The 144,179-nt window shown below is 45.4% G+C and overlaps 2 protein-coding genes and 1 non-coding gene across 4 annotated transcripts; 2 read left to right on the plus strand and 1 right to left on the minus strand.

Moving 5' to 3' along the window:
* Positions 1 to 3,574: 3,574 nt before the first annotated feature.
* LOC129813621 (supervillin-like) lies at positions 3,575 to 80,828 on the plus strand. 2 transcript variants are annotated; one of them, XM_055865968.1, is made up of 42 exons: positions 3,575 to 3,988; positions 7,755 to 7,818; positions 11,171 to 11,262; positions 11,480 to 11,537; positions 12,127 to 12,278; positions 12,672 to 13,515; positions 15,917 to 16,006; positions 24,931 to 26,031; positions 26,528 to 26,707; positions 27,054 to 27,091; positions 27,987 to 28,051; positions 28,293 to 28,426; positions 28,627 to 28,716; positions 35,855 to 36,004; positions 36,304 to 36,457; positions 40,714 to 40,919; positions 41,045 to 41,430; positions 42,569 to 43,265; positions 43,851 to 43,980; positions 45,522 to 45,578; positions 47,413 to 47,490; positions 51,561 to 51,711; positions 52,770 to 52,862; positions 53,122 to 53,208; positions 53,414 to 53,591; positions 53,868 to 54,040; positions 54,308 to 54,466; positions 57,676 to 57,812; positions 59,470 to 59,617; positions 63,845 to 63,990; positions 64,242 to 64,417; positions 64,814 to 64,961; positions 65,132 to 65,328; positions 65,531 to 65,765; positions 65,979 to 66,084; positions 66,512 to 66,719; positions 66,995 to 67,128; positions 67,237 to 67,392; positions 68,760 to 68,903; positions 70,622 to 70,743; positions 74,785 to 74,940; positions 78,858 to 80,828. In XM_055865968.1, exons 1-42 carry the CDS (start codon positions 3,925 to 3,927, stop codon positions 78,942 to 78,944), a joined length of 7,971 nt encoding a protein of 2,656 aa, XP_055721943.1. In that variant the 5' UTR covers positions 3,575 to 3,924; the 3' UTR covers positions 78,945 to 80,828. The 2 variants fall into 2 exon arrangements, with proteins under 2 accessions (XP_055721943.1, XP_055721942.1); XM_055865967.1 differs by lacking the exons at positions 24,931 to 26,031; positions 26,528 to 26,707; positions 45,522 to 45,578; positions 47,413 to 47,490 and having other exon boundaries at positions 3,579 to 3,988; positions 12,124 to 12,278; positions 51,561 to 51,651.
* trnaa-ugc (transfer RNA alanine (anticodon UGC)) lies at positions 18,121 to 18,196 on the plus strand. The gene has a single exon. It is a non-coding gene; the product is annotated as a tRNA-Ala (tRNA).
* An 8,567-nt stretch (positions 80,829 to 89,395) lies between the features above and the next one.
* LOC129813623 (NACHT, LRR and PYD domains-containing protein 1 homolog) lies at positions 89,396 to 105,467 on the minus strand. The gene is made up of 13 exons (XM_055865972.1): positions 103,294 to 105,467; positions 102,803 to 102,882; positions 100,703 to 100,951; positions 100,493 to 100,522; positions 98,614 to 100,360; positions 97,627 to 97,707; positions 96,754 to 96,921; positions 95,549 to 95,605; positions 95,245 to 95,337; positions 94,825 to 94,890; positions 93,984 to 94,139; positions 93,797 to 93,886; positions 89,396 to 91,783 (listed from the first exon to the last, which is right to left on the minus strand). The coding sequence occupies exons 2-13, from the start codon at positions 102,819 to 102,821 to the stop codon at positions 91,441 to 91,443; spliced, it is 3,099 nt and encodes a 1,032-aa protein (XP_055721947.1). The 5' UTR covers positions 102,822 to 102,882; positions 103,294 to 105,467; the 3' UTR covers positions 89,396 to 91,440.
* Positions 105,468 to 144,179: the final 38,712 nt, after the last annotated feature.

Consider the following 144,179-nt stretch of genomic DNA (forward strand, 5'->3'; position numbering starts at 1 on the left):
ATTTTTGTGAGGGAATACTGTCACCTCCAGGCATGTGCTGAGGGTGTCAGGTTCTTGTCCAGTTCTGGCATTTAGGTCGCCACAGACTAGTACATGTCCCTTGGCCTGGAAATGATTTATCTCCCCCTCCAGGATGGGGAAGATGTCTTCTCCATCCTGGATTCTAGTGGGGATATAGGTAATTGAGATAATTAATAATAACATTTCTAGCCACATGTAAAATGTTCCTGTTTTGATTAATTTAATAGAGTGAGTTAGATCTGCTCTATACCAAATGAGCATACCCAATGAGTCTCATCCCTGTTTCACACCTGGTAGTTTGGTTAATCTGACTACCAGCTCACTGTAACCTAGAGGGCAAACAGTGGGTCCGTCTCCTGTATACCATGTTTCTTGTAGGATGACAATGTCTGGGTTCCTGCTCTTAAGGCCAAAGGCAGATGACCTCAGACCTTGTATATTCCAGGATGAGAAAGTAAAAGCTTTGTGTTCCGTAGTGTTTTCCTGTGGTTTAGGCCTGGACCATTACAGTAGGTGTGAGCAGAGCATGTTGACCATCTGATACATGCATCTCTCTCTGCTCTCTCCCTGCTTTTGTTAAGTTTTTAGTCATTTAGCAGATGCTCATATCCAGAGTGACTTACAGGCGCAATTAAGGTTAAGTGCCTTGCTCAAGGGCACATTGAAAGCTTTCGGTTACTGGCCCAACACTCTTAACTGCAAAGATACCTCTCTCGTTCTCTCCCTGCTTTCTCAATTCAAAGGGATTTATTGGCATGGGGAACATATGTTTACATTGCCAAAGCAAATGGAATAGGCAATAAATAAAGGAAACATTAGCGAACATTATTCTCAAAGTTTTGACATTTCTAATGTTATATTATTGGCTATGTAGAGTGTTGTAATAATGCGAAAATAGTTGAAGTATGAAAGGGTAAATAAATAAATAAATATAGGTTGTATTTACAATGGGGTTTGTGCTCCTCTGGTTGCTTGTTTTGTCATGGCAACGGGCCACACATCTTGCTGCTGTGAATACACTCTGTGGTATTTCACCCAGTAGATATGGGAGTTTATCAACATTGGGTTTGTTTTCAAATTCTTTGTGGGTCTGTGTAATCTGAGGGAAATATGTCTCTCTAATGTGGTCATACATTTGGCAAGAGGTTAGGAAGTGCAGCTCAATTTTCACCTCATTTTGTGGGCAGTGTGCATATAGGCAGACCTGGCTCTCAAGAGAAGACCGGGTAGAGCGGCCTCCCTCAATAGCAAGGCTATGCTCACTGAGTCTGTACGTAGTCAAGGATTTTCTTAATTTCGGGTCAGTCAGTGGTCAGGTATTCTGCCACTGTACTCTCTGTTTAGGGCCAGATAGCATTCCAATTTGCTCAGTTTTTTTTTTGGTTTATTCTGTCCAGTGTGTAAAAGTTTTTGCTTTCTCATAATTGTGTTGGTGTCCTAGGGCCCTGTGCGGTCTGTTTGTGTTTGTGAACCAAGCCCCAGAACCAGCTGGCTAAGGGGACTCTTCTCCAGGTTCATCTCTCTGTAGGTGATGCCTTTGTTATGGAAGGTTTGGGAATCTCTTCCTTTTAGGTGGTTGTAGCATTAACAGCTCTTTTCTGGATTTTGATAACAAGCAGGTATAGTCTTTCTCTCCCTGCCCTTTCTCTGCTCTCTCTCCCTGCCCTTTCTCTGCTCTCTCTCCCTGCCCTTTCTCTGCTCTCTCTCCCTGCCCTTTCTCTGCTCTCTCTCTCTCTCTGCCCCCCATTCTCCTGCTTTGCCTACAGTCTCACTCTATTTGTGATGACTTAGACAAGTGGTATTTTGTGTTCATTAGATTGTGTCTGCACCTCTGTGTGCTGCACTATTGAAACCTTTCCAATGACTGTGACTGTATGTGCAGGAGATTACAAACTGACTTCCTGGTTGGTCACAAAGCAGGTTCAATGAGTTAGCCACCTGTCTTTGATAAAAAAAAACCCAGAAATAACTATTGATTTTCTGCCTAATTTAAGAAAGCTAAACTTAGATACTTTTGTATATATAGTGTATGTGGACACCCCTTCAAATTAGTGGATTTGGCTATTTCAGCCACAGCCGTTGCTGACGGTGTATAACTGTATACAATTGAGCACACAGCCATTCAATCCCTATAGACAAACTTTGGCAGCAGAATGGCCCGTACTGAAGAGGTCATAGGATGCCACCTTTCCAACAAGTCAGTTGATCACATTTCTGCCCTGTTCTAGCTGCCCCCCCCGTCAACTGTAAGAGCTGTTGTTGTGAAGTGGAAACATCTAGGAGCAACAACGGCACAGCCTCGAAGTGGTAGGCCACACAAGCTCACAGAACGGGACCACCGAGTGCTGAAGTGCATAGCATGTAAAAATAGTCTGTCCTCGGTTGTAACACTCTCTACTGAGTTCCAAACTGCCTCTGGAAGCAACGTCAGCACGATAACTGTTAGTTTGGGAGCTTCATGAAATGGGTTTCCATGGCCGAGCAGCCTCACACAAGCCTAAGATCACCATGTGCAATGCCAAGCGTCTGCTGGAGTGGTGTAAAGGTCGCTGCCATTGGACTCTGGAGCAGTGGAAACGCTTTCTCTGGAGTGATGAATCATGCTTCACCATCTGGCAGTCCGATTGCGGAATCTGGGTTTGGCAGATGCCAGGAGAACACTACCTGCTTGAATGCATAATGCCAACTGCAAAGTTTGGTGGATGAGGAATAATGAGCTGTGGCTGTTTTTCATGGTTCAGGCCCCTTAGTTCCAGTGAAGGGAAATCTTAGCGCTACAGCATACAATGACATTCTAGATGATTCGGTGCTTCCAACTTTGTAGCAACAGTTTGGGGAAGGTCCTTTCCTCTTTCAGCATGACAATGCCCCCGTGCACAAAGTGAGGTCCATACAGAAATGGTTTGTTGTGATTGGTATGGAATAACTTTACTGGCCTGCACAGAGCCCTGACCTCAACCCCATCAAACACCTTTGGAATGAATTAGAACACCGACTGCGAGCCAGGCCTAATCGCCCAACATCAGTGCCCGACCTCACTAATGCTTGTGGCTGAATGGAAGCAAGTCCCCGCAGCAATGTTCCAACATCTAGTGGAAAGCCTTCCCAGAAGAGTGGAGGCTGTTATAGCAGCAAAGGGAGAACCAACTCCATATTAAATGCCCATGTTTTTGGAATGAGATGTTGGACGAGCAGGTGTCCACATACTTCTGGTCATGTAGTGTATATAGTAGACTCATAGGGCTCAGGTTAAAACTAGTGATCATGTAGTTAGTGTTTTTGGTTGTTGAGTCAATAAGACCATGCCCATTGCAAGTGTATCTTTCAAACATTTTTAAAGTTATTTCAGAATAGTGCTGCAATTTGGCTGTAGTATACACCTCTGTCCTACATCCCAAATCCCACCCTATTCCCTATATAGTGCACTACTTTTGACCAGAGCCCTATGGATGCACCTCTCTCATCAGTCCTCCTGGCGCCTTCCTCCAATCCCTTTTCAACGTTTTTATCATCAGGGCTAATTTCTGCCTGTAATCTGATTATGGGCTCTGAGAAGGTTTAGCACCCTGCCTACAGAGCCGCTCTCTCTCCTGTCTCTATCGCTCTCTCTCTTTCTCTCATCTGTCTCTCCATCGGTCTCTCCCTCTATTCTCTCTCTCTATTCTCTGTCTACATTGAGCTCCCTGGTTGCGCTCACTCACAGACAGTGTCTGTGTCAGACTGCTGCGTGGTCTGAGCTGGAGATCCACTCTGTGCTGTTGCCTGGCTGTATTTGATTGTCTGTCTGTATCACTGCTGCTGTGACTGTCTCTGAGCTTCGTTAGCTGCTGTTAGCTGCTGTCACCCGGGACAGGGGGCCTGTCATCTGTGTGTGTTCCGTCTGTCTTCAGCCTCCCTACAAGTATGTTCCGGAACCCATGGATCACTAATTATCTCAGCCATGTCAAATACGGTTTCGATGGGCAAGGTAAGGAGGAGGAGGAGGTGGGGGTGGGGGGGGGGGGGGGGGGGGGGGTGTTAGCAGTACTGTTAGCAATACTGTTAGCACTTATTGTCCATTCATAGTAAGGAATTATTCTTGTGTTGTGCAGAGGTGAGATTCCAAGGGCGTGCTCTCTTAAGGAGGGGACTGGCTTTTACTGTGTCGACTGTGTGTGTTAATAATCACTCAGATGTCCATCTGTGGACTTTGAGTTGCTGTTTCTTTGTTACTTGTCACCTGATTCAAATTGTCCTGATATTAATCAGGTGCTTTATCCTTTGTTGTCCATGAATCATTGTATTGCAGCAAATCTTTACACTCCTCTCCTCCACACACTTCAAAGGCTGTACTGTATGTATAGAGTAAGATTTTAATTTGAGCCAGTTTGCTGCAGCAGGAAATGTGAGTTATGTGGATTATAATTAATGGACATTTTTTGTAGGGGTTGATACATTTTGTTGATGGGGAAAATCAAGTCTGACTTTTTTGTGTGGAAATTACAAACTTTAGAAGCCTTTCTAAACCTTGAATACATAGACTGTCTCAGCATCAAAAGAGTGATCAAATTAAGATCCTACATCTGTTTTAAGCATCTCAGAGTAGGAGTTCTGATATAGGATCAGTTTGGCCTTTTTAGATCAAATTGAGTAAGATTACATTGACGGGGGGTCCCTGATCCTGGATCAGCACTCCTAATCGGAGAAGCCTAATACGAACGGCTCTAGATAAGACTATGGAGGATGACAGAGAGGGTGGTTAGCATGATCTTTGCTGAAGATGACACACTCTCTAGTCTCTCTTGGCTCCTGTGATACCTGCCTGCGTGTGGACAAGACAAGCACCATTTTAACATGGTCTATTTTTCACTCATCTTTTCCTCTGTGCGTTTATAGAAAATCCCTTTATTCACTGAGCTCACTTTTGACCGTTGGTCTCCTGAGCTTGTCGTGGGCATGTTCTTTTCACTCGGCTGCCCACGAAGCAACCAGACATTGCCATGATGTGGGGTGACTGACATGTCTCTTCTTAAAGGCCCAGTGCAGTCAAAAACATGATTTCCATGTCTCAATTGTCTCAAGGCTTAAAAATCCTTCTTTAACCTGTCTCCTCCCCTTCATCAACACTGATTGACGTGGATTTAACAAGTGACATCAATAAAGAATCATAGCTTTCACCTGGATTCACCTGGTCAGTCTGTCATGGAAAGAGCAGGTGTTCCTAATTTATTTGGTTGGAATAACACTGAAATTGTGAGAATGATAACAATGCCCTTTTAGTGTAAGAGCTGTTTGAAAAAAGCTGTTTTGGTGGGATGGATGTTATCACTAGGCAGTAAATCAGTTAATAAACCAATAAGAAACAGAATTAACTAACTTCTCTGCCAAGGTTGGCAAAATGGCCTCTCTGCCAAGGTTGGCAAAAGCCACAGCTAGTTTTAACTTTTCCCCTCCCCACTCAGACCACTCCCAGACAGTCCGAGCAAAATGCTTGTTTGAGAAATAGATCTTTACTAAGAAGCTATTTTTGACCATTTTTATTGAAAAAAATCACAGTAAGGTACTTAATTGTTAACCAGAAATGATTCAATACTGCGATTTTAAAAACGTCTGCCTTGGACTGAAGACGACCTGACTAACACTCTCAGGCCAACTCTAATCACTCCACCATCTATGACAACACCTACACACACACACACACTGCTTTGCTGCACAGTTCATTGCTCTGTCTTGGTCTAGTCTTTATTGTAAATGAGAATGTGTTCTCAATGACTTACCTGGTTAAATAAAGGCTAAATAACCTACAACTACCAACACTCCCACCGTCCCTCCTGGCTGGGCCACCCCTCTTTGTTGTCATCCATTGGCTTTTGGGGCCAAAATAACCAGGGAGCACAGGTGTATTCTGGGGTAGAGGAGCCTTGCCCAGTAACTTGACCTGCTCCTATACTGGGGAGAAACTTCACCACAGGGTTATATTGCTGCCTGCCTGGAGTAGAGGGACTGTCAACTATGCTATGGTGTACCTATTTAGCCAGAACTCGATGGGTCCGGTTTCACCTTTTTGGACTAGCTTTATTTTGGTAGTTGATAAAAATGCTTATTTAATGAATGCACCTTGGTTGGAGAGAAAGACCGTGTTCCTTTCCCGCGGATTACACTACATGGCACCTGCTCGTTGAACATCTCATTCCAAAAATCATGGGCATTAATATGGACTTGGTCCCCCCTTTGCTGCAATAACAGCCTCCACTCTTCTGGGAAGGCTCCACTAGATGTTGGAACATTGCTGCGGTGACTTGCTTCTATTCAGCCACGAGCATTAGTGAGGTCCGGTACTGATGTGGGCTCCCGAGTGGCGCAGCGGTCTAAGGCACTGCATCTCAGTGCTAGAGGCATCACTACAGACCCTGGTTCGATTCCAGGCTGTATCACAACCGGCCATGATTGTGAGTCCCATAGGGCAGCCCACAATTGGCCCAGCGTCATCCGGGTTAGGGTTTGGCCGGGGTAGGCCATCATTGTAAATAAGAATTTGTTCTTAACTGACTTGCCTAGTTAAAATAAAAATTAGGCGAATAGGCCTGGCTCGTAGTCGGTGTTCGATGGGGTTGAGGTCAGGGCTGTGTGCAGGCCAGTAAAGTTCTTCCACACCGATCTCGACAAACCATTTCTGTATGGACCTCACTTTGTGCACGGGGGTATTGTCATGCTGAAACAGGGAAGGGCCTTCAACAAAGTTGAATCATCGACAGTGTCATTGTATGCCATAGTGTTAAGATTTCCTTTCACTGGAACTAAGGGGCCTAGCCCGAACCATGAAAAACAGACCATTATTCCTCCTCCACCAAACCTTACAGTTGGCACTATGCATTCGGGCAGGTAGCGTTCTCCTGGCATCTGCCAAACCCAGATTCCGCAGTCGGACTGCCAGATGGTGAAGCATGATTTATCACTCCAGAGAACGCGTTTCCACTGCTCCAGGGTCCAATGGCACAAGCTTTACACCACTCCAGCCGACTCTTGGCATTGCACATGGTAATCTTAGGCTTGTGTGAGGCTGCTCGGCCATGGAAACCCAGTTCATGAAGCTCCCGACGAACAGTTATTGTGCTGACGTTACTTCCAGTGGCAGTTTGGAACTCGGCGGTCCCGTTCTGTGAGCTTGTGTAGCCTATCACTTTCCCTTGCTACTAGACGTTTCCACTTCACAATAACAGCACTTACAGTTGACCGGGGCAGCTCTAGCAGGGTAGAAATGACTGACTTGTTGGATAGGTGGCATCTTATGAGGGTGCCACGTTGAAAGTCACTGAGCTCTTCATTTCTCTTCCATTCTACTGCCAATGTTTGTCTATGGAGATTACATGGCTGTGTGTTTGATTTTATACACCTGTCAGCAATGTGCGTCGCTGAAATATCCAAAATCACTAATTACTTTTGGACATGTAGTGTAGCTTTACTTTCACAGCTCTTGACTAATGCTATTAGACTCAGTTGAAAAGACAACCATTTCCCTCTTCTTTTCCCAGGGTTATTGTTGATTTCAGGAGTGAATGCCTTATTTAGGCTTGAGTCTAGTGCTGGTTATCTAAAGTGTGTATTTCCCTAAATGTTTCCATTTTTAGATTATGAGGATCAGATTGCAGTGGGAGAATTCATCATTTTTAAACATGGTGGATTCCATTTTGTTTTGTCCATTATCAATGGCACATTCTTGATAGTATGGACTTTTCCTCTCTGTTTCTCTCCAGGCTTTGGAACTGAAGCTCCAGTCAAACTCTGCACTTCAACCTCACTGCCAACTGAAGCTCTAAGGTGGGGGGAAACCATTTTGTGTGCACTTCTCATATGTCATGCTCTACTCATGTTTATCAACTTTCAAAGCAGTGTATGTTTTAAGCTCAGAGTCTGTACTTTTCAAAACTGTAAAAATGAAAATACAGCCGTCTGGGCCCTGGTAAGAAGTTGTGCACTGTAGGGAATAGGGTGCCATTTGAGACGCGACTATGTATCTGCCATGTCGTCAGGAAAAGGGGGTAGATAAGGATAATGGTAGGTTCTTCAGACTGCTTTAAGACTTGTCTGTCTTGCCTAGTAAGCATTAAAAGCTGGACATGCTTGGAGCAGCTTATTCTAAGATGCTTTGTTCAAATGGAAGAACAGAGGAACAGTAATTCCTCTTAGGATTGCTTTGTTTGCCATATTCAGTAGTCTCTTTCTATCCTGATGGAATTTAACATACTCCTGTAACTGAAGCTCCTTGGCTGTATGGGATGAATTTTGGGCAATAGCCATCTGCACTAGTAGCCGGGAAATTTCTACTAACCCCGGTTTGAATTATACCAGCTAAGTGTCCAACATCTGTGCCTAAAGATAACATGAGATATATAAATATATATATATATATATATATAAACATGTTGGCGGGCTAGTTTGGCATGTTTTCAACTAGTCCAGTCTGAAAAGTATTAGCTAGCTTCATTTCCATCCTTAATCCATTCAAAGCTAGTCATGTGATCATTCAGTAATGTGCCATAGAGTTGTACTGTTTCGCACTGGACCATTGTAACATATTTTGATTGACAAGTAAGAGGGTCAGAGTCGGTGTTTCATTGTGACAGCAGAGATGTTTAGAAGATATTTGCCTGGGTATGTATCCTTTCGATCCCCCTCTATAAAGCCACTAAGACATGATCCTGATGGTTTCCTGGAGGTGGGTCATGTTGGGGTTAGGGGTTAACCTGTGCCAGGTCTTGTTAGCCTCATTCTTAGCTAGATCCCTCCCTCCTCACGGAAGTGGATGGCTCAACATAGTACAACATGACCTGCACTGACCATGGGGACTGCCGAGATGTTTGTTCCCTTAAAGGGACAATTTGCAGTTGAAACAGTAACAAAGCGGTTGTCCCACTACTGTTTCGGTATAAAGCTACGGGGTGGGTCTGGAGAAATGTAACCACTCTCAAATGTATAGACAGAGCTATGGACGCAAAGACTAACCATCCATGATATTACAATTTATAGTTATGACCATGTTTTAAGGCTCACGTGTTTACATTGTGGTTGTTTGCAAACATTGGAGTAAAACAACATATTTTACTCTGATGGGGTACGGCAGTTGAACTAAGCACATGTAAGTTATATTCTTTGAGAATCCATGAGTATACAGTATATCATTAATTTATGAGTCCAAAAATGTATGTAGCAACTGCAGAGATCCTTTTTTAAAGGCAGTGAATATAGTAATAGTAGTAGACATGATGTTTCCTTAACAACATTCAAATGGTTTATTACCGTCACCAACTCAGTGGCCTTGTGGTAGGTGTCAGTCCTGAGATTGGAAGGTTGGACATTCCATCTCATTTTGAGTTGTACCAAAGAGTCAAAAAATGTAACCCTCCGCATTAAGAAGATAGATTGTGGCCCTGTGATAGGCTAGCGTCCTGCGATAGGCTAGCGTGCTGTCCAAGAGGCGTACTTGTATATCAAGCTGCCTCACACGACAGAAACAGGAAATAGGCATATATGACTTTAGAGTAATTTGATGTCCATTATGTGAGATGTATCCTGTATGTTTGTGTTGGTACCTTACTAAACACTGTGATTTGTGTTGGTCCTTACTAAACACTGGAATACATCGTACATGTATATACAGTGCCTTCAGAATGTATTCAGACCAGTTGACTTTTTCCACATTTTGTTACTTTAATTTTACTTTTATTCTAAAATGGATTCAATAAAAACAATTCCTCAATCTACACACTACCCCATAATGACAAAGAGAACATAAACAAAAAAAAGTGAAATACCTTATTTACATTAGTATTCAGACACTTTGCTATGAGACTTAAAATTGAGCTCAGGAGCATCCTGTTTCCATTGATCATCCTTGAGATATTTCTACAACTTGATTGTAGAAATTTACCTGTGGTAAATTCAATTGATTAGACATGATTTGGAAAGGCACAAACCTGTCTACAAAAGGTCAACAGTTGATCAGGGCATGTCAGAGCAAAAAACCAAGCCATGAGGTTGAAGGAATTGTCCGTAGAGCACCGAGACAGGATTGTGTCGAGGCACAGATCTGGGGAAGGGTACAAAAACATTTCTGCAGCATGGTCGCCAAGAACACAGTGGCCTCCATTCTTAAATGTAAGAAGTTTGGAACCACCAAGACTCTTCCTAGAGCTGGCCGCCTGGCCAAACTGAGCAATCGGGGGAGAAGGGCCTTGGTCAGGGAGGTGACCAAGAACCTTATGGTCACTCTGACAGAGTTCTGTGGAGATGGGCGAACCTTCCAGAAGGACAACCATCTCTGCAGCACTCCACCAATCAGACCTTTATGGTAGAGTGGCGAGACGGAAGCCACTCCTCAGTAAAAGGCACATGACTGCCCACTTGGAGTATACCAAAAGGCACCTAAAGGACTCTCAGACCATGAGAAACAAGATTCTTGGCCTGAAAGCCAAGCGTCATGTCTGGAGGAAGCCTGTCAAGATCCCTACGGTGAAGCATGGTGGCGGCAGCATCATGCCTTTGGGATGTTTTTCAGCGGCAGGGACTGGGAGACTAGTCAGGATCGAGGTAAAGATGAATGGAGCAAAGTACAGAGAGATCGTTGATGAAAACCTGCTCCAGAGCACTCAGGACCTCAGAATGGGGCAAAGGTTCACCAACAGGACAATGATCATAAGCACACAGCCCAAAAAAATGCAGTGGCTTCGGGACAAGTCTCTGAATGTCCTTTTTAGAAATGCTCCCTATCCAACCTGACAGAGCTTGAGAGGATGTGCAGAGAAGAATGGGACAAACTCCCCAGATACAGGTGTGCCAAGCTTATAGCGTCATACCCAAGAAGACTCGATGCTGTAATCGCTGCCAAAGGTGCTTCAACAAAGTACTGAGGAAAGGGTCTGAATACTTGTGATATTTCAGTTTTTATTTTTTAATAAATTAGCAAACATTTCTAAAAACCTGTTTTTGCTTTGTCATTATGGGGATTTATGTGTAGATTGGAGAGGGAAAAAACGATTTAATCCATTTTAGAATAAGGCTGTAACGTAACAAAATGTAGAAAAATCCAAGGGGTTTGAATACTTTCTGAAGGCACTGTACATCTTGAATAGCAAGTCTCATAATATGATGCTGTGTTCATCTGAACGTTCAGCTTTCAGAACTACTTTTCATTCAGGGACAGGACTGCGCTGGTAAGGAGTGCTACTGACATCGATGCCAGTCTTCTGGCAGTCCTTCCCAAAGGTGAGTTGCATCCCGAACACCGACTGCATCCTAATGGCACCTTATTCCCTTGGCACTACTTCTGAACAGGACCTATAGGGCTCTGGTCCCAAAGTGGTGCACTATATAGGGAATAGGGTGCTATTTGGGATTCATACTTTAAAATAGGAATAATAGACAAACATGTTACTGTCATTCATCATGTTTTGTAATTTGTCTCTTTCTTTTTCTTTCCCAGTTTCAGAATTAAAGAAACATTTTGAAAGTGTTGTCTCTATTGATTTGGAAATGAACAGGTATGTTTCCATTTTGTCGATTCGGAACCCTTGACAATGACAACCCTCCCTCTGTCCCTTCGTTTCCATACATCCTTTCAGTTCTCATCCACTGTCCTAGTTACCTCAGACCGTTTTCATGCATCCTTTCAGTTCTCATCCACTGTCCTAGTTACCTCAGACCGTTTTCATGCATCCTTTCAGTTCTCATCCACTGTCCTAGTTACCTCAGACCGTTTCATGTTGATACTACAGTAGGGTGACAATTTCGTTAACTTTCCCAAAATTCCCAAGTTTTCCAGATATTCTGATTTGAAAGATTTCTGGATGTCCTGTTTATTCCTTTTTGAATCTGGGAATCTATCAACTGGGATTTTCTTTAGAGGAATGTGGTTGTTTTTCATGAATTGTGTTTATTTGTTTGTTAGTGTATTTCCTACTCTCCTATGCTACCTTCATTGTGCAATTGTTGAGATGCATGGCTCCTTTGGAAAATAGACCTTGGTCTCAATGGGTCTCCCTGCGAAAATAAAGGTTAAATAAATAAGCAAACTGTTTCAGTATGTGATAACACAGTAATCTCTGTATCCACCTGTCTGGTATGAAGCAGGAAGGAGAGGATAGCCAGGCGTCTGGAGGGTATCGAGAGTGAGGTTCCTCCTGCCCTGACGCCCAGCTGTGTCGGCCTGGTGGTCAACCGTATCCTGGAGGAGGACCTGCCACGATACACCCGGGCCTCAGACCCCTGTGAGCAAATCACGGGTATGTATGCTGACCACGTTTGGGTGACAACCTGTTTCTGCTCTCTTGCCAACTCATCGTGTCGTGCCATGTTTGAGACATTGTTGTGTTCATATGATTTAGGGTGTGTTCCAAATGCCACCCTATTCCCTATATCACGGGTATCCAACTCTTACCCGGAGCCTGGTCGGGAGCCTGCTGGTTCTGTTCTACCTGATAATTAATTGCACCCACCTGGTGTCCCAGGTCTAAATCAGTCCCTGATTTAGAGGGGAACAATGTAAAAAAAAAAACGCAGTGGAACTGGCTTCGAGGTCCAGATTTGAATTTGATACAGCTCTGGTCATAACTTGGGCACTATATGACATTTGGGACACATCATTACTGTGTGTTTTTCTCCCTCTGGTTCCACAGTGAAATGTTACAGCAGAGAAGACATTGAGATCCCACCGATGCAGGTGTCCTCCCCAGACAGACAGTCCAGGGACAGACCGGGGGACCAGCCTGGACCAGCCGCCCACCCCCACACAGAGCCTGTCCTATCCCCCTCTGGTGGCCCAGTGGACCCAGCCAGCCTCAGCTCCAAGGCTGAACGGATTGCCCGCTACAAAGCCGAGCGCCGTCGCCAACTCTCTGAGCGTTACGGCATCGTCCTGGATCAGGAGATCAACATGGACTACACCCCCCGTTACTCGCGCTCCCGTAGAGAGTCTGACGTCTCCGACAGAGGGGCCCCAGCAGTCACCGAGCGTAGGAGAGATAGAGAGGAGGTGGAGGAGGGAAGAGAAGGAGGGAGGGAGAGTTCTCGCAGGGCTCCCTACAGCTCCAGACTGGGCCGGGTCTTCATGCAGGCTCACCCTGCTGAGGCTGACCAAGCTCCTGCCCCAGGCCACGGCTCTGCCCATACCCATGCCCCTCCGTCCACCTTGGAGAGGGCCAGCACTATCTCGGAGAGGATGATGAATCTGGAGAACTATCGGCTGGCCCAGGAGAGGACAATGGCAGGAGGGCCCAGAGGAGCCAGTAGTAGGCCACAGGATACCCTCCATACCCAACCCCAGCAGACCCTTCCCAAGGCCAGCCCTCTGGAGCAGCATCTCAGCCCCCCTTCATCCAGGGCCTCATCCAGGGAGTCTTACAGCGTGGATGCCGTCCCCAGCTCCCCCCTAACAGCCCGCCGAGTCTCCCTGCCCTACGGCATCTCCCCCAGGGACCTGTTCATCGAACAGCAGGCTCAGGCCATCCTCAGCAGACATGGGTGAGTTCAAATCAGCTTTGCTTTTATAATGCACTCTGTCTCCTTTCAGTTTGATCAATGTATCAAGTTTCAAAAGTACCGTATGGACATCCAATAAGTTGCTGGAACAAAGAACAAACTCCTAAAATACAGACAGTCCCCAAATCCAGAACAAAATCAAGAAGCGTTCACTATTATAAAGAGACAAAACCGATGAAGCAACACCTCACGGCACAACGTCTCTCCTCTATTTCACCTAGATAGTTTGCGTGTATTAATATGTAGCTATGTGTGCCTTAAAATTAAAAAATGTATTTTTTTTTTCTTTTTTTTTTCGTTCTGTCTTTGAGCTGTTCTTGTCTATTAATGTTCTGTATTATGTCATGTTTTGTGTGGACACCAGGAAGTGTAGCTGCTGCTTTTGCAACAGCAACTGGGGATCCTAATAAAATACCAAAAATAGACAGCCTCACACTAATGAATGCTCCTGCTGTTTTGTCAGGCTAGAACCTTCAGGTCATCAGTAATGTTTTATAGGAGTTCAGATTAGGTCAGGGGCCATTATTATAACACGCTCTCAAATACGTTTGATCTCTGTATCAACTCGGGTTGCTTTCAGCATTAACTGACCACTTTAAGGATTAGTTGCTGTATGTTGTTGCCCCTGGTAACAGTGTGTTAATTGTGCCATAAGGGGCGGTATCCAGACTGGTCACAGTGTTCTATCACGCTCTGCTCTGCTCTGGTTTCATAGAGAAGGTGCTCTGCCTGCCTGGGTATCTTATCAGGGTCCTTAGACGGGGTACTGGGTGGGTTTGAGAGGGGGTAGAGGGGACTATCTATTACGGGGGGGGGTTGTTCAGTGGGTTGGGTTTCACAGCTTGCCCTGTGAGGCAGACCTGAGGCCAGACCAGAGAAAGAGGGGGGGGGAGAGCACACGTTTCAGATACTATAGCCTGTTACGAAACCATTTAGCCAGCCTACTGCTATCGCTACACTTGCTAGGTCTAGTTTTTCTAGGCCTGGCTAAATGATCTTTAACCTGTCTGAAACCCTATGCAGGCCCATGCTATGTCCTGCTCTATTATTGTATAGGTCTAATGGCACAGTTCAAAATACTATGTATTGTCCTGTAGCCTGGCAACCTTGTCTCAGAGCCACTTGTCTCTCCAGACACACAGTATATCTATGTAGCTAGGCCTACTATGTACTTATTATAGCTAGACAGGTTTAAAAGGGCTTTTACAGCTGAATTTAAGAGAAGAGCAGTCACAGATAGTCAATCGTAAATCAATCTAGTTTAAGTTGCAACAGGGAGACACCTTTCAGCACAGAAGCAGAGAAAATGTCTAATGTGCCTTTTGGAGATAAGCTCTTTAAATTCTAATCCAACAGTATCAAATGTTCTGTAAACACCGTCCCGAAAGGCTGCGAGGAGGACACAACATCAGCTGCTATAGTAACAGCTGCTATAGTAACACAGAGATACATTATCAGTGTCCCTGGCCCAGTGGTGCGTCAGACTTTAACCATAACATTGATACGGGCAGTTAAACAGGTCAACGGCAGGAACCTCAGTACTTAGTTACAGTTAAACAGGTCGACGGCAGGAACCTCAGTACTTAGTTATAGTTAAACAGGTCAACGGCAGGAACCTCAGTACTTAGTTACAGTTAAACAGGTCGACGGCAGGAACCTCAGTACTTAGTTATAGTTAAACAGGTCAACGGCAGGAACCTCAGTACTTAGTTACAGTTAAACAGGTCAACGGCAGGAACCTCAGTACTTAGTTACAGTTAAACAGGTCGACGGCAGGAACCTCAGTACTTAGTTACAGTTAAACAGGTCGACGGCAGGAACCTCAGTACTTAGTTATAGTTAAACAGGTCGACGGCAGGAACCTCAGTACTTAGTTAGCCGACAGTAAATCAGTTGAGGAATTAAATAATTCCTCATTAGTTAGTGGCAAAATACAGGAAACACCAACAAAGTGTCTTTATAGGCAAGTGGGTCACCATGTGACGCCAAAATAGATTCTACAAGTGTGTGGAACTCTTCCAAGAGAAATTCCATCATTTGGTGTTTTGTTGATGGTGATGTAAAGCACTGTCTCAGGAGCCGCTCCGGAATCTTCCATTAGTGTTCAATTGAGATCTGGTGACTGAGACACACACCCCCTTTGAAACCCCTCTTTCAAAGTCAGTTAGATCTCTTCTTGGTAGCCAATATAATGGGCAACTGGGCATTTTTATACATGACCCTAAGCATGATGGGATGTTAATTGCTTAATTAACTTTGGAACCACGTGTGTGGAAGCACCTGCTGTCAGTATGCTTTGTATTCTTCATTTACTCAAGTGTTTCCTTTTATTTTGGCAGGTACCTCTAGTTGTTCTAATGACCCAGTCTGTCTTTTCCTGTAGCCTGGCAGCCTTGTCTCAGAGCGACTGGTCTCTCCAGACAGACTCCGAAGGTGATGCTGTCTCTGAGTCTCTTATCAGCTGGCCATCCAGGTACTGTAGTAGGAACATATTGTACAGGCAGACCCGGGTTCAATTACTATTTGAAACTTTTCAGATACTTTCAGTGTTTGCTTTAGCCTGCCTGGAGTGCCAGGTAGGCGGGGTTTGCCCTTTTCAAGACTTTTCTATTAGTTTCATTGTACCAGGCAAGTTCAATCAAGCACAGATACAGTATTTTTAAACGATTTCAAATAGTATTTGAACCCAGTTCTGTGTACGGTATGGGTGTGTCTGACCTGTAGACCCCAAAACACCTGCCTAACCCATCCTCCCAAAGGATACCCTTTATAATAGTGTGTGTGTAAATTATATAATCATAGTTAACATTCCCCTATTCATTTTTGTAATCTCTAAGTTAACAGGCGCTTAACTTGTAATCAACATTTTTCATGCTTCATCCACTTAAATTTGTCCTAAAATGTCTTACGATGTGATCTTTCAAATGTCATCAAACCTGCTTATCAGGGAATCGTAAACCTGGTTGTTGCACTCAATTGCCACAAGTGAATGCTTTGGTCATACTTGAGTCTTTGTCTGCCACAATGAAATCAGGGGGGAGACTGTTAATCTTTATCCGTCCGCTCGTCACAGGTAATGTCCCAGACAGCACCGGTCCGATTTTGACGAAACTTGGGTAAATGATGTCTCTTGCCATAGATGCGGCATTTACGAAAAATACACTGATTGGTCAGATGGTGACGCTATAACGATTTGAAAAAGCTAACTTTGAAAGGTTACACCCCTCACACAGTTTGACCTAAATTTCATGAAATATGGTACATATGTCCTTCTCTTGCCTCGGGGATCCATAAGGTCCACCGTGATGGATTTTCTGTAATTTTTGTATTTTGTGAAAAACACTTAACACGCTACTCCTCTGGATAATAATAGTAGAGCGAATTATTTATTTAAGCTTTTATTTCTTTCATCACATTCCCAGTGGGTCAGAAGTTTACATGCACTCAATTAGTATTTGGTAGCATTGCCTTTTAAATTGTTTAACTTGGGTCAAATGTTTCGGGGAGCCTTCCACAAGCTTCCCACAATAAGTTGGGTGAATTTTAGCCCATTCCTCCTGACAGAGCTGGTGTAACTGAGTCAGGTTTGTAGGCCTCCTTGCTCACACATGCTTTTTCAGTTCTGCCCACATTTTCTATGGGATTGACATCAGGGCATTGTGATGGCCACTCCAATACCTTGACTTTGTTGTCACTAGGACATTTTTCCACAACTTTGGAAGTATGCTTGGGGTCATTGTCCATTTGGAAGACCCATTTGCGACCAAGCTTTAACTTTCAGACTGATGTCTTGAGATGTTGCTTCAATATATCCACATCATTTTCCTTCCTTATGCCATCTATTTTTGTGAAGTGCACCAGTCCCTCCTGCTGCAAAGCACCCCCACAACATGATGCTGCCACCTGTGTTTCACGGTTGGGATGGTGTTCATCGGCTTGCATGCCTCACCCTTTTCCCTCCAAACATAACAATTGTCATTGTGGTCAAACAGTTCTATTTTTGTTTCATCAGACCAGAGGACATTTCTCCAAAAAGTACAATCTTTGTCCCCATGTGCAGTTGCAAACCGTAGTCTGGCTTTTTTATGGCGGTTTTGGAGCAATGGCTTCTTCCTTGCTGAGCGGCCTTTCAGGTTATGTCAATATAGGACTCGTTTTACTGTGGATATAGATACTTTTGAACTGGGTTCCTCCAGCATCTTCACAAGGTCCTTTGCTGTTCTGGGATTGATTTGCACTTTTCGCACCAAAGAATGTTCATCTCTTGGAGACAGAACGCGTCACCTTCCTGAGCGGTATGACGCTGCGTGGTCCCATGATGTTTATACTTGCGTACTATTGTTTGTACAGATGAACATGGTACCTTCAGGTGCTTGGAAATTGCTCCCAAGGATGAACCAGACTTGTGGCGGTCTACACTTTTTTTTCCTGGGGTCTTGCAGCGCGATCTGCGTCAAAAATAGAACTGACTTCTATTTTAGCCCTTGGCAACGCAGACGCTCGTTGGCGCGCGTGAGCAGTGTGGTTGCAATAATTCAATAATATAGATTTCTAAATGTATTTTGCAACGCTCGCGCGCGCACACGTGGCCCCGTGTGGCTCAGTTGGTAGAGCATGGCGCTTGCAACGCCAGGGTTGTGGGTTCGATTCCCACGGGGGGCCAGTACAAAAAAAGTATGAATGTATGTACTTGTAAGTCGCTCTGGATAAGAGCGTCTGCTAAATGACTTAAATGTAAATGTGTAGTCAGCCTGTTAGTGTATGTAAACTTCTGACCCACTGGAATTGTGATACAGGGAATAATCTGTCTGTAAACAATTGTTGGAAAAATTACTTGTCATGCACAAAGTAGATGTCCTAACCGACTTGCCAAAACTATAGTTTTGTTAACAAGAAATGTGTGGAGTGGTTGAAAAACGAGTTTTATTGACTCTAACCTAAGTTTATGTAAACTTCCAACTTCAACTGTATGTAAGAATGCTGTAGATTGACTACAGCTCGGCACTCAACCACCATAGTCCCCTCCAAGCTCAGTACCCTGCGACTAAACATCTCCCTCGGCAACTGAATCCTGGACTTCCTGACGGGCCGCCCCCCCAGACGGTGAGGGTAGGCAACAACACATCTGCCACGCTGACCACCAACATGGTGTGCCCCTCACTGGTGTGTGCTTGTCCACTCCTGTATTCCCTCTTCACACACGACTGCGAGGCCGCACACAATTCCAACACCACCATCAAGTTCGCTACTGACAACGGTAGGACTGATCACCGATGAAGATGAGGAAGCCTATAGGGAGGAGGTCAAAGACCTGTCAGTGGGGTGCCACATCTCCCTCAATGTCAGCAAGACAAAGGAGCTGATTGTGGACTACAGGATACGGAAGGGCTGTAGTGGAGTGGGTCAAGAGCTTCAAGTTAATCGGTATTCACATCACTAAGGAATGAACATGGTCCACACACGGTCCACACCTCTTCCCCCTCAGGAGGCGGAAAGGATTTGGCATGGGCTCCGTATCGTACGGCAACTGCAAGGCACCCGACCGCAAGGCGCCACAGAGGGTGGGCAGTACAGCCCAGTACATCACTGGGGCCGAGCTCCCTGCCATCCAGGACCTCTATAACAGGCGGTGTCAGAGGAAGGGCCAAAAAATGGTCAGACTCAGCCACCCTAGTCATAGACTGTTCTCTCTGCTACCGCACGGCAAGCGGGACCAGTGCACCAAGTCTGGAATCAACAGGACCCTGAACAGATTCTACCCCCCAAGCCATAAGACTGACAAACAAGACTGCCAAATAGCTAATCATCTGGCTACCTGGACTACCTGCATTGACCCTTTTTTGCAATAACTCTTGTACTGACTCTCTTGCACACACACTGGCACCCAAACACACACAGACACTTTACCCCTACCTGCAGTATATCTACATACAGTAGCTACATCAATTACCTCATACCCCTGCACATCGAACTCGGTACTGGTACTCTCTGTATATAGCCATGTTATTTTTACTTATTGTTTTCGTTATTCACTGTATATTTATTCCTCACGTCACTACACAAAAAAATAAACGTCCTCTCACTGTCAACTGCGTTTATTTTCAGTGAACTTAACGTGTAAATATTTGTCTCCGTAATCTAGCATGAGTAGGATGGCCATCTGAATCAGGGTTAGTTTGGCAGCTGGGGTGAAAGAGGAGTGATTACGATAGAGGAAACTAAGTCTAGATTTAACTTAAGGTTCAGCAACCTTAAAGAAGAAAGGGTCTAAACAATCTGACCCAGATGTTTTTTTGCGGTCAAGTTTCAGGAGCTCCTTTAGCACCTCAGACTCAGTGACTTCCTGCAGGGAGAAACATTGTTGTGGGGCAGAGGAAAAAGAGGGAAAAGCATCGGGGATAGTCGCATTAGAAGGGGTGGGATTGAATCATACTAAGATTGAATCATACTACACCGGCTCCGACACTCATCTTATGTGGCAGGGCTTGCAAACTATTACAGACTACAAAGGGAAGCAAAGCCGCGAGCTGCCCAGTGACCCGAGCCTACCAGACGAGCTAATCACTTCTATGCTCGCGTCGAGGCAAAAAATACTGAGGCATGGGTGAGAGCATCAGCTGTTCCGGACGACTGTGTGATCAGGTTCTCCGTAGCCGACGTGAGTAAGACCTTTAAACAGGTCAACATTCACAAAGCTGCGGGGCCAGACAGATTACCAGGACGTGTGCTCGGGCATGTGCTGACCAACTGGCAGGTGTCTTCACTGACATTTTCAACATGTCCCTGATTGAGTCTGTAATACCAACATGTTTCAAGCAGACCACCATTGTCTCTCTGCCCAAGAACACGAATGGAACCTGGCTCAGTGACTTCAGACACGTAGCACTCACTTCCGTAGCCATGAAGTGCTTTAAAAGGCTGGTAATGGCTCACATCAACACCATTATCCCAGAAACACCAGACCCACTCCAATTTGCATACTGCCCAAACAGATCCACAGATGATGCAATCTCTATTACATTCCACACTGGAACATTTCCCACCTGGACAAAAGGAACACCTACGTGAGAGTGCTATTCATTGACTACAGCTCAGCGTTCAACACCACAATAGTACCCTCAAAGCTCAACGCTTTACTAAGGATCCTGGGACGAAACATCCTCTGCAACTGGATCCTGGACTTCCTGACGGGCCGCCCCCAAGGGGTAAGGGTAGGTAGCAAAATATCTTACACGGTGATCCTCAACACTGAAGCCCCCCAGGGGTGCGTGCTCAGTCCCCTCCTGTATTCCTTGTTCACCCACGACTGCATAGCCAGGCACGACTCCAACACTATCATTAAGTTTGCAGACGACACAACAGTGTTAGGCCTGATCACCGACAACGACGAGACAGCCTATAGGAGGAGGTCAGAGACCTGGCCAGGTGGTGCCAGAAGAACAACCTATCCCTCAATGTAACGAAGACTAAGGAGATGATTGTGGACTACAGGAAAAGGAGGACCGAGCACGCCCCCATTCTCATCGACGGGGTTGTAGTGGAGCAGGTTGAGAGATTCAAGTTCCTTGGTGTCCACATCACCAACAAACTAGAATGGTCCAAGACAGTCGTGAAGAGGGAACGACAAAGCCTATTCCCCCTCAGGAAACGAAAAAGATTTGGAATGGGTCCTCAGATCCTCAAAAGTTCTACAGCTGCAACATCGAGAGCATCCTGACTGGTTGCATCAATGCCTGGTACGAAATTGCTCGGCGTCCGACCGCAAGGCACTACAGAGGGTAGTGCGTACGGCCCAGTACATCACTGGGGCTAAGCTGCCTGCCGTCCAGGACCTCTATACTTGGCGGTGTCAGAGGAAGGCCCTAAAAATTGTCAAAGACCCCAGCCACCCCTGTCATAGACTGTTCTCTCTACTACCGCATGGCAAGCTGTACCGGAGTGCCAAGTCTAGGACAAAAAGGCTTCTCAACAGTTTTTATCCCCAAGCCATAAGACTCCTGAACAGGTAATCAAATGGCTACCTGGACTATTTGCATTGTATGCCCCCCCTAACCCCTTTTATACGCTGCTGCTACTCTCTGTTTATCATATCTGCGTAGTCACTTTAACCATATCTACATGTACATACTACCTCAATCAGCCTGACTAACCGGTATCTGTATGTAGCCTCGCTACTGTTATAGCCTTGCTACTGTATATAGCCTCGCTACTGTTTTTTTTCACTGTCTTTTTTAGCTGTTTTTATTTCTTTACTTACCTATTGTTCACCTAATACCTTTTTTGCACTGTTAGTAAGTAAGCATTTCACTATAAGGTGTACACCTGTTGTATTCGGCGCATGTGACAAACTTTGATTTGATTTGGGAGATGAGGAAATGTTGGATGGGCAAGGAGGCATGGGTGAGTCAAATAGGAATCCTGACTTAATGAAGTGGTGATTAAGGAGCTCAGCCATGTGCTTCTTGTCAGTAACAACCACATCATCAACTTTAAGGGACACGGGCAGCTTTGAGAAGGAGGGTTTATTCTTCAGGTCTTTAACCATTTTCCAGAACTTCTTGGTTAGACCCTCCTTAAAGTAACTAACTTTGGCCTTCCGGATGTATAAGTGGCTATCACTTCAAACCAACATAGGATTTGTGCAGCTTATGTAGCATAGCCTGATCCTACATCTGTTTGTGCTCTTGCCAACTCCATCGCTGTTATTGTTTGTCAAGCCAAACATGACAGTGAGGGACAAGGATGGCTGGCATAATAGAAGTGTCAGACCCCCATTCAGGCTGCTGTATGTGTGGACTTATGACTAGCCTGAGTGCACTTATTTCTCATTTGCTTGAATGATAGCCAGTCATCTTGAGTATGTGTATGCTGAGTCTTTCGCCAAATGCCATTCTTGAGGTGGAGTAACTCTGCTAGATCAGTCGAACCAGGGGTTGAACCTGTTTTTAATTCTCATTTTCTTTATGGGGGGGTTGTTTGTTAACAATACCACTGAAAACATCAAAAGAAGTTCCAAGCGTCTTCAGAGCGTATCCGACTGATTCTATACCATTTTACAGATGGCCGTGAGGGACACGGATGGTTGGCATAATAGAACTGTCAGACCGGCATCCAGGCTACTGTATGTGTGGACTCGTCTTCCCAGTAACGCTAGGTTAAGTGTTAGGTCAAAATGGAGATGTGCTGTCTCTGTGTACCGTGTATACTGTTTAAATTCCTTACATGTCAAATGACGCAGCAGCCCGTCAATTAGGGTTGGCTTAGTGGTGTACAAGGAGATTAAGGATAAATACCAAATGGCATCCTATTCCCTATTTGGTGCGACCAGCGCCCTGGTCAAATGTATTGCACTATATAGGGTGCCATTTGGGACACAGCTTAACATGACCTTTGGCTGCTGGGAGCAAGGGGGTCACAGATAAAAATAGTTTAGGCTTGCTCATACTTTGGCCAAGAGAAATTAGAGTGAGCTAGAGATGACGCAGCAAGGGTTAGTATTGAACTACAACATGGAGTGTGATGTCACTTCCTTAACTTGTGAAACCCTTCTGTCAGTCAGATGGATGTTGTTTGTCCCATAACAATCTACTGCTGTATGTATATGTGTATATATATATAATAAAAGGAACACTTAAACAACACAATGTAACTCCAAGTCAATCACACTTCTGTGAAATCAAACTGTCCACTTAGGAAGCAACACTGATTGACAATAAATTTCACATGCTGTTATGCAAATGGAATAGACAAAAGGTGGAAATTATAGGCAATTGGCAAGACACCCCCAATAAAGGAGTGATTCTGCATGTGGTGACCACAGGCCACTTCTCAGTTCCTATGCTTCCTGGCTGATGTTTTGGTCACTTTTGAATGCTGGCGGTGCTCTCACTCTAGTGGTAGCATGAGACGGAGTCTACAACCCACACAAGTGGCTCAGGTAGTGCAGCTCATCCAGGATGGCACATCAATGCGAGCTGTGGCAAGAAGGTTTGCTGTGTCTGTCAGCGTAGTGTCCAGAGCATGGAGGCGCTACCAGGAGACAGGCCAGTATTTTTTATTTTACCGTTATTTTACCAAGGAAGTTGACTGAGAACACGTTCTCATTTGCAGCAACGACCTGGGGAATAGTTACAGGGGAGAGGAGGGGGATGAATGAGCCAATTGTAAACTGGGGATTATTAGGTGACCATGATGGTTTGAGGGCCAGATTGGGAATTTAGCCAGGACACCGGGGTTAACACCCCTACTCTTACGATAAGTGCCATGGGATCTTTAATGACCTCAGAGAGTCAGGACACCCGTTTAACGTCCCATCCGAAAGACGGCACCCTATACAGGACAGTGTCCCCAATCACTGCCCTGGGGCATTGGGATATTTTTTAGACCAGAGGAAAGAGTGCCTCCTACTGGCCCTCCAACACCACTTCCAGCAGCATCTGGTCTCCCATCCAGGGACTGACCAGGACCAACCCTGCTTAGCTTCAGAAGCAAGCCAGTAGTGGTATGCAGGGTGGTATGCAGGGTGGTATGCGTGAGACCATATGCTGGCACATGCACATTTGTGGCCTACTGGAGGTCATTTTGCACGGCTCTGGCAGTGATCCTTCTGCTCAAAGGCGGAGGTAGCGGTCCTGCTGCTGGGTTGTTGCCCTCCTAGGGCCTCCTCCACGTCTCCTGATGTACTGGCCTGTCTCCTGGTAGCGCCTCCATGCTCTGGACACTACGCTGACAGACACAGCAAACCTTCTTGCCACAGCTCGCATTGATGTGCCATCCTGGATGAACTGCACTACCTGAGCCACTTGTTTGGGTTGTAGACTCCGTCTCATGCTACCACTAGAGTGAGAGCACCGCCAGCATTCAAAAGTGACTAAAACATCAGCAAGGAAGCATAGGAACTGAGAAGTGGTCTGTGGTCACCACCTGCAGAATCACTCCTTTATTGGGGGTGTCTTGCTAATTGCCTATAATTTCCACCTTTTGTCTATTCCATTTGCACAACAGCATGTGACATGTATTGTCAATCAGTGTTGCTTCCTAAGTGGACAGTTTGATTTCACAGAAGTGTGATTGACTAGGAGTTACATTGTGTTGTTTAAGTGTTCCCTTTATTTTTTTGAGCAGTGTATATATATCCCTGTTTGTTGACCCTAGATTAATGTCATTCTTAAATTAATAATCACTTCATTTGATCACTTTTATAGTTGACTTGGTGTTCATCCCAAATGGAACCCTATTCCCTATATAATTCACTACTTTTGTCCAGGGCCCATAGGGCACTATGAAGTGAATAAGGTGACATTTGGAACAACAAGGGCACTGACTATAGTTTATTTGGGTGTTTATTTAATAGCCTTTGAGATCTGAAGTTAGTTCATCCATCCTTCCCCCTTTAAGAACCAGAGTAAGAGAGAGAATGTCAAAAGATGACAGTGGGGTCCAAATGGTCCCAGCAGAGCGGGTTCTGGCTCCAGAGCCCCGAGTGAACAGACAGCGTGATCGGACTCACACCACCACAGCTCACCACCTGTCCCAGCGCGGTCACAGCTCTGACCCTGCCACCTATCAAAAGACAGCCCCCTCTCAGCCCTCCCAGCCTGCCTACATCCACATCCCAGACCACCACGCCTCAGTACCACACACCCACACATCAGGCCCTGCCTTGGGCCACCACAGTACCCACCAGCGAACCCCCATGGGCCCCCCGGTGGTGGAGGTGGTGCCCCCGAGAAGGAAGGTCAGTGCCGACCAAATCTACACGACCCAGAGGGAGACCCACAGGGAGGGCAGGCAGGCGCTGAGAGAAGAGGTCCTCACTGAGGGTCTGCTAAAGAGCAGGAAGGCCTTGCTGCCCTCGGAGATCCGCCGCAGGGAGAAGAGCGTGGACGACCCCCACAGAGGGGAGCCCCAGCTGGTCCCAGGTAACCGCCAGGACGACTCTGCCACCTCAACCGGCATGGAGTGGGAGAGCAATGGCATCGGAGGGGGGAGAACCAGTCGGGAGGACTCAAAAGAGTGGGAGACTAGGCCTCAGGACAGGGTCCAACAGCAACCGCAGCACTGGTCCAGCCACATCCAGGACACAGAGGAGACAGGTCCAGCCAGGCCCATGGAGATCTCTTCCCACGCCCAGTCCAGACAGCAGCCCCTCCGCCAGCAGAGCCAGAGTCAGCCTGGGCAACATAGAGGCAGTGACTCGGCCGTCTACCGCCAGAGTGGCGCCTCCCTCCCCCAGGCCAAACCCAGTAGCATGGAGCTAGCTGAGCCGCGCAGGCCCCCCAAGCCCAAGGTCCGCACACGCTCCATGTCCGACATCGGCGTGAGCCAACGCCCAGCTGCCTACAGGAGCATGGAGAGGACAGCAGCCCAGCTGGCCAGCGAGGGAGGGGTGGCGATGGGGGTGCTGCCCAACGTGGAGGTGGGAGCCCTGGACACCAGGGTCTCTGTGGCCCAGCTCCGACACTCATACCTGGAGAACGCCAACAGGAAGCCAGAGCTGTAGGTGGAACAGCATGGCTACCACTGGCTAGCTACTGACTCTTTAATCTGTTTGATGTGGTTAATTACCTAACACTAATGTAGACCATCATCCTATTATGAGGCTTGAGGTGTTTGAGCTTGTGTGCATTTTAGGGCAGTGTATTGCATAGTCAAACGTGATATCAAGAGATCTAGGCCTGTTTGAGGTGTAACTTACTGTTTGTTTAGACACCTGCTTGGACATTCTGTCAGCCTGTTGGGCAAACATGAGTGGCTTGTTGCTGCATGTTGTGCTGTGTGAGGGTTCATACACAATTGGGCTGCTGACAAATTCTCAGATTTTGGGGACAGATAATATTTTTGGGGTGTGATCGTGCTCTAACCTAGATTGCTGTGGAAGACGTACTAAAAGCATCATCAATATCGAACTGCCCTTGCCATTTGTTCTCTCAATATTATTCTCCTTTTATGTTGCCGTCGTCGCTATATCTATCCCTAATCACGACCCTAAAAGGGAGCTGACTAAAGTAGAGCTAACTGCTATGGAAGTAGATCCGGCTGCTGGGAGCGCTGATCGGGGGCGTGTTGCAGCAAGGAGGCCGCGGCGCTACATCACCCCAGGAGACAACCGCAAGTCCTCTGAGAGGTTTAGCACCCAACCCATCACCTCTGCAGAGTGGCTGGAGTTTGATAGGTGAGAGTATTGGGATGCAGCCCAGAGTGGCTGGAGTCTGATAGGTGAGAGTATTGGGAAGCAGCCCAGAGTGGATGCAGTGTGATAGGTGAGAGTATTAGGATGTAGCCCATCACCTCAGCAGAAGGGCTGGATGGCTGGAGTCTGATGGGTATTGAAGGCCCTGAGTGACTGGATAATATCCACATAAGACATATGGTAGGATCACCAGTGGGTGTGATACATGCTGGAGGTTAGATGGATTTTTAAGCTCTCAATACTTGGATTGTTTGTTCTCTTGTGGGTAATTTGAACTGTGCCTTATAGCAAAAGACCACTATTGAATTTTGTCTTTGTTGTCCCTCAGGTCTCATCTGCCTCCAACAGAGCTACAGAACCCAGAAGGCAAGTATCCATGGAGATTTGCTTCATTTAGTTACCAATAACACTCTTAATTTAAAAAATCTTAGTTGCCTCCCCATCTAATAGCACAATGGTTGAGCTGAACGATAGCTAAACTTGCCTAGATGAATTGACTTTGTCAGTCAGGGAAATGCACACACAAACACTTCACAAAGTTATGAATATAACTACTGTTCCCTGAAAGAGGGACATGAGGTACACAGCTATGGAGGATCGAACTCATGAGAGTGTTGGCATCCTAGCAATATTCCAAAACCTTATACTCTTCTCCAACCAATTTGTGACAGATTTTCATGCAAATGTTCTAAAATCTGCAAAAAGAAACTATGCGCATTTTCCCACCAGAGATGTGTTTCCATCAAACTGCTCTAGCCAACAGCTGGCAATTACAGTGCGGGTAGGCTACCTACACTATGAGATTATTATAGATAACAGCGATTTATTATTTGTCAAACAGCAGTCACGCATCGATCATCATGTCACCAGAATAAGACCCTTGATATTTATTGGAAAGGAGCACCTTGTGAAGTTCATCATTTATTTAATCTGTAGCCTAATAAACTGCAGGCTTTCCCGAGTCCTAGTCGGCGGACCACACAACATATCGCGTGACTCAAAATTCCCTTTGATATGATGGGTATTATATCAATATTTGCCCATAAAGATTTTTCAACTGCCATTTCTCGCATAATTATTTTTACCAACAAACAAATTGTCTGACGGCTTTTTAATGAAATTGTACCGGCATTTCATGTTTCCATCTGCCCATGATTTTTTTTTCTCCATGCGTCAGGTAATTAATTCATGGCTGGATGGAAACGTGGTGTATGTTGTGATCTGACATTGACATCAATTTTCTGCCGTTCCTTTTTCACAGCTGACGAAGACAAGCTTGATGAGAGAGCTAAGATGAGTGTGGCTGCTAAGAGGTCCCTTTTTAGGGTACAGTATCTGCCTTGTGTGTAGTTGTCTACATTTAGGGACAGTTTCCCGGACACAGATTAAGCACTGAACTAGAAATATATTTCAATGGTCGTCCTCCATTGGGCCTGCTTTTCAGTCCAGGACTTGGCTTAATCCGTGTCCAGGAAACCAGTCCATACATTATATTCCCGTTTTATGTATGTTGTTGATGAGCCGCGATTTACTCCTTAGGACTGTTCCTCTTCGATTCCCTTCACAGGAGCTAGAGAGGATCACCGGTAGCGTTCCCAGACCACGGTCCCGTGACCCCGCCGTGGAGAGGCGTCTGTTACGAGTCCAAGACCGCTCGCACACACAGCCTATCACCAACGAGGAAGTGGACATCGCTCACACGTACGTCACCCTCTGATCATTACTGAGCGCCACTAAGGTCATTTTGTTAACAAGCAAGGGTTAAAAAATGTGGCTTGAGGACAGTTGGTGAACAGAAAGTGACACTATCTCTTAACTCGTTGTTTCTTAACTCTCTCTCCTAACTCTGTCTGACTGCTCTGTCTGTCCTTGTCTGTCTCCTCTTTCCTGGACATATAAAGTGGCCCTGCTATGTCCTCACAAACGGTGATGGTCCACTCCACAGTAGCACCTATCACCAGCCCCACTGTAGTCAGCACCATCACAACCAGGTACGGGTGACTGCACTGTGTGTGAGAGAGCACCGGACATGGGTTTACCTTATTGATATCCAATTACAGCAAACGCAAACAAAAGTCTACATTCCATTCAGCTTTCATTTGGCTTGTGACATTGCATGGAATGGTACCGTTCATCTGTGATTAATATGACGATATTATTGATTCATTCATAGGGTTGCAACATTCTGGTAACCTTCCCAAAATAGATGTTTTTTTTTCTCCAGAAATCCTGGTCAGAGGATTCCGGATGTTCTGCTTATTCCCTCTGATTCCAGGAATCTTCCAACAGGGATTTCTGGAATTTTAGGAAAGTTACCAGAATTTTGAAACCCTATTCATTCATTTGTAGTTGTTTTTCTCTCGAGCAGGGATGGGCAACTGGCTGTATGCCCCCGATCACCCCAAAACATTTTATTTTGTATTTATTTTTTAGGAAATTTGTTAATTTGTTAATTTAAAGAAAAGAAAATCTGAATGTACACTTTTGAAATTACAGTAACACTGCAATGCTATCTAAGTATGTGCACAGAGCACAATGGATGATAAGGACACAATGACAGTTCATGGAATTACTCAAAAGATAGCAATAACCAATGAAATGGCAACAAATGTTTACTTAGTGACCGAGAACAAGTGAATGTTATTCGTCTGGAATCCTCGCTTTCGTATTTAATGACGGTTTTGCGTTGTAGGCTACTTTTTACTTTTTCATTCATTTTCAGTGGAGTGTGGCGAAAGTACAAACTTCTCATGCTTGCTTAAAGCATAAAATAACCATGGTTGAAACAATAAACGATAAAAGAAGAAATTAACAAATTAACTTACTGTTGAGAGTTAGACTAGTAGAATACACAAGATGACATTTATAAATTTGGTTGTGCATCAACAGTTCTCTCATGTCAGCAAAAATGTTCTAGATTGTTAAGTTAGTCTAGTGGGCAGCTATTTAAACTTGTAGTAATCATGGTCAAATTACCGACTGGGGGGGCTACCATTGATATCGTTAGTCACTCAGATATCATATTAAAAACTGCAAACTTTTCTCCGCCAAATGGCAAAATGAGTAGAATTACATGAAATTAGTTTTAAAGTGGCTAAATCTTCTCTCCTCCACAATGTGTAGAATTGCAGCAAACTTGCTTTAAAACTGCTTTTTTTAAATTATCTGTCCACTGTCAAGAGGGGGGCCCGCCAAAACATTTTGCTTAGGGCCGACTAAAGGCTAGTGGGCTCTGACTGCGTGTGTGGGTATGCAGACTAATGCCTCATGTCATGAGGAGTTATGATTTTTTTTTTTCTTGCTCCCACCTCCATCAAACTTGCCAATCCCTTCTCTAAGGATACAGGTTGAATGTATTTGGCAGCCAAACTGAGGATACAGGTGGAATGTATTTGGCAGCCAAACTGAGGATGCAGGTGGAATGTATTTGGCAGCCAGACTGAGGATACAGGTGGAATGTATTTGGCAGGCAGACTGAGGATACAGGTGGAATGTATTTGGCAGGCAGACTGAGGATACAGGTGGAATGTATTTGGCAGCCAGACTGAGGATACAGGTGGAATGTATTTGGCAGCCAGACTGAGGATACAGGTGGAATGTATTTGGCAGCCAGACTGAGGATACAGGTGGAATGTATTTGGCAGCCAGACTGAGGATACAGGTGGAATGTATTTGGCAGCCAGACTGAGGATACAGGTGGAATGTATTTGGCAGCCAGACTGAGGATACAGGTGGAATGTATTTGGCAGCCAGACTGAGGATACAGGTGGAATGTATTTGGCAGCCAGACTGAGGATACAGGTGGAATGTATTTGGCAGCCAGACTGAGGATACAGGTGGAATGTATTTGGCAGCCAGACTGAGGATACAGGTGGAATGTATTTGGCAGCCAGACTGAGGATACAGGTGGAATGTATTTGGCAGCCAGACTGAGGATACAGGTGGAATGTATTTGGCAGCCAGACTGAGGATACAGGTGGAATGTATTTGGCAGCCAGACTGAGGATACAGGTGGAATGTATTTGGCAGCCAGACTGAGGATACAGGTGGAATGTATTTGGCAGCCAGACTGAGGATACAGGTGGAATGTATTTGGCAGCCAGACTGAGGATACAGGTGGAATGTATTTGGCAGCCAGACTGAGGATACAGGTGGAATGTATTTGGCAGCCAGACTGAGGATACAGGTGGAATGTATTTGGCAGCCAGACTGAGGATACAGGTGGAATGTATTTGGCAGCCAGACTGAGGATACAGGTGGAATGTATTTGGCAGGCAGCTGTCTGCTCTACAGTGCCTTCTGCTGTTGGTCGTGTTCAGTTGTCTCACATTACCTCGCTACTTTTGCTAACTCACTCACATGTTGCTTGCTTGTTTCGCTGGAATAGCTGTGTGAACCAATGTCATACATAAACCCTGGATTGCTGATGCTAAGTATTGGCCATTCAGAGGCTTTGAAGCCACCGGTCGGCCATATTGGCTCCCCCTTAGTAGGAGCAGTCTTCTCATAGGAATGAATGGAATTCTACAGTATTTCAATTAAAATACAATATGACATGTATTGAATTATTTGTTTTTGTAGTGGGGACTGTAACATTAGTACTCTAATAAAATACTTTAAGGAAAATGTATTTTTATTTGCATGTTTAGCTCACATAATCTAATTTAAAACTATGCATTAAGGTGTCTAATAGAATGAACGTGTCAAAACGAATATCAACATTAATACATTAATTTCTAATGCTTCCAAAATCTTTTTTTACAATTGAAGAGGAGTACCAAGATGGCTGCACCTTGTGTCGTCAATACAGCGACCCCTGTTTGTCTCCCAAGGTTTATACACATCTTTGGTGTGAACCTCATAGACGGGTTGGTCGTTTAGCAACCTTTGTTTTTTTGTTTTTTTAGCAAGGCAAGTCAGTTAAGAACAAATTCTTATTTTTGATGACGGCCTAGGAACAGTGGGTTAACTGCAGAATGACAGATTTTTACCTTGTCAGCTCGGGGATTCGATCTTGCAACTGTCACGCCCTGACCATAGAGAGCTTTTTATTCTCTGTTGGTTAGGTCGGGGTGTGACTAGGGTGGGTCATCTAGGGGATTATGTTTCTATGTTGACCTGGTATGGTTCCCAATCAGAGGCACCTGGTTGTCATTGTCTCTGATTGGGATCATGTTTAGGCAGCCATTTCCACTTTGTGGGATCTTGACTATGGATAGTTGCCTGTTAGCTTCACGTTTCGTTTGAGATTTATTGTTTTGCTGTGAGTTTCACTTAGTAATAAAAAGATGTGGAACCCAGATCACGCTGGGCTTTGGTCAACTTATAACGATCGTGACAGCAACAAGTCCAACGCTCTAACCACTAGGCTACCTGCCGCCCCAATGTACTAGATCATATGGGTTGAAAGTAGTTTTTTTTTTCTCAATCATTAAAGGTGAAAGCCAAATGCCATAGCTTTCTGTGGGGGGAAACATACATTATTCAAAATATTACTTTATTCTAGATTGATGAATACAGCCATAACAAAACAGTGCAAAACAGCTGTCAGCTCAAGAGATTCTAATACCGATAGGTTGCAGAACTATGGGGCAAAACTGACAGGGTTGGATTAGATTGTTGACATGTCAACTATTTCATCTCCAAATGTTTGTTGAAAACAAATACATTTGCACAATGAGCACTTGTTGTCTCAAATGATTGTTACAGTTTTTGGTTAGCTAACTGGTGAATTTTTGCCTCTTTAGCATAGACATGGCATCAGTCAAAATACTTAAAATAAGTCATGGTATCAATAACAAGATACAAGGAGCCGAAACAAAACACCTACAATTCTCCACGAGGCAGCTTCCTGTCATTGTTACTAATGATTCTGAGCGGTCAGATAGCAACACATTTTCGTGACGTTGTCAGCCAACCCGTCTATAAAATCAAATGTAATTTGTCACATGTGCCGAATACAACAGGTGTAGTAGACCATACAGTGAAATGCTGAATACAACAGGTGTAGTAGACCTTACAGTGAAATGCCGAATACAACAGGTGTAGTAGACCATACAGTGAAATGCTGAATACAACAGGTGTAGTAGACCTTACAGTGAAATGCCGAATACAACAGGTGTAGTAGACCTTACAGTGAAATGCCGAATACAACAGGTGTAGTAGACCTTACAGTGAAATGCTGAATACAACAGGTGTAGTAGACCTTACAGTGAAATGCTAAATACAACAGGTGTAGTAGACCTTACAGTGAAATACTGAATACAACAGGTGTAGTAGACCTTACAGTGAAATGCTGAATACAACAGGTGTAGTAGACCTTACAGTGAAATGCTAAATACAACAGGTGTAGTAGACCTTACAGTGAAATACTGAAAACAAAAGGTGTAGTAGACCATACAGTGAAATGCTGAATACAACAGGTGTAGTAGACCTTACAGTGAAATGCTGAATACAACAGGTGTAGTAGACCTTACAGTGAAATGCTGAATACAACAGGTGTAGTAGACCTTACAGTGAAATGCTGAATACAACAGGTGTAGTAGACCTTACAGTGAAATGCTGAATACAAGCCCCTATTCAACAATGCAGTTCAGAAAATACCTACAAAAAAAGGAACAGATAATAATAATAATAATAATAACAAATAATTCAAGAGCAGCTGTAAATAACAATAGCGTGGCTATATACAGGGTATTACGGTACAGTGTCAATGTGGAGGCTATATACAGGGTATTACGGTACAGTGTCAATGTGGAGGCTATATACAGGTGGTACTGGTACAGAGTCAATGTGGAGGCTATATACAGGGGTACCGGTACAGAGTCAATGTGGAGGCTATATACAGGGTATTACGGTACAGTGTCAATGTGGAGGCTATATACAGGGGGTACCGGTACAGAGTCAATATGGAGGCTATATACAGGGGGTACCGGTACAGAGTCAATGTGGAGGCTATATACAGGGGTACCGGTACAGAGTCAATGTGGAGGCTATATACAGGGTATTACGGTACAGTGTCAATGTGGAGGCTATATACAGGTGGTACTGGTACAGAGTCAATGTGGAGGCTATATACAGGGTATTACGGTACAGTGTCAATGTGGAGGTTATATACAGGGGGTACCGGTACAGAGTCAATGTGGAGGCTATATACAGGGGGCACCGGTACAGAGTCAATGTGGAGGCTATATACAGGGGGTACCGGTACAGAGTCAATATGGAGGCTATATACAGGGGGCACCGGTACAGAGTCAATGTGGAGGCTATATACAGGGTATTACGGTACAGAGTCAATGTGGAGGCTATATACAGGGGGCACCGGTGTCGAGGTAATATGTACATGTAGGTAGTGAAAGTGACTATGCATAGATAATAACAGAGTAGCAGCAGGATAGAAAGGGAGGGGAAATGCAAGTAGTCTGGGTAGCCATTTGATTAGCTGTTCAGAAGGCTTGTGGGTAGAAGCTGTTTAGAAGCATCTTGGACCTAGACTTGGCGCTCCGGTAGCAGAGAGAACAGTATGACTAGGGTGGCTGGAGTCTTTGACTATTTTTATGGCCTTCCTCTGACATCGCCTGGTATATAGGTCCTGGATGGCAGGAAGCTTGTCCCCGGTGATGTACTGGGCCGTATATCACCGTATATCACCAGAGGCTGAGCAGAGGCTGAGCAGTTTCCATACCAGGCAGTGATGCAACCAGTCAGGATGCTTTCCATGGTGCAGCTGTAAAATCTTTTGAGGATCTGAGGACCCATGCCAAATCTTTTCAGTCTCCTGAGTGGGAATAGGTTTTGTCGTGCCCTCTTCACGACTGCCTTGGTGTCCTTGGACCATGTTAGTTTGTCGATGTGGATGCCAAGGAACTATAGGGGGAAGAAGCTTGTTCTAACACAATATATTCTTGACTTAAGTATCTTTCAACTTTTCTCAGCATCACTGCTTCCACTATTGTTTATACTCTTAAAGGGATAGTGCACCCAAATTACAAAATGACATATTGTGTTTCCTTACCCTATAAGTAGTCTATGGACAAGGTAATGCAGGAATCCATGCTTTGGTTTTGTTTACCTGGCCACTGTCTCCAGATGTAATGTGGGTGAACTGTCCCTTCAAGTTCATATGTTGAAATGTGTCACACGTCTTGTGATGCTGGCTGAGGGAAGAAAGGTCAAAAGGTGAAGTCAGTTAAAACTCAGTGCATTGGTCAGGTTCCCGTGTGGGGCGAGTGTAGCGCCCAGGTTTGTTTACCGACCGAGGATACACTTAAGATGTTGACAGAACCAAACGTCCAATATTCTCTACTACAGATGGCCAACAACATCATCAGTTTGACTAACTACTTCAGTGTAGTCTATACACATCTACCTATAACTGCTGTTGCCACCCTACGGCTGCATCCCGATTCTACACCCTTCTCCAAAAGTATGCACTTGCCAATGCTGACACCATCCTGACCGCTGCGCTCTCGACCAATCCTGTGCTTTTAAATTCATGACAGGATGTGTGTGCAATTGCAAGGGGGTGGAGAATCAGGATGCAAACCATGCTTTGATCAGGAATGAGTTATTTACCTTGGTGCTATTCATAGGATACGTGTATCTGACTTAACCATGTCGTTTTAACAGAATGTGTTTATCTAGTTACTCAAAACGTAAAAATAAAGGAGAGCCGCACACTCTAGGAGCTCAGATGCAAAAATGTAATGTCCAACGTTTTCGACAGCAACGCTGTCTTCATCAGGGTATAATCACAAACACTGCGGGATGACTCGTTTATATAGTGTCAAAAGACACACAGGTGTCGGTAATCATGGCCAAGGGTGGTTAATTCTCAAATATTAAAATGGCATACAAAGAACAGCATACAAAAAACAAATGGATAGCATACGATCATAGATTCATTTTAGACTATACAAGCTTACAAACAATTACAATGGCAAAGTCACAAGAAGGGCTTCAGATCAAAGTCTACGTTGAGACCGAAGGGAGCAAGGGTCTAACTAGTTACTCACCCAGAATGTCAACATTCTCTAGAGATTGTACAGTACGTGCATTACATATGGCCCTGCAGCTGTTACCCAAAGCAGCACAACATGCACTCATTGTGTGTGTGGTTCCTCCTCCCAGCTTGCAGGAGGCGTCACAGCATGGCTCCAAGGTGCGGAGCATGGGGGAGCAGGAGAGGGAGGCCCGGTCAAGGCAGGCAGGAGAAGGACCAGGGCCTGAGAGGAGGATGGAGGACCTGGGTCCGGATGAGCCTGACCTCTCCACTCTCAGGTACAGGGAGACAATGTGCTCAACTCCTAGTCTGCTTCCCAAATGCACCCTAAGCTCTATACTGTATAGTGCAGTACTTTTGACCTGGGCCCGTAAGTGCCATTTGGGACACAGCCTTACTCTCTTGTGTAAACAAATGAAGGTGTGCTTAGAGCCGCCCAAAAGTAAATCACATCAAAAGTGATTTGCAAAAGACCTGATCTGATTTGGCCATATATCAGAATTTGGGCACCTGATTTAGCCTATTTAGGGAATATAATGCTATTTGGGTCTGATTACCATCTCTTCTCCTGTCCCAGCCTGGTGGAGAAGATGGCCCTGTTCAACCAGCTGTCCATGCAGCCCTCCAAGCCTGCCGCTAAGGGGGCTGGGGCCTCCAGGGTGGACACCCGCCAGCGTAGGGCAAACTCCCGCTTCCAGACCCAGCCCATCACCCAGGGAGAGGTGGATCAGGTAGGGCAGGGGTGTCAAACTCCACGGAGGGCTGAGTGTTTTTTTTTTTTCTGCTTTTTCCTTTCAATTCATTTAGACCTAGAGAACCAGGTGAGGAGTTATTTACTAATTACTGACCTTAATTAATCAATCAAGTACACGGGTGGAGAGAACCCTGTACTTGATAACTGTTGTTATCCATTACCCAGGTAGAGGTGGATCAGGTAGGGAGTCAATCACTCCTGTTGTTATCCATTACCCAGGTAGAGGTGGATCAGGTAGGGAGTCAATCACTCCTGTTGTTATCCATTACCCAGGTAGAGGTGGATCAGGTAGGGAGTCAATCACTACTGTTATCCATTACCCAGGTAGAGGTGGATCAGGTAGGGAGTCAATCACTACTGTTGTTATCCATTACCCAGGTAGAGGTGGATCAGGTAGGGAGTCAATCACTACTGTTGTTATCCATTACCCAGGTAGAGGTGGATCAGGTAGGGAGTCAATCACTACTGTTGTTATCCATTACCCAGGTAGAGGTGGATCAGGTAGGGACTCCTGCCCCTCTTTCAGCCCAGATAGAGGCTCTCTTCACCAGGGACTTTACGGTCTTCTTCCCTGTTGCTCTTCAACACTGCAGCCTCTAGGTGTCACACAAGTCAAGGAGACGTGGCTGTTGTACAAACCAATATTTCATTTCTGAATTGGTTCTAATTACATTTAGGGTTAAGGGTTTGGTTAGGGTTAAGCCAAGGGTCAGTTTTTGGCTTTGGTTAGTCGGGCTGTCAATGGGCTGGTGGCCAGGAAAGACCCCTTAGTCTCTACACAAGTCAAGCTCTACACTGACAGTATCTTGTTATACACAAACGTCTTTGCCCTGACACAACTACATTTGGATCATACTTTGTAAAAACACAATCACACAACTATTCAAGATGAGCAGCATGTTTTTTATTAGTTCAATACAACAACATGAAGTCATGATGTGTCTATACAGGAGATAGATCCTATTGGTACCTCTCCTCCTCCTCTGTTGACTAATGAAGAACAAGTAAGACGCAAGCAACCTGCCTAAACACTGCTGCTGATTGGCGGCGTTCTAGAGGCAGGCGGCGGCGTTCTAGAGGCAGGCGGCGGCGTTCTAGAGGCAGGCGGCGGCGTTCTAGAGGCAGGCGGCGGCGTTCTAGAGGCAGGCGGCGGCGTTCTAGAGGCAGGCGGCGGCGTTCTAGAGGCAGGCGGCGGCGTTCTAGAGGCAGGCGGCGGCGTTCTAGAGGCAGGCGGCGGCGTTCTAGAGGCAGGCGGCGGCGTTCTAGAGGCAGGCGGCGGCGTTCTAGAGGCAGGCGGCGGCGTTCTAGAGGCAGGCGGCGGCGGCGTTCTAGAGGCAGGCGGCGGCGGCGTTCTAGAGGCAGGCGGCGGCGGCGTTCTAGAGGCAGGCGGCGGCGGCGTTCTAGAGGCAGGCGGCGGCGGCGTTCTAGAGGCAGGCGGCGGCGGCGTTCTAGAGGCAGGCGGCGGCGGCGTTCTAGAGGCAGGCGGCGGCGGCGTTCTAGAGGCAGGCGGCGGCGGCGTTCTAGAGGCAGGCGGCGTTCTAGAGGCAGGCGGCGTTCTAGAGGCAGGCGGCGTTCTAGAGGCAGGCGGCGGCGGCGTTCGCAGCCTGGCGACCAATGATGTCCATATGTCTTGGTTTTTACTGCTATGCTAATATTGTAGATTCTGAAATGCTCAGGACCTCATAGAGGACGTGATTTTACAACGTGACGTAGCTCCACAGTGCCTCGTTCATATAGGAATGAAGAACCACAGTGGCTCGTTCATATAGGAATGAAGAACCACAATGCATCATGACGTTATGCTGGGTTGTGCTTGCTGACAGAAAACGTTGTCATGAAAGCGACCGTAGTGTTTAGTGAATACGATGGTATTCTGCCTCCAAGATGTTTTCTTATAATATTAGGAAGAGTGTTTTGCTCTTCTAAAATGCTTGTCCAATGACTGACTAAGAATGCATGTAGACTTTAGTAATTATATTTATGAATGTATTGTACTTTTATATTTGTATATACGTTTTTATGCGAAGGCTGTCTTGTCCTGCACACAGAGTACACTGTAAAGGTAATTAAATAAAACTGTCTGGAATATTTTAGGTTTAATTATAAATGCGTAAGTCGATTTAGAGAACATCAAATTTCGACCCATCGTCAAAGATTGCAAGGAAGTTGTGTTGTGCACAAGTGAATGCAGCTGCTTGTTGTAAGGTTGTACTGCAGGTCAATCAGATCTGGATAAAGTGGGGACTATTCACAGAAGAGAATCACGCCTAAAAAGCGGGATGAATTATAATGCATGCCATTGTAATGCTATGATAATGCCTTACTAGAGTGAGTGGCCACTTACACTGAGTGTACAAAATATTCAGAATAGCCTCAATTCGTCAGGGCGTGGACTCTACAAGGTGTCGAAAGCGTTCCACGGGGATGCTGGCCCATCTTGACTCCAACGCTTCCCACAGTTGTGTCAAGTTGGCTGGATGTCATTTGGGTGGTGGACCATTCTTGATACACAGACGGGAAACTGTTGAGCAAGAAAGATTCAGCAGCGTTGCAGTTCTTGACACAAACTGGTGCACCTGGCACCTACTACCATACCCCCCGTTCAAAGGCACTTATATGTTTTGTCTTGTCCATTCACCCTCTGAATTCCACACATGCACAATCCAATCCATGTCTCAATGGTCTCAAGGCTTAAAAATCCTTCTTTAACCTGTCTCCTCCCCTTCATCTATACTGATTTGAAGTCGATTTAACAAGTGACATCAATAAGGGATCATAGCTTTCACCTGGATTTACCTGGTCAGTCTGTCATGGATGTTTTGTATACTCGGTGTACATACTTTCCATTGAGAGAAATTAATGCTTCATTGATAATTTCTAATCGATGGCTATGACTTATGAATGATGGCATTATTTATATGACAGGTTTATGTTTTCTGAATTACCTCATGGCCTGCCTTGTCTGAAGCAATATTTTGTTTAGAGTTGGCGATGGTCCATGTTTGTTTTTTAGGACTTAGCTTGGACAGCTGCCCTCCTTGCTCTGATATCTTACTGCATCTGTTCTAACTGCATGCTGTCCTTTCCCCCCTGCCCCTCTATCCCTTCCTCCCCGTCCCTCTATCCTTTCCCCCCTGCCCCTCTATCCCTTCCTCCCCGTCCCTCTATCCCTTCCTCCCCGTCCCTCTATCCCTTCCTCTCCGTCCCTCTATCCCTTCCTCCCCGTCCCTCTATCCCTTCCCCCCCGTCCCTCTATCCCTTCCCCCCCGTCCCTCTATCCCTTCCCCCCCGTCCCTCTATCCCTCCCTCCCCCGTCCCTCTATCCCTCCCTCCCCCGTCCCTCTATCCCTCCCTCCCCCGTCCCTCTATCCCTCCCTCCCCCGTCCCTCTGTCCCTCCCTCCCCCGTCCCTCTGTCCCTCCCTCCCCCGTCCCTCTATCCCTCCCTCCCCCGTCCCTCTATCCCTCCCTCCCCCGTCCCTCTATCCCTCCCTCCCCCGTCCCTCTATCCCTCCCTCCCCCGTCCCTCTATCCCTCCCTCCCCCGTCCCTCTATCCCTCCCTCTACCTCCCTCACTCCCCGTCCCTCTATCCCTCCCTCTACCTCCCTCACTCCCCGTCCCTCTATCCCTCCCTCTACCTCCCTCACTCCCCGTCCCTCTATACCTCCCTCCCCCGTCCCTCTATCCCTCCCTCTACCTCCCTCACTCCCCGTCCCTCTATCCCTCTATCCCTCAATCTCCCGTCCCTCTATCCCTCCCCGTCCCTCTATCCCTCCCTCTCCCGTCCCTCTATCCCTCCCTCTCCCGTCCCTCTATCCCTCCCTCTCCCGTCCCTCTATCCCTCCCTCTCCCGTCCCTCTATCCCTCCCTCCCCCGACCCTCTATCCCTCCCTCCCCCGACCCTCTATCCCTCCCTCCCCCGACCCTCTATCCCTCTCCCCCGACCATCTATCCCTCTCTCCCGACCCTCTATCCCTCCCTCTCTCCCGACCCTCTATCCCTCCCTCTCCCGACCCTCTATCCCTCCCTCCCCGACCCTCTATCCCTCCCTCCCCGACCCTCTATCCGTCCCTCTATACCTCCATCCCTCCCTCCCCGTCCCTCTATCCGTCCCTCTCTCCCGTCCCTCTCTCCCGACCCTCTATCCCGACCCTCTATCCCTCCCTCCCCATCCCTCTATCCGTCCCTCTATACCTCCCTCTCCCGTCCCTCCCTCCCTCCTCTATTCCTGCAGCTGAAGAAAGGAGACAGGGTCAAGCTAGAGCCGCTGTCCGCTTCCTTGGTTCGCTCCGTGGCATCTGTCACCTCACAGGTCTCGGTTGCCACAGTAACCACGGTGACCTCCGGCATGGGTGACCACTTGGGGAAATCTACGGCCGTCTCCTACAACCCCCCTGCCCCTGCCCCCACCACTACCACCCTGGACAGGGGAGGGGTGAGGTGTGTCTTTATATTATAACAGTTCTAAACTGTATCAACTAATTCAGCCTTCACTACTATTGATAGTGTATTGTTGCAAAATTGAATTAAACCTCTGTCGCACGCTCTCTCTCTCTCTCTCTCAGGTACTTCAGCCTGACCCAAGGTGGAGACTCCTCCAGTGTCCCTGAACCAGATATGTACTCCCCTGGCCTTTCCCTGTCAGAGCAGCAGCAGGCTCACAGCAGAGGAGACAGAGGAAGGGCTCCTGGAGCCGGTCGCTCGTTCACTGGCTACAGAGGGAGAGAGGAAGAGGAGGAGGATGTATCGGGAGGGGCCGGAGAGGAGAGGGAGAGCCGTAGTGGTCCTGGAGGCAGGGAGAGCAGAGAAAGCGGGCAGCAGCGGTATCAGCCCACAGCACCAGAGCCCCAGAGCACCACAGCCCCAGAGCCCCAGCCCCAGAGCACCTCAGCCCCAGAGCCCCAGCTTCCTCAGGCTCAGCTGCGGCACGCCAGCGGTAGCCATGGAAGGGGTGAGTTACAGGTGGAGCCTAGACAGAGACAGTGAGAGAGACGGCAGCAGCAGAAGCACCTCCCTGAAAAATGAGGTAGCACAGGAACTACCTGAGACACACAGAGCTGCAGCACAGAGACACACAGAGCTGCAGCACAGAGACACACAGAGCTGCAGCACAGAGACACACAGAGCTGCAGCACAGAGACACACAGAGCTGCAGCACAGAGACACACAGAGCTGCAGCACAGAGACATCACATGGAGCAGAGAGAGCAGGGAGCTCCTCTCAGCTACGGTTGGAAACACACACCATGTATGTCTCCCAAATGACACCATATTCCCTACGTAGTGCACTACTTTAGACCAGAGCACTATGGGACCCTATTCCCTACGCAGTGCACTACTTTAGACCAGAGCACTATAGGACCCTATTCCCTACGTAGTGCATTACTTTTGACCAGAGCTCTATAGGACCCTATTCCCTACGTAGTGCACTACTTTAGACCAGAGCACTATAGGACCCTATTCCCTACGTAGTGCATTACTTTAGACCAGAGCACTATGGGACCCTATTCCCTACGTAGTGCACTACTTTTGACCAGGGGTGAACAAGCATGCATGTAGACCTACTACTTACGGTAGATTGGTCTTAACGCCTAATGCTTCTGTGTCCATCACATCACAGAAGACATGGCTTCAGTACTGAATCTAATGAGCATTTTATTTTATTTTTTTACGTACATTTGCCCCCGTGGCTTCCTACGTTTGCAAAAGGACTGCCACTGTTACTGACAGGCTGTTTGTGATTGTGATTCCAAATGAAAATCAAGTAAATGATTGTAGGCTGTGGCCATGCTGGTAGATCAACGCAGACCCTGTAGTAGGGTTGACCCGTCTCTCTGTCTGGATGGCTGTGTCAGCATACATTGTTTAAAAGAGGTCCAGGGTCGTATTTTATTTACACTCCTTTCTGGAGAGGGGTGGGTAGGGGGGACCCTCCATGCAGACAAACCACTATACATAATAGACAGCAGCTGAGGTGTGTGAATTTTAACGTGCGTGTGCGTCTCTCTCTGTATGAGATGAGTATTGATTTCATTATGGATTTATTACAATGCATTGTGTGTGTGTGTTGCTGTCTTCATGTTTACACAGACGCGGATCACACCAGTGTGTCATTGAGAACTGCCACAACAGTGGTGTCGTCCAGGAGTGTCTCTCACAGCGCCAGTATCCAGCAGCAGCAGAAGATTCAGTCTTTCACCCAGCTTCCCCAGACTCTGCCCCAACCTTACACCCAACAATCCCCACAAACTCAACCCCAGCCCCATCCCCAGCCTTACTCTCATCCACCTCATCCCTTCACCCAGGCACTTTCAGCCCAGCCCTACTCTCATCCACCTCAGCACCATTTCTTCACCCAGGCACTTTCAGCCCAGCCCCAGCCTTACTCTCATCCACCTCAGCACCATCCCTTCACCCAGGCACTTTCAGCCCAGCCCCATCCCCAGCCTTACTCTCATCCACCTCAGCACCATCCCTTCACCCAGGTACTTTCAGCCCAGCCCAAGCCCCAGGAAAGGGAGAGGCGATTCACCCAGCCACTACCCAAGCCCTATACTCAGATAACCTCCCATACGCAACCCAATGCCCAGTCCTTCTCCCAGCCTCCTCCGCCCCCTCCCCAGACCACTCCCCAGACCCTACCCGAGCCCACGTCCCTGGTCAAGTCCCAGTCCCTCCCTCTGGACAGCAGTGAAGTTTTCACAGGACACAGTGTGTCCGACCTCCTCTCCCCCGCCGAGACAGAGCTCTCAGACACGTCCGCCAAGCAGGTGTCCGTCAAGGAAAGGTGAATATAAGGGCTACGTAGTACCACAGTAATACCCATAATACACTGTTAGCACCTTTGTTTTCTATCTAGAACCTAATAGGGTTCTTCAGCTGTCCCTATAGGAGAACCCTTTGAAAAACTATTTTGGGATCCATTTAGAACCCTTTCCACAGAGGGTTCTAACCTGGAACCAAAAAGGGTTATCCTATGGGGAGAGCCGAAGATCCCTTTTGGAACCCTTTTTTCTAAGAGTTTATAGTACCACAGTCTGAGTCATGATGCCTGTAACTGGTTATTTAAGGCTTTAAAGTACCACAGTCTGAGTCATGATACCTGTAACTGGTTATGTAACGGTTGTATACGCTGGTGATTTACAGGCTTCTGTTAGCTAATGTTTGCAAAGTTTTTGATTCACCTTGTTGTCTCTCTGAAAAGCTTGATAATGTAAAGAATATGAGACAGAATGAGGCAGTGTTGAATGAGTTTCTGTGAAATATATGTTTCTGCCTCTTGTACCTTTTTGAGGTGAAGGGGATTTATTTCTGCCTACTGCGTTTTCCTGAACTGAGACTCTCTCTCGCTCTCTCTCCAAATGTCTCCCAGGCTGGCCCTGTTGAAGAGTGGCGACGAGGACTGGAGGAAAAGGATCAATAAGAAACAGGAAGTGGTGATTTCTGTGACTGAGAGACACTCCACAGTACAGGGATGGGAGGCAGCACAGACCTACAAAAAGGTGAGTCTTCACATTATCTAACGGCGACGCTAGGCCGCTGAGTGAGGCGACGCTAGGCCGCTGAGTGAGGCGACGCTAGGCCGCTGAGTGAGGCGACGATGCTAGACTATTCCCTATATAGTGCACTACTTTTGACCAGAGTTTGACCACAGCTCTATTGACCCAGGTCAGAAGGATTGCACTATATTGGGAATAGGGTGCCATTTGATGCCAGTGCCTGGGTCAGAACAGCCCTGCATGGAGCACATGGTGCCAGCATCCCTGGGGAGGGGGGGGCATGGTGCCAGTATCCCTGGGGAGGGGGGGGGCATGGTGCCAGTCTCCCTGGGGAGGGGGGGGGGGGGGGGGAGGGGGTGTATGGTGCCAGTCTCCCTGGGGAGGGGGGGTATGGTGCCAGTCTCCCTGGGGAGGGGAGTGGGGGGGGTATGGTGCCAGTCTCCCTGGGGAGGGGGGGTATGGTGCCAGTCTCCCTGGGGAGGGGGGGTATGGTGCCAGTCTCCCTGGGGAGGGGAGTGGGGGGGGTATGGTGCCAGTCTCCCTGGGGAGGGGGGGTATGGTGCCAGTCTCCCTGGGGAGGGGGGGTATGGTGCCAGTCTCCCTGGGGAGGGGAGGGGGGGTATGGTGCTAGTCTCCCTGGGGAGGGGGGGTATGGTGCCAGTCTCCCTGGGGAATTAGCAGTCTGGGGTCTTTGGAGAAATCCCTTGTCTATTTCAGACCATGATGAGATCCAGTCAAAATGTCACACTGCGGGCCTCCCGGGTGGCGCAGTGGTCTAGGGCACTGCATCGCAGTGCTAACTGCGCCACCAGAGTCTCTGGGTTCGCGCCCAGGCTCTGTCGCAGCCGGCCGCGACCGGGAGGTCCGTGGGGCGACGCACAATTGGGCTAGCGTCGTCCGGGTTAGGGTGGGTTTGGCCGGTAGGGATATCCTTGTCTCATCGCGCTCCAGCGACTCCTGTAGCGGGCCGGGCGCAGTGCGCGCTAACCAAGGGGGCCAGGTGCACGGTGTTTCCTCCGACACATTGGTGCGGCTGGCTTCCGGGTTGGAGGCGCGCTGTGTTAAAGAAGCAGTGCGGCTTGGTTGGGTTGTGCTTCGGAGGACGCATGGCTTTCGACCTTCGTCTCTCCCGAGCCCGTACAGGAGTTGTAGCGATGAGACAAGATAGTAATTACTAGCGATTGGATACCACGAAAATTGGGGAGAAAAGGGGATAAAAAAAATAATAAAAAAAGTCACACTGCTGGAAGATTGAGTCTCACTGGAACTAGTGCTTCACCAAGAGCTTGTTTTACAATATGTGTTGCTGCTGAATGCCATGTGATTATATCTATTTAATGTACAGTATTATATTGAATAACGCAAAGGTCTCGTTTAACTGACTATTAATCCTTTGATTTAAAGGGGCAATCCGCAGTTGAAACAATAACGCGTTAACCCCTCACTGTTTTGGTAAAAAAAAAGGGATGGCTCTGGAGAAAAGTAACCACTCTCAAATTCATATATGGACTTTTCCCCCTGTGTTGTGTTTCCCATGTCTTCAGGAGGAAAGGATGGTTATTGATGATTTTGCTGCTGTCACTGTGTCTGAGCAGCTGTGGGTAAGACCTGACAACGGTGCTGTGCCAAGGCCCATGTGCCAACGGTGGTCCACTGAGCTTTGTGTGAAACCTGCTGCTTCTTTCAGTCTAATGTGTTCTGTTGTTCACTGCCGTTCAGTGTTGCTGTGGTCGAGGGTTGCAACGTTTCGATCATTTTCCCACACTTTTCAGGTTTTCCAGAAATCCCGGTTGGCGGATTCCCGGATGTAATGCTTATTCCCTCTGATTCTGGGAATCTTCCAACAGGGATTTCTAGGAAACATTTGGTGGGAAATGAAAGGAAATGTACAACCCTAGTTCTGTTTACTGCTGTTCATTGCTGCTTTGGTTGAACGCTAACCTATTTGTACCTCTGGTGGTTTGGAATGCTGCTGACGAACACATTGGCTTGCACTTTTGCTTGATTTGAAGTCAATATAGCTGCGCTATTGTGTTTAGAGATAAGATGCGACATGTTTGTTGCTGTGATGCTGCCAATCACCATCTTTTTATTCTGCTCAAAATGGTTGCTTTTTGTACCGCACACTGCATACTGGTGACGGAGAGAAACGGGATTCATCAATAGCAAAGAATATTACTCTAAGCCAGTAGTGACTAAACAAAATGGTCAACACCGACTTGTTTAGGTCCCTGTTTTATGTGCTGAATTGAATGGCGTTGGGTACAGCAGCGTTAACGATTGGCCAGTTAACGATTACTTCACATTCAAGCAACCTCTGTAAATGTTAATGATTAAACATTTAACACTTGCATGTCAGTGGTGGCTGGTGCCACGTTAAATCAGAGGACGGGCTCATAATAATGGCTGAAACCGAATGAGTGGAATGAGTGAGTTTGATACTGCTCCATTCCAGACATTCCGATAAACTGTCCTCCCTTCACCAGCCTCCACTGTTGCATGCCGTTGCAATTCATGTGAGGGGCTCAGGTGATGCTGTAGATGTTGTCTCCCTCTCTCTCTAAAGGGGAAAAGACATTGTGAACCAGCTAAAGATTTGACTGGGGAACCCTCCCTCAGTCTGCTTCAGCCCTGGACCCCCCATCATGACTTCAGACTTGATTTATCCAAAATAATCTCTGTGAGTTGTCTTCCATCAGTGTGTCTCTCTGGTCCTGGTCTCTATCACAACTTGTGAATGATCATTTCTGGTTGTGAATGTTATGGTAACTCTCCTCTAGCCTGGCTACCCAAACTCCTTGCTCCGGCCAAACGCTACGCCACGGATGTTAGTTTCTTCTCCGTAATGGGTCTGGATCTGAGTACCTCCCCGACGATTTCTAGAATGGAAATCCATTCTAGACCATCTGATTGGTGCCAGAAACTGATGGGTTGGGCCAGAGTCAGGACACACGTGGGTAAAGTGGCGTTTTTGAAAATTCGTCATTCTCTTTGATACTCTGATTGGTTGGAGACGATCCAATCGCTGATTACTTTGTTTTGTACAACACTCCTCATTTGACATCACCACAAACTACTTCAATGATGGCAGTTTCAGACTGAAGCATGTAGCGAACGATAGAGCAGCAGAAGAATTCAGTTTGAGTCATCAGGCCATCTCCTCGGCATCCTTTCTCTAGCATCTCTCTGTATCTCTGCCTGACTGTCATTTTCCACGTCAGTGGTGGCTGGAGGACGAGCTCATGGTAATGGTTGGAATGGAATGAAAACCATGTGTTTGATACAATTCCATTCCAGCCATTACTATAGGTATGAGCCTGTCCTCTGAATTTAAAGTGACACCAGCCACCATTGATCCACATCTCTTCTCTTATGCACTTATCCATTCGCCTCTGTCCTTAGGAACCTGTCTTATCCAATCGCCTCTGTCCATAGGAACCTGTCTTTTCCTCCACATATTCTCCTCCCATCTCACTTGGCCATAAGTGCCAAGTTATTGACCCTCTCAGTCAGGTAAGAACATGCACCTGACCTGCCATGCATGTTTCACTGCTCTGCCTGGTACTTGGGCTGCGTCTTAAATGGCACCATATTTCCTATGTAGTGCACTACCTTTGTCAAGGGTCCCGGTCTAAAGTAGCGCACTATAAAGTGAATAGGGTGCCATTTAGGAAGCAAAATCTGTCTTCCATTATCCCGTCATGCCTGTCACTGATAAGGACTGGTTATACGTGTGTCTTGTGTACACGTGATCACCTCCCCCTGTTCCTACTCATCCTATTCCTCTGTCACCTCTTTCTGCACTACCCCTTGGTTTTACTGGGAATGAGAAGTATTGGTTAGAATGAATACTTATTCTACAAAGACAAAGCTGCTGTACTGTGTTGCTTTCATTTCCAAGGGTTTTGATCAAGTGGAAACAGGCCATTTGGGAAACGACAACAGTGGCCTGTTACAGATAGTACTTCCTGTACAGCATCTATATGTGTCGGGATGTGTTCAGAGGGACGTGAAATAAACAGTGGCCTGTTACAGATAGTACTTCCTGTACAGCATCTGCACCTAGATGTGTCGGGACGTGAAATAATGTGTGTACTGTAATAGTATCTCACAGTAAGAGACTGTTATAACAGGATATGTAAAAGTTTTTGTACAGTGTGTAACAGGATGTGTAACAGTCTGTAATAGTATTTGTAACGTATGTAACTGTGTAACAGGATATGTAATAGAATTTGTAACAGTATATGTAACAGTGTGTAATAGTATTTGTAACATATGTAACAGTGTGTAATAGAATTTGTAACAGTATATGTACCAGTGTGTGTAACAGTATACAGTACCAGTCAAAAGTTTGGACACACCTACTCATTCAAGGGTTTTTCTTTATTTTTTACTATTTTCTAGAATATTAGTGAAGACATCAAAACTATGAAATAACACATCATGTAGTAACCAAAAAAGTGTTAAACAAATCAAAATATATTTGAGATTCTTCAAAGTAGCCACACTTTGCCTTGATTCTTGGCATTCTCTCAACCAGCTTCATGAGGTAGTCATCTGGAATGCATTTTAATTAACAGTGTTAAAAGTTAATTTGTGTAATTTCTTTCCTTAATGCGTTCGAGCCAGTCAGTTGTGTTGTGACAAGGTAGGGGTGGTACACAGAAGATAGCCCTATTTGGTAAAAGACCAAGTCCATATTATGGTAAGAACAGCTGAAATAAGTAGAGAAATGACAGTTCATCATTACTTTAAGACATGAAGGTCAGTCAATCCGGAAAATGTCAAGAACTTTGAAAGTTTCTTCAAGTGCAGTCACAAAAACCATCAAGCTCTATGATGCAACTGGCTCTCATGATGACCGCCACAGGAAAGGAAGACCCACAGTTACCTCTGCTGCAGAGGATACGTTCATTAGAGTTAACTGCACCTCAGATTTCAGCCCAAATAAAGGCTTCAGAGTTCAAGTAACAGATACATCAACTGTTCAGAGGAGACTGTGTGAATCAGGCCTTCATGGTTGAATTTCTGCAAAGAAACCACTACTGAAGGACACCAACAAGAAGATACTTGCTTGGGCCAAGAAACACGAGCAATAGACATTAGACCAGTGGAAATCTGTCCTTTGGTCTAGAGTCCAAATTTTGAGATTTTTGGTTCCAACCGCCTTGTCTTTGTGAGACGCAGAGTAGGTGAATGGATGATCTATGCATGTGTGGTTCCCACCGTGAAACATGGAGGAGGTGGTGTGATGGTGTAGGGGTGTTTTGCTGGTGACACTGTATCATTATTATTTTTTTTCTTCCCAATTCAAGGCACACTTAACCAGCATGGCTACCACAGCATTCTGCAGCGATACGCCATCCCATCTGGTTTGCGCTAAGTGGGAATATCATTTGTTTTTCAACAGGACAATGACCCAACACCCCTCCAGGCTGTGAAAGGGCTATTTGGCCAAGAAGGAGAGTGATGGATTGCTGCATCAGATGACCTGGCCTCCACAATCACCCGACCTCAACCCAATTGAGATGGTTTGGGATGAGAAAGACTGCAGAGTGAAGGAAAAGCAGCCAACAAGTGCTTGGCATATGTGGGAACTCCTTCAAGACTGTTGGAAAAGCATTCCAGGTGATGCTGGTTGAGTGAATGCCAGGAGCGTGCAAAGCTGTCATCAAGGCAAATGGTGGCTACTTTGAAGAATCTAAAATATATTTTGATTTAACACTTTTTTGGTTATTACATGATTCCATGTGTGTTATTTCATAGTTTTAATGTCTTCACTATTCTACAATGTAGAAAATCGTAAAAATGAAGAAAAACCCTTGAATGAGTAGGTGTGTCTAAACTTTTGACCGGTACTGTATGTAACTATGTAACAGGATGTGTAACAATATACTTAACAATGTACGTAACAGAAAAAGTGTAAAACTGTGTACCAGGAAATGTTTAACAGTGTACACTACCGTTCAAAAGTTTGGGGTCACTTAGCTTTTCTTTAAAAAACAAGGACATTTCAATTTTTTTTGTCCATTAAAATAACATCAAGTTGAGCAGAAAGTGTAGACATTTAATGTTGTAAATGACTGTTGTAGCTGGAAACGTCTGATTTTTAATGGAATATCTACATAGGCGTACAAAGGCCCATTATCAGCAACCATCACTCCTGTGTTCCAATGGCACATTGTGTTAGCTAATCCAAGTTAATAATTTTAAAAGGCTAATTGATCATTAGAAAACCCTTTTGCAATTATTTTAGCACAGCTGAAGTGCTGATTTAAAGAAGCAATAAAACTGGCCTTCTTTAGACTAGTTGAGTATCTGGAGCATCAGCATTTGTGGGTTCGATTACAGGCTCAAAATGGCCAGAAACAAAGAACTTCTGATACTCATCATTCTATTCTTGTTCTGAGAAATGAAGGCTATTCAATGCGAGAAATTGCCAAGAAACTGAAGATCTCGTACAATGCTGTGTACTACTCCCTTCACAGAACAGCACAAACGGGCTCTTACCAGAATAGAAAGAGGAGTGGGAGGCCCCGGTGCACAACTGGGCAAGAAGACAAGTACATTAGAGTGTCTAGTTTGAGAAACAAACACCTCACAAGTGCTCAGCTGGCAGCTTCATTAAATAGTACCTGCAAAACACCAGTCTCAATGTCAACAGTGAAGAGGCGACTCCAGGATGCTGGCCTTCTAGGCAGAGTTGCAAAAAAGAAGCCATATCTCAGACTGGCCAATAAAAAGATTAAGATGGGCATAAGAACACAGACACTGGACAGAGGAAGATTGGAAAAAAGTGTTATGGACTGACAAATCTAAGTTTGAGGTGTTCGGATCACAAAGAAGAACATTTGTGAGACGCAGAAAAAATGAAAAGATGCTGGAGTGCTTGAAGCCATCTGTCAAGCATGGTGGAGGCAATGTGAGGGTGCTTTGGTGGTGGTAAAGTGGGAGATTTGTACAGGGTAAAAGGGATCTTGAAGGAAGGCTATCACTCCATTTTGCAACGCCATGTCATACCCTGTGGACGGCGCTTAATTTGATCTAATTTCCTCCTTCAACAGAACAATGACCCAAAGCACAGCTCCAAACTATGCATGAACTATTTAGGGAAGAGGTCAGCTGGTATTCTGTCTATAACGGAGTGGCCAGCACAGTCACCGGATCTCAACCCTATTGAGCTGTTGTGGGAGCAGATTGAACGTGTGGTACGTAAGAAGTGCCCATCAAGCCAATCCAACTTGTGGGAGGTGCTTCAGGAAGCATGGGGTGAAATCTCTTCAGATTCCCTCAACCAATTGACAACTAGAATGCCAAAGGTCTGCAAGGCTGTAATTGCTGCAAATGGGGGATTCTTTGACGAAAGCAAAGTTTGATGGACACATTTCAATTAAAAATCATTATTTATAACCGTGTAAATGTCTTGACTACATTTCTTATTTATTTTTGCAACTCATTTTATGTATGTTTTCATGGAAAATGAGGACATTTCTAAGTGACCCCAAACGGTAGTATATGTAACTGTAACAGTATATGTAACCGTGTGTAACAGTATGTGTAACTGTATATGTAACTGTGTTCAGAGGATGGGAAAGGAGATGGAGATCCAGGCTCAGATGTCCATAGAGGAGAGGAAGCAGATCTCTACAAGGGAGGAGGCCTGGGAGTCTAAAGGTAAGGGCGTGGCCAACGACTCCACCCAGTACACTGTGACCGAACGCATGGTCAAGAAAGGTTAGAGCACAGATGGTCCATTTGTCTGATCATTTCCTGTCCACTCACACCATTCCTTTTGTATTTTTTATTATTTACCCATTTTTTCCCTCCCCAATTTCGTGATATCCAATTAGTATTTACAGTCTTGTCTCATCTCTGCAACTCGGGAGAGGTCGAAGGTCGAGAGCCGTGCGTATTCCGAAACACAACCCAGCCGCGCTGCTTCTTGACACAACGCCCATTTAACCCGGAAGCCAGCCCCACCAATGTGTCGGAGGAAGCGTTGTACACCTGTCGACCGTGTCAGCTTGCATTGTGCCCATCACGCTAGTGCGTGATGGGAAAGGAACATCCCTGCCGGCCAAACCCTCCCCTAACCCGGGCCAATTGTGTGCCGCCCCATGTGTCTTCCGGTCGCGGCCGGCTGCGACAGAGCCTGGACTCGAACACAGAATCTCTAGTGGCATAGCTAGCACTGCGATGCCGTGCCTTAAACCACTGCACCACTCGGGAGGCCATTCCTTTGTATTTGATGAGAATGTTGACTAGTTGACCCTGTGAGCTTGGGGGGGAAATGTGGTTCTCTAATTTCATTAGCAAATAATAACTGGTGAATTTGTTGACCTCAATGTATGATTTTGAATTGGCTTACTAGTTATTAACATTTAAGTCATTTAGCAGGTCGCAGGTTAAAGCATATTATAAACTGGGTGGATTGAGCCCTGCATGCTGATTGGCAGACAGCCATGATATATCAGACCGTATACAGACCGTATACCATGGGTGTATGACACATCCTTTATTTTTGACTTCTCTAATAACGTTGGTAAAAATATAAGCAATAAGGCACGAGGGGGTGTGTTATATGGCCAATATACCACTGCTAAGGGCTATATCCAGGCACTCCCCTTTGCATCATGATTAAGAACAGCCCTTAGCCATGGTATATTGGCCATATACCACACCCCCTCTTGCCTTATCGTTTAAATATATCACTGTTAGCTGTGTGGTGTTAAAAGAAGGCTACCCAGTTAGGTTATTCTGTCCTCTCAGTTTGTGTGTGTTTGTGTTTGCAGGTCTGATAGCCTCTTCCTCAGCCATCAGCCCTATGCTGTCTCCTGTCTCCACCAAACTCAAGAGCAGTGTGACTGGGTACAAACCTCAGGAGGGTCAGTCATACAAAGGATGCAATGTAGAATTGCAAAATTTCAATCACTTTCCTAAAATTCCCAGGTTTTCCCAGAAATCTTGGTTGGAGGATTCATGGATTTCCTGCTTTTTCCATCCTGGATCAAGGAATCTTCCAACCGAGATTTTGGGAAAGCTACCGGAATTTTGCATCCCTAGTCACATGTCTTTGAAACGTACAATCACAACATGACCTCACTGTATTTATCATGAATACAACTCTGTTGTCTAATCCAACAGAAATCGAAGCCAGACCAGAGATGAACTTGGAGTCGGATAAAAAGCTGGGTAAAGTGGAGACCTTTTTGGGACGTCTGAACAGTGGAGGTTGGTGCTGACATTTTTCAGTTGTCTTTACCCACGCCATCGAGTTGCTAGCTTTTCAGTGGCGAATCCGGCTGAGGGTTTTTCAAGAGGGTGTTTGGGAGACGAGATCAAATATGGAAAACCAGTGTAGCTTGTGAGGAAGGAAGCTATACTGTTGTTCCAGTAGTTTGTTCCAATAGGAATTTGACCCTTGTGTTTCTAACAGTGACAGATCTTCAGGAGACCACTCTGACAGTGACCGAGAAGGCTGTGAAGGAGGTGATGAGGATGGACGATGAGATCTTCTCCAAGTTCTACCGACACGTGGCTGACTTCCCATGCATGCCCAGCAGGATCGAGATCGACGATGACTTTGATGCCATCTTTGGCACTCAGGCACCAAAGTAAGCATAACGATTTCACCAAATAATGAAGGATTTGCTCTAGGTTTGCAAAATTCTGGTTCGAATATTTCTGGAATCAGGAAAATCTTTGGTCAGAGAAGACATGGCATTGGGTGTAGTTACATTGCATGGAGTTTTACTAAATCTACTTGCCCTCTGTCTCCCTCGTCTGTCTCTCTCTGGCTCTCCCTCTGTCCCGCTCTCTCTCTCTCCCTGTCCCGCTCTCTCTCTCTCTCTGTCCCTCGCCCCGTCCCTTTCGCCTCTTTCCCTATCCAGGTTGACCTCAGCCTTAGCGCAGCACAAACGGGCAGTGAGACCGTCTAGGAACGTCCAGTCGTCTAAGAACCCTCTGAAGATGCTGGCGGCCAGGGAGGACATCAGACACGAGTACACTGAGCAGAGACTCAACATCGGAATCATAGAGAGCAAGAGGATGAAGGATGAGAAGTGTGAGTGTGTGTGTCTATTTGTTACATGTATGTGTGTTACATGTATTAGAGACCATTTCAAAGGTTTAGCTACATGCCATCAGAAGGCTTTATATTGAACTCTTATTCTACTGTCATAGGAGCGTAAGTGTGTTGTAAGAGTGCATTTATATTTAGGAAGTTTTACCGAAGCACAGAATCTGTGTGCACCCTTAATATTTGCACACACTGCTCACTCATCCTCCTGTGTGTTTTAGTGAATAAGAGTCCTCTTCCTGTGTGTTTTAGTGAATACTAGTACTCAGATGTGCTCAGATGCGGCCCTGGCTGGGCTGGCCAGTAAGGAGAACTTAAACAACGTGAGTCTGAGGAGCGTCAACATCTCCGAGCAGATGTCCAACAACAGCGCTGTGCCCTACAAGAACCTCATGTTGATGCAGGTCAAAGGTGAGATTCCTACTGCGCTACTTATCTGCCCATAGTAAGGTTATAACATTTGCAGAAATACTGGTTGAAAGATTCCATCTTTTTCCAGGAATCTTCCAGGATTCCAGAACCTGGGAATTTTGTTAAAGTTACTGTATGTGTCTATAGTATCTTTCCCATTCATTTGACAAAGAGGCGTATAGATAGTGTGGGATATGTACTAATCGCCATTTTTGAAGTCCACTTTAAAGCGTCTAACCAACTTTGGTTTTGGGGCAAGCTATCATTTCAAAATCAGCATGTTGACATTGAGGTTGCTCAATGTCATAGTGAAAGCTAAACAGGACATTTTAGGACAGGTTCTGTTATTTCTGGAGGACTCTGTATCATTGGACCAAATCAGTGGCCTTGTTGTTAGTGTGTGCCCTGAGATTGGAAGGTTGGGGGTTCCATCCCTGGTAAGGGTCTGCGTCAGACTACAGCCTGTCCAGAGATGAATACTTTTACGTCAAGCTGCGTTACTACAGAAACAGGAGATGCATTCTGGGTCTGACAAGGCTGACCTTACTGCGTACATAGAATGTTGCATCACATCAAACACAGATGTTTTCCACTGACGTGGTTCACTAAGGAGGGATTCATTTATCCATCAGATAAGAGCGTGTCGGTGAGGGATGGACTAGGAAATGGATTAGAGTTGAAAAGAGAAAGTGCATCATGGCGGGATAGTTATAACATGTAGTTTACACACATACATACAGTACTGTGCAAAAGTTTTAAACGGGTGTGAAAAAATGCTGTAAAGTAAGAATGCTTTTCAAAAATAGACATGTTCATAGATTATATTTATCAATTAACTAAATACAAAGTGAGTGAACAGAAGAAAAATCTACATCAAATCCATATTTGGTGTGACTGTCCTTTTTCCTTCAAAACAGCATAAATTCTTCGAGGTACACTTGCACAAAGTCAGGGATTTTGTAGGCCTATCGTCAGGTGTATGATTAACCAATTATACCAAACAGGTGCTAATGATCATCAATTCAATATGTTGGTTGAAACACAGTCATTAACAGAAACAGCTGTGTAGGAGGAATACAACTGGGTGAGGAACAGCCAACCTCAGCTAACAAGGTGAGGTTGCTGAAGACAGTTTAGTGTCAAGTCATACACCATGGCAAGACTGAGCACAGCAACAAGACACAGGGTAGTTTATACTGTATCAGCAAGGTCTCTCACACGCAGACATTACAAGGCAGACATGGGTTTCCAGATGTGCTGTCCAAGCTCTTTTGAGGAAGCACAAAGAAACGGACAGCGTTGAGGACCGTAGACGCAGTGGTCGGCCAAGGAAACTTACTGCAGCAGATGAAAGACACATCATGCTTACTTCCCTTCGCAATTGGAAGATGTCCATCAGTGCCATCAGCTCAGAATTGGCAGAAAACTATGGGACCCTGGTAACACCCATCTACTGTCTGGAGAAGTCTGGTCAGAAGCCTTGCAAGTTTGGGGCTGCATTTCTGTAAATGGAGTTGGGGATTTGGTCAGAATTAATGGTTTCCTCAATGCTGAGAAGTACAGGCAGATACTTATCCATCATGCGATACCATCAGGGAGGCATCGGATTGGCCACAAATGTATTCTGCAGCATGACAACGACCCCAAGCAGACCGTTCTTAATGACTTTCGCTATCTTCAGCGTAAAGAAGGACAAGGGGTCCTGGAAGTGATGGTATGGCCCCCCACAGAGCCCTGGTCTCAACATCATCGAGTCTGTCTGTGATTACAGAGAGAGGAGCACCCGAGGCTGCCTAAATACACAGAAAAACTGTGGATAGTTCTCCAGATGATTGTGCCAACCTACCTGCCGACTTCCTTCAAACTGTGTGTAAGTGTACCTAGAAGAATTGATGCTGTTTTGAAGGCAACTGGTGGTCACACCAAATAATGATTTGATGGAGATTTTTCTTCTGTTCACTCACTCTGCATTTAGGCCAGCCCATATCATCTATTAACATGGCCATTTTTGAAAGCATTCTTAATTTACAGCCTTTTTTCACACCTGCCGAAAACTTTTGCACAGTACTGTGTGCGTATATATACACACAGACAGAGACACAACTAATCCAGCCAAGGACAGCAGACACAGACACAACTAATCCAGCCAAGGACAGCAGACACAGACACAACTAATCCAGCCAAGGACAACAGACACAACTAATCCAGCCAAGGACAACAGACACAGACAAAACTAATCCAGCCAAGGACAGCAGACACAGACACAGACTAAACTAATCCAGCCAAGGACAGCAGACACAGACACAGACTAAACTAATCCAGCCAAGGACAGCAGACACAGACACAGACTAAACTAATCCAGCCAAGGACAGCAGACACAGACACAGACTAAACTAATCCAGCCAAGGACAGCAGACTAAACTAATCCAGCCAAGGACAGCAGACTAAACTAATCCAGCCAAGGACAGCAGACTAAACTAATCCAGCCAAGGACAGCAGACTAAACTGACCAGAGGTCATTCTTGGCAATTACTGTTGTGAGGGAAACATTATGTATTCACCTTATTTGTTGGGTATGTAGCAATAATTTACTTAACGAACAGTAAGATATTTCTGTCCTGCCAATGCTGTGTGTTTTGGTCTTCACTCTGCCCCCTGCAGCTAGTCTGGGTGTTGAGGACATGGGTTCTACTAGAGAGAGCTTGAAGCTGACTATTGATGTTGGTGATTAAAAGCTGGCATTCTATAGACAAGATGTGGTGTGTGTGACTCGAGATAGAGAGAGCCTGGAAGAGTTGAGAACAATGCCTCATTGTCTCATCTTCCTGGCAGCTGGGACACTAAGTAAAATACCATCCTGTGTTGGTAACCAAGGAGGCTTATGGGAAGGTTAGAAATGACTGACTAAGCAATCTTGGTATCATCTATATAAAAACTGTGCATTGTCAGTCAAGACTTGTCAGTCAAGACTGGGGGCTGACGGTCTCATTATTGCAATAATTAATTGATATTAGGTAAAGATGATTGTTTGAAGAAATTACCAAGTCTCTCTCAGTACTGAATTTCCACAACACTGTCAAGCTAAGCATATGACACTCAAAGACTCTCTTCTCATATAGTTTCTCGCTGTCTCTATCCTATCTAACAAAAAATACTCTTAAAAATAAAAATGTTATCTGTAGCCTCACTCTTCTCTCTCTATCACCCAGGCCGCCATCACGTTCAGACCAGACTAGTGGAGCCCAGAGCCTCAGCCCTGAACAGTGGAGACTGTTTCCTGTTGGTTACTCCTCAGCACTGTTTTGTCTGGATGGGAGAGTTTGCTAACGTTATAGAGAAAGCCAAAGTGAGTCCCCCGCCGTGTATGTGTGTCTGGCTTTGGTGAAATCCATAGAGAGTCCCCGTCTCCCTGTGCCAGACTGCGTCAGCGTTCAATAATGACTTTCCTCGTCTCCCTGTGCCAGACTGTGTCAGCGTTCAATAATGACTTTCCTCGTCTCCCTGTGCCAGACTGCGTCAGCGTTCAATAATGACTTTCCCCGTCTCCCTGTGCCAGACTGCGTCAGCGTTCAATAATGACTTTCCTCGTCTCCCTGTGCCAGACTGCGTCAGCGTTCAATAATGACTTTCCTCGTCTCCCTGTGCCAGACTGCGTCAGCGTTCAATAATGACTTTCCTCGTCTCCCTGTGCCAGACTGTGTCAGCGTTTAATAATGACTTTCAGGATTAAGAAAATGTCTTGTTTGATAATCCTATTCTGCTGGGGTTGGGCTAGATGGAATTGGTGATTTAAAAACTTTTGGGGCAGGCTGATGCTTATTAAGGCTGATGTTTAATGAATTATTTTGGATGGGATTTTTAAATGACTCCTTATGTTACTTTATAGCATGTCTCCTCAAAGAACCATATTGAAGTAGCCATAATGTCTTTGATAGGTGTTAGCTCTATGGGTCCTGGTCAAAAGTAATGCAGTTTATAGGTAACAGGGTGCTCTGGGCCCTGGTCAAAAGTAATGCAGTTTATAGGTAACAGGGTGCTCTGGGCCCTGGTCAAAAGTAATGCAGTTTATAGGTAACAGGGTGCTCTGGGCCCTGGTCAAAAGTAATACAGTTTATAGGGAATAGGGAGCCATTTAGGGGCTCAGTCACATACTGTTGAGATGTTCCGCTCTCTCATTGGAGCAGAGAGCTGTGCCATCTGTTCCTACAGCAGCTCTTATTCCCCATGGAAAGTGTCCTGTTTGTGTACAGTAGACTGCTTCAAACAGACTGTAGCTTGATTGGCCCAGGCTACTTAGCTTGATTGGCCCAGGCTACTTAGCTTGATTGGCCCAGGCTACTTAGCTTGATTGGCCCAGGCTACTTAGCTTGATTGGCCCAGGCTACTTAGCTTGATTGGCCCAGGCTACTTAGCTTGATTGGCCCAGGCTACTTAGCTTGATTGGCCCAGGCTACTTAGCTTGATTGGCCCAGGCTACTTAGCTTGATTGGCCCAGGCTACTTAGCTTGATTGGCCCAGGCTACTTAGCTTGATTGGCCCAGGCTACTTAGCTTGATTGGCCCAGGCTACTTAGCTTGATTGGCCCAGGCTACTTAGCTTGATTGGCCCAGGCTACTTAGCTTGATTGGCCCAGGCTACTTAGTTTTTCTCAGTCCTTGTATTTATTTCACTAGCTTTAGTATTTAACTGGTATCAACTGGGGTATCATTAGGAAGACATTGAACTACAGTATGGATACTAGACCTGTAAAGGTGAATGCTGACTCATTACAACGTACAGTACTGGTGGTAGAACACAACAAACAGGCTCTGACATTGTAACCTCCTACAACAATCAGTCTGGTAATTACGAGGCTGTTGACATTGGTCATTGCAAGTCAATCTAAAGCCAAATCCCCTTACAAGGCTGACACGATTTCTGTTCTACTGTATTTATGAAATTTGCCGTGTGTATTCCAGGTAGTGACATTTTCTCTGTGTTTGTGTGTATGTGTCGTACTGTAGGCCTCTGAGCTGGCCACGTGTATCCAGACTAAGAGCGACCTGGGCTGCAGAGCGAGCCAGATCCAGACCATTGAGGAGGGGGTCAACCCCCAGAACCATGCAGCCACAGAGTTCTGGAAGACCCTGAGAGGACAGCAGACCTACCAGTGTAAGTAGTGGTAGTAGTAGTAGCGGTGGTAGTAGTAGTAGCAGTAGCGGCGGCGGTAGTAGTAGCGGCGGCGGTAGTAGTGGCGGCGGCGGTAGTAGCGGCGGCGGTAGTAGTAGTAGTAGTAGTAGTAGTAGCAGCGGCAGTAGTAGCAGCGGCGGTAGTAGTAGTAGTAGTAGTAGCAGCGGCGGTAGTAGTAGTAGTAGCAGCGGCGGTGGTAGTAGTAGTAGTAGTAGTAGTAGCGGTAGTAGTAGTAGTAGCGGCGGTAGTAGTAGTAGTAGCGGCGGTAGTAGTAGTAGTAGCGGCGGTAGTAGTAGTAGTAGCGGCGGTAGTAGTAGTAGTAGCGGTAGTAGTAGTAGTAGCGGCGGTAGTAGTAGTAGTAGCGGCGGTAGTAGTAGTAGTAGCGGCGGTAGTAGTAGTAGTAGCGGCGGTAGTAGTAGTAGTAGCGGCGGTAGTAGTAGTAGCGGCGGTAGTAGTAGTAGCGGCGGTAGTAGTAGCGGCGGTAGTAGTAGTAGTAGTAGTGGCGGCGGTAGTAGTAGTAGCGGCGGTAGTAGTAGTGGCGGCGGTGGTGGTAGTAGTAGCGGCAGTAGTAGTAGCGGCGGTAGTAGTAGTAGCGGCGGTAGTAGTAGTAGTAGCAGCGGCGGTGGTAGTAGTAGTAGCAGCGGCGGTGGTAGTAGTAGTAGTAGTAGTAGTAGCGGTAGTAGTAGCGGTAGTAGTAGTAGTAGCGGCGGTAGTAGTAGTAGTAGCGGCGGTAGTAGTAGTAGTAGCGGCGGTAGTAGTAGTAGTAGCGGCGGTAGTAGTAGTAGTAGCGGCGGTAGTAGTAGTAGTAGCGGCGGTAGTAGTAGTAGTAGCGGCGGTAGTAGTAGCGGCGGTAGTAGTAGTAGTAGTAGCGGCGGTAGTAGTAGTAGTAGTAGCGGCGGTAGTAGTAGTAGTAGTAGTGGCGGCGGTAGTAGTAGTAGCGGCGGTAGTAGTAGTGGCGGCGGCGGTGGTAGTAGTAGCGGCGGTAGTAGTAGTAGCGGCGGTAGTAGTAGTGGCGGCGGTAGTAGTAGTGGCGGCGGTAGTAGTAGTAGCGGCGGTAGTAGTAGTAGCGGCGGTAGTAGTAGCAGCGGCGGTAGTAGTAGCAGCGGCGGCAGTAGTAGCGGCGGCAGTAGTAGCGGCGGTAGTAGTAGTAGTAGCGGCGGTAGTAGTAGTAGTAGCGGCGGTAGTAGTAGTAGTAGCGGCGGTAGTAGTAGTAGCGGCGGTAGTAGTAGTGGCGGCGGTAGTAGTAGTGGCGGCGGTAGTAGTAGTGGCGGCGGTAGTAGTAGCGGCGGCGGTAGTAGTAGCGGCGGTAGTAGTAGTAGCGGCGGTAGTAGTAGTAGTAGTAGTAGTAGCGGCGGTAGTAGTAGTAGTAGTAGTAGTAGCGGCGGTAGTAGTAGTAGCGGCGGTAGTAGTAGTGGCGGCGGTAGTAGTAGTAGCGGCAGTAGTAGTAGCGGCGGCGGTAGTAGTAGTAGCGGCGGCGGTAGTAGTAGTAGCGGCGGCGGTAGTAGTAGTAGCGGCGGCGGTAGTAGTAGTAGCGGCGGCGGTAGTAGTAGTAGTAGTAGCGGCGGTAGTAGTAGTAGCGGCGGTAGTAGTAGTAGTAGCGGCGGTAGTAGTAGTAGCGGCGGTAGTAGTAGTAGTAGTAGCGGCGGCAGTAGTAGTAGCGGCGGCGGTAGTAGTAGCGGCGGCGGTAGTAGTAGCGGCGGCGGTAGTAGTAGCGGCGGCGGTAGTAGTAGTAGCGGCGGCGGTAGTAGTAGTAGCGGCGGCGGTAGTAGTAGTAGCGGCGGCGGTAGTAGTAGTAGCGGCGGCGGTAGTAGTAGTAGCGGCGGCGGTAGTAGTAGTAGCGGCGGCGGTAGTAGTAGTAGCGGCGGCGGTAGTAGTAGTAGCGGCGGCGGTAGTAGTGGCGGCGGTAGTAGTAGTAGTAGCGGTAGTAGTAGCGGCGGTAGTAGTAGTAGCGGCGGTAGTAGTAGTAGTAGTAGCGGCGGTAGTAGTAGTAGTAGCGGCGGCGGTAGTAGTAGTAGCGGCGGCGGTAGTAGTAGTAGCGGCGGTAGTAGTAGTAGTAGTAGTAGCGGCGGTAGTAGTAGTAGTAGTGGTGGTGGTGGTGGTGGCGGCGGCGGTAGTGGCGGCGGCGGTAGCGGCGGCGGTGGCGGCGGCGGTAGCGGTGGCGGCGGTAGCGGTGGTGGTAGCGGCGGTGGTAGCGGCGGCGGCGGTAGTAGCGGCGGCGGCGGTAGTAGCGGCGGCGGTAGTGGCGGCGGCGGAAGTAGTAGTAGTGGCGGCGGTAGTAGTAGTAGTAGTAGTAGTGGCGGCGGTAGTAGTAGTGGCGGCGGTAGTAGTAGTAGTAGTAGTAGCGGCGGTGGTAGTAGTGGTGGCGGCGGTAGTAGTAGTAGCGGCGGTAGTAGTAGTAGCGGCGGTAGTAGCGGCGGTAGTAGTAGTAGCGGCGGTAGTAGTAGTGGCGGCGGTAGTAGTAGCGGTAGTAGTAGTAGCGGCGGTAGTAGTAGTGGTAGTGGTAGTGGTAGTAGTGGCGGCAGTAGTAGTAGTAGTAGCAGCGGTAGTAGTAGTGGCGGCGGTGGTAGTAGCGGCGGTAGTAGTAGTAGTAGTAGCGGCGGTAGTAGTAGTAGCGGCGGTAGTAGTAGTAGCGGCGGTAGTAGTAGTAGTGGCGGCGGTGGTAGTAGTAGTAGTAGTAGTAGTAGTAGTAGTAGTAGTGGCGGCGGTAGTAGTAGTAGTAGTAGTGGCGGCGGTAGTAGTAGTAGTAGCGGTAGTAGTAGTAGCGGCAGTAGTAGTGGCGGCGGTGGTAGTAGCGGCGGCGGCAGTAGTAGTAGTGGCGGCGGTGGTAGCGGCGGCGGCGGTAGTAGTAGTAGTAGTAGCGGCGGTGGTAGTAGCGGCGGTGGTAGTAGCGGCGGTGGTGGTAGCGGCGGTGGTGGTAGCGGCGGTGGTGGTAGCGGCGGCGGTGGTAGCGGCGGCGGTGGTAGCGGCGGCGGTGGTAGCGGCGGCGGTGGTAGTAGCGGCGGCGGTGGTAGTAGCGGCGGCGGTGGTAGTAGCGGCGGCGGTGGTAGTAGCGGTGGTGGTGGCGGCGGCGGTAGCGGCGGTAGCGGCGGTAGTGGCAGTGGCGGCGGTAGTAGTGGCGGCGGTAGTAGTAGTAGTGGCGGCGGTAGTAGTAGTGGCGGCGGTGGTAGTAGCGGCGGCGGTGGTAGTAGCGGTGGTGGTGGCGGCGGCGGTAGCGGCGGCGGCGGTAGCGGCGGCGGCGGTAGCGGCGGTAGTGGCAGTGGCGGCGGTAGTAGTGGCGGCGGTAGTAGTAGTAGTGGCGGCGGTAGTAGTAGTGGCGGCGGTAGTAGTAGTGGCGGCGGTAGTAGTAGTGGCGGCGGTAGTAGTAGTAGTAGTGGCGGCGGCGGTAGTAGTGGCGGCGGCGGTAGTAGTAGTGGCGGCGGTAGTAGTAGTGGCGGCGGCGGTAGTAGTAGTGGCGGCGGCGGTAGTAGTAGTGGCGGCGGCGGTAGTAGTAGTAGTGGCGGCGGCGGTAGTAGTGGTGGCGGCGGCGGTAGTAGTGGTGGCGGCGGCGGTAGTAGTGGTGGCGGCGGCGGTAGTAGTGGTGGCGGCGGCGGTAGTAGTGGTGGCGGCGGCGGTAGTAGTGGTGGCGGCGGCGGTAGTAGTGGTGGCGGCGGCGGTAGTAGTGGTGGCGGCGGCGGTAGTGGTGGCGGCGGCGGTAGTGGTGGCGGCGGCGGTAGTAGTGGTGGCGGCGGCGGTAGTAGCGGCGGCGGTAGTAGCGGTAGTAGCGGCGGCGGTAGTAGTAGCGGCGGCGGTAGTAGTAGCGGCGGCGGTAGTAGTAGCGGCGGCGGTAGTAGTGGCGGCGGTAGTAGTAGTAGCGGCGGTAGTGGTAGCGGTAGTAGCGGTAGTAGTAGCGGTAGTAGCGGTAGCAGTGGTAGTAGTAGCGGTAGTAGCAGCATGGATGTGTCTCAATTCTCAACCCTTCTCCGGAATTGTTGCACTTGCACACTTCCTGTCATTGATCTAAACGCATTAGTGGAATCACTGGCTGGAGGGAGTTTCCACCATTTGTTAAATCATGACGGCAAGTGTGCACACTTTGGTAAATGGGTGGAGAATTGGGACTTTGTTCATTTAAAAGATTTAGCTACATGTAATCTGAAGCCTTTATTTTCATGTTTTATGCCACCGTTGTAGATTATTCTTGATATTTTCGGTGTGTGTGTCCTCATACAGCCGCGGGGCCACTGGAGGAAGATGAGCTGTTTGAGAGCGCCATCGTGGAGACGAACTGTATCTTCCGTCTGCTTGATGATAAACTGATTCCCGATGATGATCAGTGGGGGAAGGTTCCACGCAGCACACTACTGGAATCCAAAGAGGTAACTGACTGGACTCATCAGGAACCACATATAGCAGACAACTCATAGTAGGAGAGCTGATCTAAGATCAGTTTAGCCTTTTTAGATCACAATGATTAAGATTATATGGACAGGAGAGGACCTGATCCTAGGTCAGCACTAGGACTAGCAGCTGATCCTATTCTGTGATGTCTGATACATATTATGGCCCCTGGTCCACAGGGTGTGTATTATTTTGGTCCCGTATCTCCACTGTGTGCCCCCCCTTGCAGGTGCTGGTGTTTGACTTTGGCAGTGAGGTGTATGTCTGGCATGGTAAGGAAGTGACTCTGGCCCAGAGGAAAGTAGCCTTCCAGCTGGCCAAACACCTGTGGAACGGAACCTTTGACTACACCTGCTGTGACATCAATCCTCTGGACCCTGGAGGATGTAACGCATGCATACCCTGGTAGGCTACCAACGCGCACACACACACACCCATCAACGGACCAACACACTCAACAACACACACACACACACACACACACACACACACACACACACACATCAATGGACCTTCACCAAACCACACACGCACACACACACACACACACACACACCAACACATACACACACACACACACATCAACGGACCTTCACTAAACCACACACACCAACACACGCTCCAATGCGCACACACACCAACGCACGCACCAACACACACACACACACACACTCTTTCTCCACCACTCGGTCAAATCATCCCTCAGGGACAGTTTGTCCTAGAGGGGTTTATAGCGTCTATAGGTCCTGTGCTAAAGTCTGCTCTCACTTTCTCTTACTGTGTGTGTGTGTGTGTCCACAGGAAGGGCCAGGGGCGTCCTGACTGGGCCATATTCGGCAGGCTGACACAGCACAATGAGACAATCCTGTTCAAAGAGAAGTTTCTGGACTGGACAGACACTAAGAAACCACAACCAAAGAATAGCAACCAACAAGTCACTGAGCAGAAGGTATATCCTCTTGACTCTATCTCTCTTTTTCTCTTTTTCTCGCTCTCTCTTTCCATCTCTCTTCCTTTTACACATATTTCGTTATCTGTTATGTTTTCATCAGACCCCATGACCCTAGAGTTTTCTGAATGATTTTCTCTCTCTCTCTCCCCCTCCCTCTCCACCCCCAGGATTTGCCAGGGTGCGTGTGCAGGCCGTATGATGCAGCGTTGATGCTTCCTGTACTCCAGACAGCTGTCAGCACGGTGTTGGATGGGATGAACGTGGGCCGAGGCCACGGCTCTGTAGAAGGAGAGGACAGGATGAGGACTCTAGAGATCACCACAGTGTCTGTAGATGTCTGGCACATCCTGGAGTTTGACTACAGGTCATTATCTCCCCCTTTTACTAAGGTTGCAACATTCTGGAAACTTTCTCAAAATTCCTGGAATCAGGAAGTCCTCCAACAGGGGTTTCTGGGAAGCATGTGCATTTTGGGAAAGTAACCAGACCTCTACAACCCTTCCCGTACGGAGTGCTGTAGAAATCCAATGAATTATTTGTAACTATTTGTATTGTTCTTATCCCAGCCGGCTGCCCCAGCAGAGTATAGGCCAGTTCCATGAGGGAGACGCGTACGTTGTGAAGTGGAAGTACACGGTGAGCGCAGCAGTTGGGAGGAGGCAGAACCCGGAGCTGAGGAGCGCGGGCCCAGTGAAAGAACAGTGCTGCTACTTCTTCTGGCAGGGACGGAACTCCACCGTGAGAGAGAAAGGAACGTCAGCACTGACGACAGTGGAGCTGGAGGAGGAGAGAGGGGCCCAGGCACGTGTCGACCCTAAATACTAAGCCTGTGTCTTAAATAGCACCCTATTCCCTATACAGTGCACTACCAGACCAGAGTGCACTATATAGGGAACAGGGTGTTTGAGGTGCAGCCTAATTCCATGTATACACGCATCTACTGTCACTGATCTGAGAGCAGCCTTAGATGCAAATGTCATGTATGAGCCGTGTCCCTGTCGCTGTCCCCAACAGGTCCAGGTACAGCAGGGGAAGGAGCCTCCTTGTTTCCTGCAGTGTTTCAACGGGGGGATGATTATACACGGTGGGAAGAGAGAGGAGGAAGAGGAGAACACGCAGAGTAAGGAAGGATCTAGCCCATCTTCTGTACCAGTGGTGGCTGGTGTTACTTTTTAAATCAGAAGACCGGCTCATTCTATTGATTGGAATGGAATTAATGGAAGTTCCCATTGAGTTTCATCCCGTTCCATTCATCCCGTTCCATCCATTCCATTCATCCCGTTCCATTCATTCCGTTCCAGCTGTCACTATGACCTGTCCTTCCCTCAGCTGCCCCCGCTGGTATCTGTGATCAGGACAGTAGTGCGTACGAGTGCGTTCCTGAGCGACTACATTGCTGATGCATACCAGATATTACAACACCTGGATAGGTGTTTTACATCAGCTAACCACATTATAGCAATCTGGTGCCCGACGCAACAGTCGAGCAAGGGAACACGACCTGTGTGTGTGTCACACTGACCACGCGCCTCTTTATCTTCTTCTAGCTGAGTGGCGTCTGTACTGCGTGCGGGGGGAGGTCCCTGTAGAGGGACACCTACTGGAGGTGGTCAGTCACTGCAGCAGCCTTCGCTCCAGGAGCTCCATGATCCTCGTCAACGTCAACAAGGCCCTCATTTACCTGTGGCACGGCTGCAAGGCCCAGCAACACACACGGCTGGTGGGCCTCACCGCAGCTCAGAGGATCAAAGAACAGTGAGTCTGCTTCTCAAATGGCTCCCTGTTGCCTAAATAGTGCACTACTTTTGACCAGGGACTAGTCATCTTTCCTGACTATGTACTATGCTGACCAGGAAAAACTCTTGTGTAATACGGTATACCTCTGTGCCAACTGGCACCCTATTCCCTATATAATGCACTACTTTTGACCAGGGCCCATAGGGCTGTAGTCTAAAGTAGTGCACTATATGGGGAATAGGGTGCCATTTGGGACGGCCGGTATAATGTGACGCATGGCTGCTGTCTTTTAGATGTCCGTTGGAGGCTGGGCTCCACAGCAGCAGTAAGGTGACCATTACAGAGTGTGACGAGGGATCAGAGCCCACGGGATTCTGGGATGCTGTAGGGATTAAAGACCGGAAAGCCTACGATTGTATGCTGCAAGGTATAGTACAGTTACACACACACACTGAAATAACACTTAACAATATGGCAAACTGATTATCCGGGTTTAGGTACATGTTAACACTGAGCATGAATTTTCTTGTATTAGATCCGGGTAAATTCAACTTCACCCCTCGGCTGTTCAAGCTGAGCAGTTCTTCAGGGCAGTTTGTGGCTACAGAGTTCTTCCACCCCTCCAGAGCTCCAGACATGGTCAGCTCTCTGCCCTTCCTACAGGAGGACCTGTACCTCGCCTCCCAGCCTGGTGAGTCCTATTATACCATAGTAATACATTACATCTGTAAAGACCTGTACCTCGCCTCCCAGCCTGGTGAGTCCTATTATACCATAGTAATACATTACATCTGTAAAGACATGTACCGCGCCTCCCAGCCTGGTGAGTCCTATTATACCATAGTATTACATTACATCTGTAAAGACCTGTACCTCGCCTCCCAGCCTGGTGAGTCCTATTATACCATAGTATTACATTACATCTGTAAAGACCTGTACCTCGCCTCCCAGCCTGGTGAGTCCTATTATACCATAGTATTACATTACATCTGTAAAGACCTGTACCTCGCCTCCCAGCCTGGTGAGTCCTATTATACCATAGTAATACATTACATCTGTAAAGACCTGTACCGCGCCTCCCAGCCTGGTGAGTCCTATTATACCATAGTAATACATTACATCTGTAAAGACCTGTACCTCGCCTCCCAGCCTGGTGAGTCCTATTATACCATAGTAATACTTTACATCTGTAAAGACCTGTACCGCGCCTCCCAGCCTGGTGAGTCCTATTATACCATAGTAATACATTACATCTGTAAAGACCTGTACCGCGCCTCCCAGCCTGGTGAGTCCTATTATACCATAGTAATACTTTACATCTGTAAAGACCTGTACCGCGCCTCCCAGCCTGGTGAGTCCTATTATACCATAGTAATACATTACATCTGTAAAGACCTGTACCGCGCCTCCCAGCCTGGTGAGTCCTATTATACCATAGTAATACATTACATCTGTAAAGACCTGTACCGCGTCTCCCAGCCTGGTGAGTCCTATTATACCATAGTAATACATTACATCTGTAAAGACCTGTACCGCGTCTCCCAGCCTGGTGAGTCCTATTATACCATAGTAATACATTACATCTGTAAAGACCTGTACCGCGTCTCCCAGCCTGGTGAGTCCTATTATACCATAGTAATACTTTACATCTGTAAAAGACCTGTACCACGCCTCCCAGCCTGGTGAGTCCTATTATACCATAGTAATACATTACATCTGTAAAGACCTGTACCGCGTCTCCCAGCCTGGTGAGTCCTATTATACCATAGTAATACATTACATCTGTAAAGACCTGTACCACGCCTCCCAGCCTGGTGAGTCCTATTATACCATAGTAATACATTACATCTGTAAAGACCTGTACCGCGTCTCCCAGCCTGGTGAGTCCTATTATACCATAGTAATACTTTACATCTGTAAAAGACCTGTACCACGCCTCCCAGCCTGGTGAGTGTATAAGCCTCTCTGCTTGGCACTCAGCAATAAGGAGATGTCCTGTCTGTTGGAATGTCGGTGTACAAAATGGCTGCTCTGACATAACTTCCTCTTCCTCTATAGCTCTGTTCCTGGTGGATAACTTCCATGAGGTGTACCTGTGGCAGGGCTGGTGGCCGCAGGACAGCGAGAACCCCGGTTCCACCAGGATAAGATGGGACATGGACAGGAAGTGTGCCATGGAAACGGTGCTGCAGTACTGCAAAGGTAGGATACCTGATGATGTTAACAAATCAAAGTTTATTTGTCACGTGCGCCGAATACAACAGGTGTAGTAGACCTTACAGTGAAATGCCGAATACAACAGGTGTAGTAGACCTTACAGTGAAATGCTTACTTACAGGCTCTAACCAATGGTGCGGGGAAAAATAAAACATTAAAAAGACATTTGAAAAAAGAGAAGCAAGGCTATATACAGACACCTGTTAGTCAGGCTTATTGAGGTAGTATGTACATGTAGGTATCGTTAAAGTGACTGCATATATGATGAACAGAGTAGCAAGGCTATATACAGACACCTGTTAGTCTGGCTTATTGAGGTAGTATGTACATGTAGATATGGTTAAAGTGACTATGCACATATGATGAACAGAGAGTAGCAAGGCTATATACAGACACCTGTTAGTCTGGCTTATTGAGGTAGTATGTACATGTAGGTATGGTTAAAGTGACTATGCATATATGATGAACAGAGAGTAGCAAGGCTATATACAGACACCTGTTAGTCTGGCTTATTGAGGTAGTATGTACATGTAGGTATGGTTAAAGTGACTATGCATATATGATGAACAGAGAGTAGCAAGGCTATATACAGACACCTGTTAGTCTGGCTTATTGAGGTAGTATGTACATGTAGGTATGGTTAAAGTGACTATGCATATATGATGAACAGAGAGTAGCAAGGCTATATACAGACACCTGTTAGTCTGGCTTATTGAGGTAGTATGTACATGTAGGTATGGTTAAAGTGACTATGCATATATGATGAACAGAGAGTAGCAAGGCTATATACAGACACCTGTTAGTCTGGCTTATTGAGGTAGTATGTACATGTAGGTATGGTTAAAGTGACTATGCATATATGATGAACAGAGAGTAGCAAGGCTATATACAGACACCTGTTAGTCTGGCTTATTGAGGTAGTATGTACATGTAGGTATGGTTAAAGTGACTATGCATATATGATGAACAGAGAGTAGCAGTAGCGTAAAAAGAGAGGTTGGTGGGTGGTGGGACACAATGCAGATAGCCTGGTTAGCCAATGTGCGGGAGCAGTGGTTGGTCGGCCCAATTTAGATAGTATGTACATGAATGTATAGTTAAAGTGACTAGGCATATAAGATAAACAGACAGTAGCAGCAGCATCATCTCTGGTCTCAGTTAACATAAGGTGCTTGATGTTACATCTTAAAGACTTTGAACCTTTCACCCGCAGACCTTTTCACTTAGGGCATGTCTCTAGTTAGGATTTGAACCTTTCACCCGCAGACCTTTTCACTAAGGGCATGTCTCTAGTTAGGATTTGAACCTTTCACCCGCAGACCTTTTCACTAAGGGCATGTCTCTAGTTAGGATTTGAACCTTTCACCCGCAGACCTTTTCACTAAGGGCATGTCTCTAGTTAGGATTTGAACCTTTCACCCGCAGACCTTTTCACTAAGGGCATGTCTCTAGTTAGGATTTGAACCTTTCACCCGCAGACCTTTTCACTAAGGGCATGTCTCTAGTTAGGATTTGAACCTTTCACCCGCAGACCTTTTCACTAAGGGCATGTCTCTAGTTAGGATTTGAACCTTTCACCCGCAGACCTTTTCACTAAGGGCATGTCTCTAGTTAGGATTTGAACCTTTCACCCGCAGACCTTTTCACTAAGGGCATGTCTCTAGTTAGGATTTGTTGCTAAACGTGCTGACTTCCTCCCGCAGAGAATAATGAGAAGAAGCCTCAGAAGTCATATCTGATCCATGCTGGTCTGGAGCCTCTCACCTTCACCAACGTGTTCCCAAGCTGGGAGCACAGAGAGGACATTGCAGAGATCACTGAGAGGGTGAGTTATTCACGACACCGACCTGCCAACCCTTATATACACACACACACACACTCTGACCATAAGGGAGAGTTGGATAAGTTGAGACATGTTTTACATCCAGCACCACTACGTCAAGGGAAACATAGATATCTTTCTAACAGAGATATCTACACTGAACAAAAATATATCTTTCTAACAGAGATATCTACACTGAACAAAAATATATCTTTCTAACAGAGATATCTACACTGAACAAAAATATATCTTTCTAACAGAGATATCTACACTGAACAAAAATATATCTTTCTAACAGAGATATCTATACTGAACAAAAATATATCTTTCTAACAGAGATATCTATACTGAACAAAAATATATCTTTCTAACAGAGATATCTATACTGAACAAAAATATATCTTTCTAACAGAGATATCTACACTGAACAAAAATATAAACGCAACATGTAAAGTGTTGGTTTTATGAGCTGAAATAAAGATCCCAGAAATATTTCATATGCATGTGAAGCTTATTTCTCTCATTGTGTGTACAAATTTGTTTACATCCCTGTTAGTGAGCATTTCTCCTTTGCCAAGATAATCCATCCACCTGACAGCTGAGGCATATCAAGAAGATGATTAAACAGCAGGATTATTACACAGGTGCACTTTGTGCTGGGAACAATAAAACGTCCCTCTAAAATGTACAGTTTTGTCACACAACACAATGCCACAGACAGGGGCGCCACCAGGGATGTGGGGCCCCATGAATAGATATCACATTGGGCCCCACCATCACAGGCCACACCAAACCTGTGCAATTACTGTAACCATACCTCCAGAACCCAATCGACCCATTCAAATCTTTAAATAACTCTACCTTTGCAGGCTTGCGACTCTCTTGTAGTCCAATATTTACTGTACGATTTTAACTGACAGTGAGCTGTGAAATATATAACACTGTGCAGACGTTCATGCAACATTCTGCATACAGTGGAATTCACTATTTGATGCAAGACTGATACCCTCTGTAAAAGACGGCCTTTAGCACATTTCTTATAGTCTAAATGTCATTTTAATGGTAAATTCTTGAATGGAAAATTCTCTTAACATTAATGAATAACTTAAATATAATTTAAATATACATTAACCTCTTTAATTAAATTAACATGATCATCTATAGAATATAACAAACAAAATAATAAAATCAGCAGCAGATTTTTGAACTAAGTACACACACCAACTAGAAAATAAGCAGCTGTTGAAATGGAAAACAAATGGAAATGAAAAGGACTGATGGTGGCGCTAGAGGAAAGGTCAAGAGGTCACTAAATCAATAGGTAACTTCCACTTGGTCTTGATTGTACGCAACAAATTTTATGACAAACCAGCCATTACTTTGAGATCTATCTTGTTCGCAGTCTGTTCTTAGTCTTGTTCTCAGCCTGTGGGCATGTGTGTAGTGATCCAATATCCATCGTCATGCCATTTAACAGTTATCACTGGCCCTTGATCAGCTTTACTCACCAAGAGCCCAGCGCTGAGCCTTCTTGCTAGCGAAGTCACTAATCAAGTCCAGCTTTCTAGCTAACTGACTTCCAATAGACAGCATGGCAAGACTGCACAGCCTGTCCTGGGTCATAGTGGACCTCATAGTTTTTTTTGTTTTCTGCAAGCTCTCTCGCCACCAGCAGCAGTCACAGGCAGTGTGGAAAATATATGTAAAGCAATGCACACTTCTCCGAAAATGCTTTGCAGCTGCATTGTACAAATTGCATTCAGGAGACCGAGGGAACAAGTTAGGGGGGAAAGTGGCAGCATATACAGTGTTCAGGTGTCTTACTTCATAATGAAACTCAGGTGTAAGATCTCTGGAATACTTCATGATCAGTGGTTGGCACACAGAAGGGACTCCATCCTCACTAATCTGCAACACTTTCAGAACAGCAGAAAAGTGTTCTACAATTTTTGCAGTGGTGTGGAACCTAGTGTCCATAGCAGTAAAAAAACACTGTTCCGAAACACCTTTGCTGCTGAGATTCTTCCTGACTGGAGAATCATTGCAGTACCTGCAATTATGCCAACTGACATGTCATTCAACACTCCCAGTTGGGAATAGGGCTGGTTCAGGGGTAGTAGGGCTGGTTCAGGGGTATGGGGATGAGGAGACAGGGCTGCTGAGTCTGAAGCTGCATCTGTTGGGCCTGGTACCAGGCAGGGGCAGGGACAACTGATATGTAGTATGAATAGCTTGCTAAAAGTTTGCCTGCATTGATTAAATGTCGGCTAAAAGAGCCTACACCAGCCCACACGGCGACACCAGCCCACACGGCGACACCAGCCCACACGGCTACAGTGCATTTTGTTACTTTACAGCCTTATTCTAAAATAGATTAAATTGTTTTTTCCACCATCAATCTACACATAACACACCATAATGACAAAGCAAAAACAGGTTTTTACTTTTGGCAGCAAATACAGCATTGAGTCTTCTTGGGTATGACGCTACCAATCAAATCAAATTTATTTATATAGCCCTTAGATCAGCTGATATCTCAAAGTGCTGTACAGAAATGCAGGTGTAGAAGCTTGGCACACCTGTATTTGGGGAGTTTCTTCCATTCTTCTCTGCAGATCCTCTCAAGCTCTGTCAGGTTGGATGGGGAGCGTTGCACAGCTAGTTTCAAGTCTTTTCAGAGAAGTTTGATCGGGTTCAAGTCCGGGCTCTGGCTGGGCCACTCAAGGACATTCAGAGACTTGTCCCGAAGCCACTCCTACGTTGTCTTTGCTGTGTGCTTAGTCGTTGTCCTGTTGGAAGGTGACCCTTCACCCCAGTCTGAGGTCCTGAGAGCTCTGGAGCAGGTTTTCATCAAGGATCTCTCTGTAGTTTGCTCCGTTCATCTTTTCCTCGATCCTGACTAGTCTCCCAGTCCCTGCTGCTGAAAAACATCTCCACAGCATGATGCTGCCACCACCATGCTTCACCATATTGATGGTGCCAGGTTTCCTCCAGACGTGGCACTTGACATTCAGGCTAAAGAGTTCAATCTTGGTTTCATCAGACCAGAGAATCTTGTTTCTTTAGGTGCCTTCTGTCAAACTCCAAGCGGGTTGTCATGTGCCTTTTACTGAAGTGTGGCTTCCATCTGGTCACTCTACCATAAAGGCCTGATTGGTGGAATGCTGCAGAGATGGTTGTCCTTCTGGAAGTTTCTCCCATCTCCACAGAGTCACCGACAGAGCACCCAGTGTTCCTTTCGAGTTCTTGGTCACCTCCCTGACCAAGGCCCTTCTCCCCCGATTGCTCAGTTTGGCCGGGCGGCCAGCACTAGGAAGTATCTTGGTGGTTCCAAACTTCTTCCGTTTAAGAATAATGGAGGCCACTGAGATCTTGGACCTTCAATGCTGCAGACATATTTTTGGGACCCTTCCCCAGATCTGTGCCTTGACACAATCCTGTCTCGGAGCTTTACGGCCAATTCCTTCGACCTCATGGCTTGGTTTTTCCTCTGACATGCAATGTCAACTGTGGGACCTTATAGACATGTGTGTGCCTTTCCAAATCATCTACAATCAATTGAATTTACCACAGGTGGACTCCAATCAAGTTGTAGAAACATCTCAAGGATGATCAATGGAAACAGGATGCACCTGAGCTCAATTTCGAGTCTCATAGCAAAGTGTCTGAATACTTATGCAAATAAGGTATTTCTGTTTTTTAAATGTTTTATAAATTTGCAAACATTTCTAAAAACCTGTTTTGTCATTATGGGGTATTGTGTGTAGATTGCTTAGGATTTTTTTTTTAAAGTTATTTTTAGATTAAGGCTGTAACATAACAAAATGTGGAAAAAGTCAAGGGGTCTGAATACTTTCCGAAGGCACTGAATGTGTATGTGACCAATTAAAATGTGATTTGATTTATTAACTCACACAGCTACACACACATTAACCGTACTACACACACACACACACACACACCCACATGACCGGTTGAAATATACAGTACTCTTATCCTCCTTTTTGGGACTATTTGAGTTGATTGTCTCTCTGTGTGTGTCAGGAGGTGGAGGTGTGTAACCAGATCATCCTGGTGGAAGATGTGCTGGCCAGGCTGTGCCAGAACACCTATCCCCTGGCTGAGCTGTTGGCACGCCCACTTCCTGAGGGCGTCGACCCCCTCCGTCTGGAGCTCTACCTATCAGACCAGGACTTTGAGGTGAGACCACACCCCCTGATCAATGACCATTCAGTTCTAACACACCCTGTGAGAATAGGATACCTTGATTTCAGGTTTCCTAGACCAATGTTAGGCCTGGTCCTGGACTAAAAGCACTTTCAATGGAGAATCAATTTCTTAAAAGCACTACTCTTCTCTCTCTCTCTCTCTCTCCCACCATTCAACAAGAGAGGCCATCTCCCTCCCTGTGTGTTTATCTCTATTTACAGAATTCAACACATACACAGAGCACACAAACACACCGGGCACACACTGAGGGAGGACAGAGTGGGGTCCAATGTCGGAGCTCTCTCTGTGTACTCAAGAAATTAGTTTTCTCTCCCTGGGCGTCAGCTCCACTCCCCACACAGTCTGACCAATGAGGATAGAAGGCCAGAGAGATGCTTGGCCAATAAGAGAGAGACCAGGGGCTGTATGCATAATGCATCTCAGAGTGCTGATCTAGGATCAGTTTGACATTTTAGATCACAATGAATAACGACAGGGAAGACATGATCCTGGATCAGCAGACCTACTCTGAGATGGTTGATACCTACAGGCCCTAATGTCATTGATGTGATTCTCTTACCATCATTACTTTACGCTCCCTGGCTATTGATGTAACATGTACGCTGGGAGTCAGGAAGCAGGTGCAGAAGGTGAGTTAAATAAAGAAACGATGCAGACGAACGAACATGAGAGGCGTACAGAACGTGAGAGAAAACAATACTACCTAATGACTGACTGTCAACTGAGGGCTAAATAAAAGGGGGAGTAATCACGGAGGAAATGACGACCAGGTGTGCTTAATGATGGGGAACAGGTGTGTGTGTGTGTGTGTGTGTATTAATAGTTGTCAGGGCAGGTGGTTACCGGTGACGTCGAGCGACAGAGGGAGGAAGCAGGAATAGGCGTGACAATTGACGTCTAGTAGCACTGTAATAAACTGTGACTAATACCCAGGATCTGGAGCTCAAGCTAACTCCTCTTACCTTTCAGGCTGGGTTCTAGGGGATTCAGATAAGGTGAGTTGTTTGGACTGAGGACCATGATGAATGATCTGACTGTTCTTCCTCAAGGATACAACATCCTCACTGAGCTGACTCCCTCCTCTCTTCCTCTGGGTTGTCCTGCTTGCCCCTCTCTCTCTCTCTACCTGTGCCCCTCCGCTCCTCCACACCTCCACCCCACCACCTGTCTTTTCTTTCTCCACAGCGATGAGGAACACTGTGGATCACTTCTGTCTTTTTGGCATGGACTCCCAAATCAAATGCATTCATATAGCCCTTACATCAGCTGATATCTCAAAGTGCTGTACAGAAACCCAGCCTAAAACCCCAAACAGCAAGAAATGCAGGTGTAGAAGCACTGTGGCTAGGAAAAACTCCCTGGAAAGGCCATAACCTAGGAAGAAACCTAGAGAGAAACCAGGCTATGAGGGGTGGCCAGTCCTCTGGCTGTGCCGGGTGGAGATTATAACAGAACATGGCAAGATGTTCATAAATGACCAGCATGGTCAAATAATAATAATCACAGTAGTTGTCGAGGGTGCAGCAAGTCAGCACCTCATAAGTAAATGTCAGTTGGCTTTTCATAGCCGATCATTAAGAGTATCTCTACCGCTCCTGCTGTCTCTAGAGAGTTGAAAACAGCAGGTCTGGGACAGGTAGCATGTGGTGAACAGGTCAGGGTTCCGCAGGCAGAACAGTTGAAACTGGAGCAGCAGCACGGCCAGGTGGACTGGAGACAGCAAGGAGTCATCATGCCAGATGGTCCTAGGGCTCAGGTCCTCCGAGAGAGAAAGAAAGAGAGAGCATACTTAAATTCACACAGGACACCGGATAAGGCAGGAGAAGTACTCCAGATACAACAAACTGACCCTAGCCCCCTGACACATAAACTACTGCAGCATAGATACTGGAGGCTGAGACAGGAGGGGTCAGGAGACACTGTGGCCCCATCCGATGATACCCCCGGACAGGGCCAAACAGGAAGGATATAACACCACCCACTTTGCCAAAGCACAGCCCCCACACCACTAGAGGGATATCTTCAACCACCAACTTACCATCCTGAGACAAGGCTGAGTATAGCCCACAAAGATCTCCGCCACGGCACAATCCAAGGGGGAGAGCGTCAACCCAGACAGGAAGATCACGTCAGTGACTCAACCCACTCAAGTGACGCACCCCTCCTAGGGACGGCATGAAAGAGCACCAGTAAGCCAATGACTCAGCCCCTGTAATAGGGTTAGAGGCAGAGAATCCCAGTGGAGAGAGGGGTACCGGCCAGGCAGAGACAACAAGGGCGGTTCATTGCTCCAGAGCCTTTCCATTCACCTTCACACTCCTGGGCCAGACTACACTCAATCATATGACCCCCTGAAGAGATGAGACTTCAGTAAAGACTTAAAGGTTGAGACCGAGTCTGCGTCTCTCACATGGGTAGGCAGACCATTCCATAAAAATGGAGCTCTATAGGAGAAAGCCCTGCCTCCAGCTGTTTGCTTAGAAATTCTAGGGACAATTAGGAGGCCTGCATCTTGTGACCATAGCGTACGTGTAGGTATGTACGGCAGAACCAAATCGGAAAGATAGGTAGGAGCAAGCCCATGTAATGCTTTGTAGGTTAGCAGTAAAACCTTAATCAGCCCTTGCCTTAACAGGAAGCCAGTGTAGGGAGGCTAGCACTGGAGTAATATGATCACATTTTTTGGTTCTAGTCAGTGCTAAATATGGCTGCTAGAATCCTAACTGAAGTTTATTTAGTGCTTTATCCGGGTAGCCGGAAAGTAGAGCATTGCAATAGTCTAACCTAGAAGTAACATGGATACATTTTTCTGCATCATTTTTGGACAGAAAGTTTATGATTTTTGCAATGTTACGTAGATGGAAAAAAGCTGTCCTTGAAACAGTCTTGATATGTTCGTCACGAGAGATCAGGGTCCAGAGTAACGCCGAGGTCCTTCAGTTTTATTTGAGACTACTTTACAACCATCAAGATGAATTGTCAGATTCAACAGAAGATCTCTTTGTTTCTTGGGACCTAGAACAAGCATCTCTGTTTTGTCTGAGTTTAAAAGTAGAAAGTTTGCAGCCATCCACTTCCTTATGTCTGAAACACAGGCTTCTAGCGAGGGCAATTTTGGGGCTTCACCATGTTTCATTGAAATGTACAGCCCGTGTGTCATCCGCATAGCAGTGAAAGTTAACATTATGTTTTCGAATGACATCCCCAAGAGGTAAAATATATAGTGCAAACAATAGTGGTCCTAAAACGGAACCTTGAGAAACACCGAAATGTACAGTTGATTTGTCAGAGGTCAAACCATGCACAGAGACAAACTGATATCTTTCCGACAGATAAGATCTAAACCAGGCCAGAACTTGTCCGTGTAGACCAATTTGGGTTTCCAATCTCTCCAAAAGAATGTGGTGATCGACGGTATCAAAGGCAGCACTAAGGTCTAGGAGCACGAGGACAGATGCAGAGCCTCGGTCTGACGCCATTAAAGGATAGCTTGCAGCACAGCTATCCTCGCCGTAAGGCGATCGTTTTCCTGTATATTATGAGTACAGCGACTGCAATTAGAAGGCATCATGTTAATGTTACTACTTAGCTTCGGCTGTTGGAGGTCCTGACGAACCATGTCCAGATAAAACGTCCAGAGTGAAAAAGTTGAATGAAAAAAAGTTGAGTGAGGGGGAAAAAGTAAAAAAATAAATGGTAATTATATATAACTACTTCTGTGTAAACAGTATTTCACTTTGAACTTGGAACTCTGGTGGGATCACAAACTGATTGTAAAACATGACGGTTCACTATTTGACATTGTCTGAACTCAAAACTGCAATGTTAAAATGTACCACCTCACTCCATCTCTCATTGTATTATTTGATTATCTTCTCCCCGTGCAGAAAGCGTTGGACATGAAGAGAGAGGAGTACGAAGGATTACCAGGGTGGAAGCAAGTCAACTTAAAGAAGGCTAAAGGACTGTTTTAGTGTGAGTTAACCTGACGATGGTTGTGGAGAGAAGAAGAAATTCAACAACTCTTGGGGGACAGTGGAAGTTGATCAAATGCTTCTTTATTGTAAGACCAACGTGTTTTGGCCTGCGTTTTGGCCTGCGTTTTGCCATTCATCAGGTTGGTTGTGAAGAGAAGAGGACACAGAGACCAATGTAGGCCACCAGGCGGTGTTACCCATCCAGCCCTTCCCAGCGGTGTGACTGAACATCGCTGGTAGCTGGCAGCACTTTAAATCGGAGGATGTGATCATTGTTTGGGTGGAATGGAATCAATGGAACCGTATCAAACACATGGGTTTTCAGAAGTTTGATAAAAATTTCATTCACTCCGTTCCAGCCATTTTTACGTGCGTCCTCCCCTCACCAGCCTCTTCTGCTGAACACACTCTCAGGGACGATAAGTGGGAGAAGAGGACAGAGGCTGGGTTGGGATCTGCTACGGTGTGCTAGCCTCATGTAGCATCATGTTTTTTACCTTTTAATTATGTAACTATGTAGGAAAATGAAAATCCTGCTTAGCACATTTTCTCAGTGGCTTATCAGGAACTGTACAAGCAGGACCTGCTCTTTCTCTCTGTGTCTCTCTCTCTCTCTCTCTCTGTGTCTCTCTCTCTCTCTCTCTCTGTCTCTCTGTCTCTCTGTCTCTCTGTCTCTCTGTCTCTCTGTCTCTCTGTCTCTCTGTCTCTCTGTCTCTCTGTCTCTCTGTCTCTCTGTCTCTCTGTCTCTCTGTCTCTCTGTCTCTCTGTCTCTCTGTCTCTGTCTCTGTGTCTGTGTCTGTCTCTGTGTCTGTGTCTGTCTCTGTGTCTGTGTCTGTCTCTCTCTGTCTCTCTCTGTCTCATACTGTACTACTGTGTATGTAGACACTGTGCTGTAAGTTTCCTAGAAGCACTTGCTATGTCACCACTCCTGCCATGTGAGTTGAAGAGGACTGTCAGCAACTCTGGGAGGTCAGTGGAAGTTGTTAAAAATGCTGCTTTATTGTTTAAAATAAACTTATTTGAAACGGCCCGTAGCCTTCATCAGGGTTTTACACACAGAAAAATGAAGATGGCCGACAGAACTCTATACCATGGACATCATCAGACACACCGCTGTGGTCTCTGGCTTTGTGGTGTTTGTGAAGTCTTTCATAGAATGTGTATTTACAGATTCATAAAGTATTCATACCCCATGACTTATTCCACATTTTGTTGTGCCTGAATTCATAATGTATAAAATAGATACTGTTCTCACCCATCCACACACAATACCATTGATTTCAAATGAAATGCAGAAATACACCCCTGAGAATACTTTGTAGTGGCACCTTTTGCAGCTTTAAAAAAATATATGTTTGTAAACATTTTGAAATAAATCATTTCACTTTGACATTATGGGGTATTGTGTGTAGGCCAGGGACCAAAAAATCTAAATTCAATCCATTTTAAATTCAGGCTGTAACACAACAAAATGTGGAAAAAGTCCAGGGGCTGAATACTTTCTGTAGGCAATGTACGTCAATGTATGTAAAAATGTATTCAACTTGAAAGTTCTGTGTAATATCTGTCTGTAGGAACTTTTTTTTTTTTTTTTCTTGTCTACGATATCTCAATAGGTGATAACATGCCAAGTATGTACCTTTTGATTCAAATTCTCTGGTATGGTACCTGGGCTGTCATAATGATGTCTAAGCTTCACAGGTACCTGAGAAATGTCAACGGTTGTATTTTTAAAGGCATGGAATTCTTCATGGGGGGAAAAAAGTGATATATGTGAATGTATAGTGCCTTGCGTTTGTGTACAGTTTGTATACAGAAATTGTAATCTGTGTTTTCAAAGACTTTAGTCAATAAACAAAATTGAAAATCCCAAAATCCAAATAGATGTTAGTGTGTTTCTTTTGATACACAGTCAGTGAATCACAATTGTATTTTCTTGACTCTTCAAATCCTCGTCTCCTTTATCGAAGCACATTCAAATAGATCTGAGGTTTTTCCCCTCGGTCCTTCTCCAATGTGCTTTAAGAAAGAGGCAAGGAGAGGATGCGACAAATCAAGGAAATACAATTAAGATTCACAGTGTTGGATCTGATTGAATCGAGCCCTAAAACTTCCTTGACTTTGTAACAGTTTGTCTTATGCCCAGCAGGTGGTGCTCTTTGTCCTCAGAACGTTCAGTGGAGTTCTCGTAAGAGGCATGTATACATTGGCAAAGTAAACTCAGCAAACAAAGAAATGTCCCTTTTTCAGGACTGTCTTTCAAAGATAATTCATAAAAATCTAAGCTTCACAGATCTTCATTGTAAAGGGTTTAAACACTGTTTCCCATGCTTGTTCAATGAACCATAAACAAATAATGAACATTCACCTGTGGAACGGTCATTAAGACACTTACAGATGGTAGGCAATTACGGTCACAGTTATGAAAACTTAGAACACTGAAGAGGCCTTTCTACTGACTCTGGAAAAACACCAAAAGAAAGATTCCCAGGGTCCCTGCTCGTCTGCATGAATGTGCCTTAGGCATGCTGCAAGGAGGCCTAAGGACTGAGGACTGCAGATGTGGCCAGGGCAATAAATTGCTATGTCCATACTGTGAGACGCCTAAGACAGCGCTACAGGATGGACAGCTGATCGTCCTCGCAGTGGCAGACCACGTGTAACAACACCTGCACAGGATCGATACATCCGAACATCACACCTGCGGGACAGGTACAGGATGGCAACGTTTACATTTACATTTAAGTCATTTAGCAGACGCTCTTATCCAGAGCAACAACTGCCCGAGTTATACCAAGATCGCACAATCCCTCCATCAGTGCTCAGACTGTCCGCAATAGGCTGATAGTCTGGACTGAGGGCTTGTAGGCCTGTCGTAAGGCAGGTCCTCACCAGACATCACCGGCAACAACGTTGCCTAACCCGCCGTCACTGGACCAAACAGGACTGGAAAAAAGTGCTCTTCACTTGTCTCACCAGGGGTGATGGTCGGATTCGCGTTTATCGTCGAAGGAATGAGCGTTACACCGAGGCCTGTACCCTGGAGCGGGATCGATTTCCAGGTCGAGGGTCCGTCATGGTCTGGGGCGGTGTGTCACAGCATCATCGGACTGAGCTTGTTGTCATCTAAACGCTATGCGTTACAGGGAAGACATCCTCCTCCCTCATGTGGTACCCTTCCTGCAGGCTCATCCTGACATGACCCTCTAGCATGACAATGCCACCAGCCATACTGGTTGTTCTGTGTGTGATTTCCTGCAAATCAGGAATTTCAGTGTTCTGCCATGGCCAGCGAAGAGCCCGGATCTCAATCCCATTGAGCACGTCTGGGACCTGTTGGATTGGAGGGTGAGGGCTAGGGCCATTCCCCCCAGAAATGTTCATTAACTTGCAGGTGCCTTGGTGGAAGAGTGGGGTAACATCTCACAGCAAGAACTGGCTAATCTCCATGAGGAGATGATGCACTGCAGTACTTAATGCAGCTGGTGACCACACCAGATACTGTTACTTTTGATTTTGACCCCCCTTTGTTCAGGTACACATTATTCCATTTCTTGTTCAGTTTGTCTCAGTTGTTGAATCTTGTTCATACAAATATTTACACATGTTAAGTTTGCTGAAAATAAACGCAGTTGACAGTGACAGGACATTTCCTTATTTTTCCCCTTTTTCTCCCCAATTGTTACTATCTTGTCTCATCGCTACAACTCCCGTACGGGCTCGGGAGAGATGAAGGTCGAGAGCCATGCGTCCGCCGAAACACAACCCAACCAAGCCGCACTGCTTCTTAACACAGTGAGCATCCAACCTGGAAGCCAGCCGCACCAATGTGTCGGCGGAAACACCGTACACCTAGCGACCTGGTCAGCATGCACTGTGCCCGGCCAGCCACAGGAGTCGCTAGTGCGCGATAAAACAAGGATAACCCTACCGGCCAAACCCTCCCTAACCTGGACGACGCTAGGCCAATTGTGCGTCGCCCCATGGACCTCCCGGTCGCGGCCGTCTGCGACACAGCCTGGGCTCGAACCCAGAGTTTCTGGTGGCACATCTGGCACAGCTAGCACTGCGATGCAGTGCCTTAGACCACTGCGCCACCTGGGAGGTCTGATGTTTCTTTTTTTGCTCAGTTTATATGTAGGATTACTATGAGAAATATTATTTCCTTAGTCACTGCTGTGTAGTTCTAAGATGTGAAGAACTAGTTGTTGTGAATTGAAGTGTTAACATATTTTCTACCTAGCAACTAATCTGCTGTATTCTGATTTGGTCAGATGTTGGTTAATTGTTGGGAGAGAACAGGAAGTAACGATCGTCTGTTGGAGTGGACCAAAGCACAGCGTGGTAAGTGTTCATGATTTATTAATAAAACAGAACACTAAATAAAACAACAAAGAGAACGAACAAAACCGAAACAGTTCTGTCAGGTGCAGAAACAGAAAACAACTACCCACAAAACACAGGTGGGAAAAGGCTGCCTAAGTATGGTTCTCAATCAGAGACAACGATAGACAGCTGCCTCTGATTGAGAACCACACCCGGCCAAAACCAAAGAAATACAAAACATAGAAAATGAACATAGAATGCCCACCCAAATCACACCCTAACCAAACCAAAATAGAGACATAAAAAGATCTCTACGGTCAGGGCGTGACAGAAGTAGTTGAGTTGATGCATGGCTGTGAATTTGTTCAGCGCATCATTAAATCTGTGAAAGAGTAGGCGTTCCCCAATCATCTCTATCCAGTGTTTTGTCCGGTTCCCCTGCTCAGACATTGCATGCATCAACCAATGGTTGTGTGTTTTGTACAGGTGTGTGTGTGTGTTTTGTACAGGTGTGTGTGTGTGTTTTGTACAGGTGTGTGTGTGTTGTACACGTGCGTGTGTGTGTGTTGTACACGGGGTTGTTGTACATATGAGATGGGTATAGTAAAAATATGTAAACATTATTAAAGTGACTTGTGTTCCATTATTGAAGTGGCCAGTGATTTCAAGTCTATGTATATAGGGCAACAGCCTCTAAGGTGCAGGGTTAAGTAACTGTGCAGAAGCTGCCTAGTGATGGCTATTTAACAGTCTGATGGCCTTGAGATAGAAGCTGTTTTTCAGTCTCTCGGTCCCAGCTGTACCAGTACTGACCTTGCCATCATATGTTATTGGTCACATACACAAGGTTAGCAGATGTTATTGGTCACATACACATGGTTATCAGATGTTATTGGTCACATACACAAGGTTAGCAGATGTTATTGGTCACATACACATGGTTATCAGATGTTATTGGTCACATACACATGGTTAACAGATGTTATTGGTCACATACACAAGGTTAACAGATGTTATTGGTCACATACACAAGGTTAACAGATGTTATTGGTCACATACACAAGGTTAACAGATGTTATTGGTCACATACACAAGGTTAACAGATGTTATTGGTCACATACACATGGTTAACAGATGTTATTGGTCACATACACATGGTTAGCAGATGTTATTGGTCACATACACATGGTTAGCAGATGTTATTGGTCACATACACATGGTTAGCAGATGTTATTGGTCACATACACATGGTTAACAGATGTTATTGGTCACATACACAAGGTTAGCAGATGCTAATGCGAGTGTAGCGAAATGCTTCTGCTTTTAGTTCCGACAGTGCAGTAATATCTAACAAGTAATCTAACAATTTCACAACAACTACCTTATACACACAAGTGTAAAGGAATGAATAAGAATATGTACATATAAATATTTGGATGAGCGATGGCCCATGCATACCCCACATGACATGTCACAAGAGGTCTCTTCACAGTCCCCAAGTCCAGAACAGACTATGGGAGGCACACAGTACTACATAGAGCCGTGACTACATGGAACTCTATTCCATATCAAGTAACTGACGCAAGCAGTAAAATTCGATTTAAAAAACACCTTATGGAACAGCGGGGACTGTGAAGCAACACAAACATTGGCACAGACACATGCATACACGCTAACATACACACTATACATACACATGGATTTAGTACTGTAGATATGTGGTAGTGGTGGAGTAGGGGCCTGAGGCAACACAGAGTGTTGTGAAATCTGTGAAGTAATGTTTTTACAATTGTATAAAGTACCTTAATTTTGCTGGACCCCAGGAAGAGTAGCTGTTGCTTGGCAGCATCCATAATAAATACACATACACCTCTGCTACTCTCTGTTGTTATCATCTATGCATAGTCACTTTAATAACTCTACCTAGATGTACATATTACCTCAATTAACCCGCACATTGACTCTGTACCGTTACCCCCCTGAATATAGTCTCGCTACTGTTATTTTACTGCTGCTCTTTAATTACTTGTTACTTTTATTTCTTATTCTTATCTGTATTTTTGTTTACTGCATTGTTGGTTAGGGGCTCGTAAGTAAACATTTCACTGTAAAGGTCTACACCTGTTGTATTCGGAGCATGTGACTAATAACATTTAATTTCATTTGTACTGTACAGCAGTAGTTTGTATATAGGAGGAACCATAATACAGTATAGACATATAAAGTGGGTAAAACAGTATGTAAGCATTATTTAAGTGACCATTGTTCAATGACTCTATGTACATAGGGCAGCAATCTCTAATGTGCAGGGAAGAGTATCGGGTGGTAGCCAGCTAGAACAGTGACTATGGTTCAGGGTAGAGTATCGGGTGGTAGTCACTGTTCTAGCCGGCTAAGGTTCAGGGTAGAGTATCGGGTGGTAGCCAGCTAGAACAGTGACTATGGTTCAGGGTAGAGTATCGGGTGGTAGCCAGCTAGAACAGTGACTATGGTTCAGGGTAGAGTATCGGGTGGTAGCCAGCTAGAACAGTGACTATGGTTCAGGGTAGAGTATCGGGTGGTAGTCACTGTTCTAGCCGGCTAAGGTTCAGGGTAGAGTATCGGGTGGTAGCCAGCTAGAACAGTGACTATGGTTCAGGGTAGAGTATCGGGTGGTAGCCAGCTAGAACAGTGACTATGGTTCAGGGTAGAGTATCGGGTGGTAGCCAGCTAGAACAGTGACTATGGTTCAGGGTAGAGTATCGGGTGGTAGTCACTGTTCTAGCCGGCTAAGGTTCAGGGTAGAGTATCAGGTGGTAGCCAGCTAGAACAGTGACTAAGGTTCAGGGTAGAGTATCAGGTGGTAGCCAGCTAGAACAGTGACTAAGGTTCAGGGTAGAGTATCAGGTGGTAGCCAGCTAGAACAGTGACTAAGGTTCAGGGTAGAGTATCAGGTGGTAGCCAGCTAGAACAGTGACTATGGTTCAGGGAAGAGTATCGGGTGGTAGCCAGCTAGGACAGTGACTAAGGTTCAGGGTAGAGTATCGGGTGGTAGTCACTGTTCTAGCCGGCTAAGGTTCAGGGTAGAGTATCAGGTGGTAGCCAGCTAGAACAGTGACTATGGTTCAGGGTAGAGTATCGGGTGGTAGCCAGCTAGAACAGTGACTAAGGTTCAGGGTAGAGTATCGGGTGGTAGCCAGCTAGAACAGTGACTATGGTTCAGGGTAGAGTATCGGGTGGTAGCCAGCTAGAACAGTGACTATGGTTCAGGGTAGAGTATCGGGTGGTAGTCACTGTTCTAGCCGGCTAAGGTTCAGGGTAGAGTATCAGGTGGTAGCCAGCTAGAACAGTGACTAAGGTTCAGGGTAGAGTATCAGGTGGTAGCCAGCTAGAACAGTGACTAAGGTTCAGGGTAGAGTATCAGGTGGTAGCCAGCTAGAACAGTGACTATGGTTCAGGGTAGAGTATCGGGTGGTAGCCAGCTAGAACAGTGACTAAGGTTCAGGGTAGAGTATCGGGTGGTAGCCAGCTAGAACAGTGACTAAGGTTCAGGGCAGGGTACTGGGCGGAGGCCGGCTAGTGGTGACAGTCTGATGGTTTAACAGTCTGATGGCCTGGAGATAGAAGCTGTTTCTCAGTCTCTCGGTCCCAGCTTTGATACACCTGTACTGTCTTCGCCTTCTAGATGGTAACGGGGTTCACAGGCTGTTGCTCGGTGGCTGAGGTCCTTGATGATCTTCTCTTGGCCTTTGTGACACCGGGTGCTACAGATGTCATGGAGAGCAGGCAGTGTGTCCCTGGTGATGTTTTCGGCTGATTTCACCACCCTCTGGAGAGCCCTGCGGTTGCAAACGGTGCAATTGCCATACCAGGCGGTGATACAGCCCGACAGGATGCTCTCAACATTTCATCTGTCGCAGTTCATACAGGTATTAGGGGCAAAGCCTAATTTCTTCAGCCTGCTGAGGTTGAAGAGGCACCATTGCACCTTCTTCACCATGCTGTCTGTGTGAAGGGACCATTTCAGGCTGTCAGTGATGTGCACGGCAAGGGACTTTAATCTTTTGAACCTCTGCACTGCAGCCCTGTCGATGTGGATGGGGGCATGTTCTCTCTAGTTTCTCCTTTAGTCCATCATCTGCAATCAGTTCCTTCTTTTTGTTGACGTTGAGGTACAGATTATTTTCCTGGTACCTCTCCCTGCAAGTGCTCTCACCTCCCCCCTGTAGGCTGTCTCATTGTTGTTGGTAATCAGGCTTACCACTGTTGTCATCAGAAAACTTGCTGATTGAGTTGGATACGTGCATAGACAGCAGTCATGGGTGAACAGGGAGTACAGGAGGGGGCTGAGAATGTATCCCTGTGTTGGCCCGTGTTGAGGATAAGCGTGGCGGAGGTGTTGTTGCCTAGTGCCTTCACCACTTGGGGTCGACCCGTCAGGAAGTCCATGACCCAGTTGCACAAGGAGGGGTTAAGATCCAGGGCCCTGAGCTTAGTGATGAGCTTGGAGGGCGCTGTGGCGTTGAAGGCTGAGCTGTATTCGATGAACAGCATTCTTACAGAGAAGGGTGCAATTGCAGCCAGCAATTCGGGGCATTCCTGCATATGGGCATTCCTGCATATGGGCATTCCTGCATATGGGCATTCCTGCATCTGGTCATTCCTGCATGTGGGCATTCCTGCATGTGGGCATTCCTGCATGTGGGCATTCCTGCATATGGGCATTCCTGCATCTGCAGGAACCCCTCTTTATACTTATATTGGTCAATGTTTAAGCTAGGACAGGCAGGAGACGGGGGCGCTCCAGTACGTGGCATTAATGCACAATAACGTTGGATGCCAGCTGTCGATAAACCCTCCACAAGACGGGGCGGGGGCGACAACGGTGGCTAGCTAGCCATACAACGGTAGACAGTGTCCTTCGCCCCCGTTTATCTGGCACTGTTTTCCCACAGTTCTGACGGCGAGGGCAGGTGTTCGGCAGGCGGGAGCGAAGGGCACTGTGTGTTACCTTAGCCAGCTAGTCTTCCCAGTACACAGCAGGCGGGAGGCTGGGGCGACACCGTGTTCTAGCTAGCAAGTTAAATGCATCATACGGGCCAGATTTCTTTATTTTGAAAGTTACATATAACTTGATTGCTGACATGCAAAACATTTTTGGACTATATCAACAATGGACTAATGAAACAAATACAAAATGTATTTTTTAAAGTGCAGTATAACTGCAGGACACTGCAATATAACTGCAGTATAACTGTAGTATGCTGTAAACACTGCGTCCAAAATAAAAATAAATTAATTGCAGTACAATGCAGTTTTTTCTGCTATTACTGCATCCAAAAAACACTTTCAAAACGGCAATCTTTTTTTGTAAGGGAAAATATAGTATTTGGGTGGAGCTTTTCTTTAACTAGCCTCTCAAATCACTTCATGATGGCAGAAGTGAGTGCTACGGGGTGATAGTCATTTAGTTCAGTTACCTTTGCTTTCTTGGGTACAGGAACAATGGTGGACATCTTGAAGCAAGTGGGGCAACAGACTGGGATAGGGAGAGATTGAATTTGTCTGTAAATTCTCCAGCCAGCTGGTCTGCACATGCTCTGAGGTCACAGTTTGGGATGCCATCTGAGCTGGAAGCCTTGCGAGTGTTAACACGCTTAAAATAATTTTCTCACGTCGAGAGCACACAGTCCTCATGAACATCCGTGGCTTGATGTTGTTTTCCTCGAAGCGGGCAAAGAAGGTGTTTAGATCGTCCAGAGCGAGGCATCAGCGTCTGTTTTTGTAATCCGTGATTGTCTGGAGTCCCTGCCACATACGTCTCATGTCTGAGCAGTTGAATTGCCACTCCACCTTGTCCCTGTCTAATAAATAGATGTAATGTAGGACAACGTCACAAAAATAATCAATTTGGCCTGTCGTAATCATTTAGTCTCATAATACAGAAAATGTTGGCAATTTCAAAAGAACATTACACCATATTTTGAGTTGACTGCAGGCTATAGCTAGTAAAGCCAGACAATGGCATCTTTGAAAACTCACCTCATGTAGAACATGTTGTTTTGAAATCAGTAGGTTATTTATCTTCTCAAAAAATGTATGTTAATTTAATGTAAATAACTGAGATTAGGGTGGTCCACAAAAAGAGTTTATTGGTTAATTATTCGTTCATTCAATACATCTGCAACTTTTTTTTACTCTGTTTATTCAGTTTTACACACAATTAGACAACACAGTGTAAACAATATTAATAATATACTCAATTTTTTTTTTTAAGTATAAAGATACCTTACTTTAGACAAGTTAAATACACACAGGGCAGAAGGGCACGAAGGTTAAAGCTGTAGTTCAAACAAGAACATAGCGAACACCCTGCCACTGTTCCTGTAATCAGCCGAGGGGTGGGGATGGAGAAATGCAGCCACTCACATTCACAGACAGTCATGACCACAAAGACTGACCATCAACTGGACCAGAATTTAAGTTTACAATGGTGTTTAAAAAAAAAAGCATTAAGCATACTTTTTAGGGTCTGACGGGGCAAGAGGCATAAGTTACATTCTTTAAGCATTGATGGACACACATCACCAATCTCAAGGCCTAACCCCACCAAAAAAATAAACTAGTAAGTCAGAGGTGTAATGTGGTGAGGTTGGACCCAGGTGCAGAGAAGATGAGATGAGGAATCAGTGGTTATGGATGAACATAATACTTAATACTTTACTGAGATACGGTAGCCGAAGGATCACAAAAACTCTCTCAGGAAACAAACGTACACGGTAAACAATTCAGAATTCATAATGAGTAATAGGACACACCTGAATGTCATTAATGTCTCCAGGACGGTCTCTGGCGCCCTCTGGTGACAGGTGGAACCATGACAAGAGGGAAGTCAAATAGATATTTATTTCGTTTTAATAAGAATGCCATCAGAAGGTGGACTGTTTATAGTAAGACCGGTATGGAGCCTAAGTTTCATAAAACAGTATGGAGTTCCCACGTGTACTCAATGTAATGTCTTATTTATAAGATGGGGGAACCACCATCTTCCAGTTCTGGAGTACTAGCCATCTAGCTAAAAGGGTGGTATAAAGATGGTTGCCTATGGGTAGTACTCCAAAAAGGGCTGTAAGGGGAGACGGATCTATGACAGTGCCATATCAGAGAAACATTTAAATGTTAATTCCAACCTGACAGTTTATGACAGTCCCAAAACATATGAAACAGTGTTGCTGATTCCGTTTTACATCGAACACAAGTAGGATCAAAATCTGAGAATATTCTTCCAAGTTTGGCCCCGGACTAGTGGACACACTGAACCACCTTGAAAAGTGGCAGACACTTTTATCCAAAGCAATTTTTAGTCACGCATACATTTAACTTTCAGGTGGTCATGGGAATCAAACCCACTGTCCTGGCACTGCAAGCTCCAAGCTCTACCAACTGAGCCACAGAGGAACACAAGCAGAAACCCAGGGAATACGAGAGGTTCAGAGAAATGCTGCTTGTCTCCTGCACTTAAACTCTCAGAATCACAACCACCTTTACTCACCAAGTACATTTACATGTACCGGGGATTTGACCTGGTGAAATGGTGCTGACAATGCCTTTCAATAAACAGACAGAATGTAGAAATAATCATTTACACAAACAGTATAAACACAACATATATAGTATGAACAATTACATGTAATAAAGTATTTAATTAAAAAATAATAATATCAAGAATATACATAAGTATGGTGGTAATAAATGAATGGGGGTAAAATATTATACAGTGAAGGAAGTACTGCAGTGGTAAAGTTCACATTGGCATGTATAGTGGTGCATATATAGAGATACACAGAAATGTACATATAATATTTAACAATACAGCATATTACATTGTTAATAGTGAGAACCATTCCCATAAAGACTACAATACAGGTAAGATACGTTCAGTTCATTTGGCTTAATCTTGTAGTCTTTCTAAAGTCAAAAGTTACATTTTGAAATTACCACCCCAAAAACATTTCCAGTATGTATAGTTAGTATCAGTACAAATCTAAGTGGTATTAGGATCAAAGGTATGTATCTTCACACTTGTCTTTGTCCTCCGTCTCTTGTATGCTGTATTTCTCACAATCTCTGTTGTCTTTGTCCTCTTGTTATAATTCTTATACCATCTCTGTTGTCTTCATCATGGTCACTATCCAACAACACAACACCCTTTACACTTTATATCATCTCTAGGTCTATTGCTTTCTTTCCCATTCCCCGTGGCATCACTATCGTTTTCATTCCCCGTGCCATCACTATCGCTTTCGTTCCCATTCCCCGTGCCATCACTATCGCTTTCGTTCCCATTCCCCGTGCCATCACTATCGCTTTCGTTCCCATTCCATGTGTCATCAATACCGCTTTCGTTCCCATGCCTTAACACAATCTCTATGAATGATTCTCCATGTAGAGCGAGTAAAACGTTGTCATTACAACTGAGCCTCATGTCCTTCTCCTCAGAGCACTGGTCAGCAAGCTTCGTGCATCTCCTCCTGCAGAGGTAAGGGATGATTAACACCTGAAGAGATCTAGTGGCACACCGTATTATTAACTTCAGTTGATTAATTTGTTTATTTAAGCCTCAGATAACTGATACATAAGAGATAATCAACGAGGGGCTATGCGTTCTATGGAAAATAAGGAACGACGTGGAAGGTGTGTTACACGACGCGCTAGCGAAGTGGACTGACCTTCCACGCCGTGTTGCCAACTTCTCAGTAAGGAAAGTAGCTATTGGCTGTCCTAAGTTACTAGAAGTTGCTAAATGACGTCATCACCTAATTTGCATAATTGGCCATGTGCATGTAATTGTGATGGACGCTGTAGGAGAGAGAGGAATAACGTCGCGGGAGAGACAAAGTGAGTAAAAAACACTTTAAATATGTTTAGAACTACAAATGAACTTTCTTCTGTCGATTGTATTTTTTTGGTTACAATTCCAACCCTCCTCCTCTATCCGGGTTTGGGACCGGCAAAAGTGACCCAAAAGAGACACTCTGGCAGAGTTACTTAGTTTTTATTAAATTTGTGCTTTGGGACAGGGGTGGGGCCCACGGCGGAACCCGCTGCTCGTTGAGAAGAGTAAGAACGATACGTGCTTTCACGTCAGAGTCTCCAAAAGTCTCCAATAACACCAGAAAAAGTCGCTAAATTTGTCGCAAGACCCTTTTTTGAAAATGTGTCGCTAGAGGGGTCTGAAAACTCGCTAAATACAGCGACAAAGTTGGCAACACTGCTTCCACAGAGTTGCATTACTTTCTAGAGCCCCGATTTGATTATCCCTTTTATACCATGGCTATAATTTAACACATTTGCCGCTAGACATTTGTTCATTTGCTGGTAAAAATGTGTTCATCATTCACTGAAGTGCAGTAGCTTGCAAGTTTACTAGATGGCTAAGGTAGTTGCCATGGTAACCAAACAGGCTTGCTAGTTTAGCTAACCAAACCATCAGTCCTAGCTTGCCATTATGAAAATCAAATTCAACAATGCCAATAATGTTTCCAATTCGACTTTTGCTTTCAAAAGCAGCTCAAAATAGAACATGTAAGAATGAACTATAGCCATTGAATTCTACCTTATAGGGAATTATCCAATGGGTGGGTCTAATACTGAATGCTGATTGGTCAAATCCGCATTCCAGCAGGTGTCTATTCCACAAATTACCACCGGCTAAATCTATTACTTTAAAATGTCTATTTACTCTGTTCCATCTGACTGCGCAATCCACTGTCTCATCAGCCCAGCCAGGCAAATTATAAACTTGATCTCCACTATAAAAATGATATGCAGCTAGTTTGCAGTCTTTCCAGCTTCAGTTTGAAGTGATTGTGTTAGCTGTGTTGTTAGCTAGCTCCTCTGAACAACTGTGTCCTGACAAGAAAGCATATGTTCTATGCCAGGCGAAATCACATATCATTAGCTCATTGTTCGGGATGTATACAAAATAAATGTCACTAGAAAACAACTCAAACAAACGCAAATTCCGCTAATTTTCTGTTATTCTGGCTGCACTGATCGACATGACTAAGTAAGCTGTAGCTGGCTAGCTAATTTTCCAGTCAGTGTGGAATTGGAAAATTTAGAACGAACGACTAGGTTGCGTCCATAGATACAGAACAAAAAGACTTAACGACTGGGCCATGCCCCTGGCAACCGAACGAACGACCAGGTGGCTTGGATAGCAACCCTAGATTTGACTCGGGACTAAATCTTGTGGAATTATGAAATAGTATGAATAAATGTATCAGAATAATGTTTTTTATGAAAATATGTCAATTATTATTTGGTAATCCGTTGTAAAAAAGTGATAATGCCCGAGAATATGGTGTTTGAAGGATATATAATTGCACAGTTTGCCGGCCCTCAACATGTCAATATATCCTCCAAACACAGGCTTCTTGGGCCATATAATGCCCGCCTTAGAATGCTCTTCAAGCCAATCAGAAACAAGTATTCATCAATGCCATGGTATAACATATAATATACAGTAAGTACATGCATACCCCAAGAGAAGTAACTGGCAATCTGGGCGCCTCTTCGATTCACGTAAGCATTGTATTCCTTCCTCCAATAAGAAACCGTTTACTTGAAGGCTAAGAGAGAAAGAAAATAGAGGTTTCATGAGTGGAACAGTAACACTGAAACAAATATAAGAACACAGACAATGATAGTATTGTAGGTTGGACTCACATTATGTCCTTCAGGTTGAAACAGGCCTGGCTCAGACTGACTATACTGGCAGCACACCTCTCTGTCAAGCTGCTCACCAACAGATCTATTCCCTCCAGAGAGGTTTGAGAGTGTAGCAGCGAGATCAGTTCGTCAGCATGCTCATCCCACTCTGGCCTGGTAGAGGTCATTCATGTGACACAAACATAGACACAGACACCATTAAAATCTTTGACATATTTTTGTTTGTGTGCAGATATGTAATAGTATGGCCGGGATTTAATCCGAGGCGTGTTATAGAGCAGAGCACTAGACAGCATCGTTTTTAAAGCAAATTCGCTACCATTGGCAGAGACCGCATTCATAATAAACACTGCAGATGTTGGCTCAAGTATAAATGACCTTTAAAAGGCTCATTGTCAGCTGTCCAGTGTGCTTCTCTATAACAGTGTCTGCCTGTGTGTGTGTGTGTGTGTGCATGTAGTATTGAGATTTAAATTGAAGACAGTAGTCTTTACTTATGCTGCAGAGTTTGACATAGCTGATTGATGCGTCTCCAGTCAAATACAACATCGCCGTATAGGGACAATTCAACGCTGATAAGTGCTGACTGTAGACCTTCAGGCCCTACGCCGCATCTGAGAGGCCTGCCTATTTGTAAGCTGTACACATGAATGTATACCAATGAATGTTTATTCACTGTCTGGCTACAGTATGTTGAGCAAAGTGAATCACTATATGGCAGCAAGTCACATCAATTATATGAAATGCAATTAAACATAAAAAAAAATCACCAGAGTTTCAATTTGAGATTTTCAAAATAAGGAATATTCAGGAAGTATAATTTATTAGTCTCCCTTACGTTACCCTCCAATTGTCTGTAGGGTAGGGTAATGCGTACTTGTCAGCCCAACGACTCACTCTCAACCTGTCATCAGGAGCAAAAAAAATAACATTTTTCACTGTACTACTCCAAACCTTTATATGAGGAAGATAAACTGTAGATTATTTGTGATATAATATGACCTACTTAGTGATGTCATAGATAAACTAGAGTGCGTCAAGTACAATAATATTTCTTAACTACAGCTATAGGATCAAAATGTGTCAGCTCACTGAGTTTTAACCTAGGCATTGGCACGGGAAGTCTTCAGGTCTCAGAAAGAGTTACTCATCACTTGAGTGTGCTTCAACGAATCATCTTCATAACACGTACAATAAATTCAGATATCTGCTGTGAAATGTGTGATTTGCGGTATTAGAGATGTGAAATTATACTTACTGCACTCCAGTCAAACGGTAGCCAGATGTTCTGATGGAGTCACAGATCATTTTCATCTCTGGCACTTTTATCCAAAGAACAATTTGGGGGGCTCTTCACAAACAAGAGATTTTTTTAAATGATTGCATGAATAATTGAATTAACAAGATGCGTACTGTAAACACCAGATACAACACAGAAAATTATTTTCACAAACAAAATCTCTTCATCCACTCGAGGCAGTTATTCAAATTCAATCAAATACACATTTCTACATTCATTTCAACTGAAAACCAAAATACAATTAATATTAAAAGATACTCACCGTACTCCATCTTTCTGTAGCTGGCCACTCAAAAAAACATTCCCACAACTATGAAGCCTGAGGAAACAGTGATACGTCATATTCTTGTGAATTTAATAGACAGTATTATTGTGGAAATTATGTATTGTTCAATTTTGGCAACACTTCCCATCAATCTCTATGAATATCCTCATAATGCATTAAGCACATTTATAATGCCTTATGAGCAATGCATAAAGCATTGTGATGCATGACATACAGTAGTCGCTAACAACTGCTTACAAACATCTACAGTAGGACTACATTTCAATGACATGTTAGTCATTTAGCAGAAGCTCTTATCCAGAGCGATTTACAGCTAATAGATTCATGCTAGTTGCGACAACCACATATCACATGTCAGAGTAGGTAAAACTTGCAAGTCAAGTGCAAGATTTTCCATAGGTTTACAAATGATTTCATAAGAATGACCACGTTCATATAGCATTATGATCAAGGCTGTATAATGTCTTATGAATCAAAGTGTTATAATGCCCTATAGAAAAAGCTCAACAGGAAAGGAAATATTGCATTATACAGTACATGCTCATTCAGGGGATGGCTATATTGTCAACAGATCTTCAGTTTCTGGGTAATTTCTTGCATGGAATAGCCTTCATTTCTCAGAACAAGAATAGACTGATGAGTTTCAGAAGAAAGTTCTTTGTTTCTGGCCATTTTGAGCCTGTAATCGAACCCACAAATGCTGATGCTCCAGATACTAAACTAGTCTAAAGAAGGCCAGTTTTATTGCTTCTTTAATCAGAACAACAGTTATCAGCTGTGCTTACATAATTGCAAAAGGGTTTTCTAATGATCAATTAGCCTTTTAAAATGATAAACTTGGATTAGCTAACACAACGTGCCATTGGAACACAGGAGTGATGGTATCTGATAATGGGCCTCTGTACGCCTATGTAGATATTCCATTAAAAATCAGCAGTTTCCAGCTACAATAGTCATTTACAACATTAACAATGTCTACACTGTATTTCTGATCAATTTGATGTTATTTTAATGGACAAAAAAATTGCTTTTCTTTCAAAAACAAGGACATTTCTAAGTGACCCCAAACTTTTGAACGGTAGCTTGAGGCATTCTGCTGTTTTCAAAGACAATCAATTAAATTAAATATTGTATGATATATAATCAGTTGATTGGGAGCTAAAATAAAAGTTCAGACTTACTTTATCAGATCCAAGTCTGCATGTGCCTTACTGATGAGGAACATGAATTTGTCAGCTGTATTGCTGGTGATGGACTTCACTCCAATTTCAACGTTTCTGGGTTTGTGTTTAGTGAGAGCAACAAGCAAGTCCTGTACTTTCTCATCAGAGAAGTTGTTCTCACTCAGACTGAAAAATACAGACAAACTGGAGTTAGGCACAGAGAGCAACATAAACAATCCTTCTCAAAACATTCAGAGTAACAGAAACGTTTCTTCTCAACATTCAGAGTAACAGAAACGTTTCTTCTCAAAACATTCAGAGTAACAGAAACGTTTCTTCTCAAAACATTCAGAGTAACAGAAACGTTTCTTCTCAAAACATTCAGAGTAACAGAAACGTTTCTTCTCAAAACATTCAGAGTAACAGAAACGTTTCTTCTCAAAACATTCAGAGTAACAGAAACGTTTCTTCTCAAAACATTCAGAGTAACAGAAACGTTTCTTCTCAAAACATTCAGAGTAACAGAAACGTTTCTTCTCAAAACATTCAGAGTAACAGAAACGTTTCTTCTCAAAACATCCAGAGAGTAACAAACATTCCATCTAAATGCAATATTTCTTTATCAAATAAATAAATGAATCTGGTTATCAAACTTAATGAAGGATGTTTGTTGAAGGTTTGTGTGAACCATCACTAATAGCAGACTAGTGTGGTTTGAATAATGTTGTTTCAAAGTAGTAGACTGATGGTAGAAAAGTTGAGAAATTATTATTCATATAATTGGTATGAATTGAGCTGAGGTTGTTGATGTAGAGATGCAGTAAATTAAACTGAAAAACTGTTTATGGTGAATAAGGTATGATGTTACAGTAAAGATCATGTGATTCTTACTCCAGCTCCAAACTCTTTCCTTCTCCCAGCGCTGTCAACAGATCATCTAAATCATCATCGGCTAGGTCGTCCACCTCCAACCTACAAAGTGTTCCCCAAAAAAACATGAAGTGACTGATATGTCAGAAAGAATTAATCGAAGAGTTAAAATTGTAAAAATATATATATAAAACAGGTTGTTTGAATCCCGGATGCTGATTAATTGATAGCAGGGAGTTATTCACGATAATTCCCGCAAAATGCCATGATGCCTTAATTCCATTTAAAGTATCAATGTGCATCCACTTTCCTGTAGCCCAGATAGGCCTTCATAAAAAAGTTTCTAAACATCATTTCCACATGCTTCTTGCCTGGTTTGGTTCAGCTGGGGTTAATAACATAAGCCTCGCTGTGTGCCTAACCAACATGTTGTATTTATTTTTCAGAGCTTCTCAGAGCCAGGTGAATTCATTTATCTGAATCATTATAACGGATAAATCCAAATAAATGTCAACACTAAAACGAAGGTAAAGCAAATGAAAATGCACATAGTTTGTTGTCATTTCAGCTGCTTGATGTGATCGTGTGTACAAAGGCTAGCTAGCTAGATAGCCAACTAAAGCTGAGGAGAAGTAACGTTTGCCTAGCAATCTTCCATGACTATATTATTCAGCTGGTTTTTGCCTATTTATAAATGATTTATTAAATAATGATTTATTGAAGTTCTTGTCTCATCATCATTGAACCTATGGTAGCTAGCTAGATGCCATTGATTTTGGCTTCACCCTCGGCCGAAGAACATCCCTTAGGTCGGGAGTTATCACATGATAATCCCCGGGTTCTCATGGCTTATTACTTAAATATCCATTATGGAAATGATCTCCCTTGGCTCCATTGATGAGGTTGCAGGAGAAACTGAGCATAATTCAGTTTACATTATTTATTCAAAATCAAAAACATTGGTAAAAATAGGCTATCTATATTAAAAGGACAAGCAACAATACTCACACAAGAGCTTTACATTTCTGCAATGCTGGCAGAAGGATTTTCATGCTCTCTGCAGTTAAATTGCACCCACTCAGTTCAAGACATTCGATGGACTTGCAATGCTGAAGACAATACATCAACACCCAACAGTCTGTTTTCTTCAGGGGACTTCCTGACATATTAATGTCTGTGTATGTGTCCATGGCTTCTTTAACAAAATCATCTGCATGCAGCTCATATAGACAATGAAATGTGAAAAGCTGCATTGTACGTCTAACGATTTGATCCTCCTTTCCTTTTTCAATGACTTCCAGAATAAAATGTTTGAGCTGGGTCCAGATTCCTTGAGAACAAGAGATGTGTTTTTCCTCCAGTCGTTTTACAACGTCCTTGTTTAAGATGCCAAAGAGAAATTGAACAATGGGTAGGAGGTGAAAGGGTAGGAGGTGAAAGGGTAGGGGGTGAAAGGGGTACGGTCCACGTCGAACCTTAGAAAGTAGCTCTCTAACTTTCCCCTGAGCTTCCTCATCACCCAGTAACACGTATGAGAGGGCTGTGAAAAACTCCTGGAAGCTGAGGTGCATGAAGCTGTACATAGTGGTCTGACTTACTCTCTTCTTCTGGAGAACCTTACACAAGAATGGGACTTTGGAAGGATCTGACACGGTCTGTGACACACTATCATGGTCAAATAACACTTGCTGCTCTTCCATTCCCTTTTCTGCCAGCTTGCCTAGTCCTTGGAGGATGGTAAGAGCTGACTGACCCAAATCCTGACAGTGGTGCTTCAACAGAGTGTCAACAAATTCAACAAAGATGGAGGTGGTGGTCTCCAGTGATTGTATCATCTCTGTGCCTTCATCAAACTGCTCCCTATAAACTGTGCAAATGATCCAGCAGATGACTGGAATGAAACATGCGGTGAAAAGGGTTTCATTTTTCCTCACAGAGTCATAGGCTTGATGTGAGTGTTGCTTCTGTTTGAAGAACTTCTCAAAGTAGACCTTCACGCCTTCCTCAGAAAAGCCCAATATCTCAGCGTATCTCACTGGATGTTTGACCACTTTTAGTTTTTCCAACGCTGTGGACCTGGTGGTAACAAGCATGAAGGACTCGGGCAAGATCTGTCTCCGTATCAGACCACTCAGTGTCACTTCAGGGGAGCATTGTGTCCACAGGTCCCTGGGAAGGGAGTCTTTAGGTACATCAAGTGAGAATTTGAGCTCATCAAAGCCGTCTACCAGGAAGAGAACCCTCTCAGGAGACTGGCAGAGGACGTGCTTGATCATTGATGATGAACTTTGATTGTAGTTCAGCAGATCTATCACACTTTTATTTCCAGTGGCCTTGTTCAGTTCTCTGCACCTCAGGTGAAAAACAAAGTCAAATCGGTCTTCGTAAAGTCTTCCAAACGCCCAGTCAGACATGATCTTCTGTGTGGTAAATGACTTGCCAGTTCCAGAGTGGCCCTGCAGTATCACTGTTCTCTGAATGTCTCCATGCTCGTCTGGATCAAACAGCCTCTCCACTTTGGTACTCTTGTAGGTCTCGCTGTCCCTCTGGTCCATGACTTGATAAAAGTTCTGTCCTCTGGAGCGGATCTCCTCCTCTCTCTCTCTCTGCTGACGGTGTTTCTGGATGATCAGGGGCTCAGTGTAACGGTCATCTAGCTTCACATGTTCTCCAGGGAGAGAGTTGTACTCCTGCACTGTGGCATATTCACCTCTGATGAATTCCTTGTAGTTTAGGCGTATTGTGCTATTGTTCTCTACACATTGATACAATAACAGAAAGGCAATTAATAATTTTACAAAACTTTTTCTGTTGAAAACAATGTTTAAATCATATTATTTGAATCATTAATTTTAACATTTAAAAATGTGGAAAAGACATGGCTTACCTCGTTGATCTCCTTGTTTGATGTGGAATTCTATATACATGATACAAATGATGAATAAATACCTCACATTAAATTCTTATTACAGTACAAGATATTGTTATGGCAGACTCAATTTTCAAAAACGCAACAGTCAGTTTGGGCAGGGCACTGTTTCACCTTCCTGTTCAACTTGGCTCTCAAGATTACATGTCTGTGTACATCTTCACTCACCCAAGTCCTGGACCAGATTAGGTTCATGCTCCCTCAGCATGGAGAGAAAGGTAGATTTCACTTTGTTTCCTCCAGAGTGGAGGGCTGTAAAGAGCTCCCTCATTTTGTCCTGATTAGTCCTGGCAGCACTGATGTTGGAGTACACCTCTTCATGGATCATGTTCTGAGAGAGTAGGTCTTCAGCTATAGGCATCACCATGGTGACCCTCTGAATGAGATCGGACCTGTACTTGTCCACGAACTGAGCACCTGTAGAGGGCACAGGTTAAACTTCATTATTATCAAGAATATACAGATTATTTACCCTTTAACTGGCACAGCAAGAAGAAAATCATCTGGATTTTTTTTCTTTCTGCAAAATATGTGTATTTAGCCTCAGTAAATTCATTTTTGTTAGCATTACTTCAACTTTGATAGATAATGCATTGCAAGCAACTCAACCACGATGCATCTCAACCAGGCGGTTGAGTTGACCAATTAGAGTATACAAATTTTGGATTGGAATTAGCGTGAAGTTTTTAAATCTAAAAAATGACTGTCTTCTTCATTTACTGTACCTTTAATGGAAGACAGGATACATGAGGATGGATATGAAATGTGATACATTTGTGTGTCAAAATATGAATATTCAAATGCGTGTAAATTAATGCATTTTCAGTTTATATGCTTAGAATACGAGTACAATTACATGTACTGGATGATATTGTGAAACACATTGAAGATAACAGACAGACAGTAACTAATTAAATGGATTTTAAAGGATTTTTGTATTTGCACAGACAAAAAAATCCCATAACAATATTTCTCCATAGTCCATTATCACTAGCTTTGACTGAAAAGCATTCCTTTAATGGGCAGCTCAACTGCCTGGTAGAGCATATTTTTCAAGAGTACTTAAAAAAAATAATAACTTATTATTAATTTACTCATTCTTAAATTATGTTTTAGAGGTCAACAACATTTTACAAACTTGCAATTTCCCATTTTATACACAATTATTTTCATTTTGTGGGGGTAAATGAGGTTCGGGTTTGCTCATGTTCACTTCCTCGATTTGAACCATCTTTGAATGTGTGTTTCTAAAAATATTGGAGTCCGAAGATGAAAACAATATGACCATTTTACTAAATGGCATTGGTTGAGACGATAAAATATGCCAAATAAAATATATATGTTTAATTTAATTTGAAATTGGTTTAAAATAACCGCCGGATCGAACTGCCTGTTAAAAAGGTTAGAAATGGCACGTCATCTTGGTTGATTATCATCTTGTTTACAGGCGTGGGTTACATACATGTCCTGTGAATTGCAAAACAATTATTAGGGCAGATTCTGCAGCATCATAATTCTGCTCAGTTCAATAGCTGACCACAAGATGGTACTGTAGGCTACTACTTTGACATGTGGTACGGTATAATCAAGTGGTATGGTATAATAAACAGCAGACTACACACACTACACAAGTTTTGCTGCAAGTAGTTGGTAGAGTTTGGTATTTGAGGGTTTTGGCGTGGGTGGTAGTTGTGGATCGGGGTTGGACTTAGCCTGCTGGCAGGGCCAACCCCCCAAGGTTGTGCTGGCCATCCTGCTGGTGGGGGCAGCTTCTGGTAGTGAACCAAGGTTTAGATGGACCCAGGACATCACTGAGGACTATGTCAGGACCTATTTACGACGTTCTCAGGACTTTCATTTTGCTAGTCTTTAAGTCGTCACGTGATTGTCCCAAGAGAACATTCTCTCTGGGACCTTTGTGTAATTCCTGGTTTCAGGACCTTCTTGAGTCCAGGTGACCATGACACAATGTCCCAACCATGACACAACCTCCCAAGAATGTCCTAAAATCTTCCCAGAGGACGTCCCCGGGACTAACCGGGAACTAGACAAATCTTCTAGGAGACCATGACACAACGTCCTGACGACTTTAGGAGACCATTTTGTGATGTCCCGGGGACGTCCTAACGACTCGTTGTTGTTTGCAGGGAAGCTTAAAGCTCTCTTCCTGAAACTCTGTTATAAACATATAACCTCAGGATTGACTGGAGCTATAGTAGTGAATTAGTATAGTTCTGTATAGTCTCACCATATCCAAGTCTAACTTACTGTGTTCAGACGACTCCATTTTGCTCTCAGGAAAGGTCACACCTCAGCACGAAGTCATCTGTCTCTTCACTGGTTGTCTACTAGGGAAAGAATCAGTAAGGTACTGCAATTATATGCCCATGCAATATATCAAATCAAATGTATTTATAAAGCCCTCACATCAGCTGATATCTCAGTGCTGTACAGAAACCCAGCCTAAAACCCCAAACAGCAAGCAATGCAGGTGTAGAAACACGGTGGCTAGGAAAAACTCCCTAGAAAGGCCAGAACCTAAGAAGAAACCTAGAGAGGAACCAGGCTATGAGGGGTGGCCAGTCCTCTTCTGCTGTGCGGGGTGGAGATTATAACAGAACATGGCCAAGATGTTCAAATGTTCATAGATGACCAGCACGGTCAAATAATAATAATCACAGTGGTTGTCGAGGGTGCCACAGGTCAGTACTTCAGGAGTAAATGTCAGTTGACTTTTCATAACCGATCATTCAGAGTACCTCTACCGTTCCTGCTGTCTCTGGACAGTTGATAACAGCAGGTCTGGGACAGGTAGCACGTCCGGTGAACAGGTCAGGGTTCCATAGCCACAGGCAGAACAGTTGAAACTGAAGTAACAGCACGACCAGGTGGATTGGGGACAGCAAGGAGTCATCAGGCCAGGTAGTCCTGAGGCATGGTCCTAGGGCTCAGGTCCTCCGAGAGAAAGAAAGAGAGAAAGAAAAAGAGAGAGAATTAGAGAGAGCATACTTAAATTCACACAGGACACCGGATAAGACAGGAGAAATACTCCAGATTTCTAATGAATAAAACAGACTGACCCTAGACCCCCAACATAAACTATTGCAGCATAAATACTGGAGGCTGAGACAGGAGGGGTCGGGAGACACTGTGGCCCCGTCCGACGATACCCCGTATATTAGATAACACGTATTTGGAGTATAGGAGTATTTGACAGTTAAGAAATACAAAAGGAGGACCAAGGTACTTTTAATAAAATTAAAATGCCTTCATTGGTATGGAATGTTCAATGGAGAAAAAAATCCATGCAAGCAGTTTTTAAATGTTTGTTCCATTTAACATGCTGTAACAACAAAAGCATTTTAATTATATGAAGTATGTTTTTTTAGACGACCAATGAACCAAAGATCACCTTCTATTTACAAATGTCTACTGTATCATAGCAGCACTTCCTTACCTTCTTCTTGTCAACAAGATATTAAAACTAGTTTACTTACTTCAGGTTGAAATGTCTGGTTTTCTTTGTCTCTTTGTGGCCCACAAATGCTCAATGTCAGTCCAGTTTCTTTTGTCCCAGTTTTCTACAGGAGGCTCACCTTAAGGGTTGGGCTTATTTGACTTTACACTACCTGAAAAATTACACATTCCGTTTGCAATTCTATCATGTCCTAACCTGTTTCCAATACGTTTTAACTGTAGTCATAAAAAATAAAAAAACGATGCTAAAAACTAAACATGGTCTAAAATGTACTCCAAGCTAGCTTTTTCATGTTATTTTTCCCACAGTTGTTACATGATTTGCCATATGCTGGGCATTTTTTTGGCTTGTGGATAAATCCACATTTTCCACATGTAGTGTTTTGATTTCTCTCTTTTGCTTGTTTTTGTTTTGTAAGGCGTTGTGTGTTGTGCTCCTCTCTTTTTATTGAATACACTGGCGTCTAATCCCTGCACAGCTCTTTAGCTTGTGCTCTGGTGGTTTCAGTTGGTCCACACATATTCACTGCTTTATCCAAAGTTAAATCTTGCTCACGCAGCAATCTCTCCTTGAGTCCATTATCAAGTATTCCACAGACTATCCTGTCTTTCACTAGTGAGTCTTTCAGATTTTCGAATTCACACGTTTTACTCAGTGTGTTCAGCTCAGCCAAATACTGGTCAAAACTGAGTCCCTGTTTCTGATCATTCTGATCATGCCTTTTGCACACATTGTATATAGATTCTCTTTTTTCTACCATGTTATTGACTTGTTTATTGTTTACTCCATGTGTAACTCTGTGTTGTTGTCTGTTCACACTGCTATGCTTTATCTTGGCCAGGTCGCAGTTGCAAATGAGAACTTGTTCTCAACTAGCCTACCTGGTTAAATAAAGGTGAAATAAAAAAAATAAAAATGAGAGAAAAACTTGTATCTCTCAAACGTGACGTTCTGGCTTGGTACAAAGTACTCCTCAAATTTATCCATTAGCACAGTCAATGTCAAGTTTGCCTCTTCTTGCTGAAAGCTATTGTAAATGTCCAATGCATCCTCTCCAATAACATGCAGAAAAATGGAAGCTTTCAATTTGTCATCATCTCCTCCTGCACCACTGGCTGCTGGGTAACAGGTATATGTTGAATCTCTGCTTGAAACGTTTCCAATTGTCAGCTAGATTGCCTGTTAATGAGGAGATGGCACGTGGGTACCTGCTTCTATAAACCAATGAGGAGATGGGAGAGGCAGGACTTGCAGCGCGATCTGCGTCAGAAATAGAACTGACTTCTATTTTAGCCCTTGGCAATGCAGACGCTCGTTGGCAGTGTGGGTGCAATAATTGAATATAGATTTCTACATTTATGCACGCGACGCAAGCGGTGTAGTCAGCCTGTTAGCTGTAGAACGTCATCTAAAAAATTGCACCAACACCACTACAAATATATTTTTCTTTGTTGGTCCAAAATTACACGCTGATTAAGAAAAAATGGCAAATGACATTGCTCTTATCAATCTAGTGGCGCAGTGGTCTAACGCACTGCATCTCAGTGCTAGAGGCGTCACTACAGACCCTGGTTCGATTACAGGCTGTATCACAAACGGCAATTGGGAGTCCCATAGGGCAGCGCACAATTGACCAAACGTCGTCCTGGGTAGGGTTTGGCCGGGGTAGGCCGTCATTGTAAATAAGTTGTAATTATAAGTTGTAATTATAAGTTGTTACGTGGTTTGCAAGTTGTTACGTGTTTTGCATGTTGTTACGTGTTTTGCATGTTACGTGTTTTGCATGTTGTTACATGTTTTGCATGTTGTTACGTGTTTTGCATGTTGTTACGTGTTTTGCATGTTACGTGTTTTGCATGTTACGTGTTTTGCATGTTGTTACGTATTTTGCATGTTACGTGTTTTGCATGTTACGTGTTTTGCATGTTACGTGTTTTGCATGTTGTTACGTGTTTTGCATGTTACGTGTTTTGCATGTTGTTACGTGTTTTGCATGTTGTTACATGTGTTTTACATGTTGTTACAGCGCCTTCAGAAATTATTAACACCCCTTGACTTTTTCCACATTTTTTTGTAACAGTCTGAATTAACAGTGGATTAAATTGAGATTTAGTGTCAGTGATCTACACACAACATCCCATAATGTCAAAGCGAATTATGTTTTTAGAAATGTTAAAACATGAAAAGCTGAAATGTTTTCAGTCAATAAGTATTCAACCCCTTTGTTATGGCAAGACTAAATAAATTCAGGAGTAAACATCTGCTTGATGGCTGTAGGAGACTGACCTGTAGTATCTCCCTCTGCTTGATGGCTGTAGGAGACTGACCTATAGTATTTTACTCTGCTTGATGGCTGTAGGAGACTGACCTGTAGTATGTCACTCTGCTTGATGGCTGTAGGAGACTGACCTGTAGTATGTCACTCTGCTTGATGGCTGTAGGAGACTGACCTGTAGTATGTCACTCTGCTTGATGGCTGTAGGAGACTGACCTGTAGTATCTCCCTCTGCTTGATGGCTGTAGGAGACTGACCTATAGTATTTTACTCTGCTTGATGGCTGTAGGAGACTGACCTGTAGTATGTCACTCTGCTTGATGGCTGTAGGAGACTGACCTATAGTATTTTACTCTGCTTGATGGCTGTAGGAGACTGACCTGTAGTATGTCACTCTGCTTGATGGCTGTAGGAGACTGACCTGTAGTATGTCACTCTGCTTGATGGCTGTAGGAGACTGACCTATAGTATTTTACTCTGCTTGATGGCTGTAGGAGACTGACCTGTAGTATGTCACTCTGCTTGATGGCTGTATGAGACTGACCTGTAGTATGTCACTCTGCTTGATGGCTGTAGGAGACTGACCTGTAGTATGTCACTCTGCTTGATGGCTGTAGGAGACTGACCTGTAGTATGTCACTCTGCTTGATGGCTGTATGAGACTGACCTGTAGTATGTCACTCTGCTTGATGGCTGTATGAGACTGACCTGTAGTATGTCACTCTGCTTAATGGCTGTAGGAGGCTGACCTGTAGTATGTCACTCTGCTTGATGGCTGTAGGAGACTGACCTGTAGTATGTCACTCTGCTTGATGGCTGTAGGAGACTGACCTGTAGTATCTCCCTCTGCTTGATGGCTGTAGGAGACTGACCTGTAGTATGTCACTCTGCTTCATGGCTGTAGGCGACTGACCTATAGCACCTGAGTTTGTACAGAATGCCCAATCACAGTAAAACATAGGTACAGCCAGAAGAGGACTGGCCACCCCTCATAGCCTGGTTCCTCTCTAGGTGTCACACCCTGACCTTAGTTATCTTTGTTTTCTTTATTATTTTGGTTAGGTCAGGGTGTGACGAGGGTGGTATGTGTTGTTTTTGTCTCGTCTAGGGTTTTGTATGTCTAGGTGTGTGTGTCTAGCCTAGACATATGTAGGTCTATGGTGGCCTGGATTGGTTCCCAATCAGAGGCAGCTGTTTATCGTTGTCTCTGATTGGGGATCCTATTTAGGTTGCCATTTTCCAGTTTTGGTTTGTGGGTTATTGTCTATGTGAAGTTGCATGTCTGCACTCATTGTTTATAGCGTTCACGTTAGTTTGTTTAGTGTTCTTCGTGTTTATTCGTCTTACATTAAAAGTATGTATTCACATCACACTGCGCTTTGGTCTCCTCACTACGACGAACGTGACACTAGGTTTCTTCCTAGGTTTTGGCCTTTCTAGGGAGTTTTTCCTAGCCACCGTTCTTCTACACCTGCATTGCTTGCTGTTTGGGGTTTTAGGCTGGGTTTCTGTACAGCACTTTGAGATATCAGCTGATATAAGAAGGGCTATATAAATACATTTGATTTGAATTTGATTTGTATAGGTCGGTCTAAAGGCATCCAGGGGACTGCATCAACTATGTCCTTATGGACAGTCTGAAAAAACAGCTTTGTGTTGAATTCATGTTGTACTGTCTGTAACTAGGTGGATGAAGCCAGAAAAACAATGAAATACCCATCAGAATAGTACATACTGTCAACGGAACACCTTGATATCCATCCACAGTCTGGCTGTGTCACATAAGGCATCCTATTCCCTATATAGTGCACTATTTTTGACCAAGGCCAATGGGGAGGAGCGCGTGTGGTCTCCAGGAGCAGGGGCTTGATGACTGTGTTTCATTATTCAGCAGATTCCTCGTCATCCTGTTATCTCACTATCAGTCTGAGAGACGGCGAGAGAGCGAGAAGAGAGAGAGAGAGAGAGAGAGAGAGAGAGTGAAGGAGAGATAGAGAAGGGGGAGAGAGAAAGAGAGGGGGAGAGAGAAGGGAGAGAGAGCAAAAGGGGAGAGAGAGAATGAGAAGGGAGCGAGAGAGCGGAAGAGAGAGAAGGGAGAGAGAGAGCAAGAGAGAGAGAGCGAGAGAGAAGGGAGAGAGAGAGACAAGGGAGAGAGAGCAAGAAGGGAGAGACAAGGGAGAGAGAGCAAGAAGGGAGAGAGAGGGAGAGAGAGCAAGAAGGGAGAGAGAGGGAGAGAGAGAGCAAGAAGGGAGAGAGAGAGAGCAAGAAGGGAGAGAGAGAGAGCAAGAAGGGAGAGAGAGAGAGCAAGAAGGGAGAGAGAGAGAGCAAGAAGGGAGAGAGAGAGAGCAAGAAGGGAGAGAGAGGGAGAGAGAGAGAAGGGAGAGAAAGGTTGTATTCATTAATGCACAACATAGCAATTTGTTTTGTCTCTCTCTCTCTCCCTTCTCTCCCTCTCTCTCCCTTCTTGCTCTCTCTCTCTCCCTTCTCTCCCTCTCTCTCCCTTCTTGCTCTCTCTCTCTCCCTTCTCTCCCTCTCTCTCCCTTCTTTCTCTCCCTTCTCTCCCTCTCTCTCCCTTCTTGCTCTCTCTCTCTCCCTTCTTGCTCTCTCTCTCTCCCTTCTTGCTCTCTCTCTCTCCCTTCTTGCTCTCTCTCTCTCCCTTCTTGCTCTCTCTCTCTCCCTTCTTGCTCTCTCTCTCTCCCTTCTTGCTCTCTCTCTCTCCCTTCTTGCTCTCTCTCTCTCCCTTCTCTCCCTCTCTCTCCCTTCTTGCTCTCTCTCTCTCACTCTCTCTCCCTTCTTGCTCTCTCTCTCTCCCTTCTTGCTCTCTCTCTCTCCCTTCTTGCTCTCTCTCTCCCTTCTTGCTCTCTCTCTCTCCCTTCTTGCTCTCTCTCTCTCCCTTCTTGCTCTCTCTCTCTCCCTTCTTGCTCTCTCTCTCTCCCTTCTTGCTCTCTCTCTCTCCCTTCTTGCTCTCTCTCTCTCTCCCTTCTTGCTCTCTCTCTCTCTCCCTTCTTGCTCTCTCTCTCTCCCTTCTTGCTCTCTCTCTCCCCCTTCTTGCTCTCTCTCTCCCTTCTTGCTCTCTTTCTCCCTTCTCCTACAGCCATCAAACAAGAGTTTCTTGATGAACAGTGATAGTAGTAGAGAGTATTACTGCAGGGCATGTCTCTGCTGGCCATACACTGCTCAGACAAACGCACACATGCACACAGAGACATGCACACAGAGACATGCACACAGAGACATGCACAAAGAGACATGCACACCCACACATGCACACACACACATGCACACACACGCGTGCACACAGCAATTTGTACAGGACTGGGACCCAGGGAGAGTGGATCAGTGAGTGGATGAATGTGCTGGTAATTGCACAGCGTCTAGAAGGAGTCGGGACTGCATTTCATCCGGTCACTATGTAATTCCTCCAGCTGCAAAGCCTCGTTTACATTTCACCACCAATTGTCTCATTAAATATTTAAAGTCTGAGTCCTCATGCTGGGTAGCAGGAGAAAACGTATGTGGTGATTGCATCACAAATGGCACCCTATTCCCCATATAGTGCACTACTTTTGACCAGAGCCCTATTTGGGATGCCTCCATAGAACAGTGCTTCAGTCTCCCATACCCACTCTGCACACTCTTCAAACTGAAACACCAACTGTGTCCATAATGGTAGTCTATTCCCTATGTAGTGCACTATATTGGGAATAGGGTGACATTGGGGTGCAGATTTTGTTCTGATTCAATACATTCTCTTCATGTTATCATTTAGGCACGGCAATTAATTGAGGACTACACAGAGCTGTTAGGTCTCTATGTGGCACTAGGTGGCAGACACGAGCATCTTCCATACTCCACAACACACTGAGTTTTGAATACAACATGAGAGAGAGAGATGTGTGTTATGTGGGCTATCAGTGGTTTTGCTGGTAATGTTTTGGCCCTTGGCTGTAGTTTGTAATCTACCCCACTGTTCCACGCCATTGTCTCTCTTCGTGCTGTTTATCAGAGCTCATTGTTGACATACCTGCCTCATCTATCATATGACGTCTGTGACAGCAGGATCATATTCATTAGGGAATAAACAGAAGAAAACTGACTGAAACGAAACAGGGAGGGTCAACCAGATATTACATTTTTCCTTTGTAAAATGTTTCAAAACTTTGAGACCTAATACGTACGACCCTGTATTTGTCAATTGTCTGCCTGTCTGACAGGGCTGGCTGGGAGACACAGTGTCACGCCTGCTCCCGCTTCCCCTCTCTGGCGCTCGAGGGCGCCAGGCTGCCCTTCATTATGCACACCTGTCACCATCATTACGCGCATCAGCGCTCATTGGACTCACCTGGACTCCTTCACGTTTGTTGATTGCCCCTCTATCTATCTGTTCCTCAGTTGGTTCCCCGTGTCAGCATTATTGTCGGTTACGTTTCCCTTGTCCAGATGCTGTTATTGTTTTGTTTGATGTCCATATTCTGTTCGTGTCCGTGCGTTATTAAATGTTCACTCCCTGTCTCCAGCGTCGGTCCTCACACACAGAGCTGTTAGGTCTCTATGAAGCACTAGGTGGCAGACGCGAACATCTTCCATACTCCACAACACAGAGAGAGATAATATGTTGTTATTTCCAACATAATGCCCATCCTGGGGACACCAGGACAGGAGAGGCTGTTCGGTTGTAGCTAATCTCCCTCTCTGTCCGTCTGTCCATTGTATTGTTATTTATGAATGTATATGTTATTTATGAATGTATATGTTATTTATAAATGTATATGTTATTTATAAATGTATATGTTATTTATGAATATATATGTTATTTATAAATGTATATGTTATTTATGAATGTTTATGTTATTGATGATACATATGTTATTTATAAATACCTGTAAAAGGTCATAGTTACCCCAAGATGTTAAACTAGTGAACACTTCATCAGTCTCTGTCAGTGTCCCAAATGGCCCCTTATTCCCTTTGTAGTACACACTTGACCCATAGAGCTTTGGTCGAAAGAAGTGCACTATATAGAGAATATAGTGCCATTTAGGACACAATCTCCATGTCCAGATGCAATCCAGGTGGCTGGTCACAGTGGAGCTGGGACCCCCTCCCCCTGCCGAGAGGTTATAGGTCAACCTTACTGACCTCAGGAGCATGCTCCATCCCTTTCACACCTCAGATGACATCACAGGATGTTAGCACGGTTGGAATCTAATACTTTCCTCAGGCAGTCGCCTCACCGCCACACTCCAAGACAAACAGATGCAGAGATCCTCCTGTGACCAAAGTAAATCAACAAAGGTTTGTCTCAAATGGGACACTATTCCCTTCGTAGTGTGCAGTACTTTTGACCAGAGCCCTATAGGGATTAGGATGTCATTTGGGAAGCACACCAAAGGCTGAGAATCCTTCCTCGTCTGTTGAGCTCAACGTTACTTAAACTGTGTCTGTTTACACAGACAGCCCAATTCTGAAATGTTTTTTTCTCTCACATTGATCTTTGGACCAATTACATCAGATCTTTTCACATCAGATCTTTTTCAGAGCTGATCTGATTGGTAAAAAAATAATTTTGTGAAAAAAAAAGATCAGAATGGGGCTGCCTGTGTAAACTCAGCGATTCTCTTTGAAGTCCTGTGATGTGCAGTACGCTGTGGTCTGTGTTCACTGAGTCATACTGATCTACATCAATCCGCCCTGCAGGCATGTTAAATATGCTATCCAGTGTCTACCATGTGGTTCAATTAACTACCTTTCACGATGAACGGATGAATGGATGGATGGATGCGTGGACATTTGAAATTCACATTTACATGACGAGTAATCAGTAAGGTCAGGATTTGGTTGGAAAAGGATGTACATACATAGCCTCATTCTGATGAGATTCCATCCCCCTGCTGTTGTTCATTCTGAGATTCCATTACCCTGTGTCACGTTCCTGACCTGTTTCTGTTAGTTTTTGTATGTGTTAGTTGGTCAGGACATGAGTTTGGGTGGGCATTCTATGTTTTCTGTTTCTATGTTTGTTTAATGGTGACCTAATATGGCTCTCAATTAGAGGTGGGTGGTTCTGTAACGATGTTCCTAATCCTCTTCATCCGAAGAGGAGGAGCAGGGATTGAACCAAACTGCAGCGTTGTATTTAGACATAATGAATTTATTTAAGTGTAGACGAAAAAACACGAACTTCACTTGAATACTTACAAAATAACAAAACGAATGTAGACAAACCTGAACATACAAACTTACATAAAACACGAAGAACGCACAACAGGAAAAATGACTACATAAAACGATGAACGAACGAAACAGTCCCGTATGGTGCAACAAACACTGACACAGGAAACAACCACCCACAACAAACAGTATGAAAACACCTACCTTAATATGACTCTCAATCAGAGGAAATGAAAACCACCTGCCTCTAATTGAGAGCCATATTAGGTCACCCTTAAACAAACATAGAAACAGAAAACATAGACTGCCCACACAAACTCACGTCCTGACCAACTAACACATACAAAAACTAACAGAAACAGGTCAGGAACGTGACACCCTGCTGTTTATTCTGATGAGATTCCATTACCCTGCTGTTTATTCTGATGAGATTCCATTACCCTGCTGTTTATTCTGATGAGATTCCATTACCCTGCTGTTTATTCTGATGAGATTCCATTACCCTGTTGTTTATTCTGATGAGATTCCATTACCCTGTTGTTTATTCTGATGAGATTCCATTACCCTGTTGTTTATTCTGATGAGATTCCATTACCCTGTTGTTTATTCTGATGAGATTCCATTACCCTGCTGTTTATTCTGATGAGATTCCATTACCCTGCTGTTTATTCTGATGAGATTCCATTACCCTGCTGTTTATTCTGATGAGATTCCATTACCCTGCTGTTTATTCTGATGAGATTCCATTACCCTGCTGTTTATTCTGATGAGATTCCATTACCCTGCTGTTTATTCTGATGAGATTCCATTACCCTGCTGTTTATTCTGATGAGATTCCATTACCCTGCTGTTTATTCTGATGAGATTCCATTACCCTGCTGTTTATTCTGATGAGATTCCATTACCCTGCTGTTTATTCTGATGAGATTCCATTACCCTGCTGTTTATTCTGATGAGATTCCATTACCCTGCTGTTTATTCTGATGAGATTCCATTACCCTGCTGTTTATTCTGATGAGATTCCATTACCCTGCTGTTTATTCTGATGAGATTCCATTACCCTGCTGTTGTTTATTCTGATGAGATTCCATTACCCTGCTGTTTATTCTGATGAGATTCCATTACCCTGCTGTTGTTTATTCTGATGAGATTCCATTACCCTGCTGTTTATTCTGATGAGATTCCATTACCCTGCTTCTGTTTATTCTGATGAGATTCCATTACCCTGCTTCTGTTTATTCTGATGAGATTCCATTACCCTGCTGTTGTTTATTCTGATGAGATTCCATTACCCTGCTGTTGTTTATTCTGATGAGATTCCATTACCCTGCTGTTTATTCTGATGAGATTCCATTACCCTGCTGTTTATTCTGATGAGATTCCATTACCCTGCTGTTGTTTATTCTGATGAGATTCCATTACCCTGCTGTTGTTTATTCTGATGAGATTCCATTACCCTGCTGTTTATTCTGATGAGATTCCATTACCCTGCTTCTGTTTATTCTGATGAGATTCCATTACCCTGCTGTTTATTCTGATGAGATTCCATTACCCTGCTGTTTATTCTGAGATTCCGTTACCCTGCTGTTGTTTATTCTGATGAGATTCCGTTACCCTGCTGTTTATTCTGATGAGATTCCATTACCCTGCTGTTTATTCTGATGATATTCCATTACCCTGCTGTTTATTCTGATGAGATTCCATTACCCTGCTGTTTATTCTGATGAGATTCCATTACCCTGCTGTTTATTCTGATGATATTCTATTACCCTGCTGTTTATTCTGATGAGATTCCATTACCCTGCTGTTTATTCTGATGAGATTCTATTACCCTGCTGTTTATTCTGATGAGATTCCATTACCCTGCTGTTTATTCTGATGAGATTCCATTACCCTGCTGTTTATTCTGATGAGATTCCATTACCCTGCTTCTGTTTATTCTGATGAGATTCCATTACCCTGCTGTTGTTTATTCTGATGAGATTCCATTACCCTGCTGTTTATTCTGATGAGATTCTATTACCCTGCTGTTTATTCTGATGAGATTCCATTACCCTGCTGTTTATTCTGATGAGATTCCATTACCCTGCTGTTGTTTATTCTGATGAGATTCCATTACCCTGCTTCTGTTTATTCTGATGAGATTCCATTACCCTGCTGTTTATTCTGATGAGATTCCATTACCCTGCTGTTTATTCTGAGATTCTGTTACCCTGCTGTTGTTTATTCTGATGAGATTCCATTACCCTGTTGTTTATTCTGATGAGATTCCATTACCCTGCTGTTTATTCTGATGAGATTCCATTACCCTGCTGTTTATTCTGATGAGATTCCATTACCCTGCTGTTGTTGTCCCTTTAAAATTGCTGTAAGTATAAGAATATTTAACTGTTAAAATGTCTGTTACAGAGGATAATGAATATTTCTACGTGGTATTTCTTCACTTTCGACACCCCCTTAGCCTGTTCAGCTAGGATCAAACCTATTGTCCTTGAACAGCCTCTATGTTTCTTACGGTGTATTTATTAGTGTCTGTGTAAAACCCCATTCAGACACTTTAATACTTTAACTCAAGGTGTATGTGCTCTCACGACAGCAAGCCAATCCCCTTGCTGCGACTTATCACATTTCCTGGTTATTACAGTCTCCTTGACGACATAATAAAGGAAGCAGAACCTTTGAAGGGGTAATTGCTTGACTTTCTGTGACATGTGGAAGGATTGACAAGTCTAAAGGCTGTGTTTAAGAAGCTACTGTGTGATTAATTAAAGCACATTTAGGTGTTAGAACAGCTCAAAGTTCATGAATAATGCCCTAGCCACTTGAATACCATTTCACCTTCCCTTAATACCAGACAATACCTGTCAGATAATGGCTTGTACTTTCTTATTTCAAATTAATCCACTCTAAGCCTTATTTGAGTTAGAGCATTGTTTGGCTATTTTTCTTGAGTGAAATGTAAGTTTGAAAAGCCCTGCGCAGAACTATTTCAGGTTTCCCCTTTGCCCCTCAACCACCACATCACCTCGACACACACACACACACACACACCAACTACTGTAGGTCTACAGGGGGGTGAAGATGGGATACAAGACAATGGTGTCTTCAACATGAAAACAGAAAACATTCCTACAATTATCAAAAAGATTTGGCAGAGGAATATGCTCTAAAGGCTTTTTTAGGCAAGAATTGACACTTTTAACATGATACTGCACAAAGGCTACCTAACCCTACCTGACACCCTAGACCCACTCCTATTTGCTTACCACCCAAATAGGTCCACAGGCGACGCAATCACACTGCACACTGCCCTAACCCATCTGGACAAGAGGAATACCTATGTAAGAATGTTGTTCATCGATCACAGCTCAGCATTTAACACCATAGTACCTTTCAAACTCGTCATTAAGCTCGAGACCCTGGGTCTCGACCCCGCCCTGTGCAACTGGGACCTGGACGTCCTGACGGGCCGCCCCCAGGTGGTGAGGGTAGGAAACAACATCTCCACCCCGCTGATCCTCAACACTGGGGCCCCACAAGGGTGCATGCTCAGCCCTCTCCTGTATTCCCTGTATTCCCTGTTCACCCATGACTGCGTGGCCATGCACGCCTCCAACTCAATCATCAAGTCTGCAGACGACACTACAGACGGCCTACAGCAAGGAGGTGAGGGCCCTCGGAGTGTGGTGTCAGGAAAATAACCTCAAACTCAACGTCAACAAAACAAAGGAGATGATCATGGACTTCAGGAAACAGCAGAGGGAGCAACCCCCCTATCCACATCGACGGGACAGTAGTGGAGAAGGTGGAAAGTTTTAAGTTCCTCGGCGTACACATCACAGACAAACTGAAATGGTCCACCCATACAGATAGCAACAGCGCCTCTTCAACCTCAGGAGGCTGAAGAAATTAGTCTTGTCACCATAAACACTAACAAACTTTTACAGATGCACAATTGAGAGCATCCTGTCGGGCTGTATCACCGCCTGTTACGGCAACTGCTCCGCCCACAACCGTAAGGCTCTCCAGAGGGTAGTGAGGTCTGCACAACGCGTCACCAGGGGCAAACTACCTGCCCTCCAGGACACCTACAGCACCCGATGTCACAGGAAGGCCAAAAAGATCATCAAGGACTGTTTACATACCCTACATTACTCATCTCATATGTATATACTGTACTCTATACCATCTACTGCACCTTGCCTATGCCGTTCGGCCATCGCTCATCCATATATTTATATGTACATATTCTAATTCATTCCTTTACACTTGTGTGTATTAGGTAGTTGTTGTGAAATTGTTCGATTACTTGTTAGATATTACTGCACGGTTGGAACTAGAAGCACAAGCAATTCGCTGCACTCGCATTAACATCTGCTAACCATGTGTATGTGACCAATAACATTTGATTTGATTTGAATTGAGGCTACATTTCTTTGTGTCAATAGCTCTGTGGAAACCTCAGTTTCAGTTCTGTTGTTGCCTGATAACCTACATTAGATAAGGTGTGTGTGTGTGTGTGTGTGTGTGTGTGTGTGTGAATACATGCACTTTCTCTCTGTTCCCCTGCTTTAATTTCCATTGTTTTTGAGTGGTGGAATGAGCTGATATCACAGGAGTACCTCCTCTTCAGCTCCATTTAACTCATTCTGTCTGAAGCCCTTTGATCGTATCTCCCCCATCACCTCCACATACACATGCACATCGAACACACATACACACACGCCAACACGCAGGCCTATTCTCTGCCACCTTGGCTTGCAGCTCTTTGAGGCTTCCTGCATAATCCTCTCTGATTAAAACTGAGGAGGCTTCCTGCATAATCCTCTCTGATTAGAACTGAGGAGGCTTCCTGCATAATCCTCTCTGATTAGAACTGAGGAGGCTTCCTGCATAATCCTCTCTGATTAGAACTGAGGAGGCTTCCTGCATAATCCTCTCTGATTAGAACTGAGGAGGCTTCCTGCATAATCCTCTCTGATTATAAAACTGAGGAGGCTTCCTGCATAATCCTCTGATTAGAACTGAGGAGGCTTCCTGCATAATCCTCTCTGATTAGAACTGAGGAGGCTTCCTGCATAATCCTCTCTGATTAGAACTGAGGAGGCTTCCTGCATAATCCTCTCTGATTAGAACTGAGGAGGCTTCCTGCATAATCCTCTCTGATTATAAAACTGAGGAGGCTTCCTGCATAATCCTCTGATTAGAACTGAGGAGGCTTCCTGCATAATCCTCTCTGATTAGAACTGAGGAGGGTTCCTGCATAATCCTCTCTGATTAGAACTGAGGAGGCTTCCTGCATAATCCTCTCTGATTAAAACTGAGGAGGCTTCCTGCATAATCCTCTCTGATTATAAAACTGAGGAGGCTTCCTGCATAATCCTCTGATTAGAACTGAGGAGGCTTCCTGCATAATCCTCTGATTAGAACTGAGGAGGCTTCCTGCATAATCCTCTCTGATTATAAAACTGAGGAGGCTTCCTGCATAATCCTCTCTGATTAGAATTGAGGAGGCTTCCTGCATAATCCTCTCTGGTTAAAACTGAGGAGGCTTCCTGCATAATCCTCTCTGATTAGAACTGAGGAGGCTTCCTGCATAATCCTCTCTGATTAGAACTGAGGAGGCTTCCTGCATAATCCTCTCTGATTATAAAACTGAGGAGGCTTCCTGCATAATCCTCTCTGATTAGAATTGAGGAGGCTTCCTGCATAATCCTCTCTGATTAGAACTGAGGAGGCTTCCTGCATAATCCTCTCTGATTAGAATTGAGGAGGCTTCCTGTATAATCCTCTCTGGTTAAAACTGAATGCAGAGAAGAGGAGAAAAAATTGAATGATGAATGTTTTTTTTGATTGCTTTTCATCCCTCCATCAAATGCTCCTAGATGTGACACAATGGCTACAGGATGTAAGGGTGCTGAGGGTGCAGCAGCACCCCCTGATGATGAAAAAACAAAACAACATTTGTGATGCTGTAGCTTCTGTTTCTAATAATATGTTAAGGTGTATAAGGTTTATAAGGTGTGTCATGGTGTATAAGGTGTGTCATTTTGTATAAGGTGTATGAGGTGTGTGATGGTGTATAAGGTGTATATGGTGTATAATGTGTATAAGGTGTGTGATGGTGTATACAGTGTGTCGTGGTGTATAAGGTGTGTCATGGTGTAAAAGGTGTATAAGGTGTATGATGGTGTGTCATGGTGTAAAAGGTGTATAAGGTGTGTCATGGTGTAAAAGGTGTATAAGGTGTGCCATGGTGTATAAGGTGTAAGATCGGTGTCCCCCCCCCCTCACGGGACGGTTGAGCTAACGTGCGCTAATGTGATTAGCATGACGTTGTAAGTAACAAGAACATTTCCCAGGACAGAGACATATCTTATATGGGCAGAAAACTTAAATTCTTGTTAATCTAACTCTACTGTTCAATTTACAGCAGCTATTACAGTGAAAAAAGACCATGCTATTGTTTGAGGAGAGGGCACAACAACAAAAAACTTTTATCACAGCAACTGGTTTGATACATTCACCTCTGAAGGTAAATAATGTACTTACATTCAGTAATCTTGCTCTGATTTGTCATCCTGATGGTCCCAGAGATAAAATGTAGCATAGTTTTGTTTGATAAAATCCATTTTTGTATTCAAATGTAGGCAGTTTGAACCACTGCTCTGTCTACACTGCTGCCATCTAGTGGCCGAAATCAAAATTGCGCCTAGACTCCTAAATGATATAATGGCCTTTCTCTTGCATTTCAAAGATGACGAAGAAAAAAAATATATGGAGAAAACATGCTTTTTTCTTTGTATTATCTGTTACCAGATCTAATATCTTATATTCTCCTACATTAATTTCAGATTTCCACAAACTACAAAGTGCTTCCTTTCAAATGTTATCAATAATATGCATATCCTTGCTTCAGGTCCTGAGCTACAGGCATTTAGATTTGGGTTTGTCATTTTAGGCGAAAATTTAAAAAAAGGGTCCGATCCTTAAGAGGGGCTGACAACAGCCAGTTTAAGTGCAGGGCGCCAAATTCAAACAACAGAAATCTCATAATTAAAATTCCTCAAGCATACAAGTATTTCACACCATTTTAAAGATACACTTCTTGTTAATCCCACCACAGCGTCTGATTTCAAAAAGGCTTTACAGCGAAAGCACCACAAACGATTATGTTAGGTCACCGCCAAATCACAGAAAAACACAGCCCTTTTTCTTGCCAAAGACAGGAGTCACAAAAAGCAGAAATAGAGATAAAATTAATCACTAACCTTTGATGATCTTCATCAGATGACACTCATAGGACTTCATGTTACACAATACATATATGTTTTGTTCGATAAAGTTCATATTTATATCCAAAAACCTCAGTTTACATTGGCGCCATGTTCAGAAATGCCTCCAAAATATCCTGAGAAAATGCAGAGCCACATCAAATAACAGAAATACTCATCATAAACTTTGATGAAAGATACATGTTTTACATAGAATTAAAGATAAACTTGTTCTTAATGCAACCGCTGTGTCAGATTTAAAAAAAGCTTTAAGGCAAAAGCACAATATTCAATAATCTGAGAACAGGGTTCAGACACAAAAGGACAGTTACAGTTACCCGCTAAATTGTGGAGTCAACAAAAGTCATAAATAGCATTATAAATCTTCACTTACCTTTGCTGATCTTCGTCGGAATGCACTCCCAGGACTCCCACAATAAATGTTTGTTTTCTTCGGTAATGTCCATCATTTATGTCCAAATAGCTACTTTTGTTAGAGCGTTTGGTAAATAAATCCAAAGTATCGAAGCGCGTTCACTAAAAGCAGATTCATGTTGAGGTCATGATAAACCTTACTCAATCCCCTCTCCTTCGGCCCCACTTCACAGTAGAAACATCAGACAAGGTTCTAAAGACTGTTGACATCTAGTGGAAGCGGTAGGAAGTGCAACATGACCCATATCCCACGGTGTATTCGATAGGCGATGAGTTGAAAACCTACAAACCACAGATTTCCCACTTCCTCGTTGGATTTTTTTCTCAGGTTTTTGCCTGCCATATGAGTTCTGTTATACTCACAGACATCATTCAAACAGTTTTAGAAGCTTCAGAGTGTTTTCTATCCAATACTAATAATAATATGCATATATTAGCAACTGGGACTGAGGAGCAGGCAGTTTACTCTGGGCACCTCTGGGCACCTTTTCATCCAAGCTACTCAATACAGCAGCCATAACTTCAACAGCCATAAGAAGTTAACCAGTTGAAGTTAATGCCTCAACTTAACCCTAAAGTTGTTTCTGTTTTTAACCTAACTCATTGTCTCCGTGACCTGCTCATCTGTCTCCGTTATGAAGGCTGGCTCCAGGCTATGTCCCAAATGATACGCTATTCCCTTTATAGTACACTACTTTTGAACAAGGCCTGTAGGGAATTCCACAGGGCTCACGTCAAAGGTGAAATACTATATAGGGAATAGGGTGCCATTTGGGACACAGACCTGCTCAACGGTAGCTAAGGAGAGTTACATGATGTCACTGGTCTCTGACGGATCAGTGCAGAGCTTCCGTGTGTGTGTGTGACTACGTGTGTGACTGAGTGTGTTTGTGTGTAAGGTGTGTGTGTGTGTGCATACCGCTGCAGTCCAGCGAGCGATGCAATCTGAAGGTCAAGTCCTCCTTTGTTTTATTAGGTTGGAATAACAGAGAGCCAGAATTCCATTTAGAAAGGTGACAGTGCACCTTAGAGGGATTCATCAGATGGTGACAGCAGCAGTCTCTCTCTCTGTGTGTGTGTGTGTGTGTGTGTGTGTGTGTGTGTGTGTGTGTGTGTGTGTGTGTGTGCGTGCGTGCGTGCGTGCGTGCGTGCGTGCGTGCGTGCGTGCGTGCGTGCGTGCGTGCGTGCGTGCGTGCGTGCGTGCGTGCGTGCGTGCGTGCGTGCGTGCGTGCGTGCGTGCGTGCGTGCGTGAATAAAGACATATCATTTCAGCCACGTTGTGTTTGTTCTGATTATCTCTCTATTGTTCTATATTTTCTCAACAATTCTGCTCTTGCACGTAACCCTAACCCTATACTATTGAGTAACAGCAGTATACAAACGACACAAAAGATATACAAAAAGTATACAAAAGATATCAAAAGTATGGAGAAAAAGGTCATTTCCATAGATATGACACTACCTGCCACCTCAAACGGCACCCTATACCCTAGTCTAAAGTAGTGCACTACATAGCGAACAGGGGGCCATTTGGGACACATTCACTGTGCATTTTCAAACTATATATCCTCCGTCAGAAATTGAGGTCATGTCCCTTAACGCGTTCCTTATCTGAAAAAGCATACTCTTTATACACCATGACACTGTTTGTTTTTTTAACCCTTATTTTACCATGTAAGTTGACTGAGAACAGCAACGACCTGGGGTATCTCCTTTACAGCAACGACCTGGGGTATAGTTACAGGGGAGCGGAGAGGGGATGAACGAGCCAATTGGAAGCTGGGGATGATTAGGTGGCCATGATGGTTTGAGGGCCAGGTTGGGAATTTAGCCAGGACACCGGGGTTAACACCCCTACTCTTACGATAAGTGACCGCAGAGAATCAGGACACCCGTTTAATGTCCCATCCAAAAGACGGCACTCTAAACGATGCAATGTCCCCAGTCACTGCCCTGGGGCATTGGGATATTTTTTAGACAAGAGGGAGGCCTCCTACTGGCCCTCCTACACCACTTCCAGCAGCATCTGGTCTCCCATCCGGGACCAACCCGGCTTAGTTTCAGAGGCATCTGGTCTCCCATCCAGGGCCCAACCCTGCTTAGTTTCAGAGGCATCTGGTCTCCCATCCAGGGCCCAACCCTGCTTAGTTTCAGAGGCATCTGGTCTCCCATCCAGGGCCCAACCCTGCTTAGTTTCAGAGGCAGGATGGTCTCCCATCCTGCTTAGTTTCAGAGGCAAGCTAGAATTGTGATGCAGTGTGATACGCTGCTGGCAACATCATGATACACCATGACACACCTTATACACCATGACACACCTTATACACCATGACACACCTTATACAGCAAGACACACCTTATACAGCAAAACACACCTTATACACCATGACACACCTTATACACCATGACACACCTTATACACCATGACACACCTTATACACCATGACACACCTTATACACCATGACACACCTTATACACCATGACACACCTTATACACCATGACACACCTTATACACCATGACACACCTTATACAGCAAGACACACCTTATACACCATGACACACCTTATACACCATGACACACCTTATACACCATGACACAGCTTAGAAACCTTACACGCCTTAAGAGGTTTAAAGGATGAAAGTTTGTGTTAGAGCTAAAACCTTTTTGGTTGCAGGTGGGCATTAATTCCTACTAGGCTTGAGGACTAATGGGAGAGTGGTTTAAGCTGCAAACTCTGGCTCTGTAGACTGTCGGTTTAAACCCTGGCTCTGTAAACTGTAGGTTTAAACCCTGGCTCTGTAAACTGTAGGTTTAAACCCTGGCTCTGTAGACTGTAGGTTCTGGCTCTGTAGACTGTAGGTTTAAACCCTGGCTCTGTAGACTGTAGGTTCTGGCTCTGTAGACTGTAGATTTAAACCCTGGCTCTGTAGACTGTAGGTTCAAACCCTGGCTCTGTAGACTGTAGGTTCAAACCCTGGCTCTGTAGACTGTAGGTTCTGGCTCTGTAGACTGTAGGTTCTGGCTCTGTAGACTGTAGGTTTAAACCCTGGCTCTGTAGACTGTAGGTTCTGGCTCTGTAGACTGTAGGTTTAAACTCTGGCTCTGTAGACTAGGTTCAATCTCTGGCTCTGTAGACTGTAGGTTCAATCTCTGGCTCTGAAGACTGTAGGGTTTAAACTCTGGCTTTGTAGACTGTAGGTTCAATCCCAGTGTGGGGCTGTTTCATGTGGTTAATTTGCCCCTAGTGGCCGGTTTTGACAGAGTGTCCCGACATCTTGTGGACCTGCACAAACGTTGAATTTTGCCTTTGATCTGGATTGATCCCTCTGGAATTTGACTTAGTGAATTGGTGTGGCCAGCAAGAGACAAATGTACAGACAGAGGAATTTACACAAAGACGTCAACAAAGAGTATACAAGACAAATCATATAATTATATACAGGAAACATAAAACTCTAGGGCCCTCAAACAAAGGAGCTGACTGTGGACTTCAGGAGGAACCAGGTTGGACACGCCCCCATCCTTATCAACGGGGCCGCTGTGGACACGGTAAATAACTTCAAATTCCTCTGCGTACACATCTCTGAGAAGGTGAAATGGTCTAAACACATGGTCACCGTAGTGAAGAAGGCACAACAACGAATCTTCAACCTCAGGATGCTGAAGAAATTCGACCTATTCCCGAGGGCCATCACAGAGCACCATCGAGAGCATACTGTCAGGCTGCATCACGGCTACTCCACCGCCGCGGACCGCAGGGCTCTTCAGAGGGTGATACGTACAGCCGAACGCACCGTCGGGTGCACACTGCCTGCCCTACAGGACACCTACAACACCAGGTGTCAAAATGCAATTTACAGTGTGGATATAACATTTACAGTGTGAATATACAATTTGCAGTGTGAATATAAAATTTACCGTGAGAATATAAAATTTACAGTGTGGATATACAATTTGCAGTGGGGATATAGAATTTACATTGGGGATATAGAATTTACAGTGGGGATATACTGTATCTATATATGCAGAGGGAGGGATGCTGCCGTGATATATATATATATATATATATATATATATATATATAGATGTGCATAGTGCAAAAGCAGTATAGAGCAGTTATTCATTTTTCAGTCAGTGATAGCATGGTGCAGTGTTCGGCACAGAGCGGAAAGTCTCTTCATCCCTATGAGGCCGGTTGGTGAGGGCCACAGCACAGAGGTAGAGCATGTTGTCCACTCTTCTGGAATCCTCTGAGATTGACTGGCCAATAGTAAATGATGATGTCTGCTATCAAAAGATGAATGAGATCCAACGGAGTGGGAGGTAAGATAGATAGACAGTCAAAATGATGCCACAGAGAGAGAGAGGAGTATGGGCTGCCTCCCAAATGGAACCCTATTTACTATATAGTGGACTACTTTTGATGAGGTTCAAATGTAGTGCACTCTATAGGGAATAAGGTGCCATTTGGGATGAATCAATGGTCAATGGGGTGTGTGTGGGACATGTTCTATGCACAATGTACTATGGATGCTAGGTTAATGGCTAATGGCTACTGGCTAATGTCTATGTAAACTGACATTGTTACACTGGCACTAAGTTGTCAGGCTCCCTTATTCACCTCACTTTACAATGATTTTATGGCTGGACAGCACATTGTTGTGTCTCGATGGGCAGCACCAGTCTCAACACTGCACCCTGGTGGACAAATTGTGGTCCCTGGAACGTCACGTCTGGGAACAATCTCAGCTGCATATTCATGATTCCTTGCGTCCTCTCTCCTTGCCTCCTTAAAACGCATTGGAGAAGAAGATCAGAGGGGAGGAGCTTTAGATTTTTTGGGGAGGAGCCTTAGAAATGGAGACAAGGAGGGGAGACGTGAGAAAAAAAAAGTACAAAAAATTAGATACACTTCTGCACTTGGGAAGCATGCAAAGAGAGAAGAGGCATATGCTATTGGTGCATGACACCATTCTAAGTATTCTGACAGATTCTTCTGAGGTACACAGGAACATAATGACTCATATTTATTTGTAACAATGGTTGGCTCACTCTAATAGGCTTATCATCCAACCCCATCGAATGTCATGTGCTTTGTGGACTTCTTCCTTTGCATAAAACCACATTATATTTGCCCAGTTCACAACACCTCACATCATTTTGCACTCAGACAAATTCAGGAGAGTTCAGTTGAATCCAAAGGGGTTCTTCGACTGTCATCATAGGAGAACCCTTTTAGAATGCAGGTGGAACCCTTTTGGGTTCCAGGTAGAACTCTTTTGGGTTCCAGGTAGAACTCTTTTGGATTCCATATATACAGTAACCCTCTCTAGAAAAGGTTCTACATGGAATCCAAAACAGTTATACCTGCAAACAAAAAGGGTTCTACCTGGAACCAAAAAGGGTTCTACCTGGAACCAAAAAAGCGTTCTCCCATGGTGACAGCCGAAGAACCCTTTTAGAACTCTTTTTTTGTAAGAGTGCATATAGTGCACTACTTTTGACCAGAGCCCTATGTTTGGCACGCAGACAAATTCTGGAGGTGTGTAAATGGAATGCATTGTGAACGGGGAACATATAATGTGGCCTTTAAGGTTCTAGATAGCAAATGTTTTCTAAGAGCGTAGGGTGCTATTTGGTACACAGGCAAAGTCTCCTCTTCCTACAGTATAACAGCAAGGCGGGAGAGAGAACTAATGAGGACACTCTGCTCTCTTCTCCTCAGACTCCTCATGTTAATTAGTCGTCTTCATTCGGAGACTACAGCAGGGCTCTCTCTATCTGATAGTCTGATTCATCCTCTGTAGCAGACAGTCCCTGGTTGGCTTCTCATCTTCCCTCAGAACAGCCACAACACCACACTACCACATCCCACATATTCTCCATTGAAGCAAAGGGTGTTAGATGAAACAGCATGATTGAGACAGGTAGTCTTGCGGTTAAAAGTGTTGGGCCAGTAAACGAAAGCTTGCTGGTTTGAAACACCGAGCCATCTGTGTTTTAAAGATCTGTCGACGTGCCCTTGAGCAAGGCACTTAACCCGAGCTGCTCCTGTAAGTTGCTCTGGATAAGAGCGTCTGCTAAATTACTTACAAGCACTGTGTCTGTGAGTGCGTCCAAAATGGCAGCCTATTCTCCATATAGTACGCAGGTTGACCTTTATTGTCGTGAGTCTTGTCCTGGAAGACGAACTGAGCGATTTCCCCTTAGATAGGCCAGCTGCAATGTCAAAATTGTCTATATTGTAAAACATTAATGAGAACAAAAGTGTGCTTTTTGGTCTTTAAGGTTAGGCATTAGGGTTAGCAGTGTGGTTAAAGTTAGGGTTAGGGTTGAGTTAAGGTTTAAAATCTGCTTTTATGACTTTGTGGCTGTGCCAGCTAGTGACCAATCTGCAGAGCTGCCTCCAGAACAAGATTCATGACGAAAAACACTAAACTGCATATAGTACACTGCTTTAGACCAGAGTCCTATGAGCCCTGGTTAAAAGTAGTGCACTACATAGGGTATAGGGTTGCCATTTGGGACACACAGATAACGTGTAGCTTTATGGGTTAAGGTTAAGAAGTGTAGTTTTATCAGTTAGGGTTAAGAAGTGTAGTTTTATGGGTTAAGGTTAAGAAGTGTAGTTTTATGGGTTAGGGTTAAGAAGTGTCGTTTTATGGTAGGATCAGTCAGGGGCAAACTTAGCGACTGAGAAAACTTGAGATATAGGAACACTGTACAGCTAGCTAGCTGTTTTACAAATCAAATTTGAGAGGAGACAAGAATGTTATGAAGCGTTGTGCTGACTGTACCTGCTGATCTATCTAGCACCTGTTCATGCTGACTATCTTCATGGCATCTTACAAGTCTTAAGTGTCTCAAGTATCAAGAGAAGACTGTCATTTCTGGAATTATTTCTTTAGAATATAAACCTAGATGGAAAAATAAGACATAGCCTGTCTCCTCTTTCCTTTAATACAATCCCACCCTTAGTGGTGTTGACAGTAAGCAGATGTTATTTTTTTCAGGGATACAGTATTTTCAACCTTACTTCTGTTCCTCCTGAAAAACGGAAGTGGGGACATTGCTCAGGCTTCTTTCTACGCCAGCTGCATTAGGTTAATACAATCCCATCATCAAATAATAGCGCTGGATAATGCGTTCGTTTTATTTCAGACTCCACTCAATAGTAATGGCACTTCACATCAGAGCCTCTCTGGCTATCTTCATCTGATCAGAAAAATAAAAAAAGTACATTCGTTTCGTAAGGGTTATATACTGTAGGTATTACGGTAATTTTAAATGTGCTTCATGTTGGAATAATCTTACCTCTTTGTTTCCTAAAGGTAAGCATTTTTTGATGACAACCACACATTTTTTGGGAATCCTGACCCGGGACGGTGTGGGAGCCATGCTATGTTCCACATTACAGGCTGTGTGTTCAAGGTCTCAGAGCAGCCACCAGCCCATGCCTGGACCACATTAAAGACATTATACCACTGTTTTTCTTTCCTCAGCATGGTTGCGTCACAAATGGCACCCTATTCCCTTTATAGCACACGATATGGCTCTGGTCAAAAGTAGTGCACTATATATAGGGATAGGGTGCCATTTGGTAGCCAGCCCATGTCACACCTAGAGTAGCCCATCTCTCTGCACTCTGAGGTGGAAATACTTAGTGTTTAGTTTGTCTTTTTTCCCTCTCTGTGGCAGGAAGGGGTTACTTTACACATCCCCTGCTCTATTCCCTGTGCTGCTGGCTGTTTCAGGGACTGCCTGCCTGCCGTCTTGATGTTAAACATTTCCAGGCTCTCCTAACATCCTGGTTTGCCTGCCTGTCTGCCTGTCTGCCTGTCTGCCTGTTCCTATTATTCTGTACGTAAATCCGCGACACTCCATTTGGTATGATATGTTACGTGTCGTATGGTACAGTATTAATTTGTGGATGTCCATCACCAATTTTGTATGATATGTAACGAATTACAATTCGTATGATATTTTATGAATTTTCAAAACGTACAATATGTTATGAATTTGCAAAATGTATGATATGTTGCAAATTTTAAGCTAGCTGACTAATGTTAGCTAGGCTAGGGGTTAGAGGTTAGTGTTAAGGTTAAGTTTAGGAGTTAGGTTAAAGGGTTAAGGTTAGGGTTAAGGGAAGGTTTAGCTAACATGCCAAGTAGTTGCAAAGTAGCTAAAAAGTAGTAAGGGTCAGATCAACATTTACTGGGGGGGGGGGGGGGGGGGTCATAAAGAAAATGTGCCCCTTTCCTGTAACGGGCATCGTTGCATGAAGAAGTGGACCAAAGCGCAGCGTGGTAAGTGACTTCGAACAGTTCTGTCAGGTGCAGAAACACAAAACAGAAAATAACTACCCACAAAACACAGGTGGGAAAAGGCTACCCAAGTATGGCTCCCAATCAGAGACAACGATAGACAGCTGCCCCTGATTGAGAACCACAACCGGCCAAAACAAAGAAATACAAAACATAGAAAAATTAACATAGAATGCCCACCCAAACCACACCCTGACCAAACTAAAAAAGAGACATAAAAAGCTCTCTAAGGTCAGGGGGTGACATTCCCAAAGTTTAAAATATTTTCACATGACCCTCCCCTTGTACTGTAAAAAAATTTGAACACCCTCCCCCCTCCATAGAAGGAACTCAAAATAATGTTTACAACCACAAATAACAATAACTGTAGCGACCTTGTGTTTATAAACGTGGATATTGATTTTACCACTTCAGTATGATTTATGTGGAATATTCAATGCCACCCAGGGCTACAGATCAGAAGGTTCAGGGTTCGCCGACCACAACTCCCTGCCTGTTTCATTACACTACGATCAGCTGGCTGCAGACAATCATCAGCAAGGGAGAAATACGTTTTTCAACATGACATATTTAATCGCATATTTATATTCAGATAAAATATACGCAACGAATTTTCCAGCAACAGGTTTCTGTGCCAATGCACCACACAACCAATAAACAAAGCATACTAACGTCGGTCACTTCAATATCATGGTTTGCAGTTTGAACACTACAATAAAAAGACGATGTCAATCTGGACAAACAGAATATACATCCTTCCCTTGTGGGCCTACCCAGATTCGAAGGCTTACCCAGTATAGAAGGCTTACCTAGAATCGAAGGCTTACCCAGTATAGAAGGCTTACCCAGTATAGAAGGCCTACCCAGAATCGAAGGCTTACCCAGTGTAGAAGGCCTACCCAGAATCGAAGGCTTACCCAGTATAGAAGGCCTACCCAGAATTGAAGGCTTACCCAGTATAGAAGGCTTACCCAGTATAGAAGACCTACCCTGAATCGAAGGCTTACCCAGCATAGAAGGCTTACCCAGTATAGAAGGCTTACCCAGTATAGAAGGCCTACCCAGAATTGAAGGCTTACCCAGTGTAGAAGGCTTACCCTGAATCGAAGGCTTACCCAGTATAGAAGGCCTACCCAGTATAGAAGGCTTACCCAGAATCGAAGGCTTACCCAGTATAGAAGGCCTACCCAGTATAGAAGGCTTACCCAGTATAGAAGGCCTACCCAGAATCGAAGGCCTACCCAGTATAGAAGGCTTACCCAGTATAGAAGGCCTACCCAGAATCGAAGGCTTACCCAGTATAGAAGGCTTACCCAGAATCGAAGGCTTACCCAGTATAGAAGGCCTACCCTGAATCGAAGGCTTACCCAGTATAGAAGGTCCTACCCAGTATAGAAGGCCTACCCAGTATAGAAGGCCTACCCAGTATAGAAGGCCTACCCAGTATAGAAGGTCCTACCCAGTATAGAAGGTCCTACCCAGTATAGAAGGCCTACCCAGTATAGAAGGCCTACCCAGTATAGAAGGCTTACCCAGTATAGAAGGCTTACCCAGTATAGAAGGCTTACCCAGAATCGAAGGCTTACCCAGTATAGAAGGCTTACCCAGAATCGAAGGCTTACCCAGTATAGAAGGCCTACCCAGTATAGAAGGCTTACCCAGTATACATTTAACATTTACATTTAAGTCATTTAGCAGACGCTCTTATCCAGAGCGACTTACAAATTGGTGCATTCACCTTATGACATCCAGTGGAACAGCCACTTTACAACAGTGCATCTAAATCTTTTAAGGGGGGGAGGGGGGGGGGGGTCAGAAGGATTACTTTATCCTATCCTAGGTATTCCTTAAAGAGGTGGGGTTTCAGGTGTCTCCGGAAGGTGGTGATTGACTCCGCTGTCCTGGCGTCGTGAGGGAGTTTGTTCCACCATTGGGGGGCCAGAGCAGCGAACAGTTTTGACTGGGCTGAGCGGGAACTGTACTTCCTCAGTGGTAGGGAGGCGAGCAGGCCAGAGGTGGATGAACGCAGTGCCCTTGTTTGGGTGTAGGGCCTGATCAGAGCCTGAAGGTACTGAGGTGCCGTTCCCCTCACAGCTCCGTAGGCAAGCACCATGGTCTTGTAGCGGATGCGAGCTTCAACTGGAAGCCAGTGGAGAGAGCGGAGGAGCGGGGTGACGTGAGAGAACTTGGGAAGGTTGAACACCAGACGGGCTGCGGCGTTCTGGATGAGTTGTAGGGGTTTAATGGCACAGGCAGGGAGCCCAGCCAACAGCGAGTTGCAGTAATCCAGACGGGAGATGACAAGTGCCTGGATTAGGACCTGCGCCGCTTCCTGTGTGAGGCAGGGTCGTACTCTGCGGATGTTGTAGAGCATGAACCTACAGGAACGGGCCACCGCCTTGATGTTAGTTGAGAATGACAGGGTGTTGTCCAGGATCACGCCAAGGTTCTTAGCGCTCTGGGAGGAGGACACAATGGAGTTGTCAACCCGTGATGGCGAGATCATGGAACGGGCAGTCCTTCCCCGGGAGGAAGAGCAGCTCCGTCTTGCCGAGGTTCAGCTTGAGGTGGTGATCCGTCATCCACACTGATATGTCTGCCAGACATGCAGAGATGCGATTCGCCACCTGGTCATCAGAAGGGGGAAAGGAGAAGATTAATTGTGTGTCGTCTGCATAGCAATGATAGGAGAGACCATGTGAGGTTATGACAGAGCCAAGTGACTTGGTGTATAGCGAGAATAGGAGAGGGCCTAGAACAGAGCCCTGGGGGACACCAGTGGTGAGAGCGCGTGGTGAGGAGACAGATTCTCGCCACGCCACCTGGTAGGAGCGACCTGTCAGGTAGGACGCAATCCAAGCGTGGGCCGCGCCGGAGATGCCCAACTCGGAGAGGGTGGAGAGGAGGATCTGATGGTTCACAGTATCGAAGGCAGCCGATAGGTTGGTCTGTAGTTGTTAGAAGGCTTACCCAGTATAGAAGGCTTACCCAGTATAGAAGGCTTACCCAGTATAGAAGGCTTACCCAGTATAGAAGGCTTACCCCCTTTATACTGTCCAGTCCCTTCAACACTGAGACTCTAGGTCTCTTTCTAACACTCCACTCTCTTTCTAACACTCCACTCTCTTTCTAACACTCCACTCCCAGTATAGAAGTCTTACCCAGTATAGAAGTCCTACCCAGTATAGAAGTCCTACCCAGTATAGAAGGCTTACCCAGTATAGAAGGCCTACCCGGTATAGAAGGCTTACCCAGTAAAGAAGGCCTACCCAGAATCGAAGGCTTACCCGGTATAGAAGGCCTACCCGGTATAGAGGGCCTACCCAGTATAGAAGGCTTACCCAGTATAGAAGGCTTACCCAGTATAGAAGTCCTACCCAGTATAGAAGGCTTACCCAGTATAGAAGTTCTACCCAGTATAGAAGGCTTACCCAGAATCAAAGGCTTACCCAGTATAGAAGGCTTACCCAGTATAGAAGTTCTACCCAGTATAGAAGTCCTACCCAGTATAGAAGTCCTACCCAGTATAGAAGGCCTACCCAGTATAGAAGACTTACCCAATATAGAATGCCTACCCAGTATAGAAGACTTACCCAATATAGAAGTCCTACCCAGTATAGAAGGCCTACCCAGTATAGAAGGCTTACCCAGTATAGAAGGCTTACCCAATATAGAAGGCCTACCCAGTATAGAAGGCCCACCCAGTATAGAAGGCTTACCCAGTATAGAAGGCTTACCCAATATAGAAGGCCTGCCCAATATAGAAGGCCTACCCAGTATAGAAGGCTTACCCAGTATAGAAGGCTTACCCAGTATAGAAGGCCTACCCAGTATAGAAGGCCTACCCGGTATAGAAGGCTTACCCGGTATAGAAGGCCTACCCAGTATAGAAGGCCTACCCAGTATAGAAGTCCTACCCAGTATAGAAGGCCTACCCAGTATAGAAGGCCTACCCGGTATAGAAGGTCTACCCGGTATAGAAGGCCTACCCAGTATAGAAGGCTTGGCTTGACAATCCCCGAATGTCATTAAACATTTTGGTGTTTTGTAACAGATGTCTCTTTTCAGTTGTCAATTAACCGCTGCACAGTTTGGATTGATTCTATTTGTCATTTCAAAAAATACATACAGTATATGGACAAAGATTTTATAAAGTGGGCAGGATAAAGTCGGAGACTTATTTCCTTTGTGGTCCCTTTTTTTTTTTTTTTTTTTTACATAAATACATCTACAATTACATAGATACAGACACATTACAGAAACAAAACAATGCTCAACCTCCATATGAGTATGAGGGGGGAGTTTAAGTACAATTCCTACAAGCTTGTTTGGCTGGTAGCTTATTCTTTAGATGTTTGGGGCTGCTGGTGAACTATGCTGTGCAGGCATTATCAACGTGACACTGGACTAGCCCACGGAGTCTTTAGGGTGTCTATAGAGAGGTTTCCATCCAATTGGCGACTGATGTTTATGGGAATTTTCTAAAATCTTCATAAAAACAATATGCCATTTCAGAGTTTCCTTTAGGAAAAGTTGGTGCCGGACAACATGACAGGGAAGATTTTAATTTACCAGACATTTGAGAGATTTCATGGACATCCATATGCATTTAGATCCAACCAGGCACAGCCAGCTGAGCCACATTTACATGTCCTTAAAAACAGCCTGTAACAAATGACAAAAACACTATTCCTTGTGTTTCGCTGTGTAGCATATGCAACTCTTTATAGCCAATTCATATTTTTGTGGGGGCTACTTTCCTAAAACAATAATTGTCTGCCTAACGGTTCAATGTCAGAGATTTAAGCATTAAATATATCAGGGCCTTGCGTGCAAAGGCGTATAGGCTTAGGTGTCCACTGTATGATTCATATTTTAATAAATATATTTATAGTCTATATAAAGGAAGAGAAGTTTAGGCCTAACCCCAGAGAGATAGAGATATGCGGTGGCATAATACGACACCGAAATGCATTTCTTTATGACAGATGGCGGATGCGTCTGCTATACAGATATAGACGTGCAAAAGGAGAGTAATTCGTCAATTTTCGATCTGAATATTTTGTATAAAGATAAGCATTTTTTTGTTAGATTATAGGAGTAACTCTGATAGGTCTGAAACAGACGTCCTCACCTCAAGTTCAACTGTGGGAGTCTATCCTCCCCTGTGCCCAAAAAACGCTCTATCCTCCCCTGTGCCCCAAAACGCTCTATCCTCCCCTGTGCCCCAAAAACGCTCTATCCTCCCCTGTGCCCAAGAAACACTCTATCCTTCCCTGTGCCCCAAAAACACTCTATCCTCCCCTGTGCCCCAAAAACACTCTATCCTCCCCTGTGCCCAATAAACACTCTATCCTCCCCTGTGCCCAAAACACTCTATCCTCCCCTGTGCCCAATAACACTCTATCCTCCCCTGTTCCCCAAAAACACTCTATCCTCCCCTGTGCCCCAAAAACACTCTATCCTCCCCTGTGCCCAAAACACTCTATCCTCCCCTGTTCCCCAAAAACACTCTATCCTCCCCTGTTCCCCAAAAACACTCTATCCTCCCCTGTGCCCCAAAAACACTCTATCCTCCCCTGTGTCCCAAAACACTCTATCCTCCCCTGTGCCCCAAAAACACTCTATCCTCCCCTGTGCCCAAAACACTCTATCCTCCCCTGTGCCCCAAAACACTCTATCCTCCCCTGTGCCCCAAAAACACTCTATCCTCCCCTGTTCCCCAAAAACACTCTATCCTCCCCTGTGCCCCAAAAACACTCTATCCTCCCCTGTGCCCCAAAACACTCTATCCTCCCCTGTGCCCCAAAACACTCTATCCTCCCCTGTGCCCCAAAACACTCTATCCTCCCCTGTGCCCCAAAACACTCTATCCTCCCCTGTGCCCCAAAAACACTCTATCCTCCCCTGTGTCCCAAAACACTCTATCCTCCCCTGTGCCCCAAAAACACTCTATCCTCCCCTGTGCCCCAAAACACTCTATCCTCCCCTGTGCCCCAAAACACTCTATCCTCCCCTGTGCCCCAAAACACTCTATCCTCCCCTGTGTCCCAAAAACACTCTATCCTCCCCTGTGTCCCAAAACACTCTATCCTCCCCTGTGCCCCAAAAACACTCTATCCTCCCCTGTGCCCCAAAACACTCTATCCTCCCCTGTGCCCCAAAACACTCTATCCTCCCCTGTGCCCCAAAAACACTCTATCCTCCCCTGTGCCCCAAAACACTCTATCCTCCCATGTGCCCCAAAACACTCTATCCTCCCCTGTGCCCCAAAAACACTCTATCCTCCCCTGTGCCCCAAAAACACTCTATCCTCCCATGTGCCCCAAAACACTCTATCCTCCCCTGTGCCCCAAAACACTCTATCCTCCCCTGTGCCCCAAAAACACTCTATCCTCCCCTGTGCCCCAAAACGCTCTATCCTCCCCTGTGCCAAAAAAAACGCTCTATCCTCCCCTGTGCCCCAAAACACTCTATCCTCCCCTGTGCCCCAAAAACACTCTATCCTCCCCTGTGCCCAAAACACTCTATCCTCCCCTGTGCCCCAAAACACTCTATCCTCCCCTGTGCCCCAAAAACACTCTATCCTCCCCTGTTCCCCAAAAACACTCTATCCTCCCCTGTGCCCCAAAAACACTCTATCCTCCCCTGTGCCCCAAAACACTCTATCCTCCCCTGTGCCCCAAAACACTCTATCCTCCCCTGTGCCCCAAAACACTCTATCCTCCCCTGTGCCCCAAAACACTCTATCCTCCCCTGTGCCCCAAAAACACTCTATCCTCCCCTGTGTCCCAAAAACACTCTATCCTCCCCTGTGTCCCAAAACACTCTATCCTCCCCTGTGCCCCAAAAACACTCTATCCTCCCCTGTGCCCCAAAACACTCTATCCTCCCCTGTGCCCCAAAACACTCTATCCTCCCCTGTGCCCCAAAACACTCTATCCTCCCCTGTGCCCCAAAAACACTCTATCCTCCCCTGTGTCCCAAAACACTCTATCCTCCCCTGTGCCCCAAAAACACTCTATCCTCCCCTGTGCCCCAAAACACTCTATCCTCCCCTGTGCCCCAAAACACTCTATCCTCCCCTGTGCCCCAAAAACACTCTATCCTCCCCTGTGCCCCAAAACACTCTATCCTCCCATGTGCCCCAAAACACTCTATCCTCCCCTGTGCCCCAAAAACACTCTATCCTCCCCTGTGCCCCAAAAACACTCTATCCTCCCATGTGCCCCAAAACACTCTATCCTCCCCTGTGCCCCAAAACACTCTATCCTCCCCTGTGCCCCAAAAACACTCTATCCTCCCCTGTGCCCCAAAACACTCTATCCTCCCCTGTGCCCCAAAAACACTCTATCCTCCCCTGTGCCCCAAAACACTCTATCCTCCCCTGTGCCCCAAAACACTCTATCCTCCCCTGTGCCCCAAAAACACTCTATCCTCCCCTGTGCCCCAAAAACGCTCTATCCTCCCCTGTGCCCCAAAACGCTCTATCCTCCCCTGTGCCCCAAAACGCTTTATCCTCCCCTGTGCCCCAAAACACTCTATCCTCCCCTGTGCCCCAAAAACACTCTATCCTCCCCTGTGCCCCAAAAACACTCTATCTTCCCCTGTGCCCCAAAAACACTCTATCCTCCCCTGTGCCCCAAAACACTCTATCCTCCCCTGTGCCCCAAAACACTCTATCCTCCCCTGTGCTCAAAAACATTCTATCCTCCCCTGTGCCCCAAAAACACTCTATCCTCCCCTGTGCCCCAAAAACGCTCTATCCTCCCCTGTGCCCCAAAACACTCTATCCTCCCCTGTGCCCCAAAAACACTCTATCCTCCCCTGTGCCCCAAAAACACTCTATCCTCCCCTGTGCCCCAAAACACTCTATCCTCCCCTGTGCCCCAAAAACACTCTATCCTCCCCTGTGCCCCAAAAACACTCTATCCTCCCCTGTGCCCCAAAAACACTCTATCCTCCCCTGTGCCCCAAAAACACTCTATCCTCCCCTGTGCCCCAAAAACACTCTATCCTCCCCTGTGCCCAATAAAACCCCACACAACCCTCCCCAAAACAACCCCAAGAGCTAGCCAACCTCTCCCCTATTTTGGACCACCCCTCCTCCTCCAGTACATTTCGATCTGTACCTAAGCAGTTGAAAAGTTGCGAATTAGCTAAAATGCTAAAGTTGTCTGTGTTGAGATAAAGACTCACAACCTTTAGGTTGCTAGACGTTCACGTTATGCACCCACAAATCAACCCCTACCAACTGCCCTACTTTTGTTTTTTCCTTCAATAACCTTCTGTTTTATGTAACCATGCCAAACCTCATTCTCTCTTTCTCTGTCTCTCCCTTTATCTCTCTCTCCCTTTATCTCTCTCTCTCTCTTCTCTCTCAGCAACCTTATCCGTAACCCCCCCCCTTCTCCAGTAATGAAGACATGGTAGAGAGCACACTGTCTTTACAATGTGCCAGTTACAACGCCTCTGGGCCAGTTACGACTCCTCTGGGCCAGTTACGACGCCTCTGGGCCAGTTACGACTCCTCTGGGCCAGTTACGCATCCTCTGGGCCAGTTACGACGCCTCTTGGCCAGTTACGACGCCTCTGGGCCAGTTACGACGCCTCTGGGCCAGTTACGACTCCTCTGGGCCAGTTACGACGCCTCTGGGCCAGTTACGACTCCTCTGGGCCAGTTACGACGCCTCTTGGCCAGTTACGACGCCTCTGGGCCAGTTACGACACCTCTGGGCCAGTTACGACTCCTCTGGGCCAGTTACGACGCCTCTGGGCCAGTTACGACTCCTCTGGGCCAGTTACGACTCCTCTGGGCCAGTTACGACGCCTCTGGGCCAGTTACGACGCCTCTGGGCCAGTTACGACTCCTCTGGGCCAGTTACGACGCCTCTGGGCCAGTTACGACGCCTCTGGGCCAGTTACGACTCCTCTGGGCCAGTTACGACGCCTCTTGGCCAGTTACGACGCGTCTGGGCCAGTTACGACGCCTCTGGGCCAGTTACGACTCCTCTGGGCCAGTTACGACTCCTCTGGGCCAGTTACGACGCCTCTGGGCCAGTTACGACGCCTCTGGGCCAGTTACGACGCCTCTGGGCCAGTTACGACTCCTCTGGGCCAGTTACGACTCCTCTGGGCCAGTTACGACTCCTCTGGGCCAGTTACGACTCCTCTGGGCCAGTTACGACTCCTCTGGGCCAGTTACGACGCCTCTGGGCCAGTTACGACTCCTCTGGGCCAGTTACGACTCCTCTGGGCCAGTTACGACTCCTCTGGGCCAGTTACGACTCCTCTGGGCCAGGTACGACGCCTCTGGGCCAGTTACGACGCCTCTGGGCCAGTTACGACTCCTCTGGGCCAGTTACGACTCCTCTGGGCCAGTTACGACGCCTCTGGGCCAGTTACGACTCCTCTGGGCCAGTTACGACGCCTCTGGGCCAGTTACGACTCCTCTGGGCCAGTTACGACTCCTCTGGGCCAGTTACGACTCCTCTGGGCCAGTTACGACTCCTCTGGGCCAGTTACGACTCCTCTGGGCCAATTACGACGCCTCTGGGCCAGTTACGACTCCTCTGGGCCAGTTACGACGCCTCTGGGCCAGTTACGACTCCTCTGGGCCAGTTACGACTCCTCTGGGCCAGTTACGACTCCTCTGGGCCAGTTACGACGCCTCTGGGCCAGTTACGACGCCTCTGGGCCAGTTACGACTCCTCTGGGCCAGTTACGCATCCTCTGGGCCAGTTACGACGCCTCTTGGCCAGTTACGACGCCTCTGGGCCAGTTACGACGCCTCTGGGCCAGTTACGACTCCTCTGGGCCAGTTACGACGCCTCTGGGCCAGTTACGACTCCTCTGGGCCAGTTACGACTCCTCTGGGCCAGTTACGCATCCTCTGGGCCAGTTACGACGCCTCTTGGCCAGTTACGACGCCTCTGGGCCAGTTACGACGCCTCTGGGCCAGTTACGACTCCTCTGGGCCAGTTACGACGCCTCTGGGCCAGTTACGACTCCTCTGGGCCAGTTACGACGCCTCTGGGCCAGTTACGACTCCTCTGGGCCAGTTACGACTCCTCTGGGCCAGTTACGACTCCTCTGGGCCAGTTACGACGCCTCTGGGCCAGTTACGACGCCTCTGGGCCAGTTACGACTCCTCTGGGCCAGTTACGACGCCTCTGGGCCAGTTACGACGCCTCTGGGCCAGTTACGACTCCTCTGGGCCAGTTACGACGCCTCTTGGCCAGTTACGACGCGTCTGGGCCAGTTACGACGCCTCTGGGCCAGTTACGACTCCTCTGGGCCAGTTACGACTCCTCTGGGCCAGTTACGACGCCTCTGGGCCAGTTACGACGCCTCTGGGCCAGTTACGACGCCTCTGGGCCAGTTACGACTCCTCTGGGCCAGTTACGACTCCTCTGGGCCAGTTACGACTCCTCTGGGCCAGTTACGACGCCTCTGGGCCAGTTACGACTCCTCTGGGCCAGTTACGACTCCTCTGGGCCAGTTACGACTCCTCTGGGCCAGTTACGACGCCTCTGGGCCAGTTACGACTCCTCTGGGCCAGGTACGACGCCTCTGGGCCAGTTACGACGCCTCTGGGCCAGTTACGACTCCTCTGGGCCAGTTACGACGCCTCTGGGCCAGTTACGACTCCTCTGGGCCAGTTACGACTCCTCTGGGCCAGTTACGACTCCTCTGGGCCAGTTACGACTCCTCTGGGCCAGTTACGACTCCTCTGGGCCAGTTACGACGCCTCTGGGCCAGTTACCACTCCTCTGGGCCAGTTACGACTCCTCTGGGCCAGTTACGGCGCCTCTGGGCCAGTTACGGCGCCTCTGGGCCAGTTACGACTCCTCTGGGCCAGTTACGACTCCTCTGGGCCAGTTACGACGCCTCTGGGCCAGTTACGACTCCTCTGGGCCAGTTACGACGCCTCTGGGCCAGTTACGACTCCTCTGGGCCAGTTACGACGCCTCTGGGCCAGTTACGACTCCTCTGGGCCAGTTACGACTCCTCTGGGCCAGTTACGACTCCTCTGGGCCAGTTACCACGCCTCTGGGCCAGTTACGACTCCTCTTGGCCAGTTACGACTCCTCTTGGCCAGTTACGACGCCTCTTGGCCAGTTACGACGCCTCTGGGCCAGTTACGACTCCTCTGGGCCAGTTACGACTCCTCTGGGCCAGTTACGACGCCTCTGGGCCAGTTACGACGCCTCTGGGCCAGTTACGACTCCTCTGGATACATGGTATGCATGTTTATCCTTCAGAGAGAGAGAGAGAGAGAGCATTCCCAATCTAATGCTTACAACGCTATGCTAAGTATTTCTGTTGATATGCTGAATGTTTCAACAAACAGTACGTGTTTCAATGTACTGTTGCATATCATTATTATTATTCAACCTCGAAAATATCTATAATGATGTTGTGGGGGAAAAAACGGCATCAGTATGTCATGTCTTTTCCTTCCTTCACTCTCTCCTCTCCTCTCTCATGTCTTTTCCTTCAGTCTCTCCTCTCTCCTGTCTTTTCCTTCACTCTCTCCTCTCTCATGTCTTTTCCTTCAGTCTCTCCTCTCTCCTGTCTTTTCCTTCACTCTCTCCTCTTCTCTCTCCTGTCTTTTCCTTCACTCTCTCCTCTTCTCTCTCCTGTCTTTTCCTTCACTCTCTCCTCTCTCCTGTCTTTTCATTCACTCTCTCCTGTCTTTTCTTCTCTCTCTCCTCTTCTCTCTCCTGTCTTTTCCTTCACTCCCTCCTCTCCTCTCTCCTGTCTTTTCCTTCACTCTCTCCTCTCTCCTGTCTTTTCCTTCACTCTCTCCTCTCTCTTGTCTTTTCCTTCACTCTCTCCTCTTCTCTCTCCTGTCTTTTCCTTCACTCTCTCCTCTTCTCTCTCCTGTCTTTTCCTTTACTCTCTCCTCTCCTCTCTTTTCCTTCACTCTCTCCTCTTCTCTCTCCTGTCTTTTCCTTCACTCTCTCCTCTCCTCTCTCCTGTCTTTTCCTTCAGTCTCTCCTCTCCTCTCTCCTGTCTTTTCCTTCACTCTCTCCTCTCCTCTCTCCTGTCTTTTCCTTCACTCTCTCCTCTCCTCTGTCTTTTCCTTCACTCTCTCCTGTCTTTTCTTCTCGCTCTCCTCTTCTCTCTCCTGTCTTTTCCTTCACTCTCTCCTGTCTTTTCTTCTCTCTCTCCTCTTCTCTCTCCTGTCTTTTCTTTCACTCTCTCCTCTCTCCTGTCTTTTCCTTCACTCTCTCCTCTTCTCTCTCCTGTCATTTCCTTCACTCTCTTCTCGCTCATGTCTTTTCCTTCACTCTCTCCTCTCCTCTCTCCTGTCTTTTCCTTCACTCTCTCCTCTCTCCTTCACTCTCTCCTCTCTCCTGTCTTTTCCTTCACTCTTTCCTGTCTTTCCTTCACTCTCTCCTCTCCTCTCTCCTGTCTTTTCCTTCAGTCTCTCCTCTCTCCTGTCGTTCCTTCACTCTCTCCTCTCCTCTCTCCTGTCTTTCCTTCACTCTCTCCTCTTCTCTCTCCTGTCTTTTCAGTCACCTTATTCTGTCAGTCTGCTCTACAGCTGTTTCTGGACTGTAATGTTTTTGTTTCGGTTGTCTACTCAGGCATAACTGAGCAGCATCTGCTTTGCTTTAAGTCAAGTTCAAAAGATATGACAACAAGAAACGCCCACATACCAAACCTGTCTAAATTTAGCCATGGGATGTTCTGTTTGTCTGTCTGTCTGTCTGTCCCCTCCCTCCATCTATCCATCCATCCCTCCCTCCCTCCCCTCTACTGCTATGTCCCCTCCAAGGATCCTATTTTAATAATTTCCAGACTTCTCTGTCCACACAGCTGACTAGGAAAAACAAAACAGAGCAACCTTCAGAGTTTCCAAGGCAGCACTGTGGCTGGCAGGGGGTGAGTGACTGGAAATGTGTTCTCTCTGTGTGTGTGTGTGTGTGTGTGTGTGTGTGTGTGTGTGTGTGTGTGTGTGTGTGTGTGTGTGTGTGTGTGTGTGTGTGTGTGTGTGTGTGTGTGTGTTGCTCCCATTGGACTTATGTGAGTAATAAGAAGCTGTGATCAGAACAGAGAGGATGTTGGAAGGTTGCCTGCTCCAGTCCCAGTCAGTCCCAGCTGTGTGTGACTCGTAGCGATTATTACATTATGGCCATCCTCAGGCTTCTCTAGTTAAGGTTTTCCCAGGGGTCGTACTGTGGTTTAACGAGAGGGGTGTGAGATCCGTTTACTAGGCTTTGCTGAAGCTTTATGCTCTTGGCCGGAACAGACATACAGACATCTACAGTGAATGTACAAAACATTATGAAAACCTCCCTAATATTGAGTTTTACCCGCAGAACAGCCTCAATTTGTCGAGGCATGGACTGTACAAGGAATCAGAAAGCGTTCCACAAGGATGCTGCCCATGTTGACTTCAACGCTTCCCACAGTTGTGTCAAGTTGGCTGGATGTCCTTTGGATGGAGGACCATTCTGATGCACACAGGAAACTGTTGAGCGTTAAACAATAACAGCAGCGTTGCAGTTCTTGATACAAACCAGTGCGCCTGGTACCTACTACCATACTACTACTATACTACTACCATACTACTACCATACTACTACTATACTACTACCATACTACTGCCATACTACTACTATACTACTACTATACTACTACCATACTACTACTATACTACTACTATACTACTACCATACTACTACTATACTACTACCATACTACTACTATATTACTACCATACTACTACCATACCCCCTGTTCAAAGGCACTTCAATATTTTGTTTTGTCCATTCACCCTCTGAATTCCACACATACACAATCCATGTCTCAATTGTCTCAAGGCTTAAAAATCTTTCTTTAACCCGTCTCCTCCCCTTCATCTACACTGATTGAAGTAGATTTAACAAGTGACGTCAATAAAGGAGCATAGCTTTCACCTGGATTCACCTGGTCAGTCTGTCATGGACAGAGCATAATGTTTTGTAAACTCCCTACACTTTATTAAGTTTTTAATTAAGTTTTATCTATGGAGTTTTATAGAACAAAGATGATGTCAGAAAAGCCATGATAAAACTTAATTCAAAGATAACTCATTTTTATATCACCTTCAAAGTGACAAATATATTGAGCAGCAAGCATTTGATGGCTTTGAAGTTGGCTTTTGCTGTTCTTAGCTCATTTCCTGATTTGGGAGGAGAAGTTAAAATATAAAGGGCGACCTCTTTTTTAAGCTCACCTAAAAAAAGACTGTGTGGTTAAAAAACTGTGTTTTGCTGGCTACCCAGCTAACAATTCTAGGGAGAGAGAATGTTTTTATAATGTTACCCATAATGCTCCCCTGATGTTCGAGTGTCCATGTTAAACTGGCTCAATAAGCACACGCCCTAGAGATATCCCTTACTGTGACAGTGGTTAGAGTGTTTGTCATTGGTGCTGGTGGCCTACAAAAACAATACACAACACAGAGTTCCACGTTAATGTGGAAAAATAGACAAATTGCAACAGAATCACTTACAGTAATATATTACTTTTGTAACGGTCGTCCTCCTCCTCTTCGTCCGAAGAGGAGGAGTATGGATTGGACCAAAGCGCAGCGTGGAATGTGGACATAATGAAGTTTATTAAAGTAAAGACGAAAACACTTAAACAAACTACAAAATAACAAACGACGTAGACTGACCTGAACAAGAACTTACATAAACACGAAGAACGCATGAAACAGGAACAGACTACCTAAAACGAACGAACAAACCGAAACAGTCCCGTGTGGTGCACAGACACAAACACGGAAGACAACCACCCACAAACAAACAGTGTGAACAACCTACCTTAATATGGTTCTCAATCAGAGGAAACGTAAAACACCTGTCCCTGATTGAGAACCATATCAGGCTAAATGACAATGAACCTAAACATAGAAACACATAACATAGAATGCCCACCCCAACTCACGCCCTGACCAACTAAACACATACAAAAACAAGAGAAAACAGGTCAGGAACGTGACAACTTTAATGAGAAAAGGAGTAATATAACAAGTTACTATCTTCAAATATTGTAATATTACTGCAGTTACTTTTTCAAGTTACCTGTAAATTACTTTGAGAAGCATATTTCTATCGGCGTGTTATATATACTGAACAAAAATATATACGCAACTTGTAAAGTGTTGGTCCCATGTTTCATGAGCTGATGTAAAACATCCCACAAATGTTCCATTATGCACAAAATGCTTATTTCTCTCAAATTTTGTGCACAAATTTGTTTACATTCCTGTTAGTGAGCATTTATCCTTTCCCAATATAATCCATCCACCTGACAGGGGTGGCATATCAAGAAGCTGATTAAACAGCATGATCATTACACTGGTGCACCTTGTGCTGGGGACAATAAAAGGTCACTTTAAAATGTGCAGTTTTGTCACAGATTTCTCAAGTTTTGAGGGAGGGTGCAATTGGCATGCTGACTGCATGAATGTCCACCAGAACTGTTGCCAGAGAATTGAACGTTCATGTCTCTACCATAAGCCGCCTCCACCATTGTTTTAAAGAAATTGCCAACATCTTCTTTGGCTGCCTTTCCTTCCAGTTCTCTGCTGCCAATGACTGGAACGAATTGCAAAAATCACTGAAGCGGGAGACTTATATCTCCCTGACTAACTTTAAGCATCAGCTGTCAGAGCAGCTTACC

Source organism: Salvelinus fontinalis, chromosome 17 (assembly GCF_029448725.1).
Source record: "Salvelinus fontinalis isolate EN_2023a chromosome 17, ASM2944872v1, whole genome shotgun sequence".
Classification (NCBI taxonomy): domain Eukaryota; kingdom Metazoa; phylum Chordata; class Actinopteri; order Salmoniformes; family Salmonidae; genus Salvelinus; species Salvelinus fontinalis.

Coding starts and splice junctions, on each gene's coding strand:
- LOC129813623 (XM_055865972.1), bottom strand. Junction 94,891..95,244: donor TACCGTTTGACTGGAGTGCA/GTAAGTATAATT, acceptor TCCTGATGACAG/GTTGAGAGTGAGTCGTTGGG. Junction 94,140..94,824: donor ACAGACAATTGGAGGGTAAC/GTAAGGGAGACT, acceptor GACCTCTACCAG/GCCAGAGTGGGATGAGCATG.
- LOC129813621 (XM_055865968.1), top strand. CDS start 3,925: ATGTTCCGGAACCCATGGATCACTAATTATCTCAGCCATGTCAAATAC. Junction 53,592..53,867: donor TTTGGCACTCAGGCACCAAA/GTAAGCATAACG, acceptor TTCCCTATCCAG/GTTGACCTCAGCCTTAGCGC. Junction 68,904..70,621: donor GGTGCTGCAGTACTGCAAAG/GTAGGATACCTG, acceptor TTCCTCCCGCAG/AGAATAATGAGAAGAAGCCT.